Source organism: Xyrauchen texanus, chromosome 22, assembly GCF_025860055.1.
Source record: "Xyrauchen texanus isolate HMW12.3.18 chromosome 22, RBS_HiC_50CHRs, whole genome shotgun sequence".
In the NCBI taxonomy this organism is placed as follows: domain Eukaryota; kingdom Metazoa; phylum Chordata; class Actinopteri; order Cypriniformes; family Catostomidae; genus Xyrauchen; species Xyrauchen texanus.
In genome coordinates this window covers 21,340,622-21,462,517 of record NC_068297.1, presented here as the reverse complement: position 1 = coordinate 21,462,517, position 121,896 = coordinate 21,340,622, and the positions used below count along the sequence as shown (strand labels likewise).

The 121,896-nt window shown below is 38.2% G+C and overlaps 1 protein-coding gene and 1 long non-coding RNA gene across 2 annotated transcripts; one reads left to right on the top strand and one right to left on the bottom strand.

Annotated features, from left to right (window-relative positions):
• Positions 1-413: 413 nt before the first annotated feature.
• On the bottom strand, positions 414-57,168 carry LOC127662137 (protein GREB1-like). The gene is made up of 32 exons (XM_052153174.1): positions 56,770-57,168; positions 35,757-35,916; positions 35,453-35,557; positions 31,889-32,065; positions 31,491-31,673; positions 30,253-30,375; positions 30,000-30,131; positions 28,101-28,223; positions 27,305-27,427; positions 25,905-26,090; positions 25,319-25,669; positions 24,740-24,868; positions 24,541-24,642; positions 24,242-24,439; positions 22,870-23,050; positions 22,607-22,784; positions 22,016-22,152; positions 18,718-19,066; positions 18,348-18,463; positions 17,378-17,583; positions 15,909-16,384; positions 15,720-15,822; positions 10,477-10,632; positions 10,229-10,368; positions 9,982-10,143; positions 6,359-6,563; positions 6,052-6,214; positions 3,651-3,872; positions 3,392-3,527; positions 2,318-2,518; positions 1,134-1,272; positions 414-964 (listed from the first exon to the last, which is right to left on the bottom strand). Exons 2-32 carry the CDS (start codon positions 35,911-35,913, stop codon positions 801-803), a joined length of 5,523 nt encoding a protein of 1,840 aa, XP_052009134.1. The 5' UTR covers positions 35,914-35,916; positions 56,770-57,168; the 3' UTR covers positions 414-800.
• A 12,212-nt stretch (positions 57,169-69,380) lies between these two features.
• LOC127662873 (uncharacterized) lies at positions 69,381-72,534 on the top strand. Its single transcript, XR_007972930.1, has 3 exons — positions 69,381-70,492; positions 71,816-72,187; positions 72,318-72,534. It is a non-coding gene; the product is annotated as an uncharacterized LOC127662873 (long non-coding RNA).
• Positions 72,535-121,896: the final 49,362 nt, after the last annotated feature.

Sequence of the window (121,896 nt, the reverse complement as noted above, 5' to 3'; positions counted from 1 at the left end):
GAGATGTAGGCCTATATTTCACCCAACCTTGTCTGTAATGACGAAAAATAAAAATAAATGTAAAAGCTCTGCCCTCTAGTGTTTGTTCAGTGGTATATCAATCAAAGCAGACTAAAGCAGAAAAGGATGCACAGTACTGATACATGAAATGTACGACAAGAGTACTTTAATGACATTACTCTCTCATCCACACACATCACAGAACAAGCCAAACACTGCTACAAAAATACTCTTTTCTACAAAATATTTGAATCTGTTGTTTTAATACTTCATAATAGTGTAATTAAGTTGATAATGTGACAGAAAAACAATAAAACAGAGAAAGATTAAAACCATAGAAAGGTCACAGTAAATAAATACATTTTAAACTATTATAAAGATTAGAGTAAAGTCTGTTTTGAGAGTGGGCCAGGGTGCAATGTATAATAATTTTTAAAGAAGAGTTCACCCAAAAATTCTGTCATCATTTACTTACCCTCATTTTGATCGAAACAAAAATGGCATCTTTATTTTTTTCTTTCATACAATGTATGTGAATGGAGACCTAAGCTAATATTTCCTTTTGTGTTCCATGGAAGAAAGTCATAGAGGTTTAGCATGACCCTCCTGAACGAGTAAATGATGACATCATTTTCATTTTGGGGTAAACTATCCCTTTTAGAATTTAGTAGATACAGGGAAACAACAAGTCATGATGCAAATTTACAGCACATCCTGTGGATTATATACAGAGATAATATTATTTACAGTCAAGACAGTTAATGAGAACAAAGTTCTCTTGCGTCTTCGGGCTTGCAGAGTCATATGTGTTTTCCTGTGAGGAAAAAGAGAGGTTGGTCCTCTTTGGCATTGGCAGTCTTAAACTCATCGCTGAGACGAAACCTCCACTCGTCTTCCAGTTCCAGCCGTACTACAGTTTGACGCAAAGAGCTCCGGTTGGGACAGATCACACACAGAGTTGCCCCTGGACCAGCAAAAGAGAAACACTTATTTAAATTTTTTTATTTGAAGTATTTTTGGGCTATTATCCAACAGTCTGTCAAAAAGACCATGGGAATAAAAGGCTATAAAATGATGAATTGGATAGACATTGAAAAGGTATAATATAAATAAGAAATATCTCTGTTCTTTACCTTTTAGAAACTGGAATTTTTTGAGGAATCCAGGCGTTACAAAGGAGTCACAAATGTATAAGAGCAGGCCACTGAAGAGAAGTCCAGTAGTGCTAATGTTAATGGAGTGAGGTCTGGAGCTAACAAAGCAAACGGTCACCTGGGAAATAGTCACACACACATACATACATCCATAAGTTTAATTTAGAATCACAGTGTTAAGTGGAAGTGCAGGGAGAAGGTGGAAACAATGGTATGCAGGAAAGTACATATCATAAAAGAAATGTTCCAGGTTCAGTCCAATTAAGCTCAATCGACAGCATTTGTGGAATAATGCTGGTTACCACAAAAATGTATTTCGACTGATTCCTCCTTTTCTTTTAAAAAAGCAAAAATCGAGCTTACAGTGAAAGTGAATGTGGAAAATGTTTGGAGGGGTTAAACACAGAAATGTGTATTATAATTTTATAAAAGCACTAACATTAATTTTTCTGTTAAACTTTGTGTATTATTTGAGCTGTAAAATTGTTAAAATTGTAATTTTTACAGTCATTTTAGATTTGTTGATGTTACATCATCATGGTAACGAAGTTGTAAAATTGGCTACAACTTTATACAGAAAAGGTTAGTAAGTGATTTTATCACAATAAAATCATGTTTACATGCATACTGTTTATGTTTTTTTGGCTATACTTTTGAAACTGTGGGTATTTTAATGTAAAAAATTGGCCCCATTCACATCCATTGTAAGTGCCTCACACCTTGATTTTTGCTTCTTTTTTTTTTATGATAATTAACATTATGCCACAAATGCTTTCGATTGAGCTTAACTTGTATTGAACCCAGAACATTCCTTTAACACAGATACTGTAAATATAGGGCAAACAGAAATAAGAGATTCTAAAGTAATGTAGAATATTTTGAATACTGTTAATCCAATACAGGCATTCATTTATATTCCTCTAACTCTAACAGTGGGCCATAGAAAAAAATATTACACTTACAAAAATAGTACCATGTGTTTTAGATGTGGTACCATGGTATATACCTTGTTTTTTGGACATGTAACAAGGTAACACCATGGTATACATAGATTGTAATATACTAATGGTATTACAATCTGATCAAATCACTGTCCTATGGTACTAACAATGTACTTTTTTGTAATGTAACAGTCTCTGAGGTTGACTAAGACACTGAAGTACCTCTGGGCCGAGGTTAAGGTAACAGTCGACCGAGAGGATGGGGTGGCCGTAGTTCAAGGCACTGAGGGGAAACAGGCAATGACTGGTGTGCTGCAGGTATTTCTCCAACAGTAGCTGAGCTGGTGTGGCCAGGAACAGGTGCTTGCTGTCTGGGGCACAGATGTACTGAGATGGATGGATTGTGGTGGGTACGTCTGTCATCTGAGGAAAATTGAGAAAAAAAGTGTGTAATAGTAACTTTTATATTGATCACTTACAGTTTAGAGGTTCAAAAGCACAGGGTAGCATGTCTTTGACAGAATTAATGCAGTTTCAACAGTTGTCCTAAAATAAATATTAATGACTACATTCAGTCATGAAAATCTACATAGCCCCATCTGATTGGTTAACAGATTACATGTCAGAGAACATATCATCTATCGTATTGCCTCAGTTGACTCACTAAAACCCTCCTCCTCCCCAGAACTACTGGTCTAGATCTGCTCCACAGGAATTGTATGCATGTTCAGGAGCAGCATGTCTGTGTGTTTTTAGCAGTAACAAGTCTTCGTACTTGCTCTGAAGCAGCAGGGTAAGCAGAACTAGTCCACCAAGACCAATCCTACCAGCTTTTCATATTCATTATAACACATCAAATAATTTTTCAAAGAGTTGTCATGACAAAGATATTGGCCAGTGACATTAATTGGGTGATATTTAGCCTTTTTTAAGTTATCGGCACCAGTCAAAAACCTTGGGTGCTTGGCTGATTAAAAAAGTTTTAGCTTTCCATCGCATCAGTTTAAAAAGCAGCCAACAGCCTTCTAAATAATGAACATTTGTCATTTTTGTTTTTTAATTTAATTGTTTTTATTATTTAATATTGTAAAAGTATTGTGCAAGTATTTTTAATTTATTTTATTTGTTTTGACACACTATTATATCAGCCATCAGTTAGCCTGCTCTATTGGATTTTGGCATTTGCATTGCTATTTATTTAGTTATTTATAACTTTTAATTAATACTATCAATACAGTTCAACCATTACTAAATATAAATGCGTTATAGTAAATTGGACTATGGCTAAATATCTACCTTTGTCTTGATGATGAAGGTACCATATCCACCGATGGCAATCTGCTTCTTCATAACACTGAAGTTGTTAAACCTGCAAATAAGCAGACCTGCACTGTGGACTCGCAGGTTGAAGTCCACGTCATCACATGTGAAACTAGTGTCAAAAGAGAGGGGATAAAAGTGAATATTTGGACAGAAATGGACGAAAAACAAACAAAATTTGTGGTATTTGGACTATTAGGTGGAATTCCACTACATTGAAGTTTTAAAAACTCACAGATTCTGATTGTACTGCACATTTTGTGTTAGATCCACATTGAGCAGCAGAAAGTCATGTAGGTGTCCTCGTGAGAAGGGCTCTTTCTGCCGTCCGACCCCAAAACCCTGACTGGACCATTTCCTCATCCCACATAAGCCATATTGAGTGATGTCTGGAGAAGACTCCATGTGCTGAAGAACTTGTTTCAAAGACACATTTCTTTCTGTGCCTTCAGTACCACTGAAAACACAAACACCAGGTCAGACAAATAATCAAAAAGGCAATGTATTAAAAGTAATTTTTGGTAAGACCTTTCATGTAAATCATTCATTTTTTTTGACATTTTACCTGCTGTTAGTTTTGATTTTCATTTTGACATTAATCAGAGATGATCGCTAAAATGCTATTTACAGAAATGTACCATTTCATCTAATTTAGGGCTTATTTAAACAACATTATTCAATTTCATCATCACCAACCCCCAACAACACCTGTATACACACAGTGACCACTTTAATAGGTACACCCGTACTTCTGCTTATTCATGCGATTATCTAATCAGCCAATCGTGTGGCAGCAGTGTATGTATAAAATCATGCAGATATGGGTCAGGAGCTTCAGGTAATGTTCACATCAAACATATTATATTTGGACCTACCAACTGTGTACCTTAGCAGAAATCGAGATTGATCAGACCAGGCTATTCTTTTCCAGTCTTTAACAGTACTATTTTGGTGAGCCTGTGCCCACTGCAGCCTCAGTTTCTGTTCTTGGATGACAGATGTGGAACCGCCGTGGTCTTCTACTATTGTAGCCCATTCGCTTCAAGGTTTGACATGTTCAGCTTGTAACGCTCAACAAAAAAGATAATCCCACAATGTCTTCTCGTTCACAGTTTGTAACAGCCTATGGTGGAGGTTTTTCGCGCGATCGATCGCTTATCCCCTTGAGCATCAACGTGTCGCTCCTGAACGCCGGTTTCCCGGCTCCTTTTAAACGGAAGAAAAAGTCATACAGCTGCTTTGGAGTGACGTCACGGGGAATTTCCTGGAGCTACGTGACAGAACTCTCGCGTGAGTAAAACGGGAACTTAAACACATAACCGGGCAATAAACACAGGTAGAATAATTAGAACATAGCAGCTGTCTTATAAGCATAATTAGAGTAATTAACAGCGATATAAATATTCATCCCTTATGTGGCTGCGCTACAAGCTCACTACAAATGCACAGAGTGATTATCTTTCTGTCAGCTTGAACCAGTCTGGCAATTCTCTGTTGACCTCTCTCATCAACAGATAGGTCAACAGGCATTTCCGTCAGCAGAACTGCTGATGTTTTTTGATTTTGGCACCATTCTGAGTAAACTCGAAAGACTGTTGTGTGTGAAAATCCCAGGAGATCAGCAGTTACAGAAATACTCAAACCAGTTCGTTATTCCAAAATCAAAATAACATAAATAACTTTCCCCATTCTGATGGTTGATGTGAACATTATCTGAAGCTGATGACTCATACCTGCATGATTTTATGCATTGCACTGCTGCCACATGATTAGCTGTTTAGATAATCACATGAATAAGTAGGTGTACAAGTGTACCTAATAAAGTGGTATTTATATATACATACATACATACAGTGTGATACACTTTACAATATGGCTGTATTCATTAACATTAGTTAATATGAACATTAACTTCATTAGTTAACATGAAATACAAATTAGCACTTGCTTAATGTTACTTTCAGCATTTACTAATAAATATTTAACATTTAATGTTGAACAGATAATGTTAGATAATGCTTTATAAAACTAACATGAACAAACAATAAACATTTGCATTTTTCAGAATCAGAATCAGCTTTATTGCCAACTATGTTTACACATACAAGGAATTTGTCTTGGTGACAGGAGCTTCCAGTGCACAAACAATACAATACAGTAAAATAATAATAAAAAATAAATAAATAAAAATAGAATAAAAATTAAAATGTAATAGAAAATAAAGTATATATAAAATATACAATAAGACAAAATGTATATATATATATATGAGTGCAAGAGAATGTAATGGCAGAAGAGGTATGATATGTTAGATAAATATAAATAGACTTAGCTGTGTATTGCACATAAGTATTGATAAAAGGGTCAGTTTTAACTGTTCATGAGATGGATATCCTGAGGGGATAAACGGTTCTAGTGCTCAGAGCTCTGTAGCGTCAGCCAGAAGGCAACAGGATTTTATTAAGTTACATTAACCAAGATTAAGTAATACGGTAAAAATGTATCGTTCATAGTTTGTTCATGATTCAAAATATATGCTAACATATAGAACCTAACTGACAAAGGCTCGGATAAGTTTTATTTATTTATTTATAATTGTAGTAGCAATTGTAACGACAATACACAAAATTGAGCACCTTTTTGGGTTTACATCAACACTGTTCCACATGACACAGGAGTCATCTGCAAGGATGATGAAGGGCCAGACATCTTGTGGCCGACTGCCGTGCTCCACTTTCCGGGTCCGCTCTAACTCTAGGTTATGATAGGACAGCTCTTTAATAAGGAAATGAGCTGCTCCTGAGACAGAGACAGACACAAAGTGAAAAAAGAGAGAAATGAAAAGTTAAAAATCTGTTTAAGAACATCAATAAAATCAAACAGGACTATATTTAATAAACTGACATGTCATCTACTACAGATAGTTTACGAGATTATGGTTACCTATTCCAGCTCCATTAAAGATAGTAGGCAGGACAAGCATTATATGGTTGGGCCAGTATTTCTTGTAGACGGCCATCTCGTACTCTTTAATGACCAGAATGTGCAGGTGAGCGGCTCCTTCCATGGAATGATATAGATTGAACAGACCGTGTTCGTGACGACCCGTGGTGGGTGTGAATATTGGACTTTTGATAGAATTGGGATTCTGTAAATGTCAAAATTCAATTGGTGTTATTATTTTTATTCACTTACATTTTAGTCATTAAATACAGGGTTCGTACAAATTCAAGGACTTTTCAAGCAAATTTTATTTGTTTTCAAGGACTATTCTCGAGGAGTCATTAAAACAAATTATATTTTTTAATTTAAATACAAATATTTGAACCATTCAGTTAATTTATTTTTTTAAAATACCACTTATTACAAGTACAACAATGAGCATCTTTAACTACATATTCTCATAGTAAAAATTATTGGTTTCCTTCATGACAAAATGTATGTGCAATTGTAGTGTGCTCCCTTAAAATGCACTTCGATTTCCAATAAAAGTGAATAACTGTGTCCGTAAACAGTAGTCTATATGACTCGTGCTGTGTTTCAGGTTTTCTAAAGTCACACAACAGGTTTATGAGGAACTGCCCGAAATTGCAAATGGGTCATTCTCAAAATATTTTGATATTCTAACTTACACAATTTTGAAATTTTCCATTTAGTTAAGTTTTTGCCAATAAACGCTGAGGGTAAACATTTTGTAACATGTTGAAATTAATTTTTGTTCATAAAGGACAACTTGGTTGTTGTTCTTTCTTTTATTATTTAATTTAGTTTTACGATTAAGCAAGTTAACACTGAGTTAACACTAACAAGGTTTAAATGGGTAACAACACCACATTTTGAGGGTTCAATGGTTTTGTTTACAGAAGGGGGCACTAGACGGCTCACAAAACTGAATCCTCCATTGATCTGCATTCAAATCATTCAAAACATTTTACCTCTCATATCACTTGTTTACTCTGGAGAGTAAATTGGAACTAAAACTGATAGTTGCAAGGATTCATACTTGTTAAATCCGCAAAAGCAGTATCTATAAAATTGTTGTAGTAAATCGTCCAGTAACTCCTGATTATGATTGTCCCATTCTGAACAGCGTTGTCAAAAGTAACAGGTGCAACGTGACAGCGCCAACTATGCGTTGCCTGCTTCAGCAGTGGTCTAGTGGTCTGTCGTTGTGTTTTCACCAAAGTTGTTGGACATTTAGAAAAGATTTTAGAAAATTTTTAGAAAAATTATTTACCAAATTCTGTAATAAGATGTTTACCAGTTTGTATCTCGAAAATAATTTTCTGCATGCGCTCCAAATCATAATCAGTCTTAAAAGTAAAATTCACAGAAAAAAGACAATTCTGTCATAATTAACTCATGTTGTTCCAAACTCATATGATTTCCTCTCTTCTTTGGATCACAAAAGGAGATGTTAAGTAATGTGTTGCTGTCTGTCACAATTCACTTTCATTGCATCTGACTGAGGCTGTCATTCTGTCATCTCTTTTTAGGACTTTTCACATTGCGCTTAACCCCGGGTTATCTTCATTCTAAACCCCACTTTTAACCCTAAGTAAAGCAACATTTCACACTTGTAATTTTGAAAGGGTGTTAGCACCGCTTTTTACCCGGGGTTAGGAAACACATTGCTGTCCCAAACGTATATAGTGTGAAATGATTTGATGTTTGAATGTTACAGAATGTTGTTTAGCAACAGACAACCAATGAAATAAAGCCTCAGTAATTACCTCATTAAATATTCATGCACGTTGTACCGTTGATGAAACATTCACGCATTGTTTACGTTCTCCGTTAGAGGGAATCCGGTAAAGTGTTGAACAGTGGTGGAAAATGCAATAACTACCTTGATAAAGAGACAGTATTCAGTGTTTTCGATGCATATTTCAGAAGACGAAAGACAAACAGAGCTGAATTGATTGGAGTAATTTGCAAAGAAGAGCAGAGCATCTCAGTTGACAGGTTGAGTGTCCGTCACAAGCTGCATTCATCCAATTATTGTTATCGACACCACAAATATGCGATTAAGAACATTAGCCCAGGGATTACAAATGTACAGTGTGAAACATCAGAACAAAGTCACTGAAATAAGGTAATTTAACATACTAAACATTTGTCCACAAACCTTTTGATAACTGGATCATGTAGCCTAGAGTTATCTATCTTTTATAGAGCCTTTGCTACAAAATGATGTGAAAACCATCCTGATCACTCATTCATATAAAACAATATAGTAATTGAACTTTTGTAAGACACTTTTAGTGTTAGAAATGTCATATGTGAGGAGGCGTGAACTATAATGAATATTGATTGTAATTCACAACCCCTCCCCTGGGCCTATCAATGAGGAATGTGAGGAGACATAATGATCAAAATCAAGTTTTAAGTTAAAAGAAGTAATCTGACTATACATTTTCTTTACATAAAGACTTAATTTTAGACCTACACTACCATTTAAAATAAGTCACTTTTGCTCACCAAGACTGCATTTATTTGATCCAAAATACAGTAAAACAGTGATATTGTAAACAGTTTTCTATTTTAATATATTGTAAAATGCAATTTGTTATCAAAGCTGAATTTTCAGCATCATTACTGCAGTCTTCAGTGTCACATGATCCTTCAGAAATCATTATAAGATGGTGATTTTCTAATATGGGCATATTTAAAATGCATTTTACTCATTTACACCTGAACACATATTTGCAAGCACAAGCTTTGTTGATGATAATGAGGCAGCATAAACACTAGTTAAAATATAATCTAAACATTCATATTATTTTTATATCATATTACATATCATACAGCATACAATTTTTATATCATACAGCATACAATTTAAATACCTGCTTTAGCCAAAACAGCATTTAAATGTAACTAAAACTTGCTTATTAGTATATATTTCAAATTTCAATACTCTGAATCCTGGCTGGCAAGTTTGGAAACAGTCCCACAAGTAAAATATGTACATGTTTATATAAAATAGCATGTCAACTAATGAAAACTAAATGAATAACTTGTCCAAAATTGTCAAGCCTCTCTTCAAAATACAAATGTTCATCTGAGCCCTGCTCTTCTTCTGAGGAAAATTGTTACTCTTCGTCACTATCCAGGAGTTTTCTCACTTGTGTATTGTGCTGTCTTTCAAACGCGCAGAAAAATGAATGCACTTTGTTTTTACGGCACAGTCGGGGGCGTTTGCCATTTGATTTGATCGTCTCAGCACATTAGCGTATGAATAGCGCGCTCTGCTCGTGGGTGTGATCACATTAGAGATAATTAGCTGAGCAAGTAGAAGCTGTACATCACTTTGTTTCATACAGATTAAATTGCAGCAGATTATTTGTTTTAAATTTTAATAGTTTTATTTAAAAGTAGACATTTACAGCTTTCTTTAGAATATATAAGAAGTATTCGCTGAATTTCTGTTCATTTTTGTGACGTGTTTCAGATATGCGTTCGCGAACCCAGAGTCTGTTTACAGCTCACCCTTTTTTTCCCTTTATTTTACAAAAGCCGGCATGTCCGTCGACCCCAGAGGGTTAACAGTACTGAAATCTTACCCAATCTGAGGTAAGGGGCAGTCTCATACTCTCTAACTGTCCTCCTGATTGGCTGAAGAAGAAGTGATGCTCTTTTGATTTGGGAATGATGAAGTACAGTTGGATTTCCTCCCCAAGTAGAAGGTGAGAGAACGTAAAGGCATGTAGTGTGGACTCGTACAGCTGGGAACACAGACAGAAAGCATTCCAATAGTCAGATAAAAAACAAAAAGTCAAATAAACAAACATGGTATTATAAAAGGTTTACCTGGTACTGTGGATTGAATCCCATATACTGGTGACACTGCTCACAATGATGGTACGTGTTGTATGCTGCATATTTAGAGAGTTTAATCCGTGCTGTGCGTCTGCGTAGATACACATCCTCTTGCCGCCTGGAGTTTCCATCTAGAAAAATTATAACATTAAACTTGACTTTGATTCAAGAAATTATTAAAGTGGTAGCCTAATTGAACCATACTATAACTGCGTATGTGATTTTGTTACTGCTCTCACCATCTGCATTTGGAGTGAAGTCTGGCGAGTAGATCATGCTGATATCCTCATACTTTGGATCATGGATGGTGTAATCGAAGGGCATCCCTTTAACAGTATCTCCGTTGGGCCACATTGCAAGGGCCTGATTAAGTGGTACCAAATCTCTTCCACAATCTGGAGAAAATGTTTTAAAACATAATTTCACTAATGCATACAGGATACCAAGTCTAAGATTAAGAAATTGAAAAAGTTGACTTTAATGAAAGTGAATGGGGACCAGAGACAGCCATGGTCACCATACACTTTCATTGTATGCAAAAGATCAGCTTGGCGATTCTGCTAGAGAGTGCTTCCCGAACCTGTCCTGGAGACAAATCTAAAAGGGCTGTGATTAGGCATCAAGGAAAAACACTAGTATACGCCGGTTATGCCCAGAGACGCGGCTCACATGTGAGGCTGTAGTGTGTATGCGTCCCAACACCCATAGATATAAAAGATGTGGAAAAGATAAAAAGTGTGGCTACATTTCACCAGGCTTGATGCCAACAGCGTGTAATGCAATATTTTCGACAAGATAATTACTGCCAAGACCAGCAACTTGATAAATCCGATGAAGCATTTGACAGTGCACGGAATAAATGTAAGAGCAGAAAGTTGCTCCGTCTTCGACTGCAAGACGACAGAGCCGGTGCAGTCATCCTCTCAGCGTCCTCTTGCCACAGAGCTTCCTTCAACATGCCCACCATGAGTCCTCCTCCAAAACTATTGATGAGTGCAGCGGTGCTATGACTGGGACTCCGACAGGTAGGTTAAAGTTTAGCAAACAAACTAACAAACAATATCGGCTAACTTGTAGTGGTACATGCTTTTGTGTACTTGTTAAATTAACATTTCTGTGCACGGAGACATAGTCCTATAAACTGGGACCTACATAACATTAGATAATGTTTGGATGTATGACTATAAATAGCTAGCTAAATCGATGCTAAAAATGCTTTAAGGTTGACAGTAACTGATCAAGTTTAACTCACATTTAACTAGTTATCTTGTTAAACTGTACTTATCCTTAGGGTTGGCTGAATTAAAAGTTTAGCTTTCTTGTTTTTTTCCCCTCTTCACATTAATGTTATAGCCTGTGCCCCTGCTGACCCTGGCATGAGGAGACCTTTGAGTCTTTAAAATTAGTCAACAAACTGATAAAATAAAACATCAAGTTTACTGTCGTAACCCCTGTTCCTTGATGAGGGAACAAGACGTTGTGTTGGTGAAGTGACACTAGGGGTTTCTCTTGAGAGCCTCAGTTGCCTCTGAGCTTTGAGAAAAGGCCAATGAGAATTGGCGAACAGAATTTGCATGTCCCTCCCCAGACATATGGGTATAAAAGGAGGAGCCGAGAATAAGGTTCGGCCATTACAGTGGTTGGTACAGTGTTGTGGCAAGAGGGACACAACGTCCCATTCCCTCCATCAGGGAACGAGGGTTATGACAGTAATCTAGATGTTCCCCTTCTGTCACTCACTCGACTTTGTGTCGGTGAAGTGACACTAGGTGTCCCTATCCAATAACGGCATGACACTGAACCGCGTTACGTGAACTGCTGATGCGGGTGCAAGCAAGCTGTTGCGTGCCAAAGGAGCAGCCCGTGCCAGGCTGCACGTAACCTTCCCCAACACCCCATAAAAACGTCATACACTTTTTAGGTTCCCGGCCTCCCTCTTCTCTTGAGGGGGGAGAAGAAAGCAACGTACCAAGCATGGGAGCAGGCCGGACCAGCCGTAGCCTTTTCTCTCTCTATGTTCACCATAGGGCTGTTAGAAGAGGCTGGGGCCATCTGACGCTATAACACGCATCGGGGAAGGTGCTCTTTCAGGGGGAAAAGACCCAGCGGAGACCCCATCCTGCCCAGGCTGGGGAGGTCACATGTGATAAATACGTCACATGGGCTTACGAGCCACACATGGAAGTGGCGCGGTGGTAGGTCCTACCTGGTGAGGGAGGAGCTCTACAAACACAGCGACCGGGGGCAGAGGGAGCTGCCCAAGGGAGATGCAGGTCCGCTAACAGGGGGACCGTACTGCAGAAAATACAACACGGGGTAATCGCGATGACCGATAACTGTGGAGCACCTATTCCATTACAGAGTAATTAGTAACCGTAGTGGGTCTGGTCAGGAATTCCTCCACTGAATTCGCGAGCCAGAGGGATATGGAGGAAAAACATCCAGGGAGCGTGAGCTTTTGTGGATTCACCTGGGGGTAAAACTGCACAGGTTCGCCTCAGAAGAGGTGAAAAGGCGCTGTGCGCAAGCGGTATGCCCCGTCAGCTGTCCCGTGTTACCAAGTTCTACGTGCACGGACCTGAAGAAAAACGGGCCAGTGTCTACTCAACCGTTGGAGGTTATTGATCTCACAAAGGTATTGGGTTTTGCCAAGCCCGCTGCTCTGCCCATGTCTGCTAGAGAGCATGTCACCTTCGTGAAGATGCGAGGGGACAAGGACAAGCCGAAGGGGAGGACCTTGCACTGGTACGCCCGGCCCTCGAATGTGAGCCGTAGGAAGGGTCTGTGATGGGGCAAGATCGAAACGTGGAAGTAGATGTTCTTCAGGTCTACAGCTGCGAACTAATCTTGATGGCGAACGCATGTTAGGATATGTCTCTGTGTGAGCATCTTGAACGGGAGTCTGTGTAAGGCTCGGTTGAGAACTCGCAGGTCCAAGATTGGCTGCAACCCACCGCCTTTCTTAGGTATGATGAAGTAAGGGACAGGCTCTATTGCGCCCTTGTGTAACAGGGTTACAATTTCCTCCTGCAGGGTGTTGGTGTTCTCACCATGCAGGCGGGCACCTGTCGAACTGAATCGCATAGCCGAGTCAGATGGGTTGGAAAGCTAAAGCCAGGCATCCAAGTACCATTCGAGGCTTCTCTGGACTCGCCGGCCCAGGGTCTGCGCATGATACGGTTGCTGGAGTGGAGGCGAAAGGTCTGTGTCCAAGATGCCGCTTATTCATTAACTATATCTTTTTGGTGTTGGACTGCCATGAGAACGGCGTGTGTGTGCACTGGCTAGGTGACCCAAGGAATGAGGAAATTGCTCTTTAACTGAAAATGTGGGTACCACAGCCCGAGAGGGGTGCGGCAAAGAAAAAGAAGGAAACCAAGGATTCTCCACCCAGCCCTCCACCGGGGGATGGAGTGGTTTGTCTACCAGCTCCAGACGAGCATCTCATTCCTTGGGTCGTCCACCTCAGGAAAGTTTGGGAGCCTTGCAGTTCCTCGACGAGGTTTGGGAGGCAGGGGGTATCCGTTTCCTGCAGGGTGCTCTACAAGTGGGCTGAGAGCTGGGCCCGGGTTGAGGCGAAGCTGCCTGTTGCCTGGCAGTCGCAGGGGGATGCCTTCAGCGAGCAGACGGGGTCGGCTCGAGTTGGATGCCGAGGCATGATATGCTGGATCGCCTCTGTCTGCTTCTTTACCGCCAAGAACTGCTGGGCAAATTACTCGACATTGTTGCCGAATAGGACAAGCTGGGAGATGGGTGCACTGAGAAAGCGTCCATCTCAACCATGTTCAGCCACAGATGTCTTTCTTGGAACACGAGGGTGGCCATCGGCTGTCCAAGTGCGCGTGCTGTGACCTTCGTGGCCCGGAAGGCGAGGTCAGTTGCTAAATGCAGCTCCTGCAGCACGTAGGGATCGGGACTACCCAAGTGCAGACCTTTTAGCGCCGTGGCCTGATGAACATGCAGGAGGGCCATGGCATGCAGGGCGGAGGTGGCCTGTCCAGTGGCAAGGTAGGCTTTCACCGTCAGGGACGAAGTCGTTCTACAGGCCTTAGAGGGTATTGTCGGACAGTCCCGCCAGGTGGCCGTGTTCTTTGGGCATAGGTGCATCGCAACCGTTTTGTCCACCTGGGGGACCTCCGTGTACCTGTGGGCAGCCCCGCTGTCGAGGGTAGTGAGAGCGAACGAGCAAGGAGACACAACGTCAAGTGAGTGACAGAAGGGGAACCAAAGTTTTTTGAGGTAATGATTGTAATGTTTGTAATCACATATTTAACAAAACAATTCACAAGGTAGGAACCTAATAATGAAAATTAGGGGTCAAGATTGTGAAATTTGGCTGACAGTTAATTATCAAACAAATAATTGCGATTATGACGATTTTAGGGCTATGATGATTGTTTTAGGTGTTTCATGAATATGATGATTAATTACATACAAATTCACTATGTGTGCTTCATGCACACAACAAAGTAATTTATACAAATTTAGCTTGGGTCATAAAATAAAATAAGGGAATATGATGTCCTTTGCTTTCAGGCTTGAAAAACGTATGAGTGACGTAAAATAATATTTTAATTATCAAAATATGTCTAAATAACTAAAATATCTCTTATTTGTCTGATTTACTTTTGATCCATTTTTCAATGTTTTGTTTTCTTTTGCTTCTTTTGTAACACAGTCAACCTGTATAGCTATTATATTATATAATGCAATAGTAAAATATTTCTGCCTTAAATTCTTCACTTTCGCACATTATTTTAAGGCTCTCTGTTTAACTCACAAGACCTTATTTCTCATGAAGGAATACTTTGAGATTCTGTTTCCTCTCCACAGAAAAAGAACAGGGCATCTCCTCTGTCTCACTGCATGTTATTAACACTGCGTGAATAAACCCACAATGACCACGGACATTTGCCATTACATGTCCGTTAATTGAAACTGGAGTGTTTCGCGTTTTCAAAATTATGACGTTTATACCTTGTTTATATTTTTGCGGGAGTTTGGCGCAAGCCTCTGTAAACGGCGTGTACATCAGAGTGCTTGAGAAGTGGTTCATCTTCACACGCTCTCAAGAGAGCTGCACTTGGGATGTCCGCGGTGCGGTTCCCTGAGATGCTCGGAGTTCAACTGAATGAGACACAAGTGCTTTTTCCTGTTCGTTCATGAGACAGCATGCAGGTAAAGACGAGGCTCAATCCAGCTTCTTAATTAACTGATTTTTATTCAGTAAAAGGGCCTCGGTGCTTCGACACTACACAACTCTATCCCTAGCGAGTGAAATGGTAATATTTTCATGCCAGTGGCTAATAACAGATGTTATTTGGTCGCATAGTGCGAAATTTACTTGCATATGCAAGTCATTTGCTCGCAATGTAGAGTGCTGGATGCCCTCATATGCTTTTTGAAGCGTCAACATTTTGGCACCCATTCACTTGCATTTTGAATTAACAATTTCTTTAATTATTTTAACCTATATACTTACTGCAGTTGATGTCCTTCTCATCATAGATGTCCACCTCCATAAGTCTAATCAGCATCCGAGATAGAATTCCCAGGAATTGCAGATATGCCCCAGTCTTTCCCACCTGAACACACACAAAATTGCCATTTTATTTCCCAATTAAATATTGACACTGCAATCCATTGTACCATTTTCCAGGCAATCCCTTACCTGTGGTGGTCCACTGAGAAGCAGCCTCCTTGGGTGGAAGTTGTCGGTGCGTCCTTCATTCTGGTTACTTCTGTCCATGTGGTGGGGCTTGGGGACTGTCCATTGCCGATAGTACAGTGACTGCTCTGTGCAAGTCATCATCTTGCTAAGGAGGGGTCTAAAGGAGCTTGCCCACTCTACAGCAGAGTGAGGGAGGAAGGAGATAGATTTGGGCAGACCACTGGAATCCAGAGTGGTGATGAGGTCAAAGACAGTCTTGGGAAGCAGAACCACAGGTGGACGGCTCAGATTGCGAGCCCAGGAGCAGCTCTGCCGTAGAGGAGAGGCCCATGAGGACGAAGAGACGGAAGAGGTGGATTTGGACTGCCGCCTCTGGTTTGACTGCTTTTCTTGGTCTAGAGGAGTCCAGTCTGACTGGGGGTGCTGGGAGCCAGTTGGAGAGGCATTACCCAGGCTAGGGTGATGATCATTGTTTACTACAGACCACCAGAGATAGGTAAGGTCAGTGTGAGAGGATTCCTTACAAAATACATGCTGCAAGTGAAAACATTTAGGCTTTGTTCACACTGGGCATTTTGTATGTCACATATGCATTGCGCTCCAAATGATGAAAAACTACTTGAAAACCGATCCGAGCATTTAGACAGATTAAAAAAAAAAAATTAAATACAAATAAAATATATTAGTTCACATGAATTTAGATTTAGTTTAGATTTCAAACCATATTTAGATGTGATTTGGACTGGATCAGGTTTTGGTTTTTGCTGTAGACATTTTAAACAACTAAATTGATTTCAGTCAGATATACCAAAAGTTTGGTTGACTGTCTGAACAAAGCCTAAATTTCTATTAATTCACCAGTTTGGAGACCTTTCAAAAGCATGTCCCACTTTAAAGGACCCAACACACCAGTCACAATTCAGCTAAAATGCCAAGACGCATTTCATTTCACCCATTGTTTATTAGTATTAAAGTGAAGTTAGGTTTCCACTCAGGGTAAACATTTATTTTATCAGTAATGTTTAATCAGACAACAACAACAACAAAAAATTATGTTTTTCAGGAGACATTTGGGACTGATTTTACTTGGAAGAGTGATACAGAAACTTACAGACATATGCAAAGACTCAAGCACCGCTTTGTTGGGCAGGATTTCACCTAACAGCTGAAGTGTTAAAATTGTAAAATGAATTTAGTTCATTTAAGCCATATCAAACAAGCTATTTGAGCTATTTTAGACACAAAATAGCCAGTTGTTTTGTTTATTTTTGCAACACCAACAAAAAGAGTTCCATTAATCGCTGCATGTCAGCCAGCGAACACAGACAAGTGAAGCTATACAAACAGTGAAGTGCAGTTATACAAAATATCGGCACACTTGGAACATCTCTTGTCCAATCAAATTAGTGGAAAGGCACTGACTGTTATAATAATATACAATTCAGGTTTTCTTAGATTTGAATACTGACCATCCACCACAACCTCCTCCTCCTCATTGTCAGTGCTGCTGAGTTTTTCAGGGTCACTCTCAGATGGGTCACTGGGCACATATGGCCCGTGTTGGGTGTCTTGTTTTGCCTTTAGTAAGTATGCAGCCAGTCCCAGCTCCTGCTCTAGATTAGTGCGCTGTAGTGACCAGCAGCTGATAACACGCAGATCACAGTACTTCAGAGATCTGGAGACAGAGGGAAAACATGGGTTAGCCTACCTGTTTGAAATGTAATAGAACAAATTAATGAGGTACAAATTAAAGTTATTTTTGCATGGAAGAAATGTGCTTAGATTAATAGTGATATTACAATTTGGGCTAATAATATAATTAATTAACGATATTGGATTAACAATAAAAACATTGCTTGAATTGTTTTCAAAGTAATAATTTTCAGCCAAACTGAGTAGAGGCTGATGCCAGTAGAAAATGTGAAAAAACAACAAATAATTTTTGTTTTCAGAAAGGGACTATTATTTCTCTGAGGTCTTCCTGATTCACCAAACCATTATTTGGAGGGACTGACAACAACACATTAGCAAGGTTTTAAAAAGGCCCATTTCTATTTAAATTACGGTATTCATTATATCAATTTGTACAATTCTGAGTAAGAGAGATGGTTTTCATCATCTGAAACATAAAAACAAAGAAGATATTTCATAGCTGACCAATCTGTGATGATAATAATGAAAGCTTCATGAAACTGGGCTTCTTTAAAACTTTACTAATAAGTGAACCTCAAGAAACATATTGAATGTAGAAAAAGGCATGTCATGACACTCTTTAAATTAAGATTAATTTATCATTTTTTATTTTATTTTAGTCTTCATGGAGTCATGAAAATGTATTTTTATTTAGGTATAGTATAGTTTCAGTATTCCAAAAATTTTTTTGGTATTATTACAGCAACCAAAATTGTTTTGGTTTTAGTTTATCTTTGTGTTATTTACCTGGGTAAAGATTCGCCAAATGGATCCATGCCAGTTAAGATGAGGATACAGGGTAAGGCCTCCAGCTCTAGATAGGTGCGAGGTGCCCAGTCTGGATCCAGGACCTTTAGCCAGACCTACAGGCATATCAAGAACAACAGGATGAATGTTAAATGGTATAACAAAAAGAAAATGGCAAGAATGACAAGTCCAATATAGATTTAAGCATTTCAGTGCTGGCTGCTCAGTTGTTACTTGAATTATGCTACCTCAAGACCTTGTTGTATATCTAAACATATGATGTGACTAACATCTACTAGACCTAATGATGCTATAGAATTAAATATGTCAGCACTGGCATGTTCCAGTGAACATTAAACATGGTAAATACCCTCAGCTGGTCCAGGAAATGTTTTCCAACAGTGAGAGATGAGCATGGATCCCCTAGAATGATCTCAAATTGCTTGTGGAGGCCGAGTCTATTGCGGACACGACAGAGGCGCTGGTGTGCAAAGGCAGCAAGGGCGGGCGAGGGGATCCTCAGGAGCAGCATGTGACCGTGGCGGCTGGGGCAACACTGGGATGTGTTGAGGAGGCACTGTACCATCTCCAGCGTCTCCACTGAGATGTGCTTCTGCAGAGCCTGTAAGGCCTGCCTGCCCGCTGTTGCCATTAGAGCCAGAGAGTAATGCTGGATCAGCACATGGGTGCGAATCACCGCACTGTGCAGCTTTGGGAACCTGATGAGAAATAAGGGGAGTTTATACAAGCTGCTAAAACTTCATACATTTAAGTCCCAGACACAGGTCCCACAAGTAAAAATGCTTCTATTTTGCATTTTTCAAATTTTACGCATTTCTTCCAATAAAAATCATAATATCGGTTTAACAATTTGAGTAAAAATTTTGGAATTGAAAAAATAGCATGAATTTTCAGCATTCCACACTTGAATTGGCATTGACTCCACAATTTTGTACATAAGCTGATGATTCATGTTATCCCAACATGATTTGAGAATGAGCATCTTGTGTGCTTCAAAAGAAGCAAGAAAATCTAAATTTGGATACAAAGAATTTACAATGGTCACAAATGTTCTTTTTTGTTTAGAGACTTAAATCTTAAAACTACACTATGTAAGATTTTTTTTGTTAGAAATTAACAAAATTTAATTAATGAGCGAGTACACCAACAACCCATCTTGCAAACCATGTTTTTGCCTTACCCTGATCAAGTATAGTAATCTACAGTAGATACATTTATTTAGAGCAGTCAAGATGGATTTGGCACAAAATCACAGGCATACGTCATTCATCCTTGCACATTTACATCATGTAAACTGTCGGAGAAGTGGGATGCGAGTGCAACAGCTGTTCAGTAGCGGTGTGAAATCACTCTCCTCATAGATTTATTTGTTTAGTGTGTAACCAACTCTCTCTTGTAACTTCCAGCAAATTAATTATATTTTATATATACATATTTTATCCACCTTTTACATTTTTATATTAACGTTATTATTTGCATTGCATAGACCTACTATTGTGGTACAGCATGACAGTTCACTCGCAATCTCAACTGAGGCTGTAGATAGTAAAATAAAAATATAGTGTCTTCAATTGAACTCGTATCAGCCATTTCACAAGTTTCACCTCTTAAATTGATTTGTTTGTACAATACAAACATTAATGTGTATTGTGTAGTGGATAAAACACTTTAATATTTATATTAAAATATAATTAAGTGTGTTGTTTATTTTCCTCAATGTAATATGGGCTATAAAATTTAAGTGAATAACATAATATCAACATGAATATTGCTCGACATGACTCTGCTCTGCAAGGTTATCTCAGAGTCCTCACTCAAACCATGAGATTTAACCGCCACAAGAGCAGTGCCGAATCACAACTGACGTAAAGTGTTTGTCTGCAAGCATCTTACCGTTTTATGCTTCAACCACTAGAGGGCAAAAAGTTATCTAGTGTAACTTTAAATATTATACACTCACCTAAAGGATTATTAGGAACACCATACTAATACTGTGTTTGATCCCCTTTCGCCTTCAGAACTGCCTTAATTCTACGTGGCATTGATTCAACAAGGTGCTGAAAGCATTCTTTAGAAATGTTGGCCCATATTGATAGGATAGCATCTTGCAGTTGATGGAGATTTGTGGGATGCACATCCAGGGCACGAAGCTCCCGTTCCACCACATCCCAAAGATGCTCTATTGGGTTGAGATCTGGTGACTGTGGGGGCCATTTTAGTACAGTGAACTCATTGTCATGTTCAAGAAACCAATTTGAAATGATTTGAGCTTTGTGACATGGTGCATTATCCTGCTGGAAGTAGCCATCAGAGGATGGGTACATGGTGGCCATAAAGGGATGGACATGGTCAGAAACAATGCTCAGGTAGGCCGTGGCATTTAAACGATGCCCAATTGGCACTAAGGGGCCTAAAGTGTGCCAAGAAAACATCCCCCACACCTTTACACCACCACCACCACCACTAGCCTGCACAGTGGTAACAAGTCATGATGGATCCATGTTCTCATTCTGTTTACGCCAAATTCTGACTCTACCATCTGAATGTCTCAACAGAAATCGAGACTCATCAGACCAGGCAACATTTTTCCAGTCTTCAACTGTCCAATTTTGGTGAGCTCTTGCAAATTGTAGCCTCTTTTTCCTATTTGTAGTGGAGATGAGTGGTACGCGGTGGGGTCTTCTGCTGTTGTAGCCCATCCGCCTCAAGGTTGTGCCTGTTGTGGCTTCACAAATGCTTTGCTGCATACCTCGGTTATAACGAGTGGTTATTTCAGGCAAAGTTGCTCTTCTATCAGCTTGAATCAGTCGGCCCATTCTCCTGTGACCTCTAGCATCAACAAGGCATTTTCGCCCACAGGACTGCCACATACTGGATGTTTTTTCCTTTTCACACCATTCTTTGTAAACCCTAGAAATGGTTGTGCGTGAAAATCCCAGTAACTGAGCAGATTGTGAAATACTCAGACCAGCCAGTCTGGCACCAACAACCATGCCACGCTCAAAATTGCTTAAATCACCTTTCTTTCCCATTCTGACATTCAGTTTGGAGTTCAGGAGATTGTCTTGACCAGGACCACACCCCTAAATGCATTGAAGCAACTGCCATGTGATTGGTTGATTAGATAATTGCATTAATGAGAAATTGAACAGGTGTTCCTAATAATCCTTTAGGTGAGTGTATTTCTTATTCATTTTACATCAGAAAGTTTCTGTTTTAAATTCCACAAAACCCAACAACTTTCTGTTTATTTCCAGGTTTAAATTAAATTCTGAATCCCAGATTTGTATATCTATCTACTACATAAGGTTTGGATAATATTATAGCATTTTTAGCAAATACAACATAAATCAATTTCAGTTGTTTGTATGTTAATGTAATCTTGTGTTAAAGCAGTAAACGTATGTGGCTTGCTGTCCGTATACTGGAGGGCTTGGAGCTTGAGACTCAACTAGAGTCCTGAATCAATGAATCTAGAGGATAGGTGGAGATGGGGTGGAGGTGGGATGTCAGGAGAGTTGTCACAGGAAGCAGGTAAGCAGTGGTTTATATACTCCTGCTCGTTGGGTGTGATTTGTCAGATTAAAATTAACATGCTCCTCCCAAACCTATGTTGATTAACTGCAAGAGCGGCACATAAAACATACCTCTCTTCCAGGACAGTAGCCATGCTCTCAAACGAGCTGTCATATCTCAACAGAGGAAGGCCGCTACCAGAGCGTGTCGTTTCCAACAGCTCTGATACTCCAAAATACTTTGTGTTCTCATGATAGAGATCCATATCCTAGATAAACATATACAGATAGGCTATATGTAAAATCAAAAGGAATTAACAAAAAACTGTGGTAGTTGTTGACCAATATGGGTTTTTCAATCGCTGATATTGATGCCGATATCTAGAGAGACAATTAAAATTAAATTCATACATAATGCATAGATAAATCTTGCCATTGTGTCTTGCTCAGATTATGTTGGCCAATCTACCATTTCAAATTATCTTTTTAAATTACACCAAAAGCCCATACGGATGCGTTCAATGCATGAGCATTATGACAGCTTCATGATACTGTTTAGTAACTCAAGACAATGCGCACATACATGAACAAGTACGCTAAGTTACTAACACTGGGCTGCATGCGGACTGTCTACACAAACTGTGCTGATGACATCACTTGAAAACCAAAGTATGCTTTAGACTTAACCCATTAGTTTTTATGGGCATTATGTGGCATTCTTACATTATTGAGGGCAGAAGGCCAGTGGATCTCATTGTAAGGGCTGATGCGTGTGCACTGAGTCTGCAAGGCGAAAGGGAACGAGGTCACGTGGAGAGTAAGGATGTTAGGTGCGTCTCGAATTTGTCTACAATTCAGCAGACTGTCCACTAGTCCTAAGTCTCCTCCACTGTACTGTTCACTGTAATTATTTAAAGACAGAGAGACAGTTACACCAACAAAAAGCAAAGAGATGGGTGCAATGACAACCCGGTGTGGTCTGATACCTGCTGATGTCCCAGTGTGCGTGGTCATGTACCAGTATGAAAAGTGTGTAGGGGTTCATCTTGGATTTCTGAATGAGGCTGTTGATCCTTCCCACTGCGCTTTGGTTTAGCTTTACCACATACTGCTCAGCCTCCTTCAGTGATAAGCAGGCTTGGTCGAGCCCTAACTCCCGTAACACACCTGCGAATACAACAGCAGGCGGTGAGATCTCTTCTGCCTGGAGATCCAGGTTTGTAGAGATTCCTCAATGGGCACAGTGTCTCACTAAAAATACTTGAGGTCTGCTCTCTTTAGACCCATACAATGTCACAATGAGAACACTTTCAGGAAATATGTATGTCTGAAAAATAAAGTGTTTTTAGAGTTTTTAAAGGAACACACCACAAAATGATGCTTGTTTACTCATGAGAGAAACTATGCAAGTTCCCGCATGAACATGCACTTTCAACTAGCTTTTCTCATTTAAGATTTTCACTGAAAAATTTGTATTTCATCAATCATGAAGTGTGTCCCATATTTCTGTTGGCTGTTTAAAAGAACTAGCGATGCAAAATTTGCAAATGAATAATTCTGTTGAGTTGGTTCTTTTCAGTGAATTGTCCAAACAGACTCGCAAAACGGACTGAATTAATTCGTGATTCAGCCAGTTCGTTCGGAATGCTCTTTCACTGAATCATTTGGAACGGTTTCTCACCCAGTAAAACAGTATCGGTATATTTAGGAGAACAAAAAGAGCTGGATAAAGTGGATATTTAACCACAAGCAAGTGAATCAAAAGGCTGCCTTTTTGAGAGGCAACTTTGACAAACTTAAATTCTCACTGGGGGAGCATGCCCTTGGACCCCCCTTGATAGGTTATATTGACCACATTTCTATGCGTGTCCTGGCAGGAGCCCATGCTTTTGGGGGCTTTTTTAATCTAAATTTAGTAGCTATCAACTGCCATTTACATGAAAAGACTGACCAATATATTCATCAAAAATTTACATTTGTGTTCCGCATAAGAATGAAAGTTATATGGGTTTCGAGCAACATGAGGGGGACTGAAATAAGAGAGAATTTAAATTTTTGGGTGAACCATTCCTTTTAGTTCATGTATATTAACTTTGGGACCATCAATATTCTATTATACTTCTACAATTTGACAAAACAAACTGTAGCAGATAACATTTAAAGTTTTACTTTTCTGGGACCAAAAATTTGAATGACTCTTCTTGTACACAGGAGCTTATTCAAATTCGTGTCCAATGATGTGCTCTCTAGAAGGAAAAAGTTCAATTGAAAAACCTAATTGTGTCGTCAAGTCATTTAATGAGGTCATTAAACCCCTCTTCCTAGTATCTGTGCTGTAGAGTCTGATGGGTACTCTACCTGAGTTCCACAGGTGAAGGACGACTTGATGAAAGGTGACCTCTGAGGGTGGAACGCAGATTAAGAACTCAACCTTGTCGAACGAACCCAGATCCAGGTTGTGTGTGCTGGAATCAGCGATGGCACAAACGTGGGAGAGCAACTTCCGTGCCACAGCGAGCTGAATGGGTCGAATCTCATGCCACTTTACATAATATTCTATAAAGAGAAAAAACTCTTAGGCATTAATATGCTGCATGATTCATGCTGCACTTATTTAATGCAAAAAGGCATCAACTTGAACACACAAAATGACTCACCAGCACATGTTGGTTTAGGGCTGTCTCCTGATGGTTCCAGACCACAATACTGGACAGATGTCTCAGAACTAGCTTTTTCCAAAAAAGCCTCCACATCTCCATCTGACAAGCAGTGCAAGCAAATCAGTTCAAATACATTCAAACACTGCACATAGCAAAGAGCTGAACAAAGATCCATGCAGCAATCTTGTGGACTTACCTGGACCAAGAGAACTGAAATAGGACCCAAGCTCTGCTGCCATTCCAGAAGTCAGCTCATGTGTGATCTCTCTTGTACAATCACCAGGAGAAAGTAGGCTCTCAGCTAGCACACGTGTCTGGTGCTTTCCTGTGTGAAAAATTATATGGTATGATATGATGAATATATGATCATTTTAAAATAAGAAACAAATCCAGTATTGATATAAATGGTGCATTATATGGAGTGGAGTATATAGGATCAATATACACAGAGTCCAAAATTAACACTCGCCTAGTGCAATATAAAATGCAATAAAAGCAAATAAAACATACTCATTTTTGCAGGTGCAATTTCAGTGAGAAAGTGAGAAAAGGACCTGCACTGTTTGCCACAAATATATATTTGCCACATAATATTTATATGGCCGGTTTGAAACATTTATGTCTAGAAAATGTCTCAATTCATAAATGTTCATTTTGGCCCTAAGTGTACAGTTAGAAGCATGTCAAGTCATTTGCTTTTGTTAAAACTCTACAAAGACCAAACACTTATCTTTACATTACCATTCACTCTATGGAAATTAAGTGACCCACATACCAGTCACCACCACACATGACTCTATCTCCTGACTCCTGTTCATGCAGATGACCACCACAAAACTAGTCTGGCTCAATCTCCCATCCACGAGCCTGTGAAAGGTGTCCTCCAGCCCTTCGGCCAGAGAGGGCGCTGTGTCCAGCACCAACACTCCTTCCCCACATGAGCTGGTGGCAAGTTTAGCCAGCCAGGGGAGCTGAGAGGGGGTGAGAGGCTGGGCCAGGCAGGGAAGAGGAGGAGGAAACTGTACATGAGTCTGCTGGTACTGCCGGATCTCCGTCAGGTGTGACTCGTGCCAGGAACGCATGAAGATCTGCTCCAGGTCTTCCATCAGAGGAATCTGGTCAGGTGCTGTTGCAACATGATACACAAGTATCAAGTAAAAAATAAAAAATCACGCATAAATACCTTTTATAATCTCTTGGTAGATGTTAACTGGACTCTGGCATTGGCACAGTCATATAAACACTTAATGCAAACATGGCGTCAGTCATATTGTGTATAACTCATATAATGCAAACATAGGGATAATCAGACTGTGTGAAACATGCATACAGTATTCACACTGAAACACTGTGATTCTTACCAAGCTGCACTAAATAGTAGACAGTCAGCAGGATCTGCATCTCAGTGGAGATGGGCTGAATTGGAGCGGCTCCATATTGCTCGTAGACACGCGGGAGGTTTTGAGAGCTGTGGTAGCATTTCTGCATCAAGCCACTCACCAGCACGTCCCCGAGATTCCCACATAAACGTGGCAGTGTCCCATGTCCTACAGACAAACAAGTATATACACACAGTCTAATTTAACAGCTGGCCCAGGATAAAGTTGTGGGAACTGCTATTAGATACTATTTGTGTCACACCATGGACACAACACCAGGCAGCAACCTGATACAAATCTTTTATCATTTACTCACCCTCATGTTATTTCAAATCGGTATGACTTTCTATCTTCTGAGGAACACAAAAGTGTTCCTAAATGTTAGACAGAATGTTAGCCTCAGTCACCATTTACTTTAATTGTACTGAAAAAAAATTCAATAAAGCAATTAAATGTTAATGGAGACTGAGAGACTAAAATACTGCCTAAATATATCCTTTTGTGTTTCATATAGAGAATTCAGTCAAATGGGTTTGGATGAGGGTGAGTAAATGAATATTTTCAAAATAAAAACTAAATATTTTATTGGTGGCCATGCTGAGATTTTGTATGCATGTTTTTTTAAGTAAAATGGGATAGGAAAAAGTCTTTCAAAATTGAAAAAATTACAATTCATCTTTAAAGAACATAAATTCTGTGCGATTAATTCATACGGCTAGGCATTGGCTTTACATTTGCTCTGTCAGCAACAGAAACTGGCCTCTATAAATCATATGCAAGATAATTTTTTCTTTTCTTTTTTTCCTCTTTGTTTATTGTGGCATTTTAAACATACACAATCATACTACACAGTCATTACAGTGTACATACACGTATCCCATTACAGCCAAATCTTTTGAAACAGTAAGAAAAGCAGTTTTCCAGATGAATGTGTTTAGTTTATGAGTCATAGTCATGTATTCCATGTATTTTATATTCTTTTGGATGCCACATTTATTTTGTTAATCACAGGAACTATGTACATCCAGGGATGTGACCAATCTATACATACATCTGTGCAAGCATATTCATACAGTATATTACTGTTTATAAATATATATTTATACCTCTATAAACATCAATATAAAACAAATTCTTGACAAAACTTTTAACCCTAAACATATATACATACTGTATATGATCAAAATAGAGTATTTTACTTTGAGGAATATCTGTTCTAAAAACATGTTTTAAAGGTCCTATTTCTTTCCAGTATGCCTGAATATTTGAACATTCCCAGAACATACGATAATGGTTTGCATCTCAGATTATTTTTTTCATGTCATGGCCAAGATGGTGAAAAGGGGAATGCAAGACAGAATTTTTTTTTGTGTTAGTTTCACCTTTAAAAATGACTGGCCGCAGTCCACAGGTCTGGAGCAGGTGATCAGGCACTGTAATAGTCTCACCTGGGGCGAGAGGTGGCGAGGAGCCCAGAGACAAACACCCTGATGCCCCACTATCAGCTGAGAAAAAACACATACACACTTGATACTGTATAGTCTAGGTACAGTACATCTGCATGAACACTTGCTTAAATTAAGTAGTCTGAACTTGCATACGCACGCACACACAAATGTTGGTGCAGCTATCATTATGAGGACTCTCCATAGACATAATGATTTTTATACTGTACGAACTAATGATTCCATCCCCTAACCCTAAACCTCACAAAAAAACTTTCTGCATAATTTAAAAAAAAAAAAAAACATCATTTAGTATGACTTTTAAGCAATTTGAATCATGGGGACACTAGAAATGTCCTCATAAACCACATTTATAGCATAATAATAAAATGTAATTACCAGTTTGTGACCTAAAAAAAGTCATGATCATGAGCATTATTATCATCCAAAACAAACACAATACATCTCTTAAGTATTAAGTAATATCAAAAACCATCTTGTAATTATTAAATTCTTGCTGAGACACTCTATAGATTTTTTATAATATATATTTTCAATATTTTTGCTGTCAGTGATCTTGAGAGAAGATTCTTTTCTGATTCAATGAAAGGAAAAATATCTAATTAGAAAGCTCTCTTTTGCAGAACCTGTGCTGCTGTCAGATTACTTCAGAGGCACAAAAAACACATACACTAATGTGAAACTACAATGATGGACATATGAATTTTTCTACCTGATTTAGTGCCGTTGGTGGTGCTGGTGGGAATAGGTCTGAGGGTGGCTTCTGTCGGAGCAGAGGATTCTGGGGACCATCCCCTATGTCTCTTCTTTGGAGGCCCAGAATTTGCCATGGAGCCTTGAAAAATGGCACAACTGGTCAATATGATAAAAAATAAAAGCATAAATAAGCAGTTTTTTACATTTTCTGAAGATATTAGATTGTCTGTCTAGCAACGCATTACCCTAACAATGTCTTAGCAACAACCTAGAACACTTTAATAGTGATCGATCGATTGATCTATCTGTCTGTCTGTCTATCTATCTATCTATCTCGGTCAGTTGGTCTGTCTTGTAATGCCAAGGCTTTAAGGCTATTCCAAGCCAACATCAAAGTTTGTCTCTCAAGAGGATTTTGGTGTCATAATAAGTCATTAGTACATCACAATGCATTTGGCAGACCCTTTTATCCAAAGCAACTTACAGTGCACTTATTACAGGGACAATCCCCCCCGGAGCAACCTGGAGTTAAGTGCCTTGCTCAAGGACACAATGGTGGTGGCCGTGGGGTTAGAACCTGCGACCTTGTGATTAACAGCCCTGTGCTTTAGCCACTACGCCACCACCACTCTTAACTTATTATTTTACATATTAACCAGACTGTAAACGTGGGCACATGTGATGGTTCAATCCTAATGAAAATTAAGCATAAGGAAGGAAGTCTCACATTTTACAACGCAGACAGAGAGAAGGAGAGAGAAGGAAAGCCAGAACAAAAAAAAGCAAGTGATAGGGAGAAACTTTACAGCACTTTATAGAGGAGATAGTCAGAGGGTGTTGAAAGAAAAAAAAGAGATCTTTTACAGCCCCAACTACTGAATAATAACAGACACCAACAACAAAAGAGGAAAAGACCTAGTCAATACAGCAAGCTCGTTTTTAAAGCATTTCAACATTTCAAAGGGGGGGGCTGACTTTCATTGGAGGTGTGAAGTCTAGAGGGTGGGGAGGTGGGGTGGCTGACCCTGTGAAATGTATGTTTCCCTTCTCTCTGATCCGGCACAACTACAATCTAAAGGTATAAACTCTGGCCATGGCTACACCTGGTATTGAACCTGATGTAATTTTTTCCATTTTCAATTCTTGTATCTCAGTTTAATATGTAAAGTCAAATATAAGAAAGCCATTGTAGGTTGATTTGACATAAAAGTATAAAACAGGCTCTGTGGTGCTTTCAAAACATTGCTCTGTTTGTTTCAATGGCCAGTCCAGCCTAACACAGCAACACTGGTTCAACCACTGGGGTGAGTTTGGGTGGGACCTTCTGTTTGTACGACCAATGGCGGACAGGAGAGTTTTCTGTAAATTGTTTGAAAACAGTGATTATTTTAGCAATTCCGTTTGGCGGGGCTAGGGGTGCAGCAATTACACACTATAAGATTTATATTCTTTAAGACCCATGTTAGGTGATCTGAGAACAAACATGAAACATTTTTGCAGCAGAATTCACATTTATTTTAGTGGTGTAGCTGTATTACCTGAGCTTCAGATGTGCTTCAAATGATCAGTGTCACTGCATGTTGATGTCAGGCATACTGAAGAAGTGCCATGAATTATTGTGCATATACTGTATGCTTTTCCAAATGTTCTGATCAAAATGTTTTGGACCCCATTTACACATGTATTTAACACTGTCCACTTGTGATTGGACCGAAACGGAATGTTCCGCATTCAAATCAGGTTAAGCTCAAGGAACAGCATTTGTCTCACCTTGTTTAGTTACAAAAAAAAAAGCAACAATTGTGGTTGCAGTAAGGCACTTAAAATGGGAATGAATAGGGACAGTCAATACATTTTAAAATACACACTTAGTCCAGGGTCATTGAGTATTGTGACCTCTAAATGGCAGGATTACCTGTTACCGTGGGCCTTCCTGGGCCATTGGCCACTATTCCAGGTTGTGGCTGAGGCTGCTGGGGTCCAGGAACATGACTGCCATTGGTTCTGGGAGGAGAACCCTCAGATATGTGAAGATGCGAATTCAGATCTGTGTGATGATAACAGAAAAAGCACACATAGTCATCGGCCATTCTGACTTTGGTAACATGGCAGGTGGTTAAATAGTGTTTCATCCATTCGATCTGAACACTCTATGTGGGTTTCAGTACCTGTGTGATTCATTGTGTTCAAGGTTGTGTGCCCTGAATTGGGAAGCAGGTCAGTGGGTCCATGGCCTGAATGTTCCTCTGGTCCACCAGCAATGTTAGAGACAGCATGTCTCATTCTGCTCTCTGCAAACAACATGAGTAATACCCTTTTCAGTAAACAGTGTAATACAATGAATAGCATAAGCTGATCAACACTGAATAATTCTAAAATTGTGTGCATCTCTGGAACACAGTGTCCCATATTGGTGGGACATGTCCAGCAATCTGTCCACACTGAACATGAAACTGCAAATAAACTTAAATTAATATTTCATGACCATTTATTTATGTGCCATGTACTGAGCGATATACTGTACAGTCAGCTGGTCATTATTGCAAAATAACCCCTTCAGGGGTTATTGTATTACCATGTTAGAGTTTATTTTAATCCATACTTATATTTTTCATTACACTTTTAAGTATTCACTAGAAAAACGTCCATTAGTCATTAAGGACATGACTAATATTAATTTAGTTAACGCAATTCAGAAACATTTGCGCATATACTGCCAAAGCTCTTAGACCCAATGTTGACATGATGTCACCATGGTAGCAGTGAATTAAACTTGGTGTGCTGACCATCTGGACTCTCTGCCTGGGAAGGCAAATGCTGGTCAATCGTGTGAATGAGTCAATAGCCCAGTGACTGACGAGGTCAAGTCAACCCTCTTGCAAGTCACTGGCTAGATAAGATCAATAGTGGTCACTAACCTCCTACTCAGGCACTGTTTACACCAGGTATTAAGATATGTCTAAGATGATCTGATCACAAGCGGTTAGGCGAGCCGTGGTAAAAAGAATGGGTCTCAGGTGGCCACTTATGCAAATCAATATTTAACAACTGTAAATCTATACTTTTACTTTCACATTCAGCTTCTTCCTGGTTGGGGCTGGAGATTAAAAAAAGGACTTGATATGTATTTAACCACTGGAGACTTATGGATTCCTTTTATGCTGCCTTTATTTCCTTTTTAGCCTTGTGAGTTCTAGTTACCATTCACTTCCATTGTGAGAACCAACAGAGCTGAGATGTTCTTCTAAAAATATTAATCTGCATTCTGTTGAAGAAAGAAAGTCATACGCATCTGGGATGGTATGAGGGTGAGTAAATGATGAGATAATTAAATTTTTGGGTGAACTATCCCTTTAAATGCCTAAATATCTTTGTTCCATTTGATTGAAGTTCTAATGGATATTACCTATACCCTTCCAGCAGATTGGTGGTCCCTTGACCAGTACGCCCTGTGCATTCCTGAGCAGGTGGTACTTTAAGTGCTTCTGCTTTTTGGGTTGCGTGGTAAGTTTCAGGTTGATGTGATTGGCAAACTCAGTGAAGTACCGGAAGCCCTTCTCGCCACAGCCCATGCAGTTCCCTGAGAACCCTACGAGGAAAGAACAGACAAGACATCCTGTGAATATCTGCTTTCAAGACAAACAGTCTTTGCATGCACAGATGTGGTCCCACCAGGTTGGGGTACCCTGACCCAGCTACAGGCTCCGTGCTCAGGGTTTTCCTTCTCTCTCTTTCTCTCACTCTCTTGCTTTTTTTTTATGGAAGTTATTCAAATGAAGGTGCATGAGGTTCAGTGTGTCTTACCTAAAAGTGCATTGCGTCCACATTCATCTGGGAGAAAGCGCAGATCCACCGCACACACTAGAATGTGATCCGGTATGCTGGGAGATTTTGCTCCGACGAGCAGAAACCCAGGTGGGACTTCAAACGACTCGGTGGCCATCGATGATAGCCGCAGGTCTTTGCCTGCCTGACAGAACCCTGAAAGACAGGGACAGTGTAATGTGAATGACTGAGACACTGTCTAATCAGCGTTGACTGTGTTAAGTGAATGTACACAGAGGTTATGTTTGGAATAGCATAACATACTACTCTTAATTATTCTTCAGTAAATATGTAAAGCGTTCCAAGCCTTTTTGACCAATGAAATTCCATGACTTCTCCATGACCTTTCCAAACATGCGTGATTACTGAACACAGAATTAAAAAAATATTTTTATTCAAACCAATTCACTAATGAATCATTCAGACGGATTAGTAAGCCCTTTTAAGTCACCATTGACCCAAAAGAAAGATTCACTCACAAATCGGACATCCCTATGGCTTGGGAGCAAGTTTTAGGGGCAGTCGTCTGTGCTGTTTTTCAATTGTTTTTTGAAAGTGCATCTCACAGTTTATTTTTGTTTTGTGTGTGTGTCTCGAGCAAGAGCACCTCGTTTTTTTAGTTGCATGTGTCTCGAGAGACCTGTGTTCTTTTATATTCATTGCACTGCGTCAAAAATGTACAAATGTGTTCGGTCTGAACTACCCCTTAATCTTCACAAAAGTAACACCTAGCTGATGAGATATTTTAGAGCAGAGGAAAGCTAGAGAATTTGATATTCACTATTGAAATTCACATGACTTTGATTTGATACATTTCCATAAATTTCCATTAGGTTTTCCATGACTTTGGGAATCCTATGTGTAGTATATGCATTGCGCTTAACTTGATTTTCCATTTTCAGTGTGATTAATCGGAAGTAATTATAGCCAAAATCAGGTTGGATGAAGAGCAGTATTTTAACAGTGTGCCTACTTTTGTTTTGATATTGGCACATACTGTATTTTTTGTTGTGCACCTGTATCAGTTGTTTTTTAATGTGTATGTTTACTAGTATTTGTAACTGCCATAAGTTTAGACATTTTTACTCAAATTTGAACTGAAAAGGTTAAATAACTCTCCAAGACGATAACTGGACACCACTCAAATGCAACATGATGAGGATACGTGACAACATTGTTGTACATATATAAAAATATTCAGATAATAAAAATGCATTACATTCTTGTGGCAGAAGAGTTAATCATTGATAAGACAATACAAAAAGCGGCTTTAGAATACAATGTATTGTTTACTACCATATTATTGATCATAAGTCAATCATTGGCATACAGTTCACAGCAATCTGTCAATCAGTTGGAGATTTATTATGAGGGTTCGTTTAAGGACCCGTAAATTTACACCTGCATCAGACATTTTTTTAAAATGTTTTATTAATGCTTACAAAACTTTTACATCTAGAGCCAAGAGGTATATTAAAACAAACAACATCAAAAAGGAAAATAAATAAATAAACAGTTTAATAAAAATATCAAATTATTTACATATTTCAATACACTTTACTCCTTTCTTGTTACTAAAATTGGAAATTGTTCTTAGCAGTGGGGATTTCTTTAAGACTGCAAGGGAAGCTCAGCTTCCCCTATAATGTCCAAAAAATAATGGTCAAATATGTACTATTGTGTAAACAATTTATTGACTAAAAATGCGTTAGAACACGTTCATCTCGAAGACGAGTTCGTTCAGAATCAGCTACATTACATATAGCAGGTCGGCTGACTCGATTTACTTCTCATACATTCCCGTAGCGTCAGTGCATTTCCCTGTTGAAGCCGAGCGTCCATTGACTTCAACGGGCTGCTCTGAACAGTTTTTTTCAGTGCTCCGAAAATAGACGGTCATTGGATAAATGCTGCGATTATGTCCCTCCCACGGACGCTCAGCATCTCTGGGGGTGAATGAGGAGTGGGCTGGCCCGGACTCCGGGCTTCCGCGTGATGATTGGAGGATCTGTCGAAAGACTGCATCTCCTTTTGATTGACAGCGAATCTGTACTATAAGAAGTCACTGAAGCTATTTCGCGCTCAGTCCTATCGCGGATTTCTCAAGTGTAGTCGAAAGACAAACTGCTGCAACCAATTTCTTTATATTTGTTTGGCGAAATTGCTAGTCAATTTGCATAATACATTTCACACAATTATACACCACATTCCTTGTTTCAGTTTTACCAAGTTTAATATATTTTGTTTTAGAGCGTTCGTTCGTTCGTTCATTCATTCATTCATTCATACAGTAGGCTAGGCTAGTGTCGTATGGGTGAAACTGCGCACGATGGCAGACGGTGCTAATATTGTCGACCTGATTTTAGCGAAGCCATTTGAAAGTCTTCCTTACGAGGAAAAAATTAGAATTAAACAGCAGGGCACATCAACACCTAAGATTGATTTAGTGCAAAAAATAGGGTAAATAAGTTTATAATGTAGGCCGAAAATGAGCTTCCCCTCTTTGAAAGACCAGCAGCCGCCACTGGTTCTTAGGTATTGCTGAACCTAATTAAAGCACTCAAAACAGAGCTGACAATCGTATTGTGCTACTATGTGAACATGGCCTGTAAGTGTGACACAAAGAAAAAAGCCACTGAGGGCACTATCCACTAATCGTTTATAACCACCATACTTACTTTTATGAATACTAAACTTTGCCAACAAAAGCAGAGCATTAATCAAATAATATTCCTTATGAAGAGACATGTCATAGCTAAAAAAAAGGAATAAAACATTTTCAAAACAAAGTTGAAAGCTGGGAATAATATGATCTCTAACAATCTTGCAGAAATCAGACCAAAAACAAGTCGAGTAGGGACAACTCCAAAATAAATGAAAAAAAAAAAATGTTTCCCTGCAGACCACAAAATGTACAGAATATATCGACATCACAATTAAATCTCTCTACAAGAAAATAATTAGTGGTTTATAATAATTACTTAAAAATAAGTTTAGATTTTATTTGTGATTAAATATTTATGGGTAACTTCCAAATTTTGCACCATCTCAATCCAGCCACACCCTGCGTCAGACATACTTGTGTAGAGTCTCGGGTGCATTGCATCATAAAAGTAAAATGTTTAGGTCACTGTGTCAAGTTAAATATAGTTTAATACTCAATCTTTAAACACATCTTGAGATCCCTTAGATCGCATTTGCGCTCCTTCAAGTGTTTTGAACGCAAGAACATAACGCATATCTGTGTTGTTTTCTTCACTGTATAAACTGCACGTTGCTCATACAGCAGAAATTTCACTTACTGCCCTCTGGAGTAAACAGGTGGTACTACAAGCTTGCATTTCTCAGGACTCTTCCTTATTATGGTCTGGGGGAAGTGCGATTAATTGCATTCATTTTTTTAACACGTTATTTTTTGTAAAATTAATCGCACTGAATTAACGCGTTAAATCGACAGAACTAGTATATACTGTATGTACTAACCAACTATTTAGCTAATCCCTATTGGTCTGAACTGTATCAAACTGTCTCATGTGATCTCACCATCAGTGGTACAGGAGCCCTCTGGTGGAGGCTTCATCTGATATGGGATTGGAGGGCTGTTTAAATCTGAGCCATCCTCTTCATCATTTTCCTCATTTATCCGACCTGTTGAGAAAATTCACACATGCTCAAAATAAGCAAGATGAGAATCTGCAAACAACATTCTAGAAAACTGACAGCAATGCAATATCAGCATATCAAAACAATTATCAGAAACCTAAATGATTTTGGCTGTACAGCATGAGATGCAGATATAACACATAAGAAGACAGAAGATAAAAAAACAGTGATTATGGAGGCTAACCATCATGAGAGTAAGGCCTGTGCTCTGCCTCCAGGTACAGCTGGGAAAACACAGGTCTGGGCACTACAGTGTTGGAGCGCAGTGACGCTTCTATAGAGTTGTGCAACACTTCCTCAAACCGTGTGCTCTGAAGGTGCCCTGTGTACGAGTTCCCCATGACCTTTAATAGAATGGGAATGTGTAAAATATTATTATATTAAAATGTAAAAGTAAAACATGAATATGTCTTCATCAGCGAAAAAGTCTGCTTTTACAATTTGTCATGTTTCAAATGTGTTAAAAGCATTATGACAACTGAAAGAACACAAGCAACACAATCCAAATGGTTTTGTTTTAAAATATTGCTTCATTATTTCAGTTACTACTTTTCGTATGCTAATAACTAAAGTCATTAGTAAACTGTAAAAAGTGAAATTGTGCCAAACTTTAAAGGTGTACTCAGTAATTATTCCTCATTAAAAAAGTTTAACTCCTAAAAACATGAATTGTAATTTTGCTATATATGTAGGAAATCATGACCACTCACATTAAAATGAAGACTTTTATCAAAATGAAGACTTTTATCAGTAACCTTATAAAAGCTGTTTTATTCTACATGGAGAGGGTCCACACACAGGGGCTGCCATGTTAGAATCACATGACCAGCTGAATTCTACTCCTTAATCTCAGTAACTGTCCTGTTATTAGACACTTTCACTTACTGACTAAATTAATCATGAATGATTGGGAATACTACATTTCTAAAACGCCATCTGAAACTGAAAACTATTGATTTTAAATTATTCTAGATAATTGGCTAATTACAGACTGATTTCAAATCTACCATTTATGTCGAAAATACTAGAAAAGGAAGTGTCCTCACAACTATGTTCATTTCTACAGAAAAATGGTACATATTAACAATTTCAGTCAGGATTTAGGCCCCATCACAGTACAGAGACTGAATTTATCAGAATTACAAATGACTTGCTCTTATCATCTGATCACAGCTGCATTTCTCTTCTAGTGCTTTTAGATCTAAGTGCTGCCTTTGACACGATAGATCACGACATTCTCTTGAATAGGCTGGAGAATTATGTTGACAGTAGTGACTTGCATTAGCATGGTTTAGGTCCTATTTATCAGACTGCTCCCACATTGTATGTGTAAATGAGGAATTATCAAATCAAACAAAATTTAAGTATGGAGTGCCACAGGGATCAGTTTTAGGACCTCTTATAGATGCTTCCCCTGGGAGATATTATCAAGAATCATGGAATAAGTTTCCACTGTTATGCAGACGATACCCAACTTTATATTTCTTCTAAGCCAAATGAAAATTCACAATTCTCCAAATTAGCAGAGTGTATCAATGAAATCAAAGATTGGATGGCCAGAAATGTCCTTCTACTAAACAGAAATTCTAATAATTGGACCAAAAACCTCTAAATACAGGGCACCAGACTGTGACTAAAATGGTCGCAAATGCGACTAAAAATAATTGACAGCGAGAATAATTTAAAGTCTAGTCGCCATTGGCGACAATTGAGTTGTGTGCATTCATATGCGGTTTTGTATACATCTTAAGTGCGCCAGTGTGCTCGTGCCATTTTTCACCCGTTCGGTTTCTGACAAGCTCACTGCACCGCACCCAACACCAAACCCAGGGTGAGAGAGTCGTGAACAAATGGCTATTTTGAACCGGATCTTTTTCATGATTCATCCGAAAAGAATATAGCTTTTTAACTTAGGAATTCAGTGAGTGCCGAATAGCATTCTGAGATAATATTCTTCTCACCACAATTGTAGCCATTCTCCATTGACATATCTCATCAACAAGGCATTTCCATCCACAGAATTGCTGCTTACTGGATGTTTTTTGCACCATTCTGAGTAAATTCTAGAGACTGTTGTGTGTGAAAATACCAGGAGATCAGCAGTTACAGAAATACTCAAACCAGCCTGCCTGGCACCAACAATCATCCATGCAATTATCTAATCAGCCAGTCTTGTGGCAGCAGTGCATAAAATCATGCATACAGGGTAGGAGGTTGTGAGACCTGAAAATTTGCGGTTGTCAGTTCAGTTATAGAATGCGGTTGTCACACCCATAAATAACCATCCTTTGAGTGTACATAACCATATTAAGCACTCAAAACAGGGCTGACAATCGTATTGTGCTACTATGTGAACGTGGCCTGTGTGACACAAAGACAAACGTCACTGAGGGCACCTTTATAGGCCCCAATATTTTTTAAGTGAAACTGAAATACGAATGGGTTTGACATAATTTAGAACAAAATCTGGCAAAAAATACATTGATGATGTGGACCACATCATCGTTAGGTGTGATCTAGAGCTTTATTCAAGACCATGTTGTGTATAAAATAATAATAATAATAAAAAAACATATTATATCATATTAAACTATACACAGGTATAGTGTGTTAGCACATTAGCGTCATGAATGCAGAATGTAAACATGACAAATTACATATTATATTCAACATGTCTATTACTGTAAATGATCATCAAGTGGTTAAAACAGCACCTTTTACTGTTCTCAAGTGAATTCTACACATAGAATGAGGCATAGAGTCATTGATAACACATTTTATCTTTGTGTTTGTTGATATTTTACATATAGTCTTGTGCATCCTCAGGTTTTAATGCCCATCTAAACACCTCCCTACAGTGTTGTGGTTGGTGTCTGAATGTTCGCAAACAGTATCCCATTGCATGACTGTTTTGAGTTTCTTTTTATCTCTTAGCAAAGAATGAAGAAGAACTTCACACAGTGAGTATATTGAGCTATTTCAACCTGATATGACCCTTAAACTTGCTTTTCTTTGTGTAACATAACATAAAGGTGCATGTAGTAATTTTTTGTTTATGTTATGCTAGTCAATATGGCAGTTGTCTTGGATTTTAACTAACACCAGTGTGGATGAAGCACATTTCGTTTGAATCATTCAAACGAAACATTTTAGCTACCAATGCCATTATAGAATTCACTATTCACAGTCAGATATGATTAATTATTAATGATAAGAATCTAATAACAGGCCAGTTACTGAGATTAAGCAAGTAGTATTCAGCTGGTCATGTTCCTAAAATGGCGGCCCCCATGAGGCGTCCGTCTTCATCAAGTCAAGTCAAGTCAAGTAGAATAAAACAGCTTTTATAAAATTATTGATATGACTGGGACTTCATCTCACGTGAGTGCTTACTATTTTATACGTATGTTTTAAAATGAATATCCATTTCTTTAGACTGACTGATGCATTTCTTTATGTGATATTGTTTATTTAGATAAAACCAGTTAATTTAGATGTTTTTACATAAAACATTATCACCTCACAGTTTGTTTTTAAGTTTAAAATATATTTTGCATTATTCAGTATTTTAATGAATAATGTCACAAAAAGCTAAATCTAGCTAGATTTTAAAGCTCACAATGAGAAAGCAAACAGCTCTATCAGAGAGGATTTTTGAGGACAAATTTAACTGCACACACACACACACACCTTTGACTATAGATCTTGAAGTCTGCTCATTTAAGCAGAATTGATGTCACTGACTCTCTACACAATCAAACCCCTCTGCACAGTCAGTAAATATAAATGATTAGCACAGAATAAGACTGAACTCAAATAATGAATCATCTGCTGTGTAACTAATGGCCATTTGATTAGTGCGATTTTTAAAGCAGTGCCTGCAGTGAGCCAGCTTCCCATCAGCAAGTTAAAAGAAATAGTGGGTTTTTCCAGGGTGTCCAATTTGCAACCTTATAAAGTCACTATAACCAATGGCAGGGCATCCTGACCCAGACTGAAAGAGAGAGAGAGAGAGAGAGAGAGAGAGAGAATGACCTCCCTCCAACAGTAAACAAAAAGTTGGAAAGACTGAGCTCACAGGAAGAATAAAAATGTTATAAAAGATGAATAATGTGTTTTTTAAGGATTTACTCTATTGACCAGGAATAAATATAATGTGAAAATATGTAAAAAGGAGATATGTTTTTTTTTTTGTTTGTTTGTTTATTTATTTATTTTTTCGGTTGAGAAAGCAATATAAATTAATAGTTTTGAATAGACCATGTTTATTTAAATGTTCATGCATTTTTAAGTCACAAGACAGAACACATTTATAGTGTTGTCACAGAACAACTTAACGTTTTCTTTTTTTCTACACTGGAGAATGTAATGTCCAAGTGTGTGAATGGCAGCAAACTGAAGGCACTAATTAAAAGAGCTCTGGGGCAGAACAAACTTGGGTCACAAAGTCCTTTGGACATAATCCCCTCTGCATTAAATGCTCTCTCTCTGCCATATGTTCCATCCCTCAGCCACAACACGTCTCACACACTGGGAACCAGCAAAATGTCATATAAAAACTAAACAAAAGGGGAGAAACTAATCCCATTTGGAGGCAACTATTATTTTGGGCTGATATAGCTAACATATTACCAAAATGAGTGGTTTAAAAAAAATCTAAATGTAACGGGATGTTCAGACTGAATGCATATTCTTATGCTAAAAGAAGCTAGATGCAGCACAACTAATATAACGCAATAAGCGTTTTTAAAAGTTTAAGTTGTTTTTAACTTGACACAGCATCTAAAAAATATGGAACTCCAGCGCGAAATGCTGAAAAATGACAATGCGCGATGGATAAAGACATCTGTGTAGCACATGTTTACATGCAAAAAGATAAACAATGCAAAAATAGTGCTGATGGACACAAAAATGCATTCGGTGTGAACATCCTTTAAGTTCTCCTAAAGCTTTCAAATTACACACACCAAACTCGTATGGAGCTAGTCAAACGATTGGGTTCTAGTAAGGGGTTCTGCCACTGAAAATAAATATTTTTTTTCTGAGGAGGAGAAAAAGACAGTTCATTAAACAAATGCAAATGCAGGCATGCTCTGTAGATAGTTGAGAAGATAAAAGAGCAAGACATGATAACAAAAAGGACGTTCCACAATCCCATCCTCCCAAACAGAGCTTGGGGAAGTGACAAGCTCTTTCATGTGTCCTGACTCACCCCCCCCGGGTAACATCACCCGATTATTATGTCTCTGTTTATGGCCAGACTATCCTCCCACTCACTCTCTCTTAACTTCAACATCTCTCTTTCCTACTTACTCTTTACACTGACACTTCAAATGATGTCAAGAATCTGCTACAAAATATCACAAATGAGCCACATTTGTCAACTCATATGTGTCCGATTGACTCAGTAGGTAAATTCAGTCAACATCTCCTTCAAATAATTACCACGGTAACTATAATTTCTTCTAAAAAAAAAACATAGTTACTACATTTGTTACTGCAGTAAAACAGCAGTACACTGTACAATGTGGTTTATTTATACTTACAATAAACCCTTAAAAATATTTTGTTTACGGCCTGGGTAGCTCAGCGAGTATTGACGCTGACTACCACCCCTGGAGGAATTGGGGAAAACTTTTTTATTTTTAGTTTTACTCAACAGGGGAAACCCCATAGCACAATTCCGCTGCAGGTCACGATGGAAAGTTAAGGAAACAAACACAGCAACAACACTGGGATATCTGGGAATAAAGTGAAACAGAGAAAAAAATAGTGAAGTCTTCCTCGGATGCCATGTTTAAGTGTTCAAGTGTTGCAGCGAAGTTTAAGTTTCTGTGGAGTAAGCAATGACTGAGCTGTATGAATACGGGAGTAAAGAGTACATTAAACAGTGCATGTAAACGGGAACGCTTCTTTCTCAAAATAAGCTGCTTTCTGGTGTCCATGTAAATGTGCTTCAAGTCATTACACCTAACTTAAGACAGCTAAGACACCTAAATTAACTGGTTCCCTTTACAAAAAGCTTCACTTTGATGCTGCGCTTTTGCTAAGCGCTACGGGGAACAATCTTGCATTGCGAGCAGCTGTGAATTTGTGTGAAGCACGTCAATGAAGATTGACCTGAATTTATAGCCTCGGCTGGTGAAGATCATTAGATGCACCTGTGGCCAGGCTATAAAATAGAGGCGTCACCAGCGTGTCGACAGATATTTTTCATTCAGAGCATACTATGCTGTGTGTCTCACAACCTGCTCAGAAAACTTTCTTCCCTCTTTGTTAGGAGTTAGAAATTGTTAGGCAGTGCGCAGAACTTTCTTACTTTTTCTCTCTGCTCTGAAAGAGATTATATATATATATATATATATATATATATATATATATATATATATATATAAAATAAAAAAAGAGAGAATGACAGAGAAACGGAGCAAACGATGCGTGTTTCCTTGTCAACGTCTCATGACGGACAAGGACACGCATGAGTTTTGCTTTGTTTGTTTGGGGAAAGAGCACGCAGCTCTCGCGTTGGGGCGGGGCGGGTGCGCGCATTGTGACCTTCTTTCAGTCGGGATGCTTTGCGCTCGCCTCGCTTACTTCCGAGAGCCAGCACCCGCACTTCATTCGTGGGGCTCTCGTATGGATCTGGCTGAGGAGCGAGAGACGGGTGCGTCCCTTTCGCTCGCTCTCTCCCCAGATCCGGCTGGTCCTTCTCATGTTCTTGAAGCGCGCTCCGGCGCCTCTTCAGTTCAGGAGGGGGACCTCGATTCCCTTGGGTCTATAGATTTCGAGTTACCCACATCAGAGCACTCAAAACATGATGCAAAATCCTCTGAGGAGTTACTCGATGTGGTTACTCGTGCTGTGGCCAGACTTCAATTAGACTGGCCACGTGACCAAGAAACCCCCAAACGCTCCAAATTAGAGGATAGATTTCTGTCTGATGGCCAAGGGAAGGGAACCACTCATCAGTCCCTTCCCTTCTTTGATGACCTCCACAATGAGCTTGCTCGTTGGCGGAGGAACCCTTATACCTCACGCGTTCACGTGCCCTCGACGTCGTTATATTCGACTATCGTGGGTGCTGAGGCGCGAGGGTATTCAAGGATGCCGCCGGTCGAAGAGACACTTGCGGGTTATCTCTTGCCGGGTTCGGCATCGTCCTTGAAAAAACCTGCTATCCCCTCTAAGCCATGCAGGACTACCTCCATGCTAGTGGGGAGGGCTTATCAAGCAGCAGGTCAGGCTGGTGCTGCGCTGCACACCATGGCTGTGTTACAGGCGTACCAGGCTGACCTGCTAAAGGATCTGAGTGCGGGTAAAACTCTCGACGAAGAGGCCTTTTCAGAGCTTCGTCGAGCTACGGATATGTCTCTCCGCGCGACCAAGCAGTCAGCCCGTGCCATTGGCTGGTCTATGTCTGCTTTAGTCAGTACGGAGAGGCATTTATGGCTTAAACTGTCAGGCATCCGAGATAAGGACAGAGTTTTCTTAATCGATGCCCCGGTTTCGCCTTCTGGTCTCTTCGGAGACGCCATGAATACGGTTATCTCCAGATTCCAGGAGGCGAAAAGCCATGAGGAAGCCTTTGGGCAATTTCTTTCTCGCCGCACTCAGGGGGCGGGGCCGTCGGCCACCCAGTCTCGCCCCGCTTCTGCTAGGAGAGAGGCTCAAAAACAGAGCGTGGCGAGTCGTGCTCCCCCTCGTAGGGACTGGGGACAGGCTCGTCAGCCCTCAGCAGCCGCCAAGAAAGACCTCAGGGCTGTGATTTCTAAAAGAAAGAAGCCCTGACGTTCTTGTACCCAACTTTGTGAGGGTAGTTCCCTCGGGACGGGCGCGTATATCATCCACTTCGGCCCTCCCGATACCCTCACGAAACCTCTTCACTCCCGCCGCCTTTGGTGTTTCGGGTGATAGAGGCTTCCAACAAAGAGTTGGGTGTACCGTTGCTTCCTGCCTTAGTCCAGGACACGGAACACTCAACACCCCCTCAACAGGAAGTGTTGAAATTAGTACCCATCTCAGAGAACCTGGCAGCGTGGAAACTTCTGCCAGGTATTTCTATATGGGTTCTGAAGACAGTAGAATGAGGCTACAGAATTCAATTCGCTTGCCGCCCTCCGCATTTCAACGGCGTGGTTCCCACTACCGTAAGACCGGAGCAGGCATGTCTACTGTGGACAGAACTGCAAAATCTCTTGGCAAAAGGGGCCATAGAACATGTTCCCCTTCCAGAGAAAGAGTCAGGCTATTACAGCAGATACTTCCTGGTTCCGAAGAAGGGTGGGGGGTTGCGTCCGATTCTAGATCTTCGAGGCTTGAACCGCTCGGTCAGGGTGTTCAAGTTGAAGATGCTAACTGTCAAGTCGGTCGTGTCTCAGATCCAACATCACGATTGGCTGGTCACGATCGATCTCATGGACGCATAATTCCATATTGGGATTCTGCCACAGCACAGGAAGTTCCTGAGGTTCGCTTTCGGGGGCGAAGCCTTCCAGTATCGGGTTCTTCCATTCGGCCTAGCCCTATCACCCTGCACATTCACGAAATGCATGGATGCAGCACTGGCTCCTTTGCGACTCCAGGGCATCCGCATTCTGAATTATTTAGACGACTGGCTGATACTAGCACAATCTCAAGAACTGGCAGTTCAGCACAGGGATATCGTCTTGGCTCATCTAGGTTCTCTGGGTCTGAGACTCAACGTCCAGAAGAGCGTTCTTTCTCCAACCCAGGAAATTACCTATCTAGGGATTATATGGAACTCGATCACGATGCGGGCACAGTTGTCTCCCGCTCGTGTCAGCTCCATCCAGAACTCCCTGAGCAATCTCAGGCTAGGTCAAAGTTGCACTGTTCATCAGTATCAACAAATACTAGGTCTAATGGCGTCTGCGTCCACGGTGATTCCTTTGGGCCTTCTCCATATGAGACCGTTTCAGCTGTGGCTAAAAGCCAGGGGATTCCATCCAAGGGCCAGTCCCCTAAGGCAAATAAGGGTTACGCGCCGAGCGCTTCGTTCCCTTTCTATGTGGCTCAGACCCTGGTTCCTTACCTTGGGTCCCACTCTCGGTACGTCATGTCGTCGCAGGATGCTAACGACAGACGCCTTCCTGACGGGTTGGGGTACGATCTTAATTGGTCGTCCAGCCCAAGGGGAATGGGAGGGTCATCAGCTCGATTGGCACATCAACTGCCTCGAGCTGATGGCGGTATTTCTGGCCCTGAAATACTTCCTCCGACATCTGAGAGGCTGCCATGTCCTTGTGCGGGTGGACAACACAGCAGCAGTCTCCTACATAAACCGTCAAGGAGATCTATGCTCTCGCCACCTGAATTTGCTGGCACGTCGGATTCTCCTTTGGGCCCAGGGCAAGCTCCTGTCACTCAGGGCAATTTACATCCCTGGACGCCTAAATGTGGGAGCAGATTTGCTGTCAAGACAAAACATACCGAGGGGCGAGTGGAAACTCCACCCCGAGGTAGTACAACAAATTTGGGAGAAATTTTACAGAGCAGAAGTGGACCTCTTTGCCTCTCAAGAGACTGCGCAATGTCCCCTCTACTTCTCTCTGAGTCACCCAGCCCCCCTGGGTCTGGACGCGATGGCGCATACATGGCCCAGAATGTGTCTGTATGCTTTTCCCCCGGTTTCTCTGCTCCCGGGAGTCAGAGTTCGCCAGCAAGGGTCTTGCCTCTTACTGATAGCGCCTCACTGGCCGAACAGGATTTGGTTCTCAGAAATTATATCTCTAGTCGACGGCTCGCCTTGGGCAATTCCGGACAGGAGGGGCCTTCTGTCTCAGGCACAGGGGACGATATTTCATCCCCGGCCCGAATTGTGGAAACTTCATGTTTGAAGGGTACCAACTGAGGAACACAGGGCTGTCGCCTGAAGTTATCGAGACCATTCTTAGTGCTAGGGCTCCCTCCACCAGAAGAATCTACACCAATAAATGGGGTGTCTTCGAAAAGTGGTGCAGTTTACATGGTGCAGATCCAGTTAACTGCCAAATTGTTTCAGTTCTGGACTTTCTGCAGGAAAAACTGTCAGCAGGCATATGCCCCGCTACTCTCAGGGTTTATGTGGCCGCCATTTCGGCTTGCCACGCCTTGATGGACGGGGCGCCTTTGGGGAGGCACCCTCTACTCGCTCTCTTCATTCGTGGAGCCAGGCAACTGAGGTCTCCTGTTAGGACCAGAACTCCCTCATGGGACTTAGCAATAGTCCTGGAGGGTCTGGCCGAAACCCCCTTTGAACCTCTAGAGTCAGAGTCTGATAGACTTCTGACTCTCAAGCTGGTTTTTCTTGTGGCGATTACCTCTCTTAAGAGAATCGGGGATCTATAGGCTCTGTCTGTTTTGCCGGCCTGTTTAGAGTTTGCCCCAGGTATGGCCAAAGCTATTCTGCATCCTCATCATGACTACCTTCCTAAGGTGCCTTTTTCGACACTACACCCTGTCACTCTGGAAGCCTTCTGCTCCCCGCCGTTTTTAACGCCGGAGCAGGAAAGTCTTCACGGACTCTGCCCAGTCCGTGCCCTTCAAACTTATGTCCACCGCACTAGCCAGTGGCGTAAGTCTGGGCAATTGTTTGTCTGCTTTGGGGGCCGCAACAGGGGGGCAGCCGCTACCAAGCAGACTATGTCACATTGGGTGAGGGATGCTATTGCCCTGGCCTATGAGGCACGCGGTCACGCTTCGCCAGTAGGTGTCAGGGCTCACTCCACCAGAGGGGTCGCCGCCTCTAAAGCCTTGGCTAGAGGGGTCCCTCTGCAGCAGGTTTGTGATGCAGCAGGCTGGTCCTCTCCGCACACATTCATCAGATTTTATAGTTTGGATGTTCATGCTACTCCGGGCTCTTACATCCTTGAGTCAACATCCCAAGCTCATGCCTGAACGGGTTTGTGACGCATCAGGCTGGTCCTCTCCGCGCAAATTCTTCAGTTTTTTATGACAGGCTCATGCCTGAACACGTTCGTGATGCGGCAGGCTGGTCCTTTCCACACACGTTCATCAATCTTCATGGGTTAGATGTTTCTGCTACTCCGGATTCTTACGTCCTTGAGTCGACATCTCAAGCTCACGTCTGAACAAGTTTGTGATGTGGCAGGCTGGTCCTCTCCGCACACATTCATCAGATTTTATCGTTTGGATGTTCATGCTACTCCGGGCTCTTACGTCCTTGAGTCAACATCCCAAACTCATGCCTGAACAAGTTTGTGACGCGGCAGGCTGGTCCCCTCCACGCACATTCTTCAGTTTTTTATGACAGGCTCATGCCTGAACACGTTTGTTATGCGGCAGGCTGATCCTTTCTGCACACGTTTATCGAACTCTATGGGCTAGATGTTTTTGCTACTCTGGGCTCTTATGCCCTTGAGTCGACATCTCAGCTCATGCCTGAACAAGTTTGTGATGCGGCAGGCTGGTCCTCTCCGCTCACATTCATCAGTTTTTATGACAAGTTTTGTGTTGCGATAGGGTTCTCTTCGCAAACATTCATCGAACTTTATGGGTTAGATGCTTTGCTACTCCGGGCTCTTTTGCCCTTGAGTCGACATCTCAGCTCATGCCTGAACAAGTTTGTGATGCGGCAGGCTGGTCCTCTCCGCACACATTCATCAAAATTGAATGTTTTAGATGTTTATGCTACTCCGGGCTCTTACGCCCTTGAGTCGACATCAAGCTCATGTCTGAGACCTCTCGCGCTTTGTGAGCACACTTCACAACCGTAGGGGTCCGGACAGCCCCAGTGCGGCGGCGCGGGTATTGCGTTTCCCGTAGCGCTTAGCAAAAGCGCAGCATCAAAGTGAAGCTTTTTGTAAAGGGAACGTCTCTGGTTACATGTGTAACCCTTGCTCCCTGAAAAAAGCGGAACGAGATGCTGCACTTTTTTGCTGCACTGGGACGTCCCAGGACTGCTCTTCAGAAAAAGGTATCTGTCGACACGCTGTTGACGCCTCTAATTTATAGCCTGGCCACAGGTGCATCTAATGATCTTCACCAGCCGAGGCTATAAATTCAGGTCAATGTTCATTGATGTGTTTCACACAAATTCACAGCTGCTCACAATGCAAGATTGTTCCCCGTAGCGCTTAGCAAAAGCGCAGCCTAATACAACCTAATTACACCTGAGTGAAATTAGGTTGTATTTAGACAAGGTTTTTAAGGTGAATTTCAGATGGAGGTTTTAATGAGTACAATGTACCTCCCTAACCAAAAACTTTACCCCAAACCTAACCAATAGTGTACTAAAAGATAAACGATAAAAGATAATGAGAGTTTAACAAAACAGACATCCTTACGTTCAACTCACACCCAGGTTTGGGAGCATTACTTTTGAAATGTATTCCACTACAGATTACAGAAAACTTTCTGAAGAATGTAATTTGTAATGTATTTTGATAGATTACTCAAGGTCAGTAATGTATTCTAAATAATTTGGATTACTTATTCAGATTATTTCACTTGTTTTGACTATAAAACACATTTTTAAACAAAATACATGATAAAAATACATTCTCTGAAAAATCGAAATATCTTATGCAGTGTTGTTTCTAAAACAAGATAAATCAAATTGATCTTGTTTTAAAGATGTTTAGATATTTTTACAGGAAAACTATAAAAAAAATTATAATCAAGAACATCATTTTTGCCCTAATATCAAAGGTCTTACTAGAAAAAAATTAATCATGATACAACATGAATTTTCTTGATAAAAGATATGATCGGTAACATGTGCATGTAAAATGGTTAGAAATATTATTTTAGTTTAGCGTAAAGATGACAATTTACACAAGGTTTATTTCTATTTCACATCATGAGAAAGTGTTTCACTGCGGTTCAAATGCACTTTGAATCACATAATTTAATAAATGTTTTCCATCTGAAAGGACTCAATATTAAATAAAACAAATGACAATAAAATGCAAAGTAATCTCTTCAGTAATCAAAATACTTTTTGAATGTAACTTTATTCTAAATACCAATGATTAAATTGTAACTGTAGTGGAATACAGTTATTTATATTTTGTATTTTAAATATGTATTTCATTACTCCCCAACCCTGCCCACACCTAACCCTAAACAAGTGTTTTAAAACAACATTTTCTGAAGCAACCACATCATTTCGTGTCACTTTCATGTTTGTGCATCTTTGGCTGGACTTGAATCATGGTTGATGAGTCCAAAGTCCAAGATTCTCTCAGGTGAGCTACCAAGCAAGCTGTTCATATTGGAATAAATGTGTTTATGTAGGTCTGTATTACAAGTGTTAAAATGTATTTTTTTTCAAATTATGCTTTAAAGTAAAAGGGATTTGATATAATAACATAGTGGGGGCTGAGTAATAGAATGAAAAAGAAATGTTTATAAAGTCATAATCTGCAATTGTACTCGTGATTAATGTGGAAATGCATAAAACGCAGTTATGTAGTGCCTCTACTGTTCGTTTCACCAGGAAACTGCAGTAAAATGTAGGAAGAGGCACGTAAAAGTCAGTTTGCAAAAATGTATAGAGTAATGTTCATTCTATGAGACCAGGTTGCAAAATACTCTCCAGGTCTCGTGTTTTTACTGTGACATCAAGCAATGTAAGTTGTCATTTGGCATTTGTTGATGTTTTTGATTATGATCTATGATATTATTATGGTACACATATGAAAGCGGAAGAAGATGTTGCAGGACAGATCACTGTAAAAAGTGGTAACCTGCAATTGTTACCTTAAAGAGCCATTTCTATTTGATGTAACACATAAAGATGGCTTTTTTTTTGTGGTATATCCTTAAGTAGTTAAGTTAATTCAGTTATATTAAATGACATTTTTCACTTAAATCAAACCAGTTACCAATAATTTAGATGTTACAACAGAAAGCACTTTTTTTTTCTCTCTAAAGATTCTAAAGAGACCCCGAATTTCGACAAAATGTGCTGGGGCTGTGTTTTGTCTTTGAAGGGCAGTATTGCTGTTTAACAATGTTTATTTTTTTATTACCAATTTTGTGTGTTCTGCATTTGTAAAAAAAAAATTGTCAAGTAGCTTGTGTTAGGTAATATGGTTACATCTAAATTAACTGCTTTTATAAAATTTAAAAATATGATTTATATGACAAAATCAAGTTATACCAACAAAAGTATTTTCTTTTAAGTATAGATCAGGTAGAAATACTATAGATCCTCAATGTTAAAAAATATCCCTTTTACAGTGTAGGCTATATTACACAAATTAGTAAATTACACGTGCTCTCTTTAAATTATACCCAATTTTGGCTACTACAGCAGCATAAAGTTGATTCCGGACTTAACAACTATAAAAGATATATCTTATATACTTATTGTCATCTTGCGTTAAGTCGCCCCCCCAAACCCACACACTTTTGAAATGATTGCTAAAGTAAGGTAATAATAACAGGTTAACACTTTTTACAGTGTCGAAGCGAAACAAGGCTATAATCTTCCATTCCAGAAGAGAAGAGCAGATTTACCAGGTGACAAGATGACAAGCATTACATGGGAACAAAGCATGTTGGAGACATTTGGATAAATTATCAGCATTTTTTAGTACTGTCTGGAAGTAAAGTCATCTATAAATTGGCCACCTGAAAGTTTGCTCCAGAACATGATGTAAGTGCTACGTTCACTACTTTTCTCTTTTCCACAGAGCATGGAAGAGGGGGTGGTCTTGGGTGTTGTCTGTGTAAGAGGGGGCAGGGGTCTCTGTCATTCCTTGCTCTACACATACAACAAAACTTAGCAGACGGCAAGTAGAAGAGCCTGAAAAGGGAGAGAAAACGTATTGAACGTTATAGCTTAGCAGGGAGTGGGTGACAGCAGGTTTCTGCTTAGCCTCTTCCCACTGTCTCTCTACCAACATACACACACACTCTCCCCTGTGAAACATCTCACATAGCAACAGGCCAAAGGTCAGGGCTGGCAAACAATGTTTGGGCAGTGCTTTGATGTGCTCAGGCATGGCCCGGCCAGGGGCTCAATGGACACAAAGAGGCTGAGAAGACCAGTCAGATAGCGCCGCTCCATTCTTCTCATCACCTTTAGCCTATGACCCCTGGACCCCTGTGAGAGATCACATTTCAAGGATGGCCAGTTGCATTCAGACAGGTTTCTTTTTGTTCAATCTTAAGGCATGTAGTTCCAATACGTGCACGTTTTGTAAAATTTTTAGCAGAAAGGAGCATGCTTTACATAATTCAATCCACTAATATCCTATAATCTGATGCTAAGATGGAATTGCTTAAAATAAAAGGTGCTCATGGTCCTATGGTACAGTGATGGTATCATATGGTAATTCTTGTCACGAACGCCGGTGAAGGCGGCTCCTCGACCGGCCACCGGAGATCTAACTCACCCAAGTTCTAACCTTGAATCTCACTTCCCATAAACCCACTTACCTGGTCCGATTGCCCGCAGCTGTTCCCCATTACCTCCACGCTATTTAAATCACGCGTGTCTGTGCCATCATTGCGAAGTCTTGTTTGTCCCGGCTGCATTACTGAGCGTTTACGAATCAACCTTCTACTAGATCTCCTGTGTATCTACCTAGCCCGTCTTCGACCACGATTACCTGCTGCCTGCCCTTGTTACCTTTACGCCTGTCTACCTGTCTACGATATCTGCTGCCTGTCTCGATCCTTTGCCTGTCTGACCACGAACTCGATCAGCTTCTACATGCCTGTCTGCCGTGAAACTGAACCTTGCCTGTTTTTGTCTTGTACCCTGTCTCTTAATAAAGACTGCTTATGGATCCCAACCAGCCTGAGTCTGCATTACAATTCTATTGTACTTACATGGTACTCCAAGTTATTTCCAAAAATACAGTACCATGGTATTTAGTGGTCGACCGATATGGGTTTTTTAATGGCCGATGCAGATATCCAGATAGCAGGGTGGCCAATAGTCCAATACAATGCCGATATATCTTACCATGTAATATAGTAAATATAAAACATAAAATTGCTAAAAAAAACCTCTATATTTACTCAATTTCAAAAAAGAATAAAAAAATATATATTCTATTTTAAATGGTACATAGTAGTTTCTTCAAATTTCTGTTTAGTCATTACATTTTTGTAATTTATTTGCACATGAAGAAATTGTTAATATATTAGGAAGAAAGAAATAACAGTACACACAGTAGTCCAGCAACCATGGATGGCATGTGAGCAATAACAATTGCAAAAAATACAGAATCAGACCAATTGTTCATACAGTGCATAGTGAATAAGACATTTATTATTGCACACGTGAAGTACTTTTACCTTGGGTTGCATCCGAAAACGTAGCTGACTTGCTGTATACCTTGCTGCTCAATCAGTTAATTGCTTAACTGACATCTGTTTTGAATGAATTAAACTCTTATGTTCTCCAAACAGTTTGAAAAGCACCTTACTTTCATCGTACCTATACAGCATCCGTGGCAGCATTTTGTTGGTTTCGGTTGCAGCCTTGAAGTTGCACTCACATTCTCGTGCGGATCCAGCGTGAGCCTCAACCTCCTGACATTTAAATTAAACGTCCTGGGTATCCTGCTTGGATTGACATGGAGTGACCGTCATGATTTGAGAATCAGAGGACCTTTTGATCCTGATCCTGAAGTTTTTGATTCTGGCTGATGGAATACGTGCTTCAGAGGAAGATATTAGATAAGTGCTCAACGGGAAGAGGTTTGTGAATGACATCTGTTTAAATGAGATATCTGCATATTTGCAAACGGTGTAAATAATAAACTTTGTATTAATATTTGCCTTTTTATCATTAGACAAGACAGTTAAAAGTTACAGGGAACTGGAAATAGGTGAGCACTTTAAAATTATGAGCTCATACGTGGCTCTGATATGCGGACTGTTTAAATGACACTGTGTTGCACACAATCTATTATTGTAGTAACACGATGGCATGTTACAACTAAACTAACTGTAACTGGTCGTTTACATGTCTCAGTCGCTTCACATGCGAACAGGTGATTTTCCAAAAGGGAAAATGTATTGGCCCCTGCACTATATCGGTCGACCACTGGCACCACCATGGCACATGTCCAAAACATGAAATTACTTTTTTGAATTTTTCTGACACCTTTTAACCAACGTCGTTCCATGACTATTGCAGTAGTTTGTAGAGATTTTATACAGATTGCACTCACAAAGAGCAAATCCTAGCAACTACAATACTTCAGATCTGAGCAGAACTATGTATATTCACAATAGAAATTACAATACTTTTCCATTAAATTTTTAGGATGTTATTAACCCTTATGCGACCTTTGGGAATTTTTTTTTGTCTTTTTCATTTTAGTTTCATTTTGGCTATGCTAATGCCAATGGCATACATTTTGTGTGAAACAACATTTTGTGTATTATTGGGGGAATTTTAATATTTCAACCTCAGTTCCTATAATTCATATAATATGTACACAAAATAGTTACACTCAGGACTTCAGGACAAAAATGACCCCATTCAAATTGCAATATTTGATCCCAGTGCCATTAAAGCATAAAATCATTAATTCTATTATATCATATTTCATTCCAGAGCCCTGGCTTCAACATTTACATTTTTTACATGTTTAGCCAATGGAGCAAATATATGCTTTTTTCCTATTTTCTGTTTGCTGTATTATAGAGCACTGGAGGCAAATTGAATAAATGATGCAGCTAAAATTGTGTGGGTGTGTTGGTATAGATGTCAGAGTGTGTATTGAAAAATGTGTGTGTGTGTGTGTGTGTGTGTGTGTGTGTGTGTGTGTGTGTGTGTGTGTGTGTGTGTGTGTGTGTGTGTGTGTGTGTGTGTGTGTGTGTGTGAAACACAACAGTGAAATTTTGTAAACAAACTGGCATTTAAAGTGTTAAAATCCTGAAAATGAATGAATATTTGGTAGTTATGATCAGGACTGATGTTGGTTAAAATATATATGTCAGTGAAAGTTGAAAATAATATTCATGTATAATATTTCATGGCAGTATTTGACACAGACATTTTTGTCCTCCATGTTAAATCTGACACTGCACAAAAAAATAAAATAAATAATAATGCCTCAAAATCAATGTTCTTGCTAATCACTGACATATCACAGACTGTGATAATCCCAAAACATTTCCCCTTAGAATTTAGTAAATGGAAAATAAAAAAAATTTGGTGGGGTTTTTTCATGAAAAACAACAGTGGCATTATATAAACAAACTGGCATTTAAAGGGTTAAAATCCTGAAAATTGAATGAATACTTGGTAGTCAGGAAAAAAAATCAAAATGATAAAAAAAAATGTCATTGAAAGTGAAAATAATATTCATATATAATATTATTATGGCAGTTTCTTTCCTTACATTCCACTGACATTTTTGTCCTCTAAGGAGTAACTTTCTTTTTTTATTGACGCACAAGGGTTAACATATTATGAAATCTAAATCACAAATATTACAAGCCTGATTTAGAGGTTTTCCATGACCGTGTAAACCCAGTTAACAAAGTTGATGTGAGAAGCCTGCTTATCACATGGTGATGGATCTCCATGCTCTGACGGATCTTTGCATTGGCCACCTGTCTTCAATAACCCAACATTACAGATGCTATTCCACAAATGGCATCACTACTACTGAATCAACAGCATCTAGTGAGATAAATGCAGAAAAAACCCTCTGGCCTTGTGAACATTGTGAACACTGCTTTATACAGCACGAACACCAACAGTTCCTTCCAAAAAATGGTAATTTCCAATAAAAGTGTCTTAATAACAGATATTTGGTCATCTCTGTCATCTTTTGACAGTTGAAGTGGTCAGTCCTGGTTTCAAGATGCCCTTCAGTTCAACACCTGAGGCTCTTGTAACAGATTTCTATAATTGCCGCTTAAGTCTGACAGACAGTTAACACTTTTGCAGGCTGAAGAAGCTTTTGTTGTCTTGTGTCAGAACTGGTGTGGAATAAGGCCAATTTCCCTCCAAAGGACTGAGTTAATTTTCCTCCCAGTATGACAGTGAGTTTATAATTAAGCAATATCACACGAGCAAGAGAGCGATTTGACCCTACATCAGCATTGTTGTGATTCAACCACAGGCACGAGGCCGCAGGACGAGTGTCGTAGGTAAGTGCTGATATAGGACGATTGTGAGTGTGATATTGCTTATATACAACAGTTCAGTGAAAAAGTTCATTTAAAAAAATGAGGAAAATCAAAGTATTTTGACAAAAAACGCAGTAGTCGCGACTCTAAAGCTTGCATAAGAGAAATTCAATGTAAATATATTATATATGCCATTAAAACCAATTAATGAAAGTGACAATGTAAATAATAACTAGTAAAAGGTCAGTCATAAAAATTGCATGTTGAGAAGATACAGGTGAGGGAGTGATAAATGTCTAAACAGAGAGCTTATATGAGTGAATATTGTATACAGTACTGTGCAAAAGTTTTAGGCACTTGTGAAAAATTTTGCATAGTAAGGATGTCTTCAAAAACAATGACAAATAGTTTTCAGTTATCACTAAATGTCATACAAAGTCCAGTAACCATAAAAAGGCTAAATCAATATTTTGTGTGAACACCTTTGCCTTTAAAACAGCACCAATTCTCCTTTTTACACCTGGACACAGTTTTTCTTGGTTGTTGGCAGATAGGATTTTCCAATCCTATCTCCCTTGGAGAATTCACCACATCTATTTCGGCTGTCTCAATTGCTTCTGTCTCTTTATGTATTCTCAGACTGACTCTATGTTTAGTGGGGGTCTCAGTGGTGGGCATGCCATCTGTTGCAGGGCTCCCTGTTCTTCTATTCTAATCTTTTCTATTTGTAAAATTTATGTTTGGGAGTCTAACATTTATATCTCCTATTGACACACTAAAGCTGAAGATATAAATAACCATCTTAAGAAAAATGCTTTTGTGAAACATCTGATGTGCCTAAGACTTTTCACAGTACTGTATGCATTTGTTTCACTTTAGACGTTTTGTGTACATCTGATTTGCTGTTGTTAAATAGTATTATTCAATAGTGCACAGTATATCGGCATTTATATCAGCCTTCCTGCTCTATAGATATCAGTATCGACATCAGCCAATAAAAAACTATATGGGTCAACCGGTACTTTAGAAAGTTTTTAAAGTTTGTCTCTTGGCAGTGAATAGAAGCACATTTATTTGTGAAAGTATGAGCACAATATGAGACTTTTATAGCAAAATGTGCAGTAAAAGTCACATGCTGTTTGTAAAAGGGAGACTACTATTTATTACTATCTGTTTATTATTATATTGCAAAGCAAAGGGGGGAGATTTTTACAGCCATATTTTAGGAAACTGTCTGACTTTCAGAGCAAGAGCCAATGTCTGTCCTTGAGAGAGAAAAAAGAGATAAAGTGTCTGTTTGTGTTGTCTACTGTGGCAATTGGAGGGAAAAACCAATAAATCAGTGTATAAAGGTAAACATTATCACTCGTTCACTATATAGCAACAGGACATACTACTTATAGGCTATACTATATGCAAATAAAAGTTTGAAAACATTTAATTTGAGCAGACCAGCACAGATTTCACATTTTTCAACAGTCATTTGCATGGGGGACTGGAGAGAGTTATGCAGTAATGCAACACAAAACATATGTAACAGTGGAAAATGTCATTTTATACAATAATTTGAGCTCAAACATGTCCTGATGTACTCTGTCAGATTCAGTTCATTCAGTGTGAGTGTGTAAACTTAAATGCAACAAGTTAACACTGTCGGCACGATTTATAGTGAAACATATTTAATGAAATACTTAAATAATATAGTGTTTGAGACACAAGTGATCAGCATGCCTAAAAAAAATAATGAAATTATTGCCAAACATTAACTTTCCAAAAAAGTAATTACAACACAGATTATTGTGGTCTACCTTGTTTATGTGTTTTCTTTTCTTTACATTTTACAATGCTTAAAACATCTACATTCATAAAGGGATCTTGATTAAATAATTTCTCCATCTAAAAGTTTATTACCACTTATCATAATGCTGAAAATTGTATTTTCTTCAGAAGTCTTCATAGTCTTTTAGAATAAAGCCATTCTCTAATGAACTGAATGTATGATTTTTACATTTAGTTTTTAGAGTAGATTTGCAGGGGTCACAGAACAGCAGCCTAGCTTAACCATTGATCAACTAATGCAAAAAGAAGCACGAGCGCAACATGCTGATTAACTAACATTCATTTACCTTTAGTTTACTGGAAAAGCACTCCGATATTCCTGGGGAGATTTATTGGGATAAGACAGTTCATCTGCATTTCTCCAAGATGCGCGATTCTGCCGCCTCCGCTGAACGCGAGCGTTCGGAGCAGTTGGAAACACAGGCAGCATGTGATGTGTTTCAGCGCAGAGGAGAGACACCCCTTCATCATACACTGAGATGTTATTGCGCTTAAGATGGTATCGTCCACCTTCGCCGCACTAGCGGGAATTTGAGAAACTCTTGTCGCGAACTTGATAAGAAAAGTTGTGCAATTAAAAGAAGGCAAGTGTAGTTTAAAAAACAGGTAAGTCGCTGCATTTTACCATTAGTTTATTCAAAAGAGTGTTTTCTCTGGTAATACAGATCAGAAATGCAAGAACATAAACATACCACAGAAAATCAATTAATTGCTATTTTTCAACACATTTGTCCCAAATAATAATTTTTTATGATTTTATTCACAATGTTCTGAAAATAGCAGATAGGAAATTTTTTTTTTTTTTTTTTTTTTTACATTTCTGTAAGCTCACATAAAAAAAATGTTACTTTACACATAGACTCCCCAGCATGTTTCTTAAAATCTAAGAAGAATCTGATTTGCCACAAATGTGTGCATGTGTAATTTCTCAGACGATTGATGGTGGCCGACGCTACATTTCAAAGTGCACGCCTTCTGTGTCTGTCAAATCTTTATCACCATCTGCTGGACAAAGAGAGTAAAACACTGTTGGTGGTTGAGAATGTGCTAGTGACATTTTAACAACTTTCTATTTTCTTTTCGTTATTATCAGCATTTTAAGCTTTTTTTTTTTTTTTTTTTTAACATTTAAGTTTTTGGCAAGATGATGGAATGAAACTATATAAAAGCATTCAGGTCAGTGATTTTGAGTCTGTTTGTAATGACTACACCTTTAGATATATTTTCAAGCAAAAAATGTATACATTTAATTATGCTTACATTGCAATAAAAATGCATCAGCTCAACATGAGGAAAACAAATATTTTATTGTATCAAAATGTAATTTTACAAAACATTGCTTTCTGCTATAGTGAGTAAATAAAGCACGTTCATCTATGGACCCCTTTTACACTTCCATGTTTTGAAATGAGGAAGGAAACGATTGCAGAGTAAACCTAGATTGCTGTGAATGGGACACCATGGCAAATATAATTTTTGCTTACCCATTTGGTCCAACATCAAAAGAAAATGACCACTAGTATGTTTCCATAACTTTCCAAATGAAGAAAAAAATCAGAAATCAATGGATTACAACAGTCCGAAGAGAGAAAATTGCTAATTTACTGTCACAATTTCAGCAGCTTTATTAGAAACCTTGTTGTATCTGGTAACTAATTTTTTAAAACTTATTTAATAGCCTATAATACTAAATTATTAAAAAATTGCAAGAATAAACAAGTTTCCTAGATTAGCACTGCTAAATAATGTGAAAACACATCATCACAGTCTGTGATAAATGCCCATTTAGTTTTTTATATTTTTGACCACTCATGTATGTTGAATGTTAATCGACAGTACTGTGTGGCTATTACATCCCTGTGGAATTACTGAGCAATAAGTTTCAAAGATGTTTCTTGCAAACATTGAATATTTAAACCTAGAGAGCTATACCTAAACAATGTGTTGTTGTTTTTTAAATCTCAAGAGATCTGATCCAAACCATTTAGATGCATGTATGGTGTTAATGACATCTCTGATACATTCCCTCTTTTCAACTTGTCCCATGACAGAATTATTACATTGACATGACCATATAAAATAATTGTCACCAATCATGGTTCGGTCACCACCAAATGTTCATTTCTAATTTTTCCCACAAGTCCCCCTCTTTGGCAATGTGTCATTCTGACAGCTTCTTATTCCCCCACTAAGTGCCCACAGGCAAATCGGACGCTCATTGGTGACAAGAGCATTTTGGGATGTTATGCTGCAAAAGTTCCAGGGAACCCAACTGGTATATTCATCTTCATTTGCTTGACTTTGCTCAATCTGCTGTTGTCATGGCATTGGTGAATTACACATAGCCGCTCCTATCTGTGAAGAGCACTATCAACAATTTACCCAAATGCTTCTCATTAACTGGTCATACTGACACTCATCTGCAGATTTAGGCTTTTAGTCCAGGCAAGTTATTATTGTTACCTTGGCATTAACAAGCGCCAGCCCTAATGAGAACACAAGATCTGGAGCCAGGCCAGAAAAGGAGGGCTTGCTAGTGATTCATTGGACCAGGTCATTCAGGTTCCTCCACCCCAATGGGAGATAATAAGGCCATTTATATGGGTGTCAGTGGACAGGAAGCGCAACCATATTATGACTCTGAAGGGCAGGCCAGTCAATCAAGTTTTAGAGCGGAAAGTTTAGAAGGTGACTTTTTTTTTTTATTCAGATTTATTATTACTATTATTATTATTATTATTAGTAGTAGTAGTAGTAGTAGTATTTAATATTAATATAATGTTGCTGCCTCTCTATAAATTAGATAATGATCTACTATTAATATACGACTGATGTATTTCTATTCCATAATCCGAAAACAAAGAATTTTATAGTCCTGCAAACTGTACAATGGGAAACTATCATTTTAAATGCCTGCTGACAGGACAACCAGGTACTTCTAATTTACACACAGTGATTACCAAAGTCATTTTAATGAATATCATTGCAATTTTGCAAGCTGTTATGCATATCATTACCATTAAGCTTTTATACACTATTCTAACCAGGGATGCGTTCAGCAAAGCCTTAAAAAGTCATTTAATCAATTTAAAAAGAGTGTTATCTTTTAATAATTTTATTACCTAAAGAGTATTTAACATGTAGCTGAGGTAGGTTACCTAAGTTTAACCTTCAGAAGAGAAAATGATCAAAGTCTGCCCCTGGCATCGTTGAATAGAAATATCTTCATCCCCATTATCTGGCACACCTGAAGTTGCAAGTGGCCTTTTGTGGGTGGCAGGGCAGAAAATTAAGTGATTCAATTAATGACCATCCTTATGTGAGAGGGAATGTGTGGCACAGAGGATAGCACAGAGGATGGGGGAATGGAGGGCCAAATTACTCAAAATTAAGAATTCAATAAATATTTACATCAATCATTAAATACATAATGAAATATTTAACAACTAAAAAAAAATCATCATTAAATCAGTAAACAAATTAATAATTGTCAATAGTATTTCATTTTACTGCCCATTTCCAATGACAATAGGCTCGCTTCACTTTTTAAAATCCATCACTTTGGACTTGGTTTGTGAGTTTTTGTGCGTTTTTCACACCACAACTATTGGCCGAAATAAATACTCTATATGACTGTAAAATTGGCTTAGTTGCTGATTCTGTGCGGAGGTCATTATGGAAGAGGACGTTCTGTTTGAAAGGTGACACCCACTGTTGTTGAGTGACATGCCGATAACCGTAACCCTGAAAATGAGATAAGCTCATGATTAAATGAAAAATCAATCCAGACATTATGCAAAAATGCTAATGGATGCATAGTGCAAAAATGAAATGCACTGAACATTTATTTAGTGATTTAATTGATTGATTTAGTCATATATGCTCTTTAATGATTTCATTGTTAGATGATTTTTTTTTTAAAATATTTATATAATTATTTTATTTATATGCTGATGGTAATAGTGTAAATAAACACTCTATTAGACGAATTTCATATATATAATCTAAAGAACATATGATTATGACCTCATATGCCAGCACTTGTATATCAACAAGAGTGCCATGTTGGTGTAGCTCATTTACATGTTCGATGAAAATGAATAGCGTAAGATTAAGTTCAATAATACAGATAAAACATTAAAGGCTTGTCAATTTTACCATTGAGTATGTATCTATATTTATAGGACAATATTATAATGTATACACATATTTGTAGTATTTTTTTGTAAATCCAGAATTGTACATGTTGTTGAGTATATGCATGATAAATACAAAAATGCTTTATTACTAACAAGTTACTCATGATGCCCCTCACAGTTAATTAAAAAATTGACCTGGCCTTATTTACATAAAAAACACATCTAAACCTTGAAAAATGGAAAATAAATACATAATCATCTATGACAAATAGCTCATACTGTGCTGACCATTCATAATGATTCTTTTAATTATCTGACATATAATTTGAGTGCTGTGGCTTCTCTGGTTGAAATGAGCTGCCGATATTATGCTGTAAATATTAATGGACAGACGCAATTCACTTACAAGAGGGTTGCGAAAGTAATGAACAATATGACAGTTGAGTTTTTAATTATGTAGGAACCACCTAAACCAGAGCAGATCTGCATCAAACAGGTCAATAACACTGTCTAATCAAGCACTTACCGATTTTTCTTTAATTCTTACTTGCTTATTCATTTATTTGAAGCACGATCATTTATGCAAAACAATAACATTGAAAAATGGATCCAACAAATGATCCAAAGCATTTTACTAAATCTAATCATAGACTATATTTTCCTGTCTTTTGCAATACCTTGCTTTATATGGTCAAAAAAGCAACACAATACATCGGTTCATGTTTACAGCTCTCCTCTTGTAAGATTTGTTAATTACTATACATTAACAACATACTAAAATACACATATTTGTGTGATTTATGCATATCAAAAATGTAAATAAAAACAAGCAAACCCTTTTGATTGGGTACAAAAGGATCTGAGAAAAAAAGCCCTTTTTAAGTAAGTGAAATTTAACCTTCAGAAAAATAAATATATGAACAGTTTTATGCTCTTTTCATTTTATGAGATTTGCAACCCTGTTACCAAAATTCTTGCAGTACAAAAACATGGAATTTGGAAGGTTCCAGATAAAACAAAACAGAACTGATAATACTACAAGTTAGAACAGCTTTCCATGCCTAGCACAGTAAATGAAGTGCTCTATGAAGTCTAAACACTGGATGCAGTATCTGACCAACATCATTTAAAAACAGTGAAAAATCCATTCATTTTAACATTGAGATATTGTATCCATAAGTAGTGAGTACGGTGCACTTAGTGGCTCCTGTGAGGCCATGGGTGGATGATGAAGAATGAAATGTTAGCTGGATTCTTTGATGAACGTATGAAGCAATAAACAGCAGTTGCTAAAAGGATCTGGCTCAATAGCGCGTTACCTCTAAACTGCTTAAGGGTATCTCAAAGGTGCCAAGAAGCTTTTTATTTGATACAGTACAGAAGTATTAATTCAGGTTTCTTGTTTTCATTTTTATCTCAATTTACGTCGTATAGCATGAGTCTCCCAGGGAAAATATTTCCTCTAAGCACTGTCATTTGAATGGAATAACAATTGGTTGTTTGACCTGGCTGTAACAAGGTTAATTATATTTTGCAGTCTCTCTTTACAATTTTTCTGCTCTATGAATGAGTGATATGTGAGGTCCTGAATATTTCAAGGTGAGCAAAAACAGGATAATAGCTAGCAGTGTTTTGAAATACTTCATGTCAGTGTGATCGGCATGCAGTTATGTCTAGCTTTTAGTCTGGACTGTCAGGGACATAAGGCACCTATTTTAAAGATAAACTGGCCTATCCAAAGAGTCAAGTCATTGAAATAACTGGTCATTGCCACAACAAATAAGAATAATCAGTAAGGTACCACTTTTTTTTTCTTCACATTTTTCTACTATAATGTTTCCAAATTTGAATGTATGTTAACCACTGCACCTTATAATATTTATCAATGACAAATTCATGAAAGTTATTAGTTATTATAAAGTGTACTTGTAATAGCTTGTGCCTCGTTCTCACAGTGCACCAATGTACTTTATTTCAGTGCACTTAAAAGTGAGAAATAAAATACATTGGAGCACTGTGAGAACGAGGCACAAGCTATTACAACAGCATTATGCCCTTATTGTCAATGGGTAATTAAAGTCCAACACACCATTGGTGTGATGGCTTTAATTGTCCATTTAAATACAATACATTGTAATTAAGCAAAGGGCGCGAGGGGTGGATGGTGAAGGTGACAAACGGATGGCAAATTATCTGAGGATACGCGGATTTGATCCACAAGTTTAATAAGATGTCACGTTCGTTCACCGCCTCGCGAGCATCTGCTAATTTCGGGCATCCTCTGGAGGTGTATCAGCACACATGTCCCAGAGCTCTTACGCACCTCTTTTCTTTTCTATTTAGAGTGAAAACAGCCTGCATTGCCCTGCAGGTATCTCAGGCATACGCTTTCACCTTCACTCTTTCTCTCCGGTCACTCCCCAGAAGAGCACACGGCAAAGTTTTGCTCCCCTTCTGCCCCCTTTCCGCGCATACACCGTGCGCAGGCAACGGTGCATGGTCCAGCTCAGCCTTATTATGGGCGATATTTCACCCTCAAGAAATATAACAAGATAGACAAGTGAGTAAAGCTAATCCTGGGGATGAAATTAGCAGGCAGAGTCCGGGGCCTGCTGGAGATGATGAACGAGGTTGAACTACCTCACACAGGCGCGCGTCCGCTGGGATAATTACGCTAAGCTCCCGGGCTTGAATCTGTCGGCGGGACTTTTTGATGGCTCTATTTCAATCGGGGCTTGCCTGTAAAATACATAGTCAAAGCTATTAAAATTGAAATTGTTCTAGGGCGGTGTTGGGAGAGCGGGCTATTGACCCTATCAGGCAGTGTTTAATAAGGTGTGCCTTGCTTGGGGATTCTCAGGGCACTCGGCGTGTCTTTGACAGTTTCTCATAAGCGAACACCCCCTTCTCTTTGTTCCTTACGTCCAAGTTTTAGAGTCACACAAAATGTATAAAGATCATTACATTATAGCCTGAAACTACTCGACTTGCACGTTTAACGGACAAAAAAAAAAAATCTGAAATTGTAATTAATTGTTACAATACCAAATGTTGTTTTAGTGATGTTCATTTGAAAGATTATATGCAGTTCTTTTCAATAACAGTTGGAAATACAATATTATGTGTCCTTTAGTTTGATATCTGCAATAGCATCTGCAATTCAACTGATAACTTAATAATTACAATTAACTATTACTGCACTGTAAAAAAAAATCCTGTTGTTGTAAACTGGCAGCTGTGGTTGCCAGAATAATTGTTAAAAATACAGTAAAAATGTAAACAACTTTAAAATTGTTGTAATTTACATGACCACGCAGGCACTGTAAACAAAACATCTAAACAAAAAATCTGTTAAATTTACAGTAAAAAAAATGTAATAAACTTGATATTAGCCTTCTGAAACAGTAAAAATCTGCTTTTTACTTTATAAGGTATTTGTTAAGGTTTATAAGGTTATTTGCACAGTAATAAATACAGAAGGGCACATCTCTCATCAATAAGGCTTTCCCTCCACAAAACTGTCACTCACTGGATGTTTTTTTGGCTCCATTCTGAGTAAATACTAGAGACTGTTGTGTGTGAAAATACCAGGAGATCAGCAGTTACAGAAATACTCAAACCAGCCTGTCTGGCACCAACAATCATCCATGCGATTATTGAATCAGCCAATCGTGTGGCAGCAGTGTAGTGCATAAAAGCATGCAGATACACATGACCTTCATCAATAGTGACACTTGCAGGAGTAATGACCAATGAACATGTTGAGACATGCTCAGTGTCACTCACACAAACACTAAACACCATCAGGGTAACACATGTGAGATTTAAATAATGCAGTAAACATTATTAACTAAATTACATAAAATATAACACAGAACACCCCAAAGAACATAACTGATATTAAAACTAAGATGAAACATAACTAGTCCCATAAAATATAATGAACATTTCATTATATGGGTCAAGTAGGGAATTCTAGGAATGCCCGAATATGTTTTTTTTTAACTGAACATTTTAAAATAATTGTCTGTAAAAAGTACATGTACTCTCTCTGTACATTTTTACCATTATTATACAGGAAAATCATACTTTTTACATTTACATTTTATTGTAAAAACAACTGAATTGTCTTTTAAAAGATTTTTAAGATTTTATTTCTGTAGCATTTTTACAGTATTTACATTTAAAATTACAGACATTTTGTACAATGTGTAATTGTAAAAATGGCTAAAGAAAACAGGTGCTTATACAAGAGCACACATTTTGCATTGTAAAATGTTTTGTTAGTAACCTAAAATATTCTTCATATGATTAAAATTGCAAGACGTTTTATTGCTATTTTGAGACTTACGTTTTTTTGCTTTTATATTCAATTATAACATGGGAAATATAGGAACATTTGTCTCTGTCAGCAGCCTTCGTAAACACTGCCATGTTACTTGAAGAAAAAGATTGTGAGTTGATGTCAGAGTTAACATATTGAACAAAAGGCACATATCATCAATATTTGCAGGGACTCCCTTTGCCATATTTTTCATAAAACTTTGACTCACTTACTCATTGCTCCTTGCCTCAGCCTCTCAAATGTTTCTATACCCCAGGCATGATACAATGTTTATCAGGGTGAAGTAAAAAATATTATTTAATACTGTATGTCTGAGTCAACATGACTACATTGTACCAATAAAGTGTAATTTAGAAATAGCTTTTTAGGGTAACGAATGCACAATTTCTCTATTCACAGTGTGTCATGGTCTGATACCAGGCTGCTCTCATTATTTTAATAGACAGCTAAATGCAAAATTTTGCTTTTACCTTTTAATGAAGTGTGATTAAATGACCAACCAATAAATAAATAAAAACATATATAAAAATAATGCATGGTGTGTGTGTGTGTGTGTGTGTGTGTGTGTGTGTGTGTGTGTGTGTGTGTGTGTGTGTGTGTGTGTGATCTAAAATGTTTAACTGCTACTGATTTATCATTTTCAGAATAACATTTTGCTCTCATACAAAGGCACAATAAAACATTATTCATGCAGATAATCATCAGAGGACACATAGCAAACACAGAGGAGTGAGATTTCACTCTAAATAAATGTGAGAATTCTCAGTGCTTTGGCTTTGGGGGGAGGTGCTTGGGTGCACATGAGGAGAAAGTACGGCAGTCGCATCAGGCTTTGACCAATACACTGACCCGTCTCCAGGGGAACAATGACTTTGAACATTTCTGCACCCGGCCCTGGCACCTTCATTGTACGAGTGATGGCGCCAGCAAACCTATTCATCACTTTGCACTAAGTTACCTCCTCTTTGTTTTAGTTCACAAATGTAGGTGGGGAGAAACAAAAGCTTAGACACACACACATTTACCGTATACACACAAGTACAAACACATACGATGAGATGCATCTATGCACACACATACCTGAATACAGTAGAGAGCTATGAATCTCTCTTAGACAATCATTCTTCACATCACTGTTACAAAGTTACTTTTAAGCCATCAAATGACAAATAACAAATCATTGACTATTTACATGCCATTATAATATACATGCCACAGAATCCACCAACATATTGAGTAAAATATTCCATATACAATATAAACAGTACATAACTCTTCAAGTGGAAAAACTCAGTCAAAATCTGTTGATGCATATGACCAGCAGATGGCCCCCTCTACCATGGAATGATCTCTTTTTCAAGCGCCCTGTAGACAGTTTTTTTTTAAGAGGATGGTCCCACTCTTATGTCTTTTGAAATAATTTATGGAGTCTAGCAAAACTCATGTCTTTTGTCCTTGGAAAATGAATTAAACTGGAAATATGCAAGCTTTCAACATGATTCACTGCACATGCCTTAGTTTTGTCCTTCTCTTCAAAACACTTTCAAATCCAAGTTATGCTGACTATTCAGTAGAATTAAACTACTGCCTCCATATTTGCCATTTGTTACTTTATGTAATTTTTACTGTTGTAATGGTTGTTAAAGTTTGGGACAGTGACGTGGGAGAAATGTTTGTCAAAATGTGTACATAATTTAAATATAATTCAATTAATATAATTTGTTTTGCATGTTTATGTTTTTATTTTTATAATAATATTAATAATAATAATTTACTTTTATGCTACAAAAAACCTCTTCCCATCAAAGATGTCATTTTTAGACTTTGTGGTCATCAAAAGCAGAGCATGCTTGTTTAACAATGCTGCAATTCTCTGCACGTTTATGTAAATAAATAAAAAAAAGTACAAAATTGTTTTCAGTGTTAGTTGTAAAATGGATTTCCCATTTTTAGCTGCTTGATAAAAGGCTGTCGTTCAGACGAAAGGGGAAAACCTAGTCTCCGAGTGATTTTTGGTCATGTAATGCTTTAGAAAAAAAGAGATAGCAAGGAAGCATTACATGACAGGATAAGAATTGTTGCTGGTAATTGTAACCTATACCATAAGTTACCTGATTGCTTATATGCAACAATGTAAAAGTAGTGGAAAGGGTGATGATGCCTTAAGTTAATTTTAATTAGATTATGTAATTATTTTAAACTCTAGTTAAAGGTAGTGGTCTGCTATTATTTTAATAAGCTCATGCTACACTAAACAGCCCAAAGGCTGAAAAGAGATAAATGTTATAATGTAAAATCAGCATAACAATATGCTACACACCCATGTTCTGGGTCTGAGAGAGCTTTGTTTACTTTACATTAGCATATCAACGGATGGTTAAAATGGTTAAAACAATTGTATCTGCCCACTGGAATTTGATTAGATCAGATAAACATATTAAAATAATTTGAGGAGAAAATAATTGATTAATTCTCAAATATTTTACTCTAGGATCAGGGTCTCTGGCACCATAAACATAGAAAATGTAAAGTTAACCTCAACAGAACAAGAGGGTATAGTGCTGTTAAAAAATAAAATGTTCAAAAATTAGTGGACGTATTAAAAACTGTCCCATGGATGTAAAATCCTTCCAGTGAGGGTAAATGAGAAAGTGGGCTTGCGGCTTCTACCACACTTAGCAGTTACACAAATCCAATTGAATTCCCTCTCATATGCTCTCTCAGGTATCTTTTGTCCTTTAATCAAATTCTGTTTACAGTTGAGGCAATTATTTCCAATTTACTCACTTAAAGGAGAATGAAAGTGGTCCACCAGGAGACTTTTGAAGGGGAGGGGTGCGGCGTGTGAAAGTACACAGCTTGCAAACAGGTAACCTCTAAAAGAGCATTTTTGCATTACCTGTGCTCATTTCCCTCTGCTATGATTTAATTTTCCTGCCTTTAAACATGACGAATTACTGCTCTTGTCTTCACTTAATGCTTTTAACAGATCCCAATAAACTGCATTAATCGGCTGTGTGTCTGTGTGTCTGGCCCGATCCTGCAGGCTGGAGCTTCTCATTTGCCCTATTAGTGAAGAGACTTTAACCCATAACCAGGTGGATAATCTCACAGCTTTATTGCCTTAATTATGCCATAATCAGTTCAGCAGTTGCTCCCTTTTGACAGCAGCCAGGAACGATCTCCTTACTGATACCTCCTCTCTCGCTGGTAGCCCATATTCTCCATGTCACAGCCAAGCTCCTTTTTGACGAAGCGTGATGAAGGGCGGACTAACTTTGTAGGACAAAACAAAGCTTAAACATATGGCCAGAATCCCCCAAGTGGCATCTTCAACGGTCTGTGATCCCTCAATGCTGTTCCCTGACTTGAACTCTTTCCTCTGGAACAACATCCAGTGAGGATATATGATCTACTTTATCAGATTCAAGTCAGAATTATTGCTTAATCATTTTTTGTCTTGCATTTATTATTTTGCATATGTTGTATACTTGCATTTTGGGAATAGCACTTTACACTTTACCACTTTTTAAAGTCTCTTTCTGCTAAAAAGCACAAAAAAAAGTCTCTTCAAAAAGTTTATACAGTCAGGCCCATTTAGTTATGTTGAGTAATATTTTTGGTTTGAATAAAATCAGATAATTGAGATGTAACAACATAAAGCACACTTTTTAACCTCATTTTACAGTGTACAATAAGTTTGTACAGTACACATTAACAAAAGTTATGTAAAAGCATGAAATACCAATGAACAATACTTTTTAATTTCTAAAAATACCAACACATTGTTAAAATTTTTTATATGTTAATATTAGTTAATGAATTATAAATTAAAACAAACTAAAATGAACAACAGTATATTTTTTATTTACATTAACCAAGAATAACAGGAAAAAAAAATACATATAAAAAATCTTTATTGGTTCATAATACCTAATAATTGCATTAAATAATGTTAAGGTATAAAACCATATTTTAAAGCATTATCCATCTTTCTGTTCTTTGTATTTTGATTTGTATGATCCAAAGTTGTCATCTGGTAACATACATGTGACAGGCTTGGGATGATTAAAAGCTGCATTCTGTACAGTTTTTAATTGCTTAATGAGAATATAGTGTCTCATCAACGAGCCGTGTGCTCAACATGGCAACAATTTATTTCAGTATTTACATGTCTGTTTCCTCAGTTTATCTTTGTAAATGTTTCAGTAAATGTTTTAAGCCAAGAAATAAATATCTGCTATTTAACTTAATTATTATAAATCAAATGAGCACTTTCCACTGTGTTAATGAAGACAAAGTGAAATATGGATGTTTTTCGTATTGCATTTGAGACCAATTAAGTGGACTATTTAAAGCTAATTAGCCACTAAACTTCAATTTGTGTCATGAAATTCACTCTATTTGAATTTCTGTGGAGTCAAACAAGTTTCTGCGACAAATGCAATCAACAGACATCTGCTTCAAAAATGTTTCACTTATCATAAAGGAAAACACTTTCAAAATCATAGAGACTAACAGAGTGTAGACCACTGATCTATATATATATATAACTGGATAGCTCATGACGTCACAACAGTGAAGCTACTGCGCCGCCATCTTGGTATTCCCTAACGTTCTGTATTCCTATGGTCTCAATGGGAAATCGTCTGTTTTGGTGAGTAATTTTTACCTATCCAATCACATAAAAAATTTTTTTTATGTCTGCATACACTGGATCACAATGCAATCTTCCTAAATATGTAATTCATTATTTATTTTGACTGTCATTTTCCCCCCTGCTTATTCTAAATGTGAGCGTGTTATGTTACTCTTTATTGCAGCAGCAGTACGTTCAGCGGCGCACGTGCGCACATGTTTCAATAGAAACAAGTTTAAGAAACTGAGTTCAGATATCAGTAGACATTTTCAAACATATTTTTTGCAGGCTTTAAAGTTTTTATTCTGAATACATAATTATGTTTTGTAACTGTTGTTTACGTTGAACGTGCATTGTGGTTATTTTCTTAGGATAAATGAATATTAGCTATGCAGCTAAAGTTAACTTAGGAAAATAACCACAATGAATAACAGGATAACTCACCAAGTTAGCTTTTTTGGTCAAGCTGAATATCTAATTGCAGATCAACACCGGTTACATATGATAAATATAATGTGGGCTTTCATTAATTCTCTGTGTGTGATTTGTACTTTTTGCAGTGCAGGCCTGAATACGGTCCAGCTCACGGGCATCATTTATAAAGTGATCAATTGGAATAGACGAGGAGCAGGGCTGTACTGGTAATCTGGCCTACCGGACATTTTTCCGGTGGACCGACGCACTTTGGGGCCAATCAGGGTGGACTGGCCATCGGGAGAACCGAGCGGGCTGCTGTGTCATCTGCGATAAGCTAAAACGAGCCGCCGCGTTAGCGAACACTCTTCCCCCAAACAAATTTTGGGCCAGTTATTTCAAATCCTGTTCCGATTTCGCTTCCCAGTCCAGCCCTGACAAGGAGCACATGGATATTGTTGAAGTTAAACAAGGTAAGTGTCGTTTGGATTTCAATAAACATCCCACTGAATGTTAGATAAAACTGGAATTGGTTTGCAACAGGAGGAAAAGCTGTATGAGCAGACAGTTGTCAGCCTGGCTTCTCTGAAGAGCTGTTTTAACAGAGTAAAATATATTATACTATCTGTTCTTATTTGCAATGAAGATACTTTTGCAACATGCAGTATAAGTCTCATAAAATTACTGTGTTTCAGATAGTATAACATGTATAACATTTAATATTAATAGAAAAGTTGACCCAAATATGTAAATTCTGTCATCATATACTCAACCTCATGTCCTTCCAAATCCATGTGACTTTCTTTTGCAGAACCCCCAAAAATGTATTTTGTATTCCATATAAGGAAAGTAAATGGTGTTTTGGTCACCAATGGCATTCATTATATGGACAAAAAATTCTTTTTTAAATGTCATCTTTTGTGTTTCACAGAAAAAGTCCTACAGGTTTGGAAGGACATGAGGTTGAGTAAATAGCTGTGCGTAAGGTCTTAAGTTGGGGTATAAAGTTCAAGGCTTCGTAACTACTAGTTAGTTTGCAACTAAGTCGGTGCTTAAATTGGTTGCTCCACCTGTTCTTAAGGCAAGTCTTAACTAGTAATTCGTAAACTCTCCGTAAAGTGATGCGTAGTCGCATAATATGACGTTTGCCTGCATTGATCTATTAAGCAGTGTTCATATTTGTACACAGAAGTATTAAAAATCCATGAACTTCAATTTGATTGTGTTACGGTTGATGTACAAACCTTGTTTGCTTACGTAACTGTCACTGCGGACGTCACAAGAGCAGCTCTCTTGAGAGACATATTTTGATAATTAAGATATTATTTTAATTATTTAACATTTTATATTTGACTGTCATTCATATGATTTTGAAGCCTGAAAAGGAAATCGTGCCCTTATTTTATTATATGACTCAAGCTTTGAAATTTGTATAAATGAAATAGTTAGTTTGTATGGTAATTATTCCTCATATTTATGAAATACCTAAAACAGGCAATTCATTGTCATAATCACAATTATTTGATTGATGCCAAACATGCAAAACATGAGCTTATTGATGTCATAAAATATCAGTCTGCTTTTTTATTCCATCAGTTACACCTGCTCTGAGTCTTCTGTAAATATTTAGTTTATACTTAGGGTTACGTCATACTGAAGTTTAATATTTAGTAGTGCGTAAATTGTGACTTCATGCCCATTTACGCCACAACTAAGCTAAGTTTAAACTTTTGTATGCTGGTGCAACCGGCTCCTGATCTTTATATCAAACTTTTCTTTTTTCTTCTTTTTTGCAGTACAAGCTTGCCCAGAGTTTTCTTAAGCCGTTTGGAGTGTGATGCAGCACATGTTTCCTTGGCAATGAAGTGGAGCCTGATGTTTGTGCAGCTTTCTGCAATGCACTTTGAGTATGAAGATGTGATTGTTGTATGGTTCTAGGTTGAACATGTTTGCCTCAAGTTCCTTGAATGCAGAACCACCATGGAGATCCAGAACATTTGTGGGGACAGAGATGGGCCTTGTGAGTGTGTGCTGTTGAAGAAATCTCTCAGCTGTCTTGCAGACTTTCAGGACGCTGTCTGACGGTCTTATAAATCCACCTCAGGACTTCATGTCGATCAGTGTGTTCATCTTGGGAAGAGCTCTCGACACTGAGTGCTGATAAACAGGTAGTGCACAGAATCATCTTCATAGTTGTTTTAACTGCAAAGCCTGCTATGTACCCTACCACAGCCTCTTTGAACATGGACAAGCTGGGAAGACATACAGTGATGTTTTTCTCTGTGTCTTCTGTTTCAGGCTGAACGTCACTGCCTGAAATGCCAGCATATCAGAAGATGCTGCCTCCAGTGTCACTGTGCTATCCGGTGGAGAACTGTTGCCACTAGCTCTGATGGCATGTCTTGCTACCATTCTTTTGAAAGCTGAATACATTTACATTTACATTTATTCATTTGGCAGACGCTTTTATCCAAAGCGACTTACAAAAGAGGAAGAACATCAGCGAATCATCTTAGGGAGACAGTGGTACAAAAAGTGCCATATTACAAAGTTTCACTATCATCATAATAGTATACAAAACAGATTTAAGTGCAACAAGAAATGTAAATATATATATATATATATATATATATATATATATATATATATATATATATATATAATATTTTATTTATTTATTTATTTTTTTTTTTTTATTGACCGGTTAAGTGCTTTTGGAAAAGATGTGTTTTTAGCCGTTTTTTGAAGATAGAGAGTGAGTTAGCTTCCCGGATTGAGTTGGGAAGGTCATTCCACCACCGTGGTATGATGAAACTGAAAGTCCGGGAAAGTGTTTTGGTGCCTCTTTGTTTTGGTACGACAAGGCGACGTTCCTTAGCCAACCGCAGGCTTCTGGTGGGAACGTGGGATTGTTGTTAAATCCATTAGCAGATTTGCTCCTACATATCTGCAAATTTGTATTGTATTGTTCAGTTTAAGTCAATTTTTGTGTGTACTTAGAAGCTTTTGTTATTGAACAAATAAATATGTATGATTTCCTTGTGTGCATTTCTTGTGTGTACTAATTATGATTTAAAAGATCAGGGGATTGTTGAAATAAATAAATTCTCACAAGCTGGTATGTACATATTCCAGAAATGAATGCAAATGGATAATTCCATTATGTAAAGGTAAATGAATTTAAATGTGTGTGTGTGTGTGTGTGTGTGTGTGTGTGTGTGTGTGTGTGTGTGTGTGTGTGTGTGTGTGTGTGTGTGTGTGTGTATATATACACACACACACACATACTGTATATGAACTTGTGTGTATACTACGTTTTTATATTTGATTCTTCTGGATTTATTCTGAAGAGGTACTGTCTAGTTACAATATCAACACAAAGCTAGTCGTTTTTATTAACAACTTTAAAATGTGTTGATGTGCAAATTATGCAGTTGTATAATTTGTCAACATTATGAACAATGAGGATCAACAGATTTAAACTATGAAGGCAGAGAAACATTGCATCCTGTAACAATCTGCAGATGGATAACTTTGCTTTAAAAAGGGGTATTAATACACTTTGGTGTTGTATTTTTACTGTTGATTATTAAAGATTATGATCGTTATGCCCACTCTACATGGGGATAACGACTAATGTGTGCTTAATATGTACATAGTCATTTACAACCTGGATGGGCACTTTAGCCGCATCCTTAATTGAGTGTTGTTTCGCGGTTAAACGCTGCACATGCCACGATGCCCTCTGTCGGTAGGGAATTGTAAGATGGCCGCCAGAGCACTTCCGGTAGCTTCACCTACTGCTGGCAGTTTAGAATTCTATGAGCAATCCAGTTATATATATAGATCAGTGGTGTAGACTAGCAGCATAATGTGCTACAATTAGATCTGAAATATGGAAGATATGTTCAGAAGGTTTCAGACAGTCCTATCATCAAATACATTTCCTTCCATTTTCATGTTTAGTAGGCCTCAACACTTGTCACTTCTTTTAAGTACCTATTCCTGCTATAAAAACTGAAATAAATATTATTTTGATATTAAGAGCAAGTGCCAACTCTGACATGTACTTTCAAAGTAATCAAAAAAACCAAATAATATTTTAGTTAAACTGACAGATGTAATTTGAGCAGTCAGTAGTCAATATGGTAAGCACTTCTCTTCAGAAACTGTTTAGACAGATTTGTGACAGCCACTGATATCTGCAACCTGGTTCAATTACACCACATGACATTTTCACAATAGGTGCTGGAAAGACCTGTCTAAGATTAAAACAAGCATACTAATGCATGCTTATTCAAGTGTTTGATGTAGCAGCACAGTTGTAGTGTGTTTCTTTTCACACACGTACCACTCCTACGATTTTCCAGTCATGCCTTTTTTTTCCCTTGGCAGTCAGTGGTAAAGAGTCATATGGTAATTCTTCTGGAGGAGTATCTGATGGTATGCCAACAGATTTCTTTTCCACTAAGTTATTTTCTCAGCTTTTCCCCAATAAAGTGTCATTCTCTTATAGTCTGGCTTGCTCCATCTTAACACTGCCAGGGAGAAAGCGAGAGGGAAGTGAAAAGTATTTTGACATTTAGAAATGCCATGAATCTAAGAAGCACTCTTCTTTTGGGGAACTGTGAAATTATATTGTCAATTGTCAATTTTGGTTATAATTACAGCTTACTTACAAATATGCAGGATTTGATGAAGTGTTTAACTTGAGAGCCACATATGATGGATTTATAAAATGAATTGAATCCATCTTGTTTTTTTTTAATTTATTTAGAGTTAATTACATCAGTGCTCACTTCATGCAACCATGCCAAAAACCCTTAGAACCTTTTTAATGTAAAGATTTTAATGTATTGCTTCTATATATTTTCCTTTCATGGCTCATGAAACTTAAAGGAATTCTCAGTCACATTTCATGCAAACATCTACTTCGTCTCTGATGTTTCTCCTATAGTTCCTCAGCAATAAAAATAGACAATTGTTGTAAGTAAGAGTAAAAACTTGTAAAATTAAAGTGGATTGGATAGCTCAGATAATTTGGTCTAGGAAGAATATGATGAGCATTTGAGTTGAAATCATATCAAATTTTGGATTACAGACTTTGGTATCTTGGCAGATCGGAGCAAGTCTGAGTTTCAGACGTTGAGATCTCTATAGGACAAACATGTGAGATAACTGTCTTTTTCTCAGTAGAGAAAAATAAGCAAACACCATTTACTCTTTATTTAATCTCATTGCTGATACAAGAGAGATCTAAATTGTGATGCCTTTCCCAATCCTCTTCTCACCAATTCCAAGAGGTTGAAAAGTAAAAGATGGCAAATTGTGAAATCGCATGCACTAATTTGGACAAATGTGTCCTAAACATGAAATATCTCTACATTCAATTGGGGGAAAACATTTCTGTAAACTCACTATAAAAAAGACTGTATTTATAAGACAATCTCTGACATGAAAGGATGTTCACTCTCTCTTTCTCTCAAGGCCTTCACCTGCTCTTCTCCTGGAGGGCTACACATGCAGCAGTCGATGTGCATGAAGCTCCAGTTCCCCCCTCCTCCATCATCCAGTGGCAGGGGAGGCAGGCGCTCTGTGCTGGCCCGCTGTGATTGATAGGCTAGAACCACTGTGGTTTGGGTGGTTAGTTGAGTGCAGGTATCAGAAGTGTTGACATGTTTGTACAACCGAGACTGGTGCTCTGGTAGGGTGCAACATTGTGGGAGTAAGGGCCCATCATGCCATGACGGCCTGCTGAATTAGGGGCCACAGAGGGCCCTGGCCATCATACATTCCTTATTTATATTTGAGCAGAACTTGGGTCACTTTTAAATCAATTAGGCTACGTTCAGACTGCAGGCAAATCAGTTTTCTTCTCAAATCAGATCTTTTCAGGCAGACTGTCCGCACTATTAATCGCAAGTGATCAAATCAGATTTGCGCGTACAGACATAACCAACCTATCTTCATGGGTTGCTTTGGTAATGACGCGGGCATACCCACGTGATGATGCTTTCAAAACAGATGCTGGAAAAATGGAGGTGCATCATCTCGCTCTCCAAATCAGCGACTTGTCCAGTCATGGTGCAGATCTTGAAACTGAAACCTGATTTGAGCAGCCAGAGCATTTGAAACCACATCTCCCGATGTGGTTTGAATCACATTCTGAAAAATCTGATTTCATGTGTTTTTTTGTTGTCCAGACTATCAAAAACTAATCTGGATACAATCTGGATATGCAAAAAAATAAGATTTTTAGTTGCAGTCTGAACACATAGATATTTTAGATATTTTTACAAAATATATGTAAAATATATAAGTAGATTAGAATTTGTTATTTCTATGAACTCTTTGCTGTTATAAGACAGAACAGTAGATATAGGTCAGAAAACAATAGGGAGAGGAGTGGGGATGTGTGTAGAGGAAATGACACAAGTTAGAATTTAACTTTGTTCAGTACTTGCTAGGTTACATCTACAAGTGGTTTTGAGTTTTAAAGGAGTAGTTAACTCAAAAAAGTCACACTCATGTCAATCCAAACCTATATGACTTTGTTTCTTTTGCTGAATACAAAAGTACAAATATCAATGACTATCCCAGCTCGTCTAGTCTAACTAGTGAATCACTTTAAAGCTTTTAAAAAGTACCATAAAAGTAGTTCCTGCAGTTCGGGCATCATATTAGTCTCATATACATTTTCTGAAGGCATACATTTTGGTGAGAAACAACCAGAAAATTAAACATTCACATGAGATCATGCATGGTTTTTAATGAGGTACAAGCGAGCTTCTGTCTGAGGGATGGGTTGCCGTGGTAGCAATCAATGACTTTTGTAATGCTGTTGTGCAGATGTGGGTCTTTTAAAACACTCCCCATAGAAAGTGCCGTAATTCAATCAGAGAATTCCCCAAAATGTGATGGGGCATCTGGAGACACCAGGGACACGTGGGAGTATTTTCTATTGCAAAAATCACCAATGTAGCTACAGGGACTGGAGTGCCAGCACTCATGTTGCTGTTCTAAAAATGTGAGTTGCTAGTAAGTTGCTGCATAAGAACTTCAACGGTTGTCCAATTCATCAAGCATGTAAACATGCATCCTTGAGTGAGTTGTAGTCTTTATGTAGCAACTTGCAAGCAACTTGTTGTTTTCTCTATATAGTTATGTTTGTTTATCACAGACCTCATTTTACATAAATCAAATGTTACCTATTAGTGAAAATGCAAACTCTTGTCTGTGTTTTAGGATTACAAATTGAACAACTCTGCTGGAGAAACATTTAAAAGTTTACTTTGACAATTCAAAGGTCATTAAAGACAAATACCAAAACTCTCACTAGAGAGAGACAAAGCCTTCGATAAAGAGAGAGAAAAAAAAGGGAAACGTCCTACAAAAGAGGCAGTTGGGGAACTTTGCTGGATTTGCTAGAGTGCAGAATATGCAGTGGAGTGTCTCAGCGGACCGGGTTCTGGGGGGCTGCTGTGTCCAGAGGGGATGGGTGTAAGGCAGGTGCATGTGTCAATGAGTAATGGCACTATCAGCTCGCCGTTGTGATCCATCATGCACGGCGACCACGGCCAGCACGGGACTCACAAGCACAGCAACATATCATTACACAAGGTTATCACTGCCCCATTACAAGTCCTGATCAATCCACTCCTCCACTGGGCCCTTGGCTCTAGTGTTTTCTTTCTCTCTACCTCAATTTGCACAGAATGATGTCAAGAGTTTAATCCTTGCCTAGCTTTCATACATAAGAAGGATTTCTTGAGCTGTTGTCTGACTTTTATGTTTTAGTCTTAAAAGTGATTGTTCACCCAAAAATGTAATTCTGCCATAATTTACTCACCCTCATTGCTTTCCAAGCCTGTATAACTTTAGAACACAAAAGGAGATGATAGGCAGAATGTTGTGACAGTTTTCTTAAAAAAACATTCAACATTCTTAAAATATTATCCTCTTGTGTTTCACAAAAGAGAGTCATACAGGTTTGGAATGACACAAGGGTGAGTAAATGATGAAATAATTTATATTTTTGGGTGAACAGTCCCTTTAAGTTTTAGTTATACAATCAACATATTCAAGGACCACTGCTTCTGAATTATGTTGCCTTGTTTGTTTAGAAATAGAAACAGTAAAATCTAATCAGTGAAATCCAAACAATGAGTGCTTAATATGTCATTAGTGAGTGACTAATGAAAAAACACACAGGAGGTTGGCTTGGTGTAAAGGTTTAATGTTAGGGGACATGGACTACATTGGAAGCCTTTTCACAATTCCCTCTAAGTTCACTTTGAGCACACAATGCATAGTTAAAGATTAATGACACTTAGAGCAATACTGACCAGCAATGTTGGTTTTGAATAGTTCTTTGTCCTTTGTACTGATAAATGAATTAATAAAGCGTCAGAAAAAAAGTTAATACACTGTGAAAAATAAAAAACCCATAAAAAAGCTGAATCGAGATATTTTATATCATTTCTAGCCTACAGTACATCTCAAGAGTTTCAAAGGAAAGCTCTGATTACTCAACAAATTAAACAAATGTAACCCCATGATGACTTTTTATTTTTATTTAAAATAAATAGGTTTTAATATTTTAGATGTCTTGTAGAGAAGTCAAGCATGGCTTCATTTTTTGCGACTCAACTTCAGCCTCTCCATATGTAGCTGAGTGCACTTTACAACAAAAGACAAAGAGTCATTATCGAAAGGGGGTTTTATAATTAGCACAACAATAAAAGTTTATTAATGAACATTAAAATGCAAAATAGTGAAAAGAGATCCTATCAATCAAAGATTACTCCCTTTTTGAGTTTTAATTAGATATTGCAGTTAATGGCATGAGGGGGGAGTTTTGAGCTCAACTTAATTACCATGGTTTAATGGACCAACATCTTTTTAAAGTTGAGGATTCAAAAATGTAATTTATAGAATAATGTCATTTTTTATTTCTGCTGCTGCTAATAAAAAGAAGTCAAAGTACTACAGATCCCCCAAGTTTTGAAACCAGCGAGGCTTGAGGTTAATTTTCTTGTTGCTGTATTTATTGTAAACAGATTTCATTTGATGACATGGAAGCAAAGTTTTTTTATTTTTTTATTATTTGGAATATTTTATAGTAGGACTTGTTTCAGTTTTTTTTCTCAGCAGCAATACTAACCAGCAAGGCCTACTCGACCTAAAAATGCACTTCACTGTATAAATTGTTTTATTTGCAGTTAATTGCAACCATTTCTTGATCTTGCAAACAGTACATCAGCTCTGGTAAAATGTTGAATTGGACCTAGGGAGCTATTTCATAAACAGGGCACATTCAAATCAGAGTGTTACACTTTCTATAGGCTGGGTGGTAATCAGGACATGATTTGATCTCTCTTTAGCTCTTGCTTGAGCAGTCAAAAGGTGCTCTGACTAATATCCATTTAAGAGAACTAGGTGTGTTGATTGCACAGCAATCATTCATAATTCTGTTTATTATTTTCCTTACTGAAATTTGGTTTTAAATGTTGAGACACCGCAGCATTTGATATGCAACTAATTTAATACTTCTGTCAGCCCTTCTCATGACAATTTAAGTATTTAGCATGTACATCCTTAAAAGTGATGAAGGTAAACTGTTTTGCCTTGCAGTCTGCAATGCAGGGGGTCGATGATGAGACTTTACTTAAGCTTTAAGTTCTCTCTTGGACTATTTAATTAATTAATGGGAATTAAATAATATGTGATAGATATATTTGAAATAAGGGTGAAGTCAGGTCAGGAAAGCTGGAAGAATATAGGTGCAAGACATTTAGTTAACACTTTCTATGAAGCCCATATTTATAATGCATTGTTAAGTCTCATAATACACCATATAATATGTTTTAACTTCTCATAAATAATTGTAACCACAATTATAATACATTATAATAATTACCTATTCATAGATATACCTTAGAGTATAATGTATTATAACACCATCAACATCCCATTTAATGTATTATATACAGTATATTTGTAATATATATTATAGGTATTTCTTTGAGTATAGTGACAAAAGCAATGTCTTCTTATAGTATATAAGTGGTTATAAGATATTACAACTCATGCTGGAATTTATATATATTACACATGCACAAAATACAAATTAACACCCTGTGTTGGTGGGGGCACGGTTAAGTGGCGGTTTGTGAATGGAGAGTGAGATCAGGAGATGAGAATGGTAAGGACCATCACCTGACAATGATTGTCTCTAACAACTGTTTGTCATTGCACTATGAGTGGAGACAGGCTTTAAAAGCGAGCAAGACACCAGTCAGAGGGGGAGAGTTATGAGACCTGAGTTGGTGAAAGACTGTATTGTTTTATATCCGCTGAATATACTGGTGCCCAAACCCAGGATTAATGGAGGAACACTGCCATAGATCCCTCACATCTAGGGGACAGGGTCAAGACCCTCGCCAGCATCCACCAGACACAGCATCAGGCCCTCCTTGAGCTGCGAACCAAACAGGAGCAGCGATTCATTGTGCTCCTACAGGCCCAAATGGAGGACCGGCAGCTGTTCCGGAGCTTGCTGTACCAGAAGAGTGCTGCCGCAGTGACCACTCAACCCTAGGTTCTGCTAGTCAAGATGGGCCCCCTAAACGATCCAGAGGCCTTCTTGGAGCACTTTTAGTGGACGGCGGAGGCATGCGAATGACCGAGCACCCAGTGGGCAGTCAGGTTAATTCCACTGCTGTCCGGGGAAGCCCAACTCTCGGCAAAGATGTTACTAGCAGAGAACCTCCTGGTGTACACTGACCTGAGAAAAGCCATTCCTGCAATGGGTCGGCCAGACACCTGAGCAGCAGTGCCTGGCCACTGGCGAGCATGGCTGCCAGTTGGCCTTCGCCCAACAACTCCAGGATGCCTGCCGGAGGTGGTTGCTGGCAGAGCAACGCGATGGCAGAGATGTCATCGATCTGGTGGTACTGGAGCAGTTCCTCACTCAACTTCCGAGAGGGACGGCAGAGTGGGTCCAGTGTCATCGCCCAGTGTCATTCCAAATGGCCATCCAGTTGGCAGAGGACCACATGGCGTCAAATTTGGGAGCTGGCCAGCCCCAAGACATTCTCTCTCTCTCTCTCTCTCTCTCGTTCTCCTGTCTCCCCTTCTCCCCCTGCTTTCCATCCTGTTCCTCCTCCCTGGAAATGGGGAGGAGCCCCTCCCATACCAGCTCGTCGACCCGGTTTCCCCTGACCCTTTCCGCTCTCAATCCCTGGGTGGTGGATCTGCTGTCATGGGCACAGGCGTGGAGCCTGGTCTTGTCTGTTGGAGCTGCGGGGAGCACGTACATTTCCGGGACCAATGTCCGGTGATGGAGGTGCTGACATTGGTTTGGGTCCCCGATGTGCCGCAGGCCACCCCCGATCAAGCTGGTATGTACCGCATACCTATGAGTATTAAGGGGGGTACATACCAGGCCTTGGTAGATTTGGATTGCAGCCAAACCTCCATCCATCAATGCTTGGTTCAAGACGAGGCTTTGGGTACCAGACACAAGATGAAGGTAAGGTGTATGCATGGGGATATCCACGATTACGATGTAGTCATCGTGAAAATTCAATTTTGGGGACAAAAGCATAGTGTCGAGGCAGAGGTTAGTTCACGCCTCACCCATCTGCTAATTTTGGGCACGAATTGGCCAGCATTTCCACATTATTAAAGGAAGTATGTGTGGATGGGTCCTGTAACAGAGTGTTTCGTGTGAAATGTGTGATGCGCTGGCTGGGGAGGCGAAGACGAGGCTCTCTACGTCAGTCCCACGTCAGGATGACGTAAGGTAGGGGGAAGTCTCAGCTTCCCCAGCCCTTAGAGGATCTCTTAAGCATTCCTTCAACCAAGTGAGAGTGAATGATAGTCACCATCATCAGCAAGACATTGCACTCACCTATCCGTATTTTTCTATTATAAATGACTGGTTGTATAGAGTGATGCAGGATGCTCAGACATGGGAGGATACAACCCAGTTATTGATACCAAAGAACCGACGGGAAACGTTATTACAGATGGCACATTATAATCTGATGGTGGGTCACTTAGGGCAGGAAAAGACATTGAAACATATAATAGCCCATTTCTATTGACCGGGCATTCGCGGGGATGTTCGTAGATGGTGTGCAGCATGCCGTGAATGTAAGATGTTGAATCCGTCAGTCACACCAAGAGCACCTTTGCGCCTGCTTCCTTTGATTGAGGTCCCCTACGATAAAATTCCCATGGACCTCGTCGGGCCATTACAGCATATGGCACACGGGCATTGCATTGTGTTGGTTCTGGTGGATTATGCAATTCGATATCCAGAAGCACTGCCTTTGCGCAACATCTCAGCATGTAGTGATGTGGAGGCACTCTTCAAAATTATCTCCCGAGTGGGGATTCCAAAATAAATCCTCACTGATCAAGTCACGTACACAAGCTTTATGAATTATTGGGCATTAAATTGATTCGGACAAGCATGTACCACATGCAAATTTACAGCTTGGTCGAACGGTTTAATAAAACCATGGAAAACATGATTTGTACGTTTGTGCACGTAGATGCTCGGATTTGGGATAAGTGTCTTGAGCTCCTGTTATTCGCAGTGCGAGAGGTCCCACAAGCCTCCACAGGGATCTCCCCATTTGAATTATTGTATGGGCTTAAGTCTCGCAGGGTCTTAGATGTCGTGAGGGAAAATTGGGAGGAGGGACCTTCAAAAAAATGCTACAGGCTTAGAACGTCAGACCCGGCTTTATAAAAGGGGAGCTCGGCGATGGGAATTTACACCTTGAGATAAAATCCTTGTATTATTACCCACATCAAGTTCTAAATTGCTTGCAAAGTGGCAAGGGCCCTTTGAGGTCACACAGCGAGTCTGGGAAGTTGATTATGAGGGGCGGAGCACATCAGATTTACCATGCCAACCTCTTAAAACCATGGAGGGAGGTGTTGCCCGTGGCTTTGGCGATGGTGGTAATGGAGAGGGAGGAGCTCGAGCTGGAGGTGAACTTCAAAGCCAATCACAGCCTCCCGGTCACTTGCGGAGACCACCTCTCACGGTCGCAAATCACGGATGTGTCCCAGTTGCAAAGAGAATTCTTGGATGTTTATTTGCCCCTTCGCAGTCGTACAAACCTCATAAAACACCATATCAAAATAACCCCAGGGGAAGAGGTACGCAGTCGCCCCTACCGATTGCCCGAGCACAAAATAGTGGTTAGAGATGAATTAGAGGCCATGCTATATATGGGGATAATGGTAGAATTCCACAGTGACTGGGCCAGCCCGGTGGTGCTGGTTACGAAAAGTGACAGCTCAGTGCGTCATTTGACATATATCAAATGCCTCCTATTGACGAGCTGCTTGATCGATTGGGCATGGATCGCATAACAAAGGGTTATAGGCAGATCCCCTTAACTCCAGTGTCCCATGAGAAAACGGCCTTGTCCACACCATTTGGTTTACACCAATTCGTGACCCTTCCGTTTGGTTTGTTTGGGGCCCCATCTTTTTTCAGCACCTTATGGACCAAGTCATCAGGCCGCACTCAACGAATGCCGCTGGATTTACATTTACATGTATGCATTTGGCAGACACTTTTATCCAAAGCGACTTACAGTGCACTTATTACAGGGACAATCCCCCCGGAGCAACCTGAAGTTGAGTGTCTTGCTCAAGGACACAATGGTAGTGGTCGTGGGGATCGAACCAGCGGCCTTCTGATTAACAGTTATGTGCTTTAGCCCACTACACCACCACCACTACATCTGGATGACATCATTATATACATTAATGATCGGCACCGGCATATGCAGCAATGGGCGGGACTCACGGCAAACCCCAAGAAGTGCGCAATTGGACGGGGGGAGGTACGGTATCTGGGGTTACACTTTGGTCATGGGCAGGTGCGCTCCTGACCAATGACCAAAAAGGAGGCAAGACAGTTCCTGGGGCTGGCTGGCTATTATAGGACGTTTGTGCCTAATTATTCGGACGTCACCAGCCCGCTGACCGATCTCACTAAAAAGGGAGCCCCATGCTAGATGGCTCCCCGGAGTTGTTTAAACACACCCAAGAAAAAAATAATAAATAGCATAAAATCATTCCTTTCTGGACTTTATTCAATAAACATTAATGTTTCAGACTCTTATTTGTAGACTTATTTTATAAATAACTTCCATTGTATAAGTTTGACTTGTAATGCATTGTATGTAACAAGCTTATGCTATGGCTGTTTTTAAGAAGATATATCTTTTATAACTTCACTTAAAGCAGTCAAAGACCACTTATAATATGAACATGTCAAAAAGACCCCTTTTTTCCCCCTCCCCTTTTCTCCCCAATTTGGAATGCCCAATTGCCAATGCACTCTAAGTCCTCATGGTGGCGTAGTGACTCATCTCAATCTAGGTGGCGGATGACGAATCTCAGTTTCCTCCTTGTGTGAGACCATCAATACATCTTTTCACATGTCTTGTTGAGCATGTTACCGCAGAGACGTAGCGCGTGTGGAGGCCCATGCTATTCTCCACGGCATCCATGCACAACTCGCCACGCGCCCCACATAGAGCAAGAACCACACATTATAGTGACCACAAGGAGGTTACCCCATGTGACTCTACCCTCCCTAGCAACCCGGGCCAATTTGGTTGCTTATGAGACCAGGCTGGTGTCACTCAGCATGCCCTGGATTTGAACCTGCAACTCTAGGGTTGATAGTCAGCATCAAATCTCAATGAGCTACCAAGGCCCTCCACACAACTTTATTTGCATTATTTATTTATTTATTTATTGTAGATTTTCTCCCCTTTCTCCCAAATTTGGAATGCCCAATTCCTAATGCGCACTTTGTTCTCGTGGTGGCATATTGACTCGCCTCAATTCGGGTGGCGGAGGACCAATCTCACATTAACATAAGGAGCAATTTCTACATGATCTGACTATGAATAACTTTTGTCGGTGTAACCTATTATATTTCAGTCATTTTAAATAATATTTTTAGATCAATACAATTTTGTCTGTAACCACATGAAGCACAAATTTTAAATTGCATGGAAAAATAAAATGTAACAGTGTATTCTTTAAAAAATACTCCCAAATTGTCTCAGCTTGATTTTTTCTTGACTTCAAAGTACACCAACATAATAATTGCTATTATTATGCAACGGAAATGCAATATTATATCACATTATGCTGTGCCATAAGCTGAAACAAAGTTAACCTAAAAATGAGCTTCATGCGATAACATCTAAATTAACTGGTTTCATTAAAGTCCAAAATGGTATTTAACATCACTGAATCAACCTGAATACAAAACAAATTTTAAAGGTTAGATCAGGTAGAAATAACTCTAGATCAGTGTAATTTGTTTATTGCCAATTAAAGTCACAGTTATGAAGGGCATTTTTGTAGACAGTGCAAGGTTATTTAAAAAAGACCAAAAATATAAAAACACCACAAAATGATACTTCTAATCACACTCACAGACACCCTGCTGAATTCAGGTATGAGGAGAGTTTCCTACCTTCTGCTGAGAGCTAAAACATAATGCAAGCGATCACCCTGCTGCATTTCTGTCCTGATTTTGTCTCTCTTTTGGGTTCCCCTTCAGCCAGCCCATTCATCTGTCAAAATCACAAATTTTTCCAGTCTGCCTTACCATTTGTCTCAGCTCAGTCTAACACTGTGGGAAAAAAGTAACAAACACAAAGCAATGGAACAAGCACAGCAGCGGCATGTTCAATCTATTTTTGCCTGTTCTTCCAGCAAGAGCCACAGGCCGCCACACATAGCTGCCATAATGTAGACTTCATGTGACACCCGAATCCAGCGCATACTCGCTGACATTCAGCCGCCCTTGCGCAGAGAGTGGAGCCAGTTTCAGTTTGGGCTGATGTTTAAGAGAGAAATGGGGTGGAAAGAAATGCAGGCGTCAAGCTGATGAGACCAGATGGAAATTGTTAAGAAGAAATCTTACCAAAAGGAACTGGATATGAAATTAAGAAAATAAACTGCAATATAATCAAAGATGCTTACAAAATAAATTATTTTTCCCCTCATTTAAATGTTAACACAACTGTGTCCTCATACATTTTTGTACTTATTCATCTTGATCAAGTATTCAATTACTTAATTGTACTGAAGTGTTGCAGTTATATTTGCCCATAATGAGGACAATACTCACAATTTTGACTATTGTGATCTGCTAAATTCTGTTCAATAATGTAAAATTAGATATATAATGATACTGTAAATGCACTGGGTCCTCACTGCAAAAAGAGAAAACGAGCACTTTACATTTTCCTTTTTGATTTGTAAATAGTAGAACCTAATAAACAACTAAAAAAATAAAATAAAAGAAATACAAAATTAAAGAAATTCTATAGCAATTAGTTTTCCTAAACAATTATGTCCACATATGTGGACTGTGGGATTAAGTTGTGAATTTTTTCATCAATATGTTCATGTTTTTGAGACGTTATAGACATTACAGCTTTTTATTATAAATAAATTACATTTAATTCTATAAAGCGCAATAAATAATTCTGATTCAATGTAATGGCCAGCATCATAAAATCACTGCCAACCAATGTGCATTATAAAATTCTGAAAATATTTTCTGATTATCATTGTCCTGTGTCTGCCAAACATGTTGAGCGGTCCAAACATTATCTGCTGCATGAAAATGAACTTTTGACCAGTTGTTAGAAGTGAATGCACTTGGCTGCACAGGAAAGCTATTGGATGCTCGCTTTCTCCCTAATTAGTGAATGACTTGAACCTCCAATGTGCTGTCTGTCTTCATTGGTCTCAGAACTGTTTGAAATGCATATACAGCATCTGAAAGCAAAATTTTCCAGCTTTTGGATGCGTCCAGTGATTCTCAATGTGATAATATACAGTTAATGTAGGGTTTTAATGGAAAGTTAGTCCTATTGTCCACATACTTGGACAATAGTATGTATGTTTGTCCAAACATACATACTATTGTATGTATGTTTGGACATACATACATACATACAGTATGCCAAAATGTAATGTCACACTATCACAAATTATGTAGTGTTAGAAAAATGCATCCTTACACATTTTATTTTCAAACATTTGTCAACAAATATGATTGTTGCTCTAATTGTAGCTTCAAACAAACTGTCAGAAAAAGCATCACATAAAGCATGCAAATCAAAGTTTAAATAACATCAGGGAAAAATATTAACGGTAAGAGTTCTATTTTCTTTCCTATGGCCATTCTTTCACAAGTGAAAACTTTAAAAGTAGCAAAGTGCAAAGAGAAAGAGAGAGAAAAAGAGAGAAAACTGAGTGAAATTGGAAATTGGAGATGTCATATTTAATATCTACACAAACAGAGAAACAGAACACAGCAGACATCTGGCCTAAAGCCATGTAACTTGTAGCTGGAGTGTCTGTGTCACTACTATGTCCTTGAAGGCTTCAGGTAAAGATGAAGCGCTAATAGTTGTAGCAACCAGAACGATCACAATGTTTAATGAACAGTCTTTTACACTGTCACTCAAACTGTGGTCTCAAAAGAACACTCGTGACTAACTCCAATGCCCGCAAATACCCACTATACCTAATCTCTCAACACACGCCAGCTGACACAAACCCAAAAATCTCAACATTTCATTCATGTATAATAAAAAGTAGCTTCAATATGCGTTTGATATATGAACATTGTAGCGTTTGACTTAAAATGGGTTCAAGACAAGTGGAAATTTAAAAAGAATTTATATTGGTCTTTATATTCCAATTTATATATACACTCACCTAAAGGATTATTAGGAACACCTGTTCAATTTCTCATTAATGCAATTATCTAATCAACCAATCACATGGCAGTTGCTTCAGTGCATTTAGGGGTGTGGTCCTGGTCAAACCAATCTCCTGAACTCCAAACTGAATGTCAGAATGGGAAAGAAAGGTGATTTAAGCAATTTTGAGCATGGCATGGTGTTGGTGCCAGACGGGCCGGTCTGAGTATTTCACAATCTGCTCAGTTACTGGGATTTTCACGCACAACCATTTCTTTACAAAGAATGGTGTGAAAAGGGAAAAACATCCAGTATGCGGCAGTCCTGTGGGCGAAAATGCCTTGTTGATGCTAGAGGTCAGAGGAGAATGGGCCGACTGATTCAAGCTGATAGAAGAGCAACTTTGCCTGAAATAACCACTCGTTTCAACTGAGGTATGCAGCAAAGCATTTGTGAAGCCACAACATGCACAACCTTGAGGCGGATGGGCTTCAACAGCAGAAGACCCCACCGGTACCACTCATCTCCACTACAAATAGGAAAAAGAGGCTACAATTTGCAAGAGCTCACCAAAATTGGACAGTTGAAGACTGGAAAAATGTTGCCTGGTCTGATGAGTCTCGATTTCTGTTGAGACATTCAGATGGTAGAGTCAGAATTTGGCGTAAACAGAATGAGAACATGGATCCATCCTCTGATGGCTACTTCCAGCAGGATAATGCACCATGTCACAAAGCTCAAATCATTTCAAATTGGTTTCTTGAACATGACAATGAGTTCACTGTACTAAAATGGCCCCCACAGTCACCAGATCTCAACCCAATAGAGCATCTTTGGGATGTGGTGGAACGGGAGCTTCGTGCCCTGGATGTGCATCCCACAAATCTCCATCAACTGCAAGATGCTATCCTATCAATATGGGCCAACATTTCTAAAGAATGCTTTCAGCACCTTGTTGAATCAATGCCACGTAGAATTAAGGCAGTTCTGAAGGTGAAAGGGGGTCAAACACAGTATTAGTATGGTGTTCCTAATAATCCTTTAGGTGAGTGTATATAGTGTATATCACAACAGTGTAACAAAAAATATTACAAATGTAAAAATTCATATGAAAACATTTGGTGAAAAATGTTTCTGCTAGAATGTATTTAAATTGTCTTTTGTTTACTTCATAGAAACATTACATAAGTTACAACAAGTCAGAGCCCTGAACATAATTTGCCTGGTGTTTTGATTTGATTGTATTTTACTAAATTGATCAGCTTGTTTCCTCCCTTGACTACAGAAGAGTGCCAATATTTCTATAGGTAACGTAATAATATATAGAATACTTTTGTGTTGACCTCCGAACATGACAGAAACTCAATGCTATTTTTAGCATGTACTGCAAATTGTGTTTCATTAGACCTTGTTCCACTCCAATCACCTTCTTCCACTGTAAATTAGGAAGACGTCAATGTTGAGAATGTCAATAGAACACTTTATAGTGAAGTTAAAGATTAAGGAATCATTGTGGGTTTATCTTTCTTTTTTTTTCTGGAAGTGGACTTGTCTGCTGTTCTTTTATGGATAATTTTCTACTTTAACCCTTCTATATTTGTGCTATTTAGAGCTTTTTTTCCCATGACTGTAAACTTTTGAACATGGTTGCATAAATGTATAACATTAATTTGAACACAGAAGTAACTATTAATTTAAATTCTTAAAGAAACGATCGGTGCTTATGAGCACCTTTAGAGTTAAATATAATACTGACTATATAGCTAGTAATGTATTAGATGTATAATGTATATATCCAGAAGTTTTATTTTAATGTGGAGCTAAAGAGAAGTATCCTTTTCCTCCAAAAATATGAATCCAGTATTGTTATATTTATTTGGTACCAAATTACTCAGGCCAACACATTTGTTATTCTAAAATTCAACATATAATAAATATACTAAACAAAATAACTTGACCAATTATTGGTCAGAAATCAAATGAAACAAAGATAATTTAGTTGTATAGCACTCAACATATTTTTCTTAGACATGTTGAGCACTTTTAGCCTGGACTTGTGGAGTTAACAGATCCAGGTCAGCAGTACGTCCTGCCAGAATGTCTTATATAGCTCCCCTGGATTAAAAGGCAGGAAGGGGCCATAAATTAGTCATTCCTTACCTAAGATTGACTACTTTATATGCACTGGGATGCAAAGACACATTTCTTTCCAATATAAATGAGGATAGAGTAGTATCCAAGGAAAACATTTCCATTAAAACATCTAACCTCATGCACATGCTTTATGAGAGCGTGTAAACCTGCAGACATCATTGTCATGTTAGCCATTGGGTGATGTAAGTACGCTTGTGTCGTGTATATGTGAAACTGTAGCTTTAGTTTCTAGTGTAATTTGTATTTCCTATGAATGTTACATATCTGTTCTACACTAAATTCTAGTGTGTAATTATTCTGTGCAATTTGTGAGTATCTGTCAGGAATTAGCCAGGGCTTGGGGTAAAACTGTCACCAAAAGTACAAATATTAAACAAAAGTAGAGCTGTATAATGTAAAAATATAGGAATCAGACAATTATTTAAAATGTTTTGTAGCAGTGTGTTTATTCTGATATTATTCATAACTACTTTTGTATTTGATGTTGATTTGATTTGGCATGTAACAGCCACAATTCTATAAATGTGAATGTATTTGTATTTAATTTATTAAATTGATGTATTTGACAAAAGTTTTTCAATATGCACTGCAAAAACAAAACAACCTAAGAAATGTGCTTCATGTGGAAACATTTAAATCGACTGGTCAAAAATATTATTTAGCATAACTGAATCAATCTGACTAGGTTACACCAACAAAATTAATTTTAAAGCTACACTTTGTAACTTTTGGCTCTCTTGTGGTTTAAAAATAAAACTGCATGCATCTTGCGGAAGAACAGTGTTTTGGTAATGACGCAAGTTGTGCTTCGGCTCTGCTCCTCTGTGCAGATGAATGTGGTTCGAGGCGTTGTGTGTACACATGGATGCAAGACATCTTATCAGAGCGAATGGACAAATAAATAAAAAATATCAAATATATTACTCCTTTATAAAAAAGTGTGTTTAGGTCTTCTGGTGACTCTACTACACTACAATGCCTTAGACCTACCTGTCTTCATAGTTCAGTTCAACCTTTGCCTTTATCTTATTTGAACTCTCAATTTTACAAACAGTTTAAGCTATCATCCAGAGAACCTTGGAGAAGTACTTGCGGCAAGATTCTACCTGAGCAGTGGCAGCTCAGACATGAAAACATTGACAACAAGCTCCAAAACATAGAAATGGAGGCTTTTGTGAACGTGTAAAGTCATAAAATGTGACACAGGCACTCAGAGGCCATTCGATTTGTGTTGTGCGGGTTCATGTGACATTTAGAAAAAGAGAACATCTCTGGCTTGTCTCTTCACATTGTGTCTGAGCAGGACCAGCTGCCAAACTGAGGAGGAGTGCAGGGATGAAGGCAGGCGCTTTGTTGGTGACATCCTGTCCACTCCTGTCAACTCCCTCTAGACAGCACCTCGGCCATGCCACCTTCTACCCCCAGGCTAGTGCAATCCACAGGGCTGCTGGACTGGTTTAGCCCTTGAGCTCTTCACCCTGCTTCCCTGCCCAACACCCCTATGTTATCAGGCTGGCAGGAGCCTTCCCTTCCCTTCCGACTTCATTTACCACACACTGGGTAGATAACATATGAGTGGACTCTGGGGTCAATCCTACTTACACCCTTATTAATACTCTTTCAGAGGGAATATATATCACTTTGACTTCTTGTATTGATATCATGTGCCCTGTGGCACTGATGCTTACAATTATTGTTGAAAGTCTGCAAAACCAAAGATTTTCTGTGTGGCCTGATGCATGGAATGCAAGAAAAGTTCTCAACCAGTTTCTACAAAATAGTATTCTGTCTTCTATATAATTCCACAACATGAACACACTGGAAATTTACATTTTGCTTTTGAAAGTTCTTGTGAATCCCATTCAGTTGAACTACTGACAAATTGTATACCACATCAGACATTTTTTCATTAATTCAAGCATGATCACATTTCCCTCTAACAGTACTGATAACGGGTTCTGGTCCCACGGACCAAGGAAGTAGTCAAGTTCATGTAAACAATGGTGAGCGTGATTCAGAGTTTGCATTTTCAGTCTAAAATTACATTTTACTCTATTGATAGCTTAGGGTTGGGGTTTGAGTAAGGGGGTAGAGTTAATAAAATATGCTGATGACTGCTTGTGCTATTTTTGGACATTTCAACCAGATACTGAAGCTTGCTCATGCCCATATTTTTAACAGCACTTCTAGCTTCATCCACTGAGGGCAGTGATTTGAATTCTGGTAAGCACAGACCAATTTTAGCAGCAGAACCTACTGTTGTTCATGCAAAATTTAATTTAACATGAGCAAGCCCTCATGAAAAGTAAAGTGTGTTATTTCTGTGGCACTAGCATCACCAAAAAGAATAGCAAAAATAATGACAGTTATGGCAGTTAAAATAATGACAGTGACTTAATCAGTTTCCCGAACACACTCCACCTTTAAGGAGTCATTGATGCAAATACCAGATGTTAATATGTGCAATTCCTTATTAAATGTTCATCAAGTTAATGCAACTGATATACATAAAGTATTAGATACAATCACTTTTAATTTATTGACATTTTAATTGATGTTTTCCCTTGATTGATCATCACCAGGCATCCAGTTGCCGTAACTGTCAACTCCATGAAGGCGTGTTGTACATGCTCAGCTGGCATGAGCTACAGAAACACAGAGTGCTTACTCAAACACACTGAGGAGCCCGGGGAGATGGAGAGAGAGACAGGAGCCGCCGAACCCCAGACATGCCAAAGCACTTGGCGCGTGCCAAATCAGTTACATGTCTCCTACTTATCTCTCCTCAAATCTGTCTCTCCATCTCTCCTCCGAGATCCTCAATGCCAACAATGCTGCCAGTGCCAGAGTGCTGATGCCAAGTAGAAATGACACCGGCTCTCCCCACGGATTGACTTAATTAGACTGGCCTCGTCCCCCACGGTCCTCATGGCAGCAGGGACAAAGGAAGTTTCAATCATTTGGATGTGTGTGTGTGCATGTTTGACTATCTCCAGCAGATGCTCCAAAGCATCCCAACTCTTTCATTGAGCTCTAGTATCATTAAAGTGTCATTGAGAAGTGACAATGCTTAATTTTAGTAGCTCCCAATGCACCTTTGCTGCAGGATCAACCTCGTACGCTGAGATTGAGGGTCTATTTTTACATGGAACTCCGCACTTTCATCAAACAAAGCAGTCACATGGGGAAACTTGGGAAAACATATTAAGATCAAACCGTTGTCCATTTTTCTTGATAGTCAATAGGTATTTAATTTTTTCCAGAACATCGGACGTCGGGTCTTATTCACTAATTATTGCGCAAGTGTTCTAAATGAGAGCAGAAAAAGTTCTTGCTCAATGTTCTGGATTCAACAGGCAATTTTCTTCTGGATTAAAATGTTCTTAAACTTGTCCTAAAGTAGATAAATACAGAATATTCTAAATGAAGTAGTGTGTGCTTACAGTTAGTAATTAGCATAATACACACCAAAAAGCATTCCTCACAATCTCACCAGTACAGCCATTCATCACTCGTGCATAAATATATTCTTATGTGCTCTAAAGATGCATGAGGCAAGATCATAAAGTAAGGCCAAGTGAGCCATTCTCAAAACCACTTATAACACAATAAAATACATTTATTCACTGAAAACTGGAAAAAAAGTTAACCTAAAAAATGTAAACTAACTAGTTTATTTTAGGTCAACAATTTATTTAACATATTTAACATTTAACATGGGCAGTAGCTTTGCTACAAATAGTGCCATGGTAGTAACATATGGTATTCTTTGAAGTACACTGAAGCACCATTTAAATACAATGGGATGTGAATATGGTAAATTTCAACAAAGTTATTTTTACACCGCAAACTCTCTCATATGTGTTTTCTTCTTTGAGTTAAACTTGATGCGTAGATCCAACTGGCATACACCATATACTTGGTATATATCAACAGATGATATAATTTTACTTTATTAAATGTTAGGGGAAACTTTGTTTCGGCACTTAAGCCATTTTCAATGTGTGAATAAGGTATGTCGAATTACCATGGTAGTACCATGTTATTTTTCGAATTATCTTAACACACCATGTAAATACAATGGTACATAAATATGCCATAAGTACCATTTTATTCTTTGAAGTACTTTGAAGCACAGCATGTTAGGTAATAGTTGTATATCAGAGTATCATGGTATTACCATCTCATACCATCAGATATACACCGATCAGCCACAACATTAAAACCACTTGCTTAATATAGTGTAGGTCCAATCGTGCAGCCAAAACAGCACCAACCCGAATCTCAGAATTCTGAAATTATATTCTTCTCACCACAATTGAACAGAGGGGTTATCTGAGTTAGTGTAGACTTTGTCAGTTCTAACCAGTCTGGCATTCTCTGTTTTCCTCTCTCATCATCAAGGCATTTCCATCCACAGAACTGCTGCTCACTGGATGTTTTTTGTTGAAAAATTTGCTGAGGGCATGTGTTTACCACCAGACACAAAGGTAAAAGTTCCCAGATTTCCTAAAAAGGATATTTATTGACAAAATATTATATAAGTATTATATTACATTTACATTTATGCATTTGGCATACGCTTTTATCCAAAGCGACTTACAATGCACTTATTACAGGGACAATCCCCCCGGAGCAACCTGGAGTTAAGTGCCTTGCTCAAGCGCCCAACAGTGGCATCTTGATGGTGCTGGGGCTTGAACCCCTGACCTTCTGGTCAGTAACCCTGAGCCTCAACCACTGAGCCACCACTGCCCCTGCCACTGCCCCCATATTAATATACTAGTAATCACTCCCAAGAAGAAAAAGGCTTGTAGAAAAATTTATGTAATCTACATTACTAGTTAAACCATCACAAAAAATCATGAAGATACATTAAATGAGTCACCACGTACATTTCACCAGCACGGTTGACCACGGTTGAGTACGCTTAGCTAACCATGCTGAGAATTCCAGGCCAAGAATGGTAGGATAATCGTGCCTTGCCAAACAGTGCTCCAGTGGAAATATTACTATAACATTCCGTTCCGTGCTCAGAAAAGAAGCTTAACCTGTTGATACGCAATTTCACCTCACTCGGGAGTGACGTCACTCTGCTTACATTTACAATATAATTTACCATCTATAAATGTAATTAATGTTAACAAATTATACATCTTTTCAAAGGTCTAAGGATTCAACATTGATATCCGGTCTCTGTTTCACGATAACAGTGATCCAGAAACAGCAATTTAGTTATTTGTGCCAGGAGTACAAATGAAAACATGCAATATCAAAACGGGACTTCATACCTTTGTTATGAAAACGCGATCGCCAGATGAATCCAATTCGCCACACTTCAATTGTCCATGGCAAGCGTTCACTGAAAAAACATCCAATAGCACTTTTTGTCCATAAAAGTGATAAATCTGAGAAATATTGATATATTCTCCATTGTTTACATGTGATCTCGCCTGAAAGAATTACCCTTTGTCATACATACCCTTTTTTCAACAAACTATGCAATCTGAGCAGCATTCATGTTGTAAAACTGTATATGATCTTATATATTAGAGTCCTGTAAACAAAATGATCCTGTCTCCAAAGTCTATTTTTAAAAATTCGGTGTAGTTTTATTCATAATAGCCAGGAAGTGCGATCAAATTTTGTTCCTTCTTGAAAGGCGGAGCCTTAATTTTACTCTGTATACCAGAGATTTTTGGAGAAAAAAGCTTGCAGGAACCTAATTTTTTGTTAGATCATCTTCAAATTTGAAACGTAACTTCTTTAGACTTGTGGTTTGAGAACATTATATTTCTGGTTTGTCTTGGAACTTTTATTGTTGTTTTTTAGATTATAAAAACATATAGCTGTTAGCTGCTCTAACTTTAAAAGATAACAACATATATATCTGAAACTTGGGAAATAAAGCACAAAGTGTCTTCTTTCAAAATATATTACAACTGTGTCCATACTCCAAAGGGTCCAGTAAATACAACCATTTAAGTTCAGGTATGTCATTTTCATGGTTTGTGCTCAAAAAGGGGGTGCATATCAACAGGTTAAGTCTTTTAGGTGCTTTGTCTATGACAAAATAATCTGTGCATCTTGCTTAAAAAAAAATGTAAGTAGCTTAAATGTAGCAAGCTACTTTTGGCACGTAGCTCGTAGTGTAACTTGCTACTTGCTTTAAAGTGTAGCTTTTCACTTAGTTAATCTCAATTTTCTGTTGAGAAATTGGAAGCGTATCTACTAGCTACATTTATTTGTATTTATTTATTTATTTTGAGTAGCTTGCCCAATACTGGGTTACACCAACAAAACTAATTTAAGGGCAAGAATAGAGCAAGCAGAAATAGCTTCTTTAGGTACCGGTAATCTTTACACTGTTGACCGTAACTACACCAGGATTTTAAATACATATAATATCCAAACTTGCATTAGATATTAAGCATTGTTTTCAGAGAATATATCTTGAATTTCAATTTATTTGTCTAACTTCATTGGCCAATCATTTTCATATTTTAAGCATAAACCTCACTAAATTAGATGAAATCTATTTTGTTAAGGATGTTTGGATACTTCACTGCAAAAAGGACACAAAATACTTAATAATTCTTTACAGTGAATTTCTTGAGAAATTATGATGCATGAAAACATTCACAAACAGGTTTCATGCAAAAATGCATGCAAACTCATGTGGTTAGTCAATGAGACCCATTGTTTGGTATAGTCAGGAAGTGAATTGTTGTATGTGGGTAGGTCTTGAAATACCTATTACCCATCTCTCAGCTCAGGGTGTGGACTCAGTTATTGCCCATTCAGGAGGCATGGTCCTTGACCTTCACCTTCTAAACCATGCTTAGAACCTGTTTGACAGTCCTTGGGATATGAGATCTCACCAGACCTGAAAGGCAGCTCAGCTGAGCTCAGCTTCTCCTAAAATACCTGTGTATGTCAGATTAATTTCGTGCAGAGCTCATATAGGGCTCTGGACATGTGCCTGTATTAAAAGCACTGGTCTTATTATTATCACAAGGGGATTTATAAGAACTACAGATCAAATGATTGGCTTCAGCATGAACAACACAATCAATCGGCCTGCAATAAAAACTGGCTTTACACAGTTTATTTATGAGCTGTTCAGAAGGATGTTGAATATATGCAAATTAGACTTCAGTGGATGACTTGACATGCACTACAATGTAGATTGCAAAGTGATGTCATAGAAATGACCAAACTTGATCGGCACACAGTCACTATAAGACTGTCACACTTCAGGAGTGTGAGAGTGCTCTAATTGGGGTGTGACAGAGACATCTGCATTATCCAACTGTGCGATGACTTCCCCCAGAGCAGCGCTGGGATTGGTGAGAGTTTGGAGATTGACTGGTGGGATATCTTCTTCATTTTAATTGCTTTCAACAAGTGAAGGCAAAGAACTAATTAAAAGATTGTTTGACACACTGGAATTGGCAGCTATAACACAGACTAGTGCTTAACAAGTTGAGCTATTTGAACAACAAGCACAGCAGGCTGTCATAAATGACTGATATCAGGATTTAGAGCAAGGATATTGTTATTTATTGCTTATACTGACAACTGCTGTTTATATATATATATATATATATATATATATATATATATATAAATCTTGCATGTAAACAAAGATATCATTGTTTTTGGCATTAGTCCAACATAATTTATATACAGTAGGACTAATAAAAAAATGGAGAAATGATCTCAAACAATGATAATATTTTTTTTCCCCAATTTTATACCTTCTTAAGTGTTTTCTTATAAATCTTTCAATGTAATTTTTTATTTCTCACTAACAATTAGTGTTTTGCACTGCATCCTCAGAACTCTCATTTAATAATACTAACAGCACAATTGCATATGTTAGATTCCTTGCCTTTAGATTCCTCATTTGGCTACATTTTATTATCAGAGGATGATATTATTGCCCTGCAAATATTTTGAAAATAAAAAATAACACCCTCTTTACCAGAAAGTATTGGTATGTCGGTACACCAGACTCTTTTTAAGGGTTTACTTTTACCCAAGAGTTAATTAACCGTGCTTTCGGTGCTCATCTGTTTTCAGATTATCTGTGCCACTTTAGAAATCAGGAATATTTATACACTCTTTCCATCACCACTAATTTAAGATAAGACATACTAAAAAAATATTTTAAGATTTTCTCATTAAATTTATTTCAGTTATCTTTGATCAAATAAAATTAAATTCTAAATATTTTAAATTGTATTCATTTTGTTTTTATTAAGCATTACACAATTACATTTGATGGAATTTAGATATGAAATTGAAATGCATAAATCTAAAAATAGGCATTTTTTTTTGAGTGCCTAATTTCTTTAGATACAGTATAAAATCGACACATTCAAATCAGTTTAATTGATGTAGATTCCTGGGAATTTTACTAGAAATATTTTAACAATCTTCAAGACCACGACCTTTACGTTATGGAGTTTTATGTGCAAAAAAAAAATAAAATACATTTAAAGTCTGTGAAGCTTTAAAGCTTTTTTATTTTCCCCTTTCCATAAAAGTTTGCTCTCAAATGTAACGTGTCAAAGTCATTTTGCTGGCAATAAACTTATGATGGTCAGTTTTTGTAATTTTATTTTTGCGTGGGATTTAATTAATGAGCTAAGACATTTCCATTGTGATCTGAGCAAATGAATAATAAATCAAAATGGGAGATATGTCAGGGAAGGAACATCTGTTTCTTACAAGCGTTACAACATGACTGGCACTGGCCTGCACCGTGGCCATGTGGAAATGTTAGGAGCCCTGTACTCTGGAGTCTCTTCATTTGCTGCTCCACTGAAGGTGAACAAGGAGCTTTCTAATGGGCCTATGATGTTAATAAAAAAGAGAAGGATAAAAGAATGACTGCCACTCTCCTCCAATTTTCCCAGCACCCCTTTTTCGCTCTTGGGTGTCACTGTCCTTAGTCTATGGTTTGTTAGGCAGGGCGCCCATACTGCTGTGTCAGTGCTTTACCGGATGATTAATGCAAGTGAATGCAATCATAAGGCACGGACAATATGATCTCCTTTTCTGCAGAGTTGAACAGCGTACCCGCTGTGTACATAAAGCCAAGCATCCAGGCATAGAAGACTGGAGAGGAGGGGTCTGATACAGTAGTAAGTCATCACATCATTAACCGATGCTATTTCTCGCCTATTGTCGTCTCAAAGGTGCAGTGTTTGAATCATTAGAGGGTGGCTGAAACTTATTGTTAGAGGTTATTCACAATTTCTCTCCAGCCTGTAATTTACTTTCATGTCATGCAGAGGGGAAATGAAGTTTCACATTATACTAGGCTAATCAGACTCATACTCTATTGATATAATGAATATAAATACTTTACATATCAGTGTTGCTGAAACTGTAGCTTCCCAATCTACAAGCTAATCAAAACATAAAGAAGTTAAACTGCAATTAAGCTACTCTTTTTAAAAAGTTGTTCGCAACAAACTACTAAAAAAAGGTGGAAAATCTGTTTAAATATAATAATACACCAATCAGATGATATTCAATTGTACAACCAGAAGATCACCTGAAATATATTCAGAGAACATTGTTTTTTGCACATATTTTGCTGTAACTCATGCACAGGGGCTAAAGTGAATTGGTGAAACATTTATTTGAACTAGTTCAATTACCAAAAGAACTGTCCAAAAGAACTGATTCACTAAAATGAATTGGACTCTTCAATGCTATAAATGGATCAGATCATTTTTATTTTAACCGGTTCATTTACATGAACAGTCCGAAAAACTGATTCACTGATTTGGACTTCCCTACATTCATAAGAGAGAGAATGGATATACATGTGTATTATAATATGTACCAATAATGTCATAATAGCAAAATTTTAAAACATTTGCTAAATGTAAAAGAACACTTATTTTACACAATATTCAATCTCAAAGATGATTCATTGATGTGACTGTCCGATATATTGGTTTATTGCTACATACAGTATTACTGATAAAAATACATTAAGAGTCCTGACATTCAGATAAGGAAAATATCTGAAATCTATGCTTGTAAAGTGCAAGGGCAAAACTCTGTCTCATCTAGGTATGAGGATAAATTGTGACTTAATGCACCACATAACACGTGTGAGTCATGGCAGCAGATTGAATTGAAATTCCTTCTAATCTTTCCCTCACAATGTGATGTGCACAAATATGCCATCCACAGACACACACACTGTCCTCTTGGCCTCTGTGAGAGATGTGTTGGGTTACTATAGCATTTAGCCTGTGATGTACTCCTTTCCTGGAGCGCTTGGTTTTACTGCAAGGATATGGAAGCTAATGTCCCCCAGCTCCCTTTGAAAAAAGCCTCCCAATAGCCATTTATCAGCTTTCCAAGGGAGCGGGAATTGGTTCCACTTTCTGGTTTAATTGTTAATGCTAATTGCTATTTATTGGCTCAGATGCAAATGATAGGCCAGCCAAAGTGAAATTTTATGATGAGTGAACTCCCCCTTCCGCACAAATTGAAAAAGTGAAACAAGAAGAAGATGAAATGAGGCGAGGAGGGTCTTAATGGTGGCTTTTTAATGGGGAAGGCAAAATTAAGACTGATTTACGTGGCTGGATCCCCTGTTTTCCCTCATCAGCCCATTTGGCAAGAAAAATGGAAAAGTAATTGTTCTGCTTTTTTGACACAAGACCTCAAACAGTTATTTATTGACTCAAATTAATCGGTGTTTATCCTATATTCACACGGAACATGCTCCATCAGCGTTATGAAGTTCAACACCTCATTTCACCACCTGCAACTTACTCTGGAGGAGGGTGAAGGCACTTTGAATTCTCCTGAAGCATGCTCTAATTTCCTAGCAGAAGTGACTTCATTATGCCCGTAAAGATGTACAGAGTGTATTATGCTTTTACAGAGCCTTGTGTTAGCTTAGTGATTTTTTACAATAATACATCACAAAGAAAACTAATGACTTCAAGTTAGCAAGCTAAAAGGCAAACCTGCCGGCGGTTCCATGAGGACACGTTATATAGCAAGCCGTTATAACACTTACAACACTGAAGTCCCTGGATGCAGGGTTGGGAGGATTACTTTTGAAATGTATTCCACTACAGATTACTGAATACATGCTGTAAAATGTAATTTGTAATGTTTTCCATTAGATTGCTCAAGGTCAGTAACGTATTCTAAATACTTTGGATTACTTCTTCAGCACTGGTAGATTTTTTCAATTGTTTTGACTATAAAAACTCTGCCAGTATGTAAGACTCTACAGTAAGACAAAATACACACATTATATCTTGAATATCTTATACAGATTATATCTATAACCTGAATATCTTATACAGTGTTGTTTCTTAAACAAGACAAATCTAACTGATCTTGTTTTAAGGATTTTTAGATATTTTTACAGGAAAACAATAAAATTATTATCAAGAATATGATTTTTGCCCTAATATCAAAGGTCTTACTTGAAAAAAATAAATTATGGTCCAACATGAATTTTCTTGATAAAAGAATATGATCGTGCTGGTAACGTGCATGTAAAATGGCTATAAATAGAATTTCAGCTTAGCGTAAAGCTGACAATTAACACAAGGTTTATTTCTATTTCTAGTTCAGCTCTAAACTTACTTCAAACGTACTTCTCTGTCTGCTCGTATGAATGTTACACATCATAAGAAAGTGTTTCACCGCTGTTCATTAGCATTTTGGATCGCATAATCTATATGTATAGATGTTTTCCATCTGAAAGGACTAAATATTAAATGAAACAAATGACAATAAAATGTAAAGTAATCTCTTCAGTAATCAAAATACTTTTTGAATGTAACTGTATTATAATTACCAATTATTTAAATTGTAAACTGTAGTGGAATACAGTTATTTATATTTTGAATTTTAAATACGTAATCCCGTTACATGTATTCCGTTACTCCCCAACCCTGCCTGGATGCATAAATTAGACATTTGGGGAATCCTTTGAAAGCTTAGACTTTTCAGAAGAACCTGTTTTCCAAAAGAGGTGCCTTGTTTCTCTTGTGATATCTGGAAACACTGCAACTGGTATATCACTCACCCTAATTATAGAATAATGTCATTTTTAAAGAGAACGATGTTAACCATTCTTTTATTTCGTTCTAACCAGTTACCATTTGGAAAGGGGGCTGCAGAATGTCAGAACCAGAAAAAATACTGTTCCCTGTCTGTCACTCACTTCGACGTTGTGTCGAAGAAGCGACACTAGGGGTCTCTCTTGAGCGCCGAATATGCCTCTGATCCATGAAAAAAGGCCAATGAGAATTAGGCAGACAGTATTTGCATACCCCGCCCCCGGACATACGGGTATAAAAGCGGGGAAATACGTCGAGTTCATTCAGAAATTTTCTTCGGAGCCGATGGTCGTGTATGCAGTCAGCTGCGAGTTACACACTCGTTCCTGTTCCTCTGATGCTTGCCTGCTGTTGGATCTACGGCACACTTCAGTGGCTTTATCCTTCTCTGCACGGCAGTGCAGTTTGCCCCTGGGCGCTTCAACAGCGCAAAACTAAAAGAGTTATTTAAAAGAGTGATTTTCTCTGAAAGAGTTATTTCCTCTAAAAGAGCAAATACACAGCTGGTGTTGAACATCCTTTTGAGGACGCGTCTTTATAAAGATGCCTCTCTGCCCCTGTGTAGTTCCTGGATGCGGTAGAGTGCTCTCCACTTCAGACGGCCACAGGCGTTGTCTCTTGTGTCTGGGTTGCGATCACACCGAGGCAGCGTTTGTGGATGGTTCATGTTCTCACTGCGAGAGCATGACCATGGCAACGTTGCGGTTGCGGCTCGCTTTCAATAGAAAGCATGCCACTCCAGCCACCCCCCGCATTGATCTTTCTTCCCACGGGATTGAGGACGATGCGGCTGGCGATGGAGGCGATCTGGGGATGGCACCGGGTGCAGCTCAGCCTGGTATGCCCCCTCGGACCACCTGCCCCCCGGCACGCTCGTTGACTCCCGTCTGTGCTCGAGGCAACAGCGGCTCGCCTTACAGCCAGACTGCCTATCCTCTAGAGCTCGAGGTGGATGAGCTCGCCGCTGCTTCAGAGAGCGCGGCGTCTGACGCTGATGACTCCCCTGGGCTGGAGCCTTCCCTCCATCAGGGAACAGAAGTTACATACGTAACCTAGACGTTTTCTGCTCAGAACAATCTGAAATAAAAAACTTTTGTTTTTAATCCCTGGTACTAATAACAACTTTTGACAGTTGTTAGTTGCTCCAGATGTTAATCTAACTGACATACTAATGGGCCATTTAACCTGATAATGTTCCAGTTGAAAATTATTATTTTTTGGTAAATATTACTCTATTTACTGTGCAAAGGGAATGAGTTGTTTTTAAATGGAATACCCACTTGTTGATGATGCACAACTGAGTCAACCATCCACCCATCCATCCATTTTTGTTTCCATTTTCCCTATAACTAGCCTAAATATTCTAATGTCAAGCGACCAAATTCCAAGCTTCACTAAACACCATGATTTAAACGTTTGTTTCCCATTGCCAAATGTGAGGACATAATGCCCCTTCTGACTCTTGTCTCTAGGGAAGCCTGCTGTATGGTGTGAGCACAATTACCCAATGGTTCAAGCATGCAAACACAATGAAGCAATGAAAATGCAAACATGCACAAGTGAAAAGCAATTTCTATTAAAGGCAAGCCACACCGACCTTCCATATTTTAGCTATAACCCTCGTGACCCTGTCAGCCGTTACCTCTGTCTGTTTCCCATATCTTTTGCTATCACACCTTTCTCAAAGATTAAAATCTTCTCTGTGCTACTGCCAGGTGCACGCCTCGTCAATTAAAATTCAATCCAATCGCGTGGTGCCTATAAAGGCCTCTGATTTGAGGAGAGAGAGTGTTTTCTCCACCATGTGATCTGGGGAGGTTAATGCAGTTAGAGTTATTTCACAGTCCATTAAGGAGCTTATGTTGACCTTATGACCTCTGAGCCAACAACACAGAATCCATTATCATCACAATAGAATAGCTGCTGGTCCAGTTGATATGACAATGGGCCCAGGAAATCCCAAGTTAGCACTTAGCAACGGTGAAAAGGCAGACACCTTTTTTCTCCTTTCTCTCTTCTCTCGTTCTCTGCTTTTGGGTTTGGCTATTAATATATTAATAATGTATCATTATCATCCGAAAGGCACCGGGAAGGACAATAAAATGGCCATGCAAAGTGATGGAAAGCGCTTACGTTTGGTTTTTTTTGCTGCGTTTGATTCCATTATGTGGAAAGCAAACGCTGGTAACTGTTGTACGTGACCAAGTGTGTGAATGTGACAGGATGGGAGCTTTAGCGGCGAAATCTAGCAGCAGATGAAGTTATCATGTTCGAGGGGGAAGTTGGTGACATGAAGTTCCTGCTATGATCTTGTTATGTTTGATGACAACTTGGGGAGATGAAAAAGAATTGATTGAGGTCCACGCACAGTCAAGTGCACTTTTAGCAAAGTCTAATTGAGATATAAAAAGATTATCAAAGAAAAAAGATAGATATTGTCACTCCACAGAAGATGTCACTAGCAGATTATGCAGGGGGGGAAAAAAAGAAAGAAAATAAAAATAAAAGATAATTTCTAAAATAGAAATTATAATTAAAAAATAAATAAAAAGAAGCTTTACTATTATGCCTATAACAATTAAAAAATTGGTAATTAACTGGTAATTCCTAGTGATTAATTTTCTTATTAAAAACAACTTTACAATACTTGTATTATATTGTAAATTAACACTTTTAACATACTATATATATATATATATATATATATATATATATATATATATATATATATATATATATATATATGCTATTTGATTGCAGTTAATCTGCAAAACAGAAATTAATTTGATATGTTTAATATACAATATATATATATATTAATTTAAAAACATTACATTAAAAATTCATAATACTACATCAATTGAGCTTTTAAATTTGCATTACCAACAAAATTAGTATAGTATATTTCTAATAAATACATTTAATTTTACAGTTTAAAACTTTTCTGTAAATGAGATCTGTTTGTGAAAATGTTGCTTAAAATGCACTGTATGTGGGATAGGGAGAGTTTAGTTCAAAGCATTTAAAATTAATTTAAATAACATAATGCACAGCAGTGGTCATGCATTTCTCTATCTCTTTTGAGCTAAGCCAGTCACCATGACCTTCACCTAGGCCTGCCATCCAAACCTTTGTGCAAATAATAACTGGTAACTGGTTTAGTGTCATTTATGTTGGTAACAAGACAGGGGATTTGATATGTATTTCAGCACAATTGGGGGAATCTAGCCAGTGCTGCCACATTTGGAGTTCAGCCAAGTGCAAACAGTGTCAGCAGAAAGGTGTCCAGTATTAGAAACTACCATATTTAACCTGAAAAGAGGCTGGGGGGAAGAAAAGAAAAAGATTAACAAACTTCGGGTGACCCTGAGCAGCCTTTCAAACTGCAAACCTGCCCCTTCCCTATTCCCCGAGCCCTTACTGCTCCCCCCAAACCCCTGTAGAACTGCTACATCCTCTCTCCCCTTCACCTTCTACTTGGCGGTCTTGCACTTCCACTAAAACGGCACGAGATGCTTGGTGTGGAGAGAGAATGGCACAACAGTGAAATTGATGTCCCTTTCTGTCCTCTTCCCAGGCAATATGTTGACTTTCTGAGACTTATCAAAGTGATTGATATTAGGGGTGAGCTGCAGGAGGGACCCCTGCTTTAATCAAACCCTCTATCCTCAACTAATTGGACAGTGGTGGACTAACAAGTCAGATACTAAGACCGGCCCCCCTCCTTCAACTCCAGCTCCAATATACCCCTTCTCCTCTTCCCCTCCCTAAAAGTTCTCCTTGGAAAAACTCCTTTGGCTGACGGATGGTGAGGAGAGTGAGCAAGAAAAATGAGAGGGTGAGAGAGAAAGCATGAGTAAGCTTTAGAACGAGACAAAAGTTGTCAGCAAGAGAACAGTGTACTTCCAAGAATCTGGAATCATAAGGGCACATTTGTCCTGGTCCTGGAAATACAAAAATTGTTTAAAGGAGTTGTTACCCAAAAATGAAACTTCTGTCATAATTTACTCACTCTCATGTTGTTCCAAACCCGTATGATCTCTGTGACCCATATGGTTTTTCTTCGGTTGAACACAAAAGTAGATGTTAAGCAGAAAGTTAGCCTGAGTCACCCTTCACTTTCTTTGCATCATTTGTCTATCCTATGAAAGTGATTGGTGACTGTGGTTGTCAGTTAACAAAGACCTCTAAAAAGTATTTTGTCAGGCAACCTAAAACTGAGCTTCATGTAGTATTATTCAAGCCAAAAATATTTTTTAGTATCATTAAATCAACCTTACAACATTAGTTTACACCAACTGAAGTATATTTTTAGGGTAAGATCAGGTAGAAAAAGCCCCTTAAATCGGAAGTCTGAATTTCTGCAACCTAGTGTCACTAAAAAGGAATGTGCAATAGAGCATTTACACTTTTTGTGAATACCAATCTTCAAGTGGATACAGTTGTCTCTCAATATTTAGCTGGGATAAAAGTATTAAAAAAGAATTACACAAATCAGCTTTAAAGGGTTAGTTGCCCTCTGTTGGCAGGGAGGAGAATTTATGATAAAAAATGACTATTAATCTGTTTATCACCCACACCCATCATATCACGACTGAACACATGGATTTAACCACCGGAGTCATATGGATTACTTTTATGCCCCCTTTATGTGGATTTTTCAAAATGTTGGCACCCATTCACTTGTATTGTATGGACCTCCAGAACTGAGATATTTCTCTTTATTGTTTATGTTCTGCAGAAGAAGGAAAGTCATACACATCTGGGATGCCAGGAGGGTGAGTAAATCATGAGAGAATTTACATTTTGGGTGAGCTATCCCTTTAAGGCAACTGTACAAGACTGTACATATATTTTTATTGCAATTAATATTCCCCTCCCCACTTGCTTAAAACAGAATTGATTATCACCAATAATGTCAAAACTCAATATTTATTAATCTTATTTTATTAAATAAATATTTATCCATTCACCCCAAATAATGTAAAACACCCACATCAATGTGACACTGTGTCTGTGTGATGAATTTTCAGAATGTATAAAATGCTATATTTTCATTTTTTTTTAGTTTGATACAGTAAATGGGATTATGCTGCATGCAGTGTGGGTAGAAATATAAAGCTTCAGTACTTTGATAGAATGATTACAGAGACATCCATTATACAGTATTAATGATGTTATAACAGCTGACACAGGCCTCTGTGTTTAAATTTGATTGTAAGCGAGGTCCAGGGAGGAATTTTCTTATTTAACGTCTCTCATTAGTATTTCAGTAAAATTGAAAACCTGTGAAAAATATTCACTTAGCTTGTGCCCTCAGGAATTTGATTTACTGCTGTACAGCACTGGTTGCATTAGAATATTCATGTGTCTTTCTTCAGCTGTTGCATTATTGTCTTTTGATTGTGTTGCTCTTTGAAAGCTCGATTCAGCTTTTCTCAATGCATGCTGCCACATCTATCCAGCCAGACAAGGTAACAAAGAGCAGGTACTTTGCAATTCTCTCATTTGTCCTTCAAGTGGCTCTCCATATTGACTTTGTCACAATCTTTTTTTTCCCCCTCACACTGTTATTTTTAAATTGTTGCTCAAACTGTGCACAATTGCAAAGACGACTCCCTGCTCCAGTCCGATTGATTACCAATAGCCTGACTCAGAATTCAGTTTCATTCTCTACTCCTCTTTGGACCCAGCCTGACAGCTATCCCTTTTGATTTAAATATCCCACTGTTTTTCTCTAGTAGATTAACATAACAAACAGCAGAATCAATTATATACAATCCTTTCTCAATTTTTGTTCTTGGGTGTGATATTATCTTTGAAATTGAGAATGTTTTTGTTGTCTTTCTGCTATTCTTCAAAGTTGTTTAGCAACAAAGGACCTTGTCTCTTCTTACAGAGAAAGTTTTGATTTGAAGCCATCTTTGTTCCTTGGGTTTTAAGGTGCACTTTGGTATGTCAGTTGTCTTGGACTTATACTGATACCTAGTGGTGTGGATGTAGCATTACGAAAGCAAAAGCTATATATTTTGGTTCCCCATGTAATTGTAGAAATGTGTTTTATTTTTGCAGAAAGCCGTTATTAATTTATTCCATAAGCGAAAGTGTCCAAAATCAGGGGGGTTACTAATGTAAAGCAAGTAGTATTTGGCTGGTCATGTGACCTCAACATGTCAGCCCCCATAAGACAATTAAATACAAAATAAAACAGCTGTAATTAGGCTACTGGTGTGACATTGATTTAATAAAATACTATTAATTTATTTCAGTGTAAATCTTTTGTGTTGTCAGAAAAATCATAGAGTTTACCTTTAAAGTCCTTTTGAATATTCCCAGAATGCATCTGTTGTGTAAGCTGAAGATCTTGAGGATAGAACACACCGATTTCAAAAAAGTCTCCTGCAAAAATTGTATGTCGATTTATACGCCTATACGAATCTTATTTAAGTAACAACTAGAGTTGGGTACTTGAGTTCGGACTCGGACTTGAGTGGACCATATGTCCTCTTTTCCCCAGACATTTTTGACTTTGATGACCTAACAAAAATGTCTGGCCGGGATTTCAAAATTGCCTCTAAATGTTCGGGATTTGGCTTTGTCTTTATCATACATTCTGTGTATTTGAAAAGTTCCTCAACTCTGCAAATGATTAAACAGAACACGTTTTATCAGACTCACGCTTACTACGCAAGCATAATTTCTGACTGAAAATGCTGACTTGAGACTAAATCAAATTCACTACATATCAGGGACATTTAAGTTAATATACGACAGATGAAAAAGACCATGATGGAAATTGTACAACTCAGTCCTTGATATATTTGTAGCGCAACCTCTGTGTGTTACCTGTAAAGTTGGCACTTACATTTCAATGGCAAAAAATTTCAAAAATACAATTAAGAACACAAATGAGGGGAGAAGTCTCTATTCACATATTATCCATACTAAATATAATTTGAAAAGAAATGTCAGCCAAAGGTGAGTTTGCCAAAATGTTTATCTTGACTCTAGGAAAGTAGTCTACACCTGGACAAAGCAGGAGGACTGAAAAGTGTAAATTGTAGTACTGTAGTATATAAATATATATATTTAATGGTGTCTGATCTCTTCTGTTTTTATTTTATGTTGTTGTATTTAATTTTATGGGCATTAATACATGTTTAATATTACCATTTATTAAACGTATTAAACACATTCAATGTATTTAATTAATTGCATTAAATTAATTTCACCCATCATTTTAGATAAAACTCAACTAAACTGAATGGACAAATTTAAATAATAATAACTCTGGTTGTAATGACTAACACCGCATTCACTTTCTTTAGTCTATGTTTGAGTTGAGGGGAAAAGCTACAAATACTTGAAATGTCAATAGAACGCAGTAAGAAGAATGTTGACAGACAGTTTTAAATGAAAGTTTGAGATCTAAAGCATATGCTTTCATTCTGAAACCACTTTGAAATTTGTTCAGCAGGATACTAATCATTTGTTTTTTGCATTTATATTGACAAATAGTTTTTTAGTTGTGAAGATTAAAATAAGCTTAAAATATTGATGTTGCGTTTAGAGTTACAATTTTAATCCAGATTTTTGACAGATTCATTCAGACTCGACTCGGATTCTGCCTGTTATGGACTCAGTCTTGAGTACAACTCGGCCAATTTTGGATTCAGAATCGACTGGGGCTCGATTGTTTAAAGACTTGGACTTGACTCGGACTCAACTAAGGTAGACTCCAACCAAACACTAGTGACAACTATTCTACTGACGAATAGCAAAAGTTACTTTAACCTGTTAACCTGCACCCCCACTCAGGGGCTCACAGCTGAAAATGACATACCTGAATTAAAATAAATATAGCTCCTGAGAACAGTGTACCACAGGCACAATTAAGGTCTCTTTGGAAAGAAGACACTTGGCACTCTACTAACAACAAATCAGAGTTGATAATGCTCAAACAAATAAAAAGTTATAAAAGTTGAAGTGCCTCATAAATAATGTGAACTTCAAAAAATGTTTTAGTATTTCATGTACAAATATATAAAAATAGACCTGGAGGAATCCAATTACGTAAAGGATTGAAAGCCACAAGTCTCATCAGTTTATATTTCAAATTTGAGGAAGATATAATGAAAAATGGGGTTCCTGCAAGCTTTTTTCCAAGACTATGTCGGTTCCCTTTCTACCTCCCCTGCCTGAGGCACATCCCCAGAAATGACATCCCCAAACTAAAATAATTGTAGTTACTGAACAATTTGCTCTACATGCATAATTTAGACATATTTAAAAAGAAGACACTTTGGAGTTTATTACCCAAATGTAAAAGTTGAAAAAACTTACACAGACAAAAATTTATAGAATTTAAAGTGTCTTGAAGATAATTTGTACTGTAAGTAACATTTCATTATTTTATGGAAAAATCAATGAAAACAAACCTGGATGAATCCAGTTAGGCAATTGATTGAAAGCCACAAGTCTCATCAGTTTATATTTCACATTTGAGGAAGATATTATGAAAAATGAGATTTCTGCAATATTTTTTCCAAGACTATGTCCAGGTACCAAGAAGCCTCCTTGGATACCTCAAAAAGCAACCTAATGATCAAATGTTATGAAGGGTACTGCAAGCTATTTTAGTCATATACACTATTCATACCGATAGTCGCCCATTCAACATTCAATGGCTGGTGATGGCCAGTGATACAGACAGCATTCATATGGATGGTCAGACATAGAACCAACAAACAATCACACTGATGGCCAGCCATCAGACAAGCCATTTGTTTTATATTTGGTCTTTTCAGACCACAATGCATTTACCATATAAATCAAATGGGAAAACAAACACACACACACACACACACACACACACACACACACACACACACTCTCTCTCTCTCTCTCTCTCACACACACACACACGTATAATGTGTGCATGTTACATAGCAACTCACCGATGTAAAATTGGACCATCTTTTCCGTCCTCAAGTATATCACCGTCGTCGCTGTATTCACTCCTCAATTTCGTCATCGCTGCTTCGAGTGATCTCAAATAAAACATCTTCAGCAGAAAAAACTTCTTTTGACGATCCATTTGATGAGATAATCCGTCCAGTAAGTAAGACGCGAAAACAGATGTTGACTGGGGAACCGTCTTTTTACTATGGCTCGCTTTGTTGTCAAATGACGGGGTGTGGTCACAGCCTAATTCGCAGGTTAGAGTGGCTGATTCAAATAAATAAAAAACATCTTGTTCGCGAGGAATTTAAACTTCCGGATATCGTTGGAATCGTGCACTGCTTGGCTACATTTTCTATCAGTCATATCATTTCAATTCTTTCATTGGCTTTCGTTGTAAAGACAAAACAATAGGATCAGCATATCATGACGCCAAAAAACTGACCGCAGTGTTTGGATATTTCGACCTATATATTGCCTATCTTTGTATTTGTGTGTGTGTGTGCGGTCTTAATTTGTTCATTACACTCTAAGCAACACACCCATATAACGTTCGGCTACCGGAGTCTGTTTTTATGCATAATTTTATTGCATAACCGACAAGTATGATACTTCACCCTGAAGAAACTCGATGTAAACAAAGGAATAACCATCAATGTTACAACATTATTGTTTCTTTGGACTAAAAATGCTCTATGGGATGTTATTCAGTGGACCCTCACCTTTCCATCCAATCTGGAACTTTTAGCAGTGGATGCGTGTGTGGCTCGTTATTACGACACTACTGGTAAGTACTCCGTTTTTGATTACGTTTGTTTGATGTGTATTGCTTACATAAATGCAAGAAATACATTCGTTATAAGCTTTTCATCGAAAAACAGAGCTCTATCATCGATGCTTGAGGCTTACACCTTTAAAATGATATATAGTTTGCCAAGATTAATGATGTTCTTTCACGTTAAATCTATTCATAAACATTAAACTGTGGGGGGGGGGGGGACTCTTCGGTGCGACTGCGCACTGGTGCAGGTTAACAGGTTAACCGCTCAGGGATTTGGCTGTCCCCTGTAGCAAAGCCCAAGCCTTTGGCAACTAAATGGTTTTGCTGGTGGGTAGATGGCAACAATCTAGTTTTCTCCTTCCCTCTCCATTTTCTCCTTGGTGGCCATTTCCTGCTGTAAATAAGTTAAAATAGGGAGCGAGCGGAGAGAGAGCTTGGTGGCGGGCACCCCAGATGCCTGGAGATGAGATCCAGGGTTGCAGGTGACACGGAGGGTCTTTGAGCACCAACACAGTCCTCTCTGCACCTAATGCTCTGATGGTATCTGATGGAGTGCAGGCATGGCTAGATTGATAGGTACCTCCGACTTCGCCATTTCTGTGGAGAATGGCCGAGCTCCTTTTGCTAATGATGCCCCATCCATCCTGTGGGTGAGAGCTAGAGGACCAGGGAGGATGGGTAACTCGCCTCTGATCACTCTTTATTTGGCAGTCAGTTTTCTGCTCACAGGGAACCCTCCACAGTGCACATTAATATTATATATAGATACCCTTGTCAAGGATTTACATTCTGTGATTCGAAATCCAGCAGACAGGGAAATAAGGGGAGGGAGGGGGTGCTGATTGATTGTGTAGGACGTTGGAGACCAGAAGAAAGAAAAAATGGAGAAAACACAGGCTCAAATTGATCATGATGCTGCTAACATAATACAAGCATATTCTCTTTGTTACTTTATCGTACAGTTGTTCCATCCATCTTTGTGAACGTACAGGACTAATAACACGTAATTCTAGAATTAGTTTACATACACAATGTACGTTGTGTCTGCAATGTCATGTAATGTGTTGAAACTAAAAATGTACCTTTATTTATTTACATAAAAAATATGATGTCAAATGTTTTTGTGTGTCCAAAATTAATTTATTTTTAAGAATAAATCACTCTTCAATTAGTGCAATACCTATAACTAGATTTTGTATTTTGGAATCTGCATCGTTGGAATACATCTTTAGGGGTCCAAAAAACAAATATGATGAAAACCTGTTGTATTTGAAGTGATTTTTTAAATTATTCTTTTCTTCCATAAAAGTGTCAGTGTGTAAAAGTCCATAGATATATCCATTGAAATCTAAAGACATCAAACTCGGTGGGATAGTCCCTTGTTTTGTTTTTTGCGTGTTTTTTCTAAATTGTTGTTTCACATGGCAGTTCCACGAGAAAGTTTAGAAAAACAGTGTACTTTAGAATGTGTTTAGAACGACATGATGGTGAGTAAATTATGTGAGAATTCAAATTTTTGCATGAACTATTTATTTTTATCCATCGTGACTTGCAGTGCAGATTTTTCATTTAATGAGTGTTCCCTCGGAATCAAACCCATTACCTTGGCATTGTTAGTGCATGTTCTACCAGTTGAATTTCAGGAACAACAAAAATGTGCTCTGCTCTAAATCACAAGAAAGAGGAAGTTATTTAGTTATTTAAAATATAACTGAGTAGTAATTAGGCTATACAGTCCAATACATTTTATTTTCCTCTTGTATTAAGAGTACAATAGCATTCATATATCTGTCATATTTTCTTCACCTGACTGGGCTTTGTGTTGAAATGCATAATTCACCTTGAGGGGTAGTTCTTTACGGTATCTAATATTAAACTGAAGGTGTGAGCAAGGAGGTGTAAAATCAATATTATTTGATGTTGAAAGACTTCTAACTACCTCCTGCAATATTCTGCATTGCTTGAGAGGACAATGTCATTCCATATTTATGAATTGATTTTTATTTTATCTTCTTAAGATTCAGAGTGCTCGGTTAATGGATGTCTCCATCTTTCAATTAAGTCGGAACCTTTTTGTATCACACAAACCAATATAATGATATAAATAAATGTGCTAAATGAATAAAGCACTTAATTGTCCAAATTTCTGTGGTGATTTATTCAGGTCGTTAGGCCATTAGCGCAACTTCTCTTCCTGTTACTATCCTAGCACTTTGTTTCCTGTCCCGCCCTAGCGCGCTTCTGTCTGCACCAAAACCTCACCACTGTGTGTTCTCCTCCTGCCAAGTTGTTCAGTCTCAGCAAAAACATTCCTGACATTCCAGCCGCTAGAAAGAAAAAAATAGATGAAGTGGCCTGGCAGGCATGCTGTGCTTCAATCAACCAATTAGATAATCAAGGGCTTTCAAATTGTGCAGGCTGACAATCAACACTACCAATTAAAGACCCGTCTGTGCAGCGTGCAGCCCTTCAGCACAACTCATTACAGAGCTCTTGCATTGGAGTGGGCCTGGTTGATCAAGAAAAATTATGCCCCTAATAACAGCGAAACGAAAGAAATTTGGACAAAACGACTCTCTGCATCACAGATTTTGTTTACTAGTGGGTAATTAATTTTCCACATATGTTGGGAACATCTGTCGTGATGACCTGCCATCGAATCAGCGAAACGACTGCTGTGCTGCTCCTCCTCAGGTCATTAGCACAACCATTCAAATTACTCTTCCTCCCTCTGCCTTGTCCAAAACTGCTTCCAACTTTATTTTTAAAGAGCCACCATCCTTCACTATCTTAGGCCTGCTCTCTTGCTTGCTGAGTGCTGTTTTCAGACAAAGATACAAGGGTAGCTTTATATGTAGTGAAAAGTGCTGAGAGTTTGCAGGGTTGGGGAGAAAGGACTTTAAGGCTTAGTAAATCTGCCTTGTAAAACAGGAATATAATTTTGCCTGTTTAAGGAGACCTATTCAGCATTGGCTCAGCACAGGCTTGGTCCTTTGACAATACAATTTTTTATCAGCAAATCCTCTGGCTAAATTACCTCCAGCATTCTCTAAGGATATAGCTAATTTACAGAAGTTTCAGAATAAAATGTAAAAGTTAAGTTAACCCCAAAATGAAAATTCTCTCATGATTTACTCACCCTCCTGGCATCCCGGATGTGTGATTTTCTTTCTTCTGCAGAACAGAAATTAAGATTTCTAGAAGAATATTTCAGCTCCATGCAATGCAAGTGCCAAAATTAAGAAGCTCCAAAATCTTTAAGCTCCAAAATCCACATAAAGGGGGCATAAAAGTACTCCATAGTGGTTAAATCCATGTGTACATACATGATATGATAGGTGTGGGTGAGAAACAGTTCAATCTTTAAGTCATTTTAAGTAAACAGTAGGGGGCGATATGCATGAAGAATGTGAATCACCAAAAACAGAAGAAGAAGAAAGTGAAGGAAAAAGGACTTAAATATTTATATGTTTCTCACCCACATCTATCATATCACTTCAGATGATATGGATTTAACCACCAGAGTCATCTGGAGTACTTTTATGTTGTCCTTATGCAGATTTTGGAGCTTCACAATTTGGCACCCATTCACTTGCATTGTATGGATATACAGAGCTGAGATATTCTTCGAGCTGACACTAGCATCAATATGACCTGACTGAAAATAGAGGCTAAAATTGGGGTCAAAAATCATGTAGTTTAATCCAGGCTTTAATCAGAATGACTGACTTCTTTTGAATTGCCAGCAATGGGGAAAGATCCTATTTGGAACCAGATGGTAGCAGGCTAACTGGGCCAAACCAGCAAAACCTTGACCCCCATTGATCTATCACTATTCTACATAAAATTATAGTTGATTTTTATTTCATTTGTTGGATGGCAAACAATTAATTTGGTTAGCCAAACTGTTTTCAAAGAATAACAACAATTCAGCAACGGGCTACATTTTTTGAGTGAAAATATTTTATACTTAACGTGTAATATATTTGAATCGGAACTGGTGTGAGTAGGTCTTAAAAGTATAAGCCGGCAAGGATAACAAAAAACAGTAAGACTGCTTGTTAGTAATTCAATGAGATGGAAAACAAATGCCTTCTAAGAAGCACCCAACATTTCTTAGAATATAGGGCCATTCTTGACATCTTGACTGATGTTCAGGTCAATAAACTTATATATCAGAAAAAGTGGAAAGTCAGCATAATCCTGATCAAATAAGTGGCCATGGATTAAAAGGGGTCTTTCGGCAAGATGATAATTTTGTCTTGAGAAGACTGCCTTGACAAGTGGTCAATTAAAGAAATGGCTTTGAGTGGCTGGCTAAAAAGTGACAGTCCTTGGGCTGAGAGGAGCATTTGAGCCCAGAACATCATGGATAATAGCATTAAACCACTGACCTTTCCCATGATGGGCTTCCCTCACATGGGAATATGGAGATTTATGCACATGAACTCATGAATTTCAGTAGCTTATAGTGTAAGATTTTCTAAATATAAAGAAAAAGTCGGAGCATATGATATGTTGTCAGGAAATTGTATTCACAGTGAACTGAATAAATTTGAATCCATGCTTTTTTGTAGTGCTTTTATGATGCAACTAGTGTTGTTTGCCAAGGCAAGCATCTCAATTTCTATTGCCCATACTTAGGGTGAGGGGTTTATTCAAATTCCTAACCCTATAGTTTTAAATTCTGTGTACAAGGTCCTGCACCATATTCTACAGACATGAATGATACCTCAAATCATGCAGCTCGTTCAGGAGAGGTGTGCACTTCTCTGACCAATTGGATTTACAATTTTCCATCCCACTTTATTTTAGGTGTCTTTAACTACTGTGTACTTAAGCATTTGATACAATGTGCTTATTATGAACTTATGTGTTGTTATATTGTACTTACATATAAAGTTCCTGCATTTAATTACATCTGTAGTTACAATGTTAACCTTATCCCTAACCCTAAATCTACCCCTACCCCTATCCCAACACATACCCTAAACCCATAACACTACTCCTAAACCTACCTATATAGTACCTCAACCTCAGTAGCAGTAAATGTGAATCTTGTGATAATTTTGCAGAACAACATGTAGTTACACAGTAAATACAGTCTATGCATTTTAATGTTAGTATATATTAGTTAAAGACACCTAATATAAAGTGTGACTCAATTTTCACTTGACGGATGATTAAATTAACAAAATATAAAGAAAAAAACTAGACATATATAGTGACCAGAATATCACAGAAACTTGGGGTATGGATCTTTTAACTCGTGCCAGTACTCCCTAGCAACCATGTAGAATAACCTAGCAACCACCAAGTAATGTGTTGGCAACCACCTGAAATACCCTAACATCATATCAAAGTGTTTTGCACAGGCAAGCAACTAAATGACTTGTTTTAGTGTATTAAGTTTGTTTTTAAACTGTTCTAACAGAATAATATTCTGAATATTCTGAAATTGTGACTGGTAGAGCATGGCACAAATGGATAAAATGTACCTTGAATGCACTGGAAGTTGTTTTGAATGAAAGCATCTGAAGATGTATACTGTAGATGTAAATGATGTGACTGTAACTGTGTTAGATGGAGTAAAATTGCAAATCAAATGCAAAAGAGGGAGAATAGCAAGTCTTGACTGCGTTTCAGTTATCTTGACTAGCACTCTGAGTAGTACTAAAATGTTCTAGGTGGCCATGAGATGTCAGAGTGACAGACAGCATCCTGAAACTGCCAGCGTCTGTACACAGCCACCAACACATATGGCCAACCCTGCACCCAGGGCTTGCTTCCCTGAGGAACACTTTGGACTGAGAGAGAATTTGGAGGAAGGTCAGGATAAGCTAGAATGCCGTTGTGCCATGAGGGAGGAAGGTTTGATTCCAGGTTGGAAAAGAACACAAAGGTATCAGCGGTCAAGGTGAGATGTCACACATGATATCACCAGGTCCTGACAGCTGATGAGCCACTGACATATAAATGAGCTATGAAAGAAACCTAAATTCTTCCCTTATTTGTGTGTGTTTGTCAGTGTGTGTTTGTATGGCCATGTGGCCCATTTCTCTCAGCTGACATAGCTGAGGCCTGCATAGAAAACTGCTGTGAGTAAATCTGTAAAAAAACTATATTTTAGAAATACATTATATATTTTACACAACACAACACAACCTAACATAACATGTATATTTAGAAGACCTCCAAAAATAGACCATATATTTAAGCACTGTCCTTAAATGGGTAAAGGGTAAGGTGTGTATTTCTGCACCATTAGCGTCAACGTAATTGCAAAGATAATTAATGTCTTCCAACAGGTTTTCTTAGCACTCCCTCTGCCTGCAATTTGTTGGTCAAACAGGTAGTCCCGCCCCAAATTCACGCCATTGGTTGAGACAATATTGCTATGTCAGGCTGGTTGGGATGCAATTCAGACCTCTTCTGGTTAAACACCCATTAGAACACATAAAAGAGTCTGTTGCAGTAAGGGACATAAAAAAATGACAAACACCCTCACCTTTGTCCTGACTGTTGCCCCTAACATCCTCACCCCCTATCAAAAAAGCACCAGCAGAGATGGCAAAAGAAGTCTGGAGTTTACTAAGTGGCAACAGTAGACATCCCAAATCTGTTCCCGCTAATTTTATGTGGAATCAATTAAATCATTTTGGGGGCGGAGCAGAGGAGGAGCAATTCCCTCTGCGTGATCTCATCTGCGCTTTAATACAATTGTCCACTCTGAGCCATGCCGCACAGCACATAATAAAGTAATAAGGCTAATCTTGTTTCTCTGTCGCCCCTCCGGATCGACACTGCAGTTATTGTATTAGATCCGTAATGAGATTCTGCACTCCATCAACACGATGGTGCGCCAAGGGGGTGGATGCCTCTTTCCTCAGATAGAAAATCTTGTCCATTTACATGCTATCATTAGTTTTATACAAATGTGCCCTTGAGCGTGCTGCACCTCTTCACCATGCTCGTTTGCAAACACTTTACTTTGGCAGCAAATGATCATCACTGCCTATACATACACACACACACACACACACACACAGACCTGTTTCTTTTGGGAGGGATAGGTAAACAGGACGAAAAAGACAAGGGCAAACATGCTGTAGTGCGCTGTTCAACAGAGACAGAGTAATGTAATGTAAGCTCACTCACTGGCGAGTGCAGATATGCACTCCAGTGGGACATACACAGCTGACAGACTATGAGAAGCAGAACTTCAGGACGGAGCATATCTCAATCTTTTGACAATTACATATGCAGACTATAAGTAGTACATATACTGTCGATTAAGATGATGGACTATAGAGGATATCGCTATGGATTCCATAGAAGAAAGTGTAAGCAAAATAAAAAATCTAATAATGCACAGCAAAAAATTATTGAATCTGACTGGTCAAGCTTTACATTCTGCGGTCAAATGTTTTTGGATAACTACCATATATTTGAAGCACTTTCCTTGGCAACTGATTTCAATGTCAATATATATTACTCTTCAGTTTCTTTCTTCTTATATATTAAAATAATTGCAACTTAAGACAATATATCATGCTTATTTATTTATTGATTCATTTATTTGATAACTAGCCACGTAATAAGCTGGGTATGTAGTCAGAACAATCATAATTGCAAAATAAACCTGTTTAAATGTAATAATAATCATCTGACTTCACATTTTTCTTTACTTATTGGTAAGTTGTTTTTTTCATAAGGTGATTTAAAATGCCTTATAGGCACATAAATTGTGGGACATTTGCCTAACTGTGCTTCTTCCATAAGCATCAAACAATCTCAGTCTAGAGAGTTTACTACTACATTTATCTAAGTCTTCCCAGTGGGAAAAGAGATAAATAAATCCCTCAATCATCCTATAAAGGATAGTGAAAGTACTAATGTTAAATATCTAATTATGACTTTATTTGAAGCAAACAAGATTGCACTCAATAAGCAAATTACCATGATAATAAACTGTCTGGATGGAAGCCAATCTGAATTTATTAGGTGGAAACATCTTTAGACCCTGAAATAGGAAACTAAAGTCTGGCATTTTCAAAGATACAATTATTTCTTCCTTTGAGCCACTGGCAGATAATAATCAATGGAAGCAAATGAGCGTGATCATGTAACAAATGTTAAATGTATCATGCTTTTCTCATTGTGGGATGAAGGCAAACTCATGTGGTAGCGCTGATAACTTTGAAGGCATTTATAAACGGGAAAAAATCTGAGGGCTTTTGACTCGTAATTTTATCTGTACTGTGAAAATGAAGCAGCGCAAATTAGATGCTGTCTCTTTAAGAGCAGGCTTCACATTTGGAGAGGCGATAGATCATATCTAAAATAGAGTGTTTGCTCTTGGTGCAGATGCCATCAATACTGACTACTTGCTGCGGATCCTTGAAAGCTAAATCGTTTTGCGATGCATCATTGAGCTTTTACTTGCCTCACCAGCAGATGGGTCCTTGTGGTCCATCTGTTGGAAAAGATGTCTCCAACAAGCCCCCTTCACCTTCAACCAAAGAAATGAGAAGACATTTGAATATTCATCCCATCAGAAAGCTGCCTGTTGGGACTGGGGTCAGTGGTGTGGTCCTTCCTCTGGTCACTTCAGGTCACTAAACTTTGGGCACTTTGAGTGAGGGGTCTCCCATCTGGCCCGCATGCTCATATGAACCACATATATGCTGTTTGTATTTACGAAAGAACAGATGAAAATGTATAAATGGGTGTATTAGAAAGAGAGAGAGGAAGGAAGGAAGGAGAGCTTCAGCTATACTGTGTTATCTCCCTGGCAATTAAGAAGGCTGCATCTGTTAAGACATCACAGCTTAATGTGCTCATTAATTGTGCGCTATTTTGAAAAGTTCATTATCAGTATCTGGTCCAGGAGGGCATATTTCATGCACAAAGATTTTGCTTAACTTGTGGCCGGGGCTGAACTTGTTAACTCTTTATTAGTTTAGGTATATTAACCATGATTATGCTATTATATTCTTTTTTTAAACAACACTAGCATGTTCATACATCTGTTTTGTATGGGATACATAGCATACATCATGTCATACATCTGATTTCATGTGCTACATGATAAAAACATGTTCTTTTCACACAAATCACAAGGGGCAGATTAACAGTTCATAAAGACGTAGTTTTCTCCCTGCTCCTCACCCAATGCTCACTTATGACATTAAAACACATTTACTATAGTGCATAACGTGTAAGACGATACATACGTTTGTATTACATAACCAACTATATTTATAAGCTTGCACTATAGTGTCAAAAAGTAGGTTTGTTGATTTAAAACTCGAATGGCCTTAAATACCTTATTTGTTTTTCATTTTTACATTTACTTCTTATGATACTATTGTTAGATTTAAGGATTAGGGCGGGAAAGGGAAGGGCTTTAACCTTAAAGAGAAAATGGAACTTACTTTTAGTGACATCACTGGACAATTCAAATTTGAATAGATATTACGTGGCTTTTACGTGGCTAATATCATTAAAAAAAAAGTTGCCACAGTCACGGAATTTCACGAGATCAGGGTAGCTACATCAAGCCAGCCTATTATTGTGGGATAATACTTTTCAGATGTACCCATGCCAAACTGCACATAAAAACAAAGCAAACTGATTGGTTGGTTTACATGTCAGTCAGCATATATATATATATATATATACTATATTAGGGCTGTCAATCGATATTTTTTTTTAAATCAAATTAATGACAGGGTGTCCCGATTAATTAATCGCAATTAATCGCATATAAAAATATTTGCAGAGAAAGCCCCTCATATAAATATAATTCAATATATAATTATGAAATAATTATACATAGTTATCTTTAAATATATATATAAATAATAATAATAATATATTTATATATATATATATTTATATATATATATATATATATATATATATATATATATATATATATATATATATATATATATATATAATAAAAAATAAAAATATTCAGATAATTAAAATGCATCACATTCCTGTAGCAGAAGAGTTAATCATTGATAAGACAATACAAAAAGCGGCTTTAGAATACAATGTATTGTTTACTACCATAT

Coding starts and splice junctions, on each gene's coding strand:
- LOC127662137 (XM_052153174.1), bottom strand. CDS start 35,913: ATGGGGAACTCGTACACAGGGCACCTTCAGAGCACACGGTTTGAGGAA. Junction 30,376..31,490: donor AATCTGCTGGAAGGGTATAG/GTAATATCCATT, acceptor TGTTGTTTGCAG/AGAGCAGAATGAGACATGCT. Junction 22,153..22,606: donor GGCCTTCTGCCCTCAATAAT/GTAAGAATGCCA, acceptor ATGTTTATCTAG/GATATGGATCTCTATCATGA.